This window comes from Panthera onca, chromosome C1 (assembly GCF_046562875.1).
Source record: "Panthera onca isolate mPanOnc1 chromosome C1, mPanOnc1 haplotype 2, whole genome shotgun sequence".
Lineage (NCBI taxonomy): Eukaryota > Metazoa > Chordata > Mammalia > Carnivora > Felidae > Panthera > Panthera onca.
In genome coordinates, this window is record NC_138346.1 from 155,747,054 (window position 1) to 155,891,232 (window position 144,179).

General features: G+C 38.1%; 1 protein-coding gene and 1 long non-coding RNA gene across 2 annotated transcripts; both read right to left on the minus strand.

Annotated features, from left to right (window-relative positions):
• Positions 1-35,062: 35,062 nt before the first annotated feature.
• Positions 35,063-36,758, minus strand: LOC132672930 (uncharacterized). The gene is made up of 2 exons (XR_009607783.1): positions 36,577-36,758; positions 35,063-35,258 (listed from the first exon to the last, which is right to left on the minus strand). It is a non-coding gene; the product is annotated as an uncharacterized LOC132672930 (long non-coding RNA).
• Positions 36,759-50,861: 14,103 nt separating this feature from the next.
• PTGFR (prostaglandin F receptor) lies at positions 50,862-102,110 on the minus strand. Its single transcript, XM_060625302.3, has 3 exons — positions 101,746-102,110; positions 99,398-100,268; positions 50,862-54,812 (listed from the first exon to the last, which is right to left on the minus strand). The coding sequence occupies exons 2-3, from the start codon at positions 100,193-100,195 to the stop codon at positions 54,510-54,512; spliced, it is 1,101 nt and encodes a 366-aa protein (XP_060481285.1). The 5' UTR covers positions 100,196-100,268; positions 101,746-102,110; the 3' UTR covers positions 50,862-54,509.
• Between the last annotated feature and the right edge of the window lie 42,069 nt (positions 102,111-144,179).

The following is a 144,179-nucleotide window of genomic DNA, read 5'->3' on the forward strand; positions in this document are numbered from 1 at the left end:
ACAGAGAACTCCCTTCAGACGTAACTTGAATCGATCTTCTGCACGACATATCATAGTGAAACTGGCAAAATACAAGGATAAAGAGAAAATTCTGAAAGCAGCAAGGGATAAACGTGCCCTCACATATAAAGGGAGACCTATAAGACTCGTGACTGATCTCTCCTTTGAAACTTGGCAGGCCAGAAAGGCTTGGCACGATATCTACAGTGTGCTAAACAGAAAAAATATGCAGCCGAGAATCCTTTATCCAGCAAGTCTGTCATTTAGAATAGAAGGAGAGATAAAGGTCTTCCCAAACAAACAAAAACTGAAGGAATTTGTCACCACGAAACCAGCCCTACAAGAGATCCTAAGGGGGATCCTGTGAGACAAAGTACCAGAGACATCACTACAAGCATAAAACATACAGACATCACAATGACTCTAAACCCATATCTTTCTATAATAACACTGAATGTAAATGGATTAAATGCGCCAACTAAAAAAAATACCCAACTAAATAGGGTATCAGAATGGATAAAAAAACAAGACCCATCTATTTGCTGTCTACAAGAGACTCATTTTAGATCTGAGGACACCTTTAGATTGAGAGTGAGGGGATGGAGAACTATTTATCATGCTCCTGGAAGCCAAAAGAAAGCTGGAGTAGCCATACTTATATCAGACAAACTAGACTTTAAATTAAAGGCTGTAACAAGAGATGAAGAAGGGCATTATATAATAATCACAGGGTCTATCCACCAGGAAGAGCTAACTATTATAAATGTCTATGCGCCAAATACCCGAGCCCCCAGATATATAAAACAATTACTCATAAACATAAGCAACCTTATTGATAAGAATGTGGTCATTGCAGGGGACTTTAACACCCCACTTACAGAAATGGATAGATCATCTAGACACACAGTCAATAAAGAAACAAGGGCCCTGAATGATACATTGGATCAGATGGACTTGACAGATATATTTAGAACTCTGCATCCCAAAGCAACAGAATATACTTTCTTCTCGAGTGCAAATGGAACATTCTCCAAGATAGATCATATACTGGGTCACAAAACAGCCCTTCATAAGTTTACAAGAATTGAAATTATACCATGCATACTTTCAGACCACAATGCTATGAAGCTTGAAATCAACCACAGGAAAAAGTCTGGAAAACCTCCAAAAGCATGGAGGTTAAAGAACACCCTACTAACGAATGAGTGGGTCAACCAGGCAATTAGAGAAGAAATTAAAACATATATGGAAACAAACGAAAATGAAAATACAACAATCCAAACGCTTTGGGATGCAGCGAAGGCAGTCCTGAGAGGAAAATACATTGCAATCCAGGCCTATCTCAAGAAACAAGAAAAATCCCAAATACAAAATCTAACAGCACACCTAAAGGAAATAGAAGCAGAACAGCAAAGGCAGCCTAAACCCAGCAGAAGAAGAGAAATAATAAAGATCAGAGCAGAAATAAACAATATAGAATCTAAAAAAACTGTAGAGCAGATCAACGAAACCAAGAGTTGGTTTTTTGAAAAAATAAACAAAATGGACAAACCTCTAGCCAGGCTTCTCAAAAAGAAAAGGGAGATGACCCAAATAGATAAAATCATGAACGAAAATGGAATGATTACAACCAATCCCTCAGAGATACAAACAATTATCAGGGAATACTATGAAAAATTATATGCCAGCAAATTGGACAACCTGGAAGAAATGGACAAATTTCTAAACACCCACACTCTTCCCAAACTCAATCAGGAGGAAATAGAAAGCTTGAACAGACCCATAACCAGCGAAGAAATTGAATCGGTTATCAAAAATCTCCCAACAAATAAGAGTCCAGGACCAGATGGCTTCCCAGGGGAGTTCTACCAGACATTTAAAGCAGAGATAATACCTATCCTTCTCAAGCTATTCCAAGAAATAGAAAGGGAAGGAAAACTTCCAGACTCATTCTATGAAGCCAGTATTACTTTGATTCCTAAACCAGACAGAGACCCAGTAAAAAAAGAGAACTACAGGCCAATATCCCTGATGAATATGGATGCAAAAATTCTTAATAAGATACTAGCAAATCGAATTCAACAGCATATAAAAAGAATTATTCACCATGATCAAGTGGGATTCATTCCTGGGATGCAGGGCTGGTTCAACATTCGCAAATCGATCAACGTGATACATCACATTAACAAAAAAAAAGAGAAGAACCATATGATCCTGTCAATCGATGCAGAAAAGGCCTTTGACAAAATCCAGCACCCTTTCTTAATAAAAACCCTTGAGAAAGTCGGGATAGAAGGAACATACTTAAAGATCATAAAGGCCATTTATGAAAAGCCCACAGCTAACATCATCCTCAACGGGGAAAAACTGAGAGCTTTTTCCCTGAGATCAGGAACACGACAGGGATGCCCACTGTCACCACTGCTGTTTAATATAGTGCTGGAAGTTCTAGCATCAGCAATCAGACAACAAAAGGAAATCAAAGGCATCAAAATTGGCAAAGATGAAGTCAAGCTTTCGCTTTTTGCAGATGACATGATATTATACATGGAAAATCCGATAGACTCCACCAAAAGTCTGCTAGAACTGATACATGAATTCAGCAAAGTTGCAGGATACAAAATCAACGTGCAGAAATCAGTTGCATTCTTATACACTAACAATGAAGCAACAGAAAGACAAATGAAGAAACTGATCCCATTCACAATTGCACCAAGAAGCATAAAATACCTAGGAATAAATCTAACCAAAGATGTAAAAGATCTGTATGCTGAAAACTATAGAAAGCTTATGCAGGTAATTGAAGAAGATATCAAGAAATGGAAAGACATTCCCTGCTCATGGATTGGAAGAATAAATATTGTCAAAATGTCAATACTACCCAAAGCTATCTACACATTCAATGCAATCCCAATCAAAATTGCACCAGCATTCTTCTCGAAACTAGAACAAGCAATCCTAAAATTCATATGGAACCACAAAAGGCCCCGAATAGCCAAAGTAATTTTGAAGAAGAAGACCAAAGCAGGAGGCATCACAATCCCAGACTTTAGCCTCTACTACAAAGCTGTCATCATCAAGACAGCATGGTATTGGCATAAAAACAGACACATAGACCAATGGAATAGAATAGAAACCCCAGAACTAGACCCACAAACGTATGGCCAACTCATCTTTGACAAAGCAGGAAAGAACATCCAATGGAAAAAAGACAGTCTCTTTAACAAATGGTGCTGGGAGAACTGGACAGCAACATGCAGAAGGTTGAAACTAGACCACTTTCTCACACCATTCACAAAAATAAACTCAAAATGGATAAAGGACCTGAATGTGAGACAGGAAACCATCAAAACCTTAGAGGAGAAAGCAGGAAAAGACCTCTCTGACCTCAGCCGTAGCAATCTCTTCCTCGGCACATCCCCAAAGGCAAGGGAATTAAAAGCAAAAGTGAATTACTGGGACCTTATGAAGATAAAAAGCTTCTGCACAGCAAAGGAAACAACCAACAAAACTAAAAGGCAACCAACGGAATGGGAAAAGATATTTGCAAATGACACATCGGACAAAGGGCTAGTATCCAAAATCTATAAAGAGCTCATCAAACTCCACACCAGAAAAAACAAATAACCCAGTGAAGAAATGGGCAGAAAACATGAATAGACACTTCTCTAAAGAAGACATCCGGATGGCCAACAGGCACATGAAAAGATGTTCAACGTCGCTCCTTATCAGGGAAATACAAATCAAAACCACACTCAGATACCACCTCACGCCAGTCAGAGTGGCCAAAATGAAGAAATCAGGAGACTATAGATGCTGGAGAGGATGTGGAGAAACAGGAACCCTCTTGCACTGTTGGTGGGAATGCAAATTGGTGCAGCCGCTCTGGAAAGCAGTGTGGAGGTTCCTCAGAAAATTAAAAATAGACCTACCCTATGACCCAGCAATAGCACTGCTAGGAATTTATCCAAGGGATACAGGAGTACTGATGCATAGGGGCACCTGTACCCCAATGTTTATAGCGGCACTCTCAACAATAGCCAAATTATGGAAAGAGCCTAAATGTCCATCAACTGATGAATGGATAAAGAAATTGTGGTTTATATACACAATGGAATACTACGTGGCAATGAGAAAAAATGAAATATGGCCTTTTGTAGCAACATGGATGGAACTGGAGAGTGTGATGCTAAGTGAAATAAGCCATACAGAGAAAGACAGATACCATATGGTTTCACTCTTATGTGGATCCTGAGAAACATAACAGAAACCCATGGGGGAGGGGAAGGAAAAAAAAAAAAAAAAAGAGGTTAGAGTGGGAGAGAGCCAAAGCATTAGAGACTGTTAAAAACTGAGAACAAACTGAGGGTTGATGGGGGGTGGGAGGGAGGGCAGGGTGGGAGGGAGGGCAGGGTGGGTGATGGGTATTGAGGAGGGCACCTTTTGGGATGAGCACTGGGTGTTGTATGGAAACCAATTTGACAGTAAATTTCATATATTAAAAAAAATAAAAAATAAAAAAAAAATTGAAAAAAAAAATGAAAAAAAAAAAATTGAAAAAAAAGAAACTGGTACAGTTACTTTAAAAACTCACAGGCAGGTCACGTGGGTGGCTCAGTCGGGTTGAGCATTGGACTCGATTTTGGCTCAGGTCATGATCCCAGGGTTGTAGGATTGAGCCCTGTGTCGAGCTTCGCATTGAGCGTGGAACCTACTTAAGATTCTCTCTCCCTCTGCCCCTCTCTCCCCTTCTTTCTCTCTCTCTCTCTCTCTCTCTTTCTCTCTCAAAATAAAAATAAAAACTCACAGGCCACAGGCAATATCAATGAAAGCTGAGTGTGTGCATAGCTTATGACCTAGCAATTCTACTACCTATGTGTTCTCATAAGCTTATGGGACATGCACAAGAATGTTCGTAGCACTGCTGTTGATAATTTCCCAGACTAAAAACTACTCAAATGCCTGTTAACAATAGAACAGATATATTATGGTATATGCACAAAATGGAATACTGTACAGCCCTGAGAACAAAAGAACCACATCTACAACACAATATGCATACATGAGCACCACAAATATAACGTTAAGTGAAAAAGAAGCCAGAGGGAAAAAGAATACATACTGGGTGATTTCCCAAAGTTCAAGCATAATCAGAACTTACTTGTGGCGTTAATCCTCAAAATAGTGGCTGCCATTGCAGGGATAGTGACTAGAAGCAGGGATGAAGGAAATGTGCTGGGTGCTGGGTATAATCTTATTTTTGATCTGGGTGCTGGTTACATAGGTGTGTTCAAGTTGTGGTAATTCACTGCACGATACATACTTGTGACATATACTTTTCTGTATGTATGTATGTTATATACTTCAGTAAATTGTTTTTAAAAGAGAGAAAAGAAAAGCAAACAAAACCAGAAAATAGGATGACATCAAATTAGTGAATGGCGTATAATGAACTCATGATTTAAGTGTACTGGGTCTGTGGTAGGAAAAATCCAGTTCTAGCTGCAGTCTTCATTTGGAAAAAATATTCTCTGGCCACAAGGGGGTTCTCTTGCTACACTCCTTTATTTATGGCAGTACATATTTTCTAGATTGTGTTGGTGTTCTAATGCATTTTACCTGTTTATCTTTGAAGGGTTCAACATGGCACACCCTTTGCTGAAATCCATAAATGTACAGAATACAATATAAAGCATGAAGTTTCTTCACAATTACTCTGAAAATAGTCATCCAACAAGTACTGGAACATGTTTCTCCAAAAACCTGTATCTGATTACTAGAAAAATGCATCCTAATTTGATATTTAAATCTACTCCTGGTCATTTCTAGATTTTGTTCTTCCTTTGCTTCTTATGACCAAAATCCTCTGTTTTTGACACAGTATAAACTATGAAGGCAACTGAAGTATTTTTATCACCTACATCTTGTCTCTGCTCTTGAACAGACAACTGGGTGATACCCACAGATGGGTTTTTTTCTGAGGGTCGTCATATTGAAACCATTTGTATAATCCACATTGTAGGGCTCTGCTAATTCCTACATTAATCCTTATTTGCTTTCTGTTAAGGTTAGACAATCATTTCAGCCTATTATGATATTTTCAATCTGATTCAATTATTAAACTAGATTCCACAAATCTTAGGTTAGACACAAATATACTGAATGTCTCATATCTTATGAGTCTAGCATAAAGTAATACTCAATAATATTCATTTCATCAATTTGATGAAATAATATATTTAGGAACAGAACAATTTGAATCCAAAATGATTATAAAGTGAATTTACATTTCTCTGTCTTGTCTCTATATTTTTTTAAGCATTTATTCTTTTTTTTTTTTTTCCTGAAATCCATATATCCTACGTCTACAGCATGACCTAAGTCTTTGGATCTAGCAAACCTACTTCACAAAGAGAATTGGGTTTTTCTGGCAGGACCTCTTTTTTAACTAATTTATGATGGTACCTGATGATAATTGCTTTCCTTTATAAGTTTGCTCATTTATTCATTCAATCATTCATTCGCCAAACATATATGAAGTGCCTGCAAGATGCTAGGAACTTTTTAGAAGCTGGGGATGGGGACCTTGAATATGACAAACAGTTCCTACTTTCAAGAAGCCTTATTTTCAGTGGGATAAAAATGGAAAATAGGAGTGCCTGGGTGGCTCAGTCAGTTAAGCATCCAACTTCAGCTCAGGTCATGATCTTATGGTCCGGGTCCATGGGTTGGAGCCCCGCATTGGGCTCTGCACTGACAGCTCAGAGCCTGGAGTCTGCTTCAGATTCTGTGTCTCCCTCTCTCTCTGCCCCTCCCCCACTTGTTCTCTCTCTCTCTCCCTCTGTCTCTCTCTCTCTCTCCAAAATAAACATTAAAAAAATGGAAAATAAATATGTGAACAAACAAATTAGCAAGCTAACATCACATTGCAGTAAGTTCTGCTAAGCTAATAAAAGCAAGCCTGGGGCAGTAAAGAGTTACAGGGAGAAAAGATACCTGTGGTCAGGGAAGACCTCTTTGAAAAAGGATCGTTTGAGTTGAGACCTGACTTAGCCATGTCTAGGAGCTTGTGTTTAATTCCAAGTGTAATAGGGTGCCACTGAAGATTTCCAATGAAAGAAAGCTATGATCCTTTTGATAAATTAAAAGCATTCCTGTGGGTGCTGGGAAGAAGATGGATTGCGAGGGAAGGTGGCAAAATTGGGTTATTTATCCAAGTGGTAATGATGGACTGGCATGGGGTAGTGATGGTCAAGATAAAAATAAATGAAAAGATAGGGAAAATACTTTGGAGGTAAAGCCAGGAGACCTTGCTGATGATGGATTGTATAAGGGACTAATAGAAGGAGAGAAACAAAGAACAACTTCTAAATTTTTGGCTTAAGCATATAGGTGTCATTTCCCGAGCCAAAGGGAAACTGAGGAAGATCAGATCTGGAAGCCAGATGCAAAGGTTCCATTCTGAACGTACAAGGCTGGATGCTAAACACCTACATGGTGTTTCATGGCTGTTAGACATGAGAGAATTGAGGGGCTCCCTAAGGTTGCCCATCACTTCATGATTTGTTCAGCCCCTTACTTTCCCCTCCTCTCTCCATCTGCAAGCTGATTTTGGAAATTCTAGTAGAATGCATATCCCAGGTTTTATTTAGATAATGTTCAAAGATTCACCCCTCAACCCCCACTGCCTAACATGTCTCCGAATAGCCATTACTTAAAACAGAGTGTGCAGTTTAACCTGCCTTATATACTGTACCTTTATCTCATTCCCCTCCCCAGAGAGTAAAAAGTTGCAGGAATCAGGAAAGATTTCTTGTCGGAAATCAGGAACTGGATTTTTTGTGTGTGTGTCCATGTTTGTATTACCTGAACTAATGCTAATATTTATATAAAACACATTAATTAAACAGAGATTCTGTAAACAAAATTTTGCCATTTAAAAAACACTTTTAAGCCAGCTCAAAGACCAAAACTTTGACAATTTTTTTATAAGGCAGATAAAAGCATTGTTTGCCTGACTTAAGTTTGTTTTCTCCAGTAACCTGATAGGTCAGGTCAATCCTAGCAGCTAAACCTGTTTGGCAAAATAGAGGGAGATTTACCTAAGTGGCATTGGACAACACTTAAGTATCAGTCTCACTGAATGACTTCACTTTTTGATTTAAAGAAAACTACTCATAAAAAAGCATGTTTTAATTTTAGTCAGAATATAAAATAATGAGAAAGCCAGGCAAGAGAGGGAAGGAGTGACAGAAACAGACAGACAGACAGACAAATGGACAGATAAGGACAGGGAGAAGAGGAAAGAAACAGATTACAGAGAAATATATTGCTTTGTTTATAAATATTTAGGCCTGCTGGTAATTAAAGATTTTATATCTTGAAGGTGCTGTAAATAAAATCTTCACTTTTACAGTTTGTTCAGTAAAATATTAAAACAATATTCAGTCAGAATAATAAAAGGGTATATTAATAGTGACAGTACCATGGACAACAAATGTATTTTCTTAGAATGGAAATTACCTACAAAATAGCAAATATTAAAATAATTATAAATAAAACTCTCTTTTCTTTTTACAAGATGATCATAAATATATTTACCTTTTGAAATTAAAGAAAAGCATTCCATATTCCAACAGATCAGCAAACACTGCTCCCTGCAAGTATTTAAAAATTAAAAGATAGAGAATGATAATAGAAAATATAGGTATATAAATAAAAGTTTCCCTTATCATTCAAAGTCTGATTTTCAATTCAGTGGTAAATAGAGTGTTATGGAAAACACTGTGGTATGTTGAAAATAAGTCACTGCAGCCGGCAGGGCCTGCGTTGGAATCTTTGGTTCTATTTAGGTCCAATCAACAAATAACCCTGGCTTTTATGCCTACTGCAGCAAATCATCAAAACTCTAGCTTACTAAATCTCCTAAAAATTGTCCAAGAAAATTGAATAAAATTTTGAGAGAATTATACTGATCAAGCTTTACATTTCGCTATTCTAGAAAGTCAAACTTTAAAGAACCTCTTCATGTGTATTATTCATATAGTCCCTGTTATCTTGCAGAAGATTCCAGTGTATCTAAACTATACCAGTAGGGTCAAGAAATAAAGAATTAACAACTGATAAGGAATGGCAGGGTTGGAGAAGCAGACAGAGAAATTTTTTTAAACCATTTTCCATTATTATTAATTTACTTAATCTTTACTGACTCTCGCATGTGCCTGGTTACTAAGCCAGGTACTGAGAAGAAAGTTGTGTACAGAATACATATGGTGCTGGTTCTCACAGAGATTTCCATGTAGTGCAGGACACAGACCTTGAGAAAACATCCACACAAACATACATAAATTACAGATGGTGGTCATAACAATTTAAATCTCCACCCTTTTTCGACCACCCAACAAAATTATTTTTTAAGTGTTTGCATCAAGGTAGTTCCATAAGTGTAGGGTTGAACATAGCTGGATAGAAAATTTGCAAGCTTTGATAAAATGGGATGAGATCACACATACCATTGGACAAGGAGAGAGGAGGAACAACATTGTCATAATCATTGGTTTGTTGCGACTTCAGACTACATACTAGCCAGTGGCTTTGGAATATAACTTATAAATTTGTTTTCTGGTCTTCTCTCAAATATTTGGCACTTTAAAAATATGTGCAGTGAGAACATTGCACCTGAGTGTCTTTTGCTTTGAATCTCCTTAGGTTTCTCAAATACTAGTCATTAAGATTATTCCTGACTCATACAATCCTATATCTATGATTCATATAATCTGACTTTATTCAGGAAAGTACAATTTTGTGTGTAAGTCATATATCCAATACTGTATAAACATTATGTTTATTTTTTCCAACTAATAGATAATTTATAATTTTTGAAATTTTAAGATCCTTTAGAATTGTATTTTATAGAATTATACTCTCCAGTTTCTTAATATCTTAATATCTTTGCTAATATAATATTAAATTTGTTTGATTATTTTTGACAAGACTTCATTTAAAATTTCAAAGTGTCTAGAACTTAACTTTTGTATACTCCACAGTTCTTACTATTATTTTTCAAAATATGAATAGTATTTTTTTTGCCTTCCATATAAGGTCATTAACCTTGGTGAGAATCATTCAATTCATTAACTTTCAGAATGGTTTCCGTGTCATTACGTACCTTAAATTTAGAGATATTGCTCTCGTGATTTCATAAATGTTTGGTTTCACTTTAAATCATTGGTTAGAATCTAGGAATACTGTTGATGGAATAGTGAATAAATTTTGTGTATGTGTGTGTGTGCTTTAGGTTTTTGGCAAAATACAGAGTTTTACTCAAGTTATTTCAGTTAATGAGTATCTAACTGATTGGATGCATGAAAATGACAGAAGTAGGAATCATAGGCACATGGTTAGTTGTCAAGAGAATTCAAGAAAAGCCAAGCACCCTGACCCTACAGGAAGAAAAGATACTACAGTGCTGTTGGCTCTCACAGCACTAGAAGCTTTAAACCTCTGGTCCACTTGCCACCCTACCACAGTGGGAGTCCCTGAATCCCATGCTAGTCTGCCACCCACAAGATTCAGTTACTATAACCGTTTCACCTCTAACTACCAATCTCAGGTTTCAAGATATACTACAAAGACATAGTAATAAAAACAGTAGGGTACTGGCACAAAAATAAACACACAGATCAGGGAAACAAGAAAGCCTGGAAATAAACCCATGCTTATATGGTTAGTTAAACTACAACTAAGGAGGCAAAAATGCACAATGGAGAAAAGACAGTCTCTTCAATAAACAGTGTTGGGAAAACTGTCAGCTACAAGCAAAAGGATGAAACTGGACCACTCTCTTACACCACACAAAAATAAACTGAAAATGGATTAAAGCCCTAAATGTGAGACCCGAAGACATATAACTCCTAAAAGAAAACATAGGCAATAATCTCTTGGACATTGGCCTCAGTAACATTTTTATAGATACGTCTCCTCAGTCAAGGGAAACAAAAGCAAAAATAAACTGCCTATTGACTGTGAGAAAGTATTTGCAAATGACCGATCCAAAAGGGATTAATATCAAAAATACGTAAAGAAACTATACAATTCAACACCAACAAGCACCAGTAATCTGATTAGGGTAAAGGACCTGAATAGTCATTTCTCAAAGAAGATATACAAATGACCAACAGACACGCAAAACAATGTTCAACATCACTACATCAGTGAGATGCAAATGAAAACCTCAGTGAGACATAATCTCACACCAGTCAGAATGGCTAGTATCAAAAAGACAAGAAACAACAAGTGTTGGTAAGGATGTGGAGAAAAAAGAAATCTTTTCTCACTGTTGGTGAGAATGTAAATTGGAGCGGCCACCATGGAAAACAATACGGAGGTCCCTCAAAAAATGAAAAATAGAAACACCATATGATCCAATAGTTTCACTATTGAGTATTTACCCAAAGAAAATGAAAGCACCAGTCCAAAACGATATGTACACTCTATTTTTACTGCTGCATTATTGACAATAGCCAAGATATGGAAGCAGCCTAAGTGTCCACCAGTAGATGAATGGATAAGAAGCTGTGATATATATACACAAGGGAGTATTATTCAGCTTTAAAATAAAAGAACAAGGTCTTGCCATTCATGACATGGGTAGACCTAGAGGGTATGATGCTAAGTGAAATAAGTCAGACAGAGAAAGATAAATACCATATGATTTTATTTATATGTGGAATCTAAAATACAAAACAAATGATCAAATGAACAAACAGATACAGATTCATAAATACAGAAAATAAACTGGTGGTTGCCAGAGGGAAAAAGAGTAAGGAAATGGGAGAAATAGGTGAAGGGGATTAAGAAGTACAAACTTCTAGTTATAAAATAAGTAAATCAGTCACAGAGATGAAAAGTACAACATGGAGAATACAGTCAATAATATTATAATAACGGAAGGTATACTTATCATTGTAAGCATTGTGTAATGTACACTATTGTCCAGTCACTAAGTTATACACCTGAAACTAATATAACATTGTATGTAAACTATATTTCAATAATAAAAGTGTTTTTGAAAAAGAAACCAAGGACAAATTCTTTTATGCTTAAAACCACCAGGTGCTATTAAGTTAATAATACCCAATATAAGTTTCAAATTCTCGTTGTGCTTTGTATTTTTATAAAAGTAATATTGGCCACTTAGTTGCCATGAGCTTAATGATTAATATGTAGTTTTAATGTATGGCTTCTAAAATTAGGAGATATTGAAAGCGTTTAACAAATATTTGTTTAGAGGGAAGGAAGAATCAGTACTTCCCATGAAGAAGATATAACATTTCAATTTACACAGACTTATTAGCTCAGGAAAATTAAGCACCTGTTTTGAAGAACACAGAGTGCAGAGATCAGGATCAAACAGATGTTGTTTCTATTGATGTACAAAGAGCCTGCTCATGTCCTAATGCTCTGTTTCACTGCCATGCTTTAATGCCTGATGACTTCTTGGAAATACTAAGTTAAAATTTGTCTTTCATTATTTATGGCCTTGGAAAGCTGAACTCAAATGAAGCATGAGCTTCTCACTGAGGTCCTTTATTTTAGCCCAAATTTCCAGCCAAGACTAATAAGGCATAATGTATTTGGAGGAAGCTGTACAACCAGATAAATTTATGCTGATGCTTTGGTAGCTTATCAGGATAAGTGTATATTCTGGTGTTTACAAAGACACTCCAAATTATCTGTTAACTGCTTCAAGAAACCTTAAAAGAGTTTTGCAAGTATTGGAGGGCTTATATGAATAACATTTTATGAACGATGAGATTAGAGACAGATGATAGACAAATTATCATGAAGGTAGATAGAGTATACAAAATGACAATTGGAGAAAGTGACTGGAGACAAAACAGTTAAATAAGAGATCAAACAATATTTGGACAAAAGTAAACAGTAATGGAGTCTAGATTCTGAAGTCTGATTGAGACTGTGCCCTTATAAAAGCCTGGTTAAATACTGTTCACATTTTTAGCTTATTGAGATATAACTAGTACACAAAAGTATTGCACACATTTAAAGTCTGCAAACTCTTGATGAGTTTGCACATATGCAAGGTTTCTGTTATGCAAATGAGTAAGTAGTAAAGATCTGCTCTACAGCATAATACCTATAGTTAACAACATGGTTTTGTACACTGTAAAATACTGTTCATGTTTTACAATGTGTGTTGATACAGGACAATTGGGATGAATAGAAATAATCAAATAACCAACTTTATCCAGTTTATTTAATATATAGCATGGAATTGTGTACAATATTTTCTTAATTTTAAAAAATAATTTAGACATGTGTTACTATATCTAGCTTCTCATTATTGATTTTAGCGGTTTCCTCTTTATCCCAATTAAGTTTGTTTTTCAAGGACACTGAATTGTTGAGTTTCCCTCAGACAAGTAACAAAGATTTAGATTTTATCAATTTTCTTGTTTTAACTATTTTCTAAGTTATTGGTTCCTTGTTTGCTCTATATTCTGCATCATTTTTGGCATTGTGCTCTTCTCTGAACTTTGGGAATAACATTGCTTTTACCTTTCCTGTAGAATTTCCCTTTAGTCCACAATGCTTTCAATAACTCTTTTGTTGTTCATTTTCAAATTTCATTGGTTGGGTGTTTAATTCAATTATTTTTAAATTTCATCTGTTTGAACTATTAAATATTTAAGGTTTTGGATTTGCTTTGGAGTAGCTCTTTGGGTATATTTCATGTTTTGATATGAAATAGTCTCACTTTCTCTAAATAGTATAAAGTTGAGTTTGGATATTACTTTATATCTGGTAGTAATTTAGGTGGTTGTATATAATAATTCATTTTTTTAATGTATACAAATTTTAAATTACTTGAGTTTGTGGGGTGCCCGGATGGCTCAGTCGGTTAAGTGTTGACTCTTGATTTTGGCTCATGGTGGTGAGATCAAGCCCCAAGCCGGGTTCCGTGATGGGCATGGAGCCTGCTTGGGATTCTCTCTCCCTCTTCCTCTGCCCCTCCCCTGCTTGCACACACACGTGTGTGCTCTCTCTCACTCAAAAAAAATAATAATAAAAATGTAAAAATAAATAAATAAAATGATTTTATCATTGAAATATCTCTCCTTTGGATATAATTTGCTTCATTCGTTGCCTGTTTCATAATATTCCACAATTGTTTTTATCAAGTTATCTGTATACTTCTAACACCTTTTCACATGAAATATTTCAAAGCTACATATTCTGCTAAAATGGTTCATGCCTATTATATTGTCATTGTGAACCATACTTATTGGTATAAAATTATCTCATTTAATAATTTGTCTTGAATTATCCTTTCTTTGAAATTTAATGTTGCTTCCTTTGCTCTTCGTTTCTACTTGCCTTATAACTTTTCATCATCTCTACATTTTTTAACCACCTGTGTCGCTACTTTAGATGTGCTCTAACAAGCAACTTACTGTTGAAATATCCTTTTTAAGTCAACATGAGAATGTTGCTATGCAATAGGGGACATTAACCTATTGGTGTCTATTCTAATGACTGATATAACTGTTCTTTTATTTCCTATTTCCTACTTTAAAAAATACACTCTTAATTTTTTGTGTTTTGTTGCATAGGCTAAATATTCTTAGTTTTTATCTACTCCACTGATTTCACAGATATATACACAACTTTAATATACGCTTCTAGTCACATTAAGATTATAATGTAAAAAATACTGGAGCACCTGGGTGATTCAATAACTTAAGCTCTGACTCTCAATTTCGGCTCAGGTCATGATCCCAAGGTCATGGGATGGAGCCTTGCATCAGGTTCCACACTGAGCTGGCTTAAGATTCTCTCTCTCCTTCTGCTCCTCTTTCCCCTGCTCATGCTCTCTCTCTCTCTCTCTCTCAAATAAAAAATAAAATTAAAATACTATAATTTTCTGTTTACCAAAATCAGTAATGAATTTGCCTTACTTCACTCTATGTAAAATGGGAATTTACTTAGCTTTTCTTCTCCCCATCCTACATCTGTAAATATAATCCGGGGTGTTCAATATAGGTTAGTCACATCAAATTATTATTTTCGTTATTACATGTTTTTTCTTTTAAAAATTACTTTTGACATTTACAATGTTTTAAAGCAATATTTAACATAATTGCTGATTATTTATTCTGTACTGAAATGTTTTCCATACTCATCCCATTGCTATAACACCACAAACTCCTCATTCTTGGATTATAAACTTTGTTTCTCTGTGGACTTGTGCATGCCTTGACATATTTCTCAAGAAGCATACTTTTGGGATATATTCTCTGCACTACTGTGCATCTGATTTTATTTTTTCATTAGTATCATATATGAACTACAATTTGAATGGTTATAATTTTCTTTGATCAAAAATTTCCTCTTTAGGAGCACTGGGGTGACTGACTCAGTCAGTTAAGCATCCAACTCTTGATTTCAGCTCAGATCATGACCTCATGTTCCATGACATGAAGCCCTGCATCAGGCTCTGCACTGACAGCATGGAGCCTACTTGGGATTCTCTCTCTCCCTCTCTCTCTGTTCCCCTCCACTTGTTCTCTATATGTATCTCTCAGAATAAGTCAGTAAACATTTTTAAAAGTCTTCTCTTCAAAATTCTGTAAATATGGGCCCAAACTGATGTCTGATAGACATTTGGGTTGTTTCCACTTTTTGTAAAACATCTATCTGTACGCAAGTTCTTGTCTGAATACCTGTTCCAATTCTTCTCCATATCTTCCTAGAAGTAGAATTACTGAGTCATATGATAATTCTATGCGTAACTTTTTGAGGAAACTTCAATCTATTTTCCATAGCAGCCTCCCCATTTGACATTTCCATCAGCAATGTACAAGGCCTCCACTTTCTTCACATCCTCACCAACATTTGTTATTTCCTGTTTATTATTGCCATCTTAGTGGGTATGAAATAATATCTCATTGTGGTTCTACAGGGTTTCAAGTACCGTAATTTTATAATACATTTAATATGTGCTTCCTGTTTTTCTTTGGAAAATATTTTTATTTAGTTTTCCAAATGGACTTTAAAATAATTCTTTCAGCTTCAAAAAAAAACTAATGCAATTTTTATTAGTATTGTGGTAATTTTAACAGTTAATTTAGGGACAATTTACATCTTTATAATTTTTGAATATTTTTTATGTCTCTCAATAAGACTCTGTATTTTGCATTTAGATCCTACACAACATTTTCATTACATTTTTTTCCCAGATACTTGATACTAACTGGTTTGGCTATCACATAGGAAAGCCAGTTACTGACATTATAGTTTTATTTTGCAACTGGGAATCAATGGCTGAATCCAGACTAAAAGCAAGATATTTTATTCTGAATTTTTTCTTCATTTCAAAAACTTGAATTAGCAATATTTCTAACTTCTTTCAAAAAATGGAGAGATCTGGGCTGTTCCCCCTAGTTACCAGCTGGCTGCACTCTAGTTGCTCTGTCCCCTTTGCATGGGGAATACCCTTTCCAAGTTACTTCCCTCCACTGCTTTTATTCCAAAACTGAGGCTGAGTAAAAAGAGACAAATATGACTGCTCTTGTTGGAAGGCGGGTGAATTTACCCACTGCTTCCCCTACTCCACGTTACTTGGAGGTGGCACCTAGGGATACATCTATCCCACCCCCATCCCCCAACTCTAAGGCAGAATCTTAGGCTCCCATGGCTTTGGGAAAAGCCTTCCGGCAGGAAAAAACAAAAAAAAAACAAAACAAAACAGAAACTAACAGATACAGATGGTGCTTGAAGTGGGAAGCAAAGAAGTATCTACCAGATCACAGTGAAAATCAAAGGCGGGTGGAAAGGATGCGGCTGGAGACACCAACAGCATCTCCAAAGGCATTTCTCTTTCAAAAGTGGGAAAATAAAGATAAAAAACAAATGGAATGCATGTTTGAATAAATAAAGTACCTCTGTGTCAAAAAAGATACAACATAAGACTCCATTATGAAATAAACCATAGTGACAGCTACAACTGTGGTATAAAAAATATGCAAGTTATAAAAGTTAATGTGCCAGGAAAAAAGGACTGAAATTTCTACTATTCTTTAAATGCAAATAAAATAAGTGATATTGCTATAAAATAGAGTGATAAGTGAAATGAAACATTGCCCCAGCATCAGAATCTTTTTACAGACAGTAAATTTATTTTTGGAAGTGCCAGGAAGTGCGGCAGAAGTTGGGTGCCCTGAATGAAGACAAGCATTCATCTAGTTAGTTCTCTTGGAAGCACTGGTGTTCGGATTATTGAAAGGAAAGAGGATAAATCACAAAACCTTTCATTTCACATTAAGAAACAGTAAATCATTTGTGTCTTCTGATGCAGTTAATGAGTGTTCAGTTATAAATCACAGCACTTGATGACCTATAGCTATTTGAGATGTCAATGTGTATTTTGATGTGAACTAAAGGCATTTAGGGCATACTGCTCAAGGCCATTACAATATACAAAGCGGGTTTTAAAGAAAACTTTAAATATCTCAATGTAGTCTACTCAAAAGCAGTACACATGAGGGGTGCCAGGGTGGCTCAGTTGGTTAAGCATCCAACTCTTGGTCATGATCTCATGGTTCCTGAGATCGAATCCCACATGGGGCTCTGTGCTGAGAGCACGGAACCTGTTTGGGAGTCTCTCTCTCCCTCTCTCTCTGCTCCTCCCCCACACTCACTCATTCTCTCTCTCTCACCTTCTCTCAAAGTAAATAAATAGACACTTTTTTAAGTAGTATACATGATTACAAATGATGTTCCTGTAACGGTTGGGGTTAACATCAGTCTCGTTAGAATATAAAATAGATAAAAATTATATACCACTATGTGCTAGGCACTTTACCAAGCAATGTGTGTATGCATATGTGTGTGTACACATACATTTATATCTATTCATTTATATTTATTCAATGTATACAACCTTATGGGGTAGTCTGATTTTACAGATAAGGGAAATGAGGTCCTTGCTCCCAACTACCTAAATTCCAGAGCCTGGGTCCCCTCTAGTCATTTTTTCTGCACAACTCATGACCTTAATGACTAATATATTTGTCTTCATTCATTCTACAAGTGTTTATTTAACACCTACCATACACTTAACCTTTGGCTTATTATATGATCCCAGTTGCTTAGAAATTCTGTTTACCATTCTTTCAATCATGGTGAGACTATTTTGATATGATGTAATGACTGTCTCAGAGACTATCTTTTATTTACCTTGTCTCTTTTCTGGAATTCACCCTTAACCCTCCATTCCTTCTTTTTGTCATCCTATCTACTCTATCCACCATTGTCACTCTTGATTGCATGCTAGTCTAGACCCATTCTTTTTCATCCCGAGTTAAATAATCCTAATGCTATCATGGGAAGAGTATGAGTTCAGGTCGCAACTTTCCCATTTATAATCTGTGTAGTTTGTCATGCTCAGTGTCTTCATATTCATAATATAGCTTTTGCCCCTTGAGAGGATTAACCTTTTTCCATCTTTCTCTGCCCTAATCTATGCTCCAATAGGCTGACAGCAATGGATTGCATCCACAGACTCTGCTGCTAGTGTAACCTGTCAGTAGAAGATCAGAGATCAGGAAAAGAGAGAAGCTGTGGCATTTCTTCCCTCTCCCCCCTCCATCTTAGTATGAGAAGGCTCACACAGTGGCTGAACGTCTCAGGACTTCCACTTCTGCCAGTTGCATCTTCCTTCAGGGCTCTATCTCTCCTTGGCTTCTGGTGACATTCCCCTTTTCCCTTTTAGCCTCCTCAAGTGATAACTATTTGCCACTGTTGCTGGGCTGCTAGCCTCCTGGGCAACCCCTCATCAGGGTTCTCTTAACCCTGTCCCCACCCTTGTTAAAGTCTTTTCAGTAGAATTATCTACGTGGAATTCTATTTTCCATCAAGGCTCTCATTGATACAGGAGGATTAAAAATAACAAAACCAGGAGCACCTGGGTGGCTCAGTCAGCTGAACGCCAACTTTGGCTCAGCTCATGATCTCGCAGTTTGTGATTTCAAGCCACACGCATCGGGCTCTCCGCTAACAGCTCAGAGCCTGGAGCCTGCTTCAGATTCTGTGTCTCCCTCTCTGTCTGCTCCTCCCCCACTCACACTCTGTGTCTCTCTCTCAAAAGGAAATAAACATTTAAAAAAAATTTTTAATAACAAAAGCATATAGCACGCAGCTACCACTAATAGCTATTATAACAGAAAGCTATTATATCATCTTTCCAAAGTTTTCCACAGAGCCAAATATTTAGCCAGAAGTAGGCTTTGAAACTCACTCTCTTCCCACAGATGTGAAATACACTTGATATATCAGAAGTATTTAGATACAACCCTAATATTTCATGCTAGTCAGCAGATCTTAATATACACTTTTAAAATGACATCTAGGCCGGTTTAACGGGACTATTTATACACATCACTTTAGCATTGAGGTAAATATTATGTATAAAAGCTTTTAGGATAAGAATAAAGATTGGATGTCTTTTATTCCACTGGAGTATGAAAATTTGAATGGCGTTTATTAGAATATTAGTTATGAAGCAAGCAAAGGTTAAATAAACACATCCCCCAGGTATTTACGGTGGTTTTCTCATGGCCAAGTGCCTTAAATAACACTGATTTACAGGTCTTAAGAATATCATTTGGTGGAACAAGCTGCTGAATGATTGCTGGTGCTGACAGCTCGGAGCCTGGAGCCTCCTTTGGATTCTGTGTCTCCCTGTCTCTCTGCCCCTCCCCCGCTTGCTCTCTCTCTCTCTCTCTCTCTCGCTCTCTCAAAAATAAAATAAAACGTTAAAAAAATTTTTAAATAGTGACCTCACATATTCATCCAGTCCCTTCTCATGTACAAAATGGAAAATCACTTCGCATGTATTCTAACTTACCATATCCCACTGTACTTCTTCTCTCACGCCACCGCTCATCACGATCCTCACTGCTCCCCAGCACACATCAACATACACAGCGACTGTTTAGGACGGGCAACCCAACAGAGAATAGTTGGATAGTAAGAATCAGAAAGGCTGTCGAGTGCCCCAAGATAGTCTTTTTTTAACTGCTTCCACTAATTCTATATTTACACCAAGCACAATATTTTTGAATGAATTCAGGAATATGGGAATATTTACAAAGTACCTATTGTGTTTTGGGCACAGGCAAGGCCACATATGTAGTTTTGTTTTAGTCTCACAAAAATTCAGTGTGGCAAGAATCAGTCTATCTACTTCGCGGATAAAGAGATTGGCTCACAGAAGACAATACAGGAAATGTTTGCTGCCCGTTAATGTTTGACTTCTGCATCATGAATGCATTGAGCTCTAGGCACAGATGCTTAGGATTTTATAGAAGAATGCTTGTTATAAAACTGTACTTGCCTAGAATTGAGGCCATGTGGTTAAGTTTAGATTCTCCTCCTACTACCATTTCTCTACAGAAGTGTTACCTTTGATCTAGTAATCACTTTTTTTTTTTAACATTTATTTATTATTGAGGGACAGAGAGACACAGAGCGTGAGCAGAGGAGGGGGAGAGAGAGAGGAAGAGACAGAATCTGAAGCAGGCTCCAGGCTCTGAGCTGTCAGCACAGAGCCCGATGCGGGGCTCAAACTCACAAACTGTGAGATCATGACCTGAGCTGAAGTCAGTCGCCTAACCAACTGAGCCACCCAGGTGCCCCAATCCAGTAATCACTTCTTGACAGCATAGGTTCAAGGTCATGGATTATTAACCACAGGCTGCCTGTGTTCCTGACACTTTTCTGCTTAATTCACTGTGTGTTTATATTCCTATAACTAAATATATTAGTATACGTGGGTATACATATAAACAAAATGAAAATTGGAGACAAATGGTGAGACTACATGATGTCTTAGGTTAAATTCTGGGCAAAATATTGAAATATCAGTTGGATGATGGTAGTCTGACACTTTTTACTGTTTAAATAACAAGTTTGTAAACTAGATTTATAATAACTTTGAATTCAAGCAAATATAGTTTTTCGGTAGCTGTCAGGCCTCGTTTTATGAAATGCAGCTTGTATCCATTCATTCAGCAAATACTCATGAACTCCTTCTAAGGTCCAGATGTGATTCTGTATGCCAGGGATACAACAGAACAGACAAGGTTCCTGTTCTAATGGGGCCTAACTTTTAGAGTGGTGAGCCCATGTAGGAGAGGCAAAAAAAAACCTAATAAATGAGACAACAGAGTAACAAGTTCCATGGGAATAATAAACTAGATATCTGATTGCATGGAGGCTCAAGAGTGGATGGGGAACAGTATTTCAGTCAGACTGATCAAGGAAGGCCTGTCTGAGAAGGGAGAATTTAATCAGAAACCTGATTAAGAAAACTGAACCAACCATCACTTACAGATCTGGGAAAGAGTCCTCCCAGGAGAGAGCCAAGCCACCGGAGTTAACAAGTCTGGCTTGTTTAAAGGACAGAAAGAAGGCCAGTGCAGCTCAACATGGTGAGCTGAGGTCAGAGGATAGATCGGGGGGTGGGGGGGCGGGGGGGACTTTGTTAAGAGTGTAATTATCCTTTTAAAAAGAATATTTTAACATATTTTTGGCTCTGTGGCCATGTTCTAGAGGTCTGAGTTATGAGAAATCTGACTTTAAGCAATAGAAAGTTACCAATCTAGTTACTCGTGATACGTTATTCATGATATGCACACTATGTAGATACACACCATCTATTTCTATTTCTCTTAGTGAGAGAAAAACTCCTGGTGAGATCTCACTTTTTTGCCCATACATAAAAGGTTGATTCATCCATGCCCTCCATTGATTGCTTCAACTTTCTGAAGAGTAAATCTTGATTTCCTTTAAGGAAGGCACAAACCTTTGACACACCTCGTCCTCAGAAGAAACTATCTTTTGTGACTCAGAAATGATTTATATTCCCAAAGGCAACAAAAGGGTTACGAGGAGTGTCACAGGTTGGAACCCAAATGGAGCACACTAGTGTAACCCTATGGCACCCATTACATGCAAATATCATGTGCTTGGCATTCTTGCAAAAAAAAAAAAAAAAGAGCCAGTATGCTCAAACTTCTTCCAGTGGCATTATAATGGATTGTTCCCTGAGGAAAACATTCACAATTTGCTCTATGAAGGCTAGAATCTTTGTTTTTTTGAGCAATAAATCCCAAACACCTAAAATAGTGTCTAATGACAGACGGGTGCATAATAAATATTTGATGAATAAATGAAAGTTGGCAGGGTACTCTGCTACAAAGAGTTATTTATATTCAAATTAGATTAGTTATTTGTATACAAATTAGCGAGAAATTCTCATTCAAGATTTTATCATGAACTGAAAAAATGTTTATGATTGACATATCTCTGAGTCTCTGCACTGCATTTGAATTGCTAAGTTTTGCTAATCAGTCTTGATATGACAATTCCAAAATGCCTATTTGTTTTGAATGTGCACTAAGGATAGAGAGCCATGCTGAGCTAGCAGCACTAAAGCAATTTGCAGGAAAAGAAAAGTCAGTTTCTCCATATGAATCTAGAGGAAAGTTTCTGTAAGTGTTGAAACTCAAACTTTATACTATAGTTCTTCATGCATAATGAATCATTGAAAAGCAATTTGAAGCTAGAATGGTTTGCACAAAACAATCTATCATGAGATTCAAGTTATTATCATTTGCTCTTCTTGCAAAGGATGCCTCGATGTTTTAACAGCCACAAGAATACAGTTGTTGATTTGTCAACAGCTCTATGATTTCCCCAACTGCTGACCAGGGCCTTCTAGCAATAAGAACCAGTACAGCATGGGGACTACACGCACAACTTATGCAGCCACATTGCCTCCTTGCCAATGGTATAAACGTGTATGAAGTTCCTCCATGCCTCATTTGACTCATCTCTAAAATGTAAATAATAGTACACACTGCCGTTATCTCTTGGGAGTCTGCGCGCAAGGTCATTTCTCTTTTACCCGAACCCAATTTACAGAAAACTTTCTGTTTCTAAATTTTGAATTAAAACAATTCATAAAATCATCTAAGTGTTCCATATACTTGAAGTAATTTCTTCTTTGCTGATGAATTGAAACTGCTTCATTTGCTGGCAATTTGTTCCTTAAAAAGTTCAGTTAATTTGAATGTTAATTCTGGCAAATAACTGCTACAAGAACTTCCCCCAGAATCTCAATGGGTAAACCAAGAGAAGTTTATTCTTTGCTCATAAAACAGCCCAATAAATGGTAGCAGGGGGTTGGAGGGAGACTGTCCCTCTACTGCACAGTCATTCAGGCATCCAAGCTGACAAAGCCTCCACAATCTTCAACACATGGCTCCTCAGTTCGCCCTTGGTAATGACATCCTCCCAGCACTTGAAGAAGAAAGACATATAGTATCATGGGAGAGGTTTTGGAAGCCAGCCCTGGAAGGGTATACAAAGCTTCCAACTACATTTCATTTATTCCATCAGCCAGAACTTTGTCTCCACTCCTAACTGCAAGTAGTTGAAAAATCTAGCCTTTCTATAATGGCCAGGACAAAATGAAATAAATTTAATGAACACAGTGTCTTTCCAGGGCCTCTACTATCCTGCTATGATCCTGTGATCTATACCTTGAGAGACTGTGAAGAAACCTGGCAGGGGGAAATTGCTGCCATCATTTTCTAAGTGGCGTCTCAAAATATAAAAAGATCATGTTACTCTTGCAACAGGAATAATAAATAGTGTTTAAAATAGGGTATTTTTGCCTGGTAAGTTTTTTCCAACATGAAATATGCTGAAGACCTTTACATGAAAATAAAAATGCACCCTATGTGTATAGACCCCCCCCTTGATTTCTTTGTTTCTCCTCTTGTTTTATCTTCAGTACATAGAAAAACACTGAAAATAGAATTTTAAATTGCATGTTTTGTTTTTTTTCTGGAACATCAATGAAAAGAAGTTAAGTGATTTAAATTGGATCTTGTATTTTTTGCCGAGTCAGCTTCCATGTTCAAAACCTATTAAGAACTTCAAAACTATGGAGCATAGCATAAGCCAAGCACAGAATGCTTCAGAGGAAAGGGTCCTGTCTGACTACATGGATCACACACCCAAAAGGCCAGCCCTGTGTACACGTCTATTCTCTCACCTATACTACACTGTCTTCATTACTGAAGCTTTACAGTAATTATATCAGCAAGTCCTTTTTTTTTTTTTAAGTTTATTTATTTACTTTGAGAGAGAGAGACAGAGCAGGTGAGCAGGAGAAAGGCAGAGAGGGGAGGAAGAGAAAGAGAATCCCAACCAGGCTCCACACTGCCAGCACAGAGCCCAACATTGGGCTCGAACCCACAAACTGTGAAATCATGAACTGCACTGAAGTCAAGAGCTGGATGCTTAATGAGCTGAGACGCTCAGATGCCCCATACATCAGCAAATCTTGAATCACAAAGTTGAGTCCTTCAACTTTGATCGTGTTCTTCAGAATTATTTTGGATAGTCTAATACCTTTGCCTTTCTATGCAATTTTAAAATCAATTTGTCAATTTCCATAAAATGGCTGCCTGGGATTTTGATTAGGATTATATTGAAACTATAGATCAAATTGGAAAGAATTGACATGTTAATAATATTGAGTCTCTAGTCCATAGACACATGATATCTCTTTATTAATTTAAATATTTTTATTTATTTCATTAATTTTCATAGTTTTCAGCATCCAGATCCAGTTCGTATTTTGTTAGCTTTCTACCTAAAGGTTGTTGGTGATATTGTAAATGGTATATTCTTTTTCTATTTCAAATTCTACTTGTTCATTGCTAGTAAATAGAAATATTATTGGTTTTTGTATATAGACTTTATATCCTATGATCCTGATAAATTCACCCACTGCTTCTAAGAATTTTTTGGTAAATTCTTTGGGATTTTCTATGTAGACATTCATGTCATCTGAAAATAGGCATAACGTTATTTCTTCCTTTCCAATTTATATCTCCAACTATACAGGCCTTTAACTCTGTAGGATTTTTCCACATTATTGAAATAGAGTTGTGTCCAATGTACTATCATTCAGAATTTTAATCCATATGATTTTGCTCTTAAGGAAATTAGTGATGATTTTAAAGCAGGTTAGGGGCACCTGGGTGGCTCGGTTGGTTAAGCCTCCGACTTCAGCTCAGGTCATGATCTCAGGGTCTGTGAGGTCAAGCCTCATGTCAGGCTCTGTGCTGACAGCTCAGAGCCTGGAGTCTGCTTTAGATTGTGTCTCCCTCTCTCTCTCTCTCTACCCCTCCCCTGCTCGCTCTCTGTCTCTGTCTGTCAAAAATAAATAAATGTTAAATAAAATAAAGCAGATTAAGCTTATAAACAGATATCTGTATCTTCGCAATCCAGTTCTTATCTCTTTTTCTATATGGCACCATTCCTCTTTTTTTGTTTATATTTATACATTAAACAGTAATTTTTAACATGTATATCTTTCTTCGTATCCAAATTGTCATTTAATTAAGTTTTTTTTTTTTAATTTTTTGTAAGGTTTATTCATTTTTCAGAGACAGAGAGAGACCAGTGTGGGCACGGGAGAGCCAAGCCAGCCACGTGCCCCACGTTTTTAAAATAATAAGGTTAACTTCCAATTAGACATTTAGTTTGTTCCCATCAATCTTTATTTTTTTTAATTTTTTTAATGTTTATTTATTTTTGAGAGAGACAGAGCATGAACAGGGGAGGGGCAGAGAGAGAGGGAGACACAGAATCCGAAGCAGGCTCCAGGCCCTGAGCTGTCAGCACAGATCCTGACACAGGGCTCAAACTCACAAACTGTGAGATCATGACCTGAGCCAAAGTCGGAGGCTCAACCGACTGAGCCACCCAAGCACCCCTGATCCTGTATTAATTTATTATCATGACCACTATAGATGCTATTTGATGATATTGAAAACCCAAATTGGGTTTGTCTGCGTCTTTGTTCATAGTTTCTCTAGAAACAAATGGTTTCGGTTAGGTAGGAAGAATGCGGAATCATTTGGGGATCAATGCCTGCTAAAATCTCAGGTTTGTAGATTGTTGTCAAGTAGAAAAGATAAGTGAGTCAATGCAGTAGCTGAGTAAACTAATATAAAACAAAGGAAAATCAAATTGTTAAACAGTATTCAGTGCATGGTATTGCATCAACACATGAAGGAAGTTTTAAAGTATAAAGAACTCATCCTTCTGGTTGTCATAGAATTATAAATATAGTGGAGATCAGAAATGCACTGGCAAACCCTTCAGACCCACTCTCAGCCAATGAGGGGTTGAGAGAATGAGCGCAAGTCTCATTCATCTTCAAATAAATTTCCTGGCTCAGTTATCAGTTACTCAACAGTTTCTGGTCAAGCCATCTCCAATGGTGTCTGTGGCTACCGTGCTGTCCAATAGCTTGCATCATTTGTCAGAGATGCTCTGAACTGATGTTGCTGTTCTTTTGCTGCCAAAATTATAAACAAAGGCTATAATAAAGGGAAACCAACAGGCCCAAATGGGATATGCTCCTTGAGGAGTATTCGAATTGAATGCTTTTTTTTAGCCTAACAATTAACTGTGAGACTCATTTCTAATATTTAAAAAACCATTTTGCAATTTTTCATGAGAATAGGGTTACCCCCTCTGATCACCTCTTCTCCCCATCTGAATTTAATCTTAATCCCTACCTCTCATTTAGGAAAAAAACAAAACAAAAAATCTCTCTCTCCTGAAAATAGTTACCATTTTTTCCATACAGACTCAAGTCTTGTCCATGATGTCCATCTTTCAGAAATCTCTGCTTTTTCTAGCCTTATTGTTTTCTGTTCCAACAGTCTCAAGAGGTAGATAATACACATATCTTTTGTACGATATTAATAAAAGTGGAAATTTGGTTGTCATTTATGATAGAATTTGTCACCATATATTTGGTTGCTGATTAAAATTATCCAAACAGAATAAAAGAATGATCAAGGTGGGGATGCAACTTTATATATTTCTCTTTCTTTACTGTGCTCAATACATATTTCTTGAATGAGTGAAATCTATGCTTAAAAAACTGTCTAACTCCCAAGAAAATATTGAAAATTAACTTGTCTCTCCTCCCAAAAATTTAACAAGCAAGTAGGCTTTGGAAGAAATGAACTCGAGCCCCTGCATAAAGCTTAGATATTCAGAAGGAAGAAAAAAAATCTGTGTGAGGGGAAAAAAATCCAAATGGCAAAAGGAGTGGACAAGAAAACATGTATGGCTCCCCTGTAGCTCCAAGTGGGAAAAATAAATATGAATAACAATAGCACACTCCAAAGGCCATCTGAAGAATATTCCAGGAACAGCAAGTGTAGAAGTGCTTAGTGTATTCGAGGAACAAGGAGGCCCACTGGGTAGAGTGAAATGCAGGTAAGAAGATAATTTCGGCCCTTGCAGGCCCTCATCGTCTATGGTCAGGACTTTTTCTAAGGTGACTGATGAGAAGCCACCTGGAGAAGAGAAATACAGCCTGCTACATGGAGAAGATTGGAAGGTGATAAAGGTAGAGACATGGAGATCATTTGGGTGGTCTAGTATAATAATTCAGAAAGACTCATGGTAACACAGTGAGTTAGACTAAGTTGGCAGGTAGAGTCTGACTTGGTGAGAAATGGTCAGAATATGATTTAATATATTTTTAATAAGCATTTCCTTGTGAAGTAATTTTAGATTAAAAAATTTTTTGAAAATAGTACAGAAAATCCCCGTATGTCCAGTTTTCCCTAATGTTAACATCTCATATGACCTTGGTACAGTTATCAACACTAAGAAAGCAATATTGATACATTATGACTAAACTGCAGACTTTATGTGGATTTTACTAGTTTTTCCACTGTCATTTTTCTGTTCCAGGATCCAATCCAGGATACCATGTTGCATTTCATTTCTTCTGGCCTGTGACAATTTCTTAGTCTTGCCTGTTTTTCACAACCTTGTTGGTTTAGAGGAGCGCTGGTCAGGTATTTTGTAGAAGGTTCTGCAACTTGAATTTGTCTGATGTTTTGCTCATGATTGGACTGGGGCTATGGGATATCAGGGAGAAGCTGAAGTGACCTTCACATAATGTCACAGCAGTGACTACAAACTCTCAACACTATTTTTGCAACTCTTCTCTCTGAAATTACGTCAAAACAAAAAGCTAAAAGAAAAAAAATGCATTGAAACGTGTTTTTTAAATCTTAGTTTACTCAGTTAACTTAAATGTGTGTTCATGCTTTCTTTGGAGTTTCTGGACACTTATTCTGTGGTCACTAAAATATTCTGACATATCCATAGTAGTTCACGATGCCACAGCTCTGTCTCTGATTACATAGTGTTGCATAGGTCTAAATTAGCTATTTTCTTACAGATGAGTCTCAGAGCCCAGATCAACATTACGCACTTGACAAGTTTGTTGAGTGTTATTCTCAGTTTTAGTCAAAGGTGGTGTAGATCATTGACCAAGGTGGGTCATGATAGAGTTTATCTTTGCTGTGATCTGCTACAAAGCAAATTGCCCTGGGCTAAAAGAGTCATAATCACACATATCCACAATACAGTTAATAGTTCAGTTATGTATTAGAAAGCCAGTCATTTCCCAGATCCACTAGAACAAATGAAGCACAAAACAAGGGGGTGTCTAAGTGTCAGGAAAATACTAGTGAGAAGGCAAAGGCCCTGAAAGGCCAGACCCTAAGTCAAGGCTCACTTGACTGAGAAACAAACTGGCCAAAAGGAAAGAGCACTACCCTGTGGGCAGAGACACCCGAGGCGGGCCCTGCCTCTCACCACCTGCATGACCTTGGGTGTTTCACTTTGCTCTATGCAGCTCTATTTCCTTAGCTTTAAAATGATGAGCATCAATTAGATCAGTATTCCACAATATTTAGGGGCCGTAAGTATTTCTTCTAAGCTGAAAACATTTCTCTTGAGTCCATATGATATAGCTGTACTTTTATATACTCAATGACCAGGAATATAAATAGCAAAAAATTAATAATAAATAATTTTAAATGAAGTATTTTATTAGCCACATGTCTAAAATTGGGGAAAGAACTCTTTATATAGAGAGGCATATTATATATTCAGCTGACAGATATAGCATGGATGAGTGGTGTGGATATAGATTTCTTCACACCTCTGCACAGCCTTCTCAGACATCAGAAAGCAGCACCCATTTCACAAACTATAAGACAATCACTCCATACTTGTTCTATGCCTTTTTTCACCTGCCGTTACATGGATGACTTCTCTCTAAAGCAAAATGAGGTCATCACAAGATAATATTAGAATTGAATCTTTTTTTCAGTAAATAGTTTGGAAGTACACATTGCTACTATGATGATATGCTATACTCATAGAATAAATTAATCAGAAGCCTTCAAACGAAAGGTCACAATTAATTTCTTCACCCAACAAACAAATGGATATGCATATTTAAAATTAAAAGGAAATGAGGCACCTGGGTTTCTTAGCCAGTTAAACGTCCGCCTCTTCATTGCGGCTCAGGTCATGATCTCACAGTCACGAGATTGAGCCCCGTTTCAGACTCTCCACTAAGTGTGGAACCTGCTTGGGATTCCCTCTTTCTCTCTCTCTGCCACTCCCCTGCTGGTTCTCTCTCTCTTTCTCTCAAAGTAAATAAATAAACATTTTTTTACATATATAAAATGAAAAGGAAAAAATATTTATTACCTGAACCAATGAATATATTTTGCTAAATTTAAAATGCTGGCTTTGACCTTTGTGTTTCCATCTCAATAAGAAAGCTATTGAAAAGTAAAAATATAAAACTACTAGTGGGGAGAAATATAGGTGAAGTTAAAAAAAAAAAAACAGGGGCACCTGGGTAGCTTAGTCAGTTGAGCGTCCAACTTCGGCTCAAGTCATGATCTCATGGCTTGTGAGTTCGAGCTCCGCATCGGGCTCTGTGCTGACAGCTCAGAGCCTGGAGCCTGCTTCAGATTCTGTGTCTCCCTCTCTCTCTGCCCCTCCCCTGCTCACGCTCTGTCTCTCTCTCAAAAATAAATAAACATTTAAAAAATTTTGTTTAAATAAGGGTCATCTTCTGCACTATTACTATCCATATCACATAGGAAAGCAATCTAACATTTGGCATATCTGATGACTGTCTGGGACTGATATGACTCATGGAAATGAGTGAGTGCAGACAGCATGCTGGCAAGTAATCAGAAGACCCAGCATCTCTTAATCACCCGCTGTAATGGCTCACTGGGGACCTTGGACAAACATTTAACTTGTCTGGGTCCCCATGTAGTGACAGTAGAGGAGAGTCTTTGTCCTACTTGGTTCAGAATTATTGTGGATATTGCTTCTGTTTTCGTTCCTCAGTCAGCTTTCTTTCATTCAGCAAACACATACTGGGCTCCAGCAGGTAGGTGCTATGGAGAATGCAAAAACAAATAAAGCAAAACGCTTTTCCTCCAAGAGGAAAGATTCCAAAAGGTATATAAATAACCAGCACAAAAATACACTAGATAAACAATGAAATGATAACGTAAAGTACCAAAGGCATTCTGAGGATGAAGAAATCACACCCTTAAGTGGGCATTGTAGGAGGCTTCCAGGCAATGATTGTGCCATTCTGAGAATGGATAGGATTTTAATAGATGGAAAAGGGAAGAGGAAGTTTTAGGTAAAAGGAAGTGCTTGGGAAAAATCACAGTGATCATACATTTTTTTTTTTAATGGCAAATGTAAGAAATAGTGACTAAACAAATTTGCCCAGATGGGTAGGGGAACCAGGTGAGTAATGCAAACAACCTCACCCAGCTAGAAACCATATCATACAGATTCACCAAGACTGGAGTGAACCAGAGCAAACGTGCCACATAAAGGTTTACAGATTTAATTTGCAAAGAAAAACACAATTTGAGCTAACTCAACCATCCTCAATCTGAATTTATTTCACAGAATATTCAGAACTAGAAAGCAAGGCAATTGATGCAATATTAAAGTACAAAGGAAAGGAGGTGAAGTTGGGGGCAGATTTGCATAGCTTTCCGTGGCATTCTGAAGGTTTTCTGCCAGAAGCGTTCAATCAACCAACCTCTTAGAATGGGAGAAGCAGTCAATCCCCTATCAGTGAGATGACAACCTACGATATGCCAAAGACTGTTCTGGGCACTGGGTGAACAAAATCACCAAAATCTCTGTCCTCGTGGAGCTCCCATTCTAATGGGCAGAGAAAAACAAATATACAATTCCAAGTAGTGCTGGGAATAAAACTAAAGCCACACAAGGAGATCGAAGTGTTGAGATGAGATGCCGTCTTGGGTTAAGTGGTTCCAGAAGGCATCTTAGATGAGGTGACATTTGAGCAGAAGTGTGAAAGCAAGTTGTGACAATATCTAAAGGAAGAATCTATGAACCAGAAGAAAAACCAAGTGCAAAAGTCCTGGGGTGGCATCTCACACGGATGGTGACTGAACAGGAAATAAGGCTGTGCAGCTGGTGAGAAGTGAGGAAATCTTAGAGGAAGTAGAAGAAATAGTCAGGGCCTGCATCAGGCAGAGCCCTATAGACGATGGTAAAGACTGGGGTGTATTCACTAAGCAAGTGCTCATTGAAAGGTTTAGGGCTGGTGAGTAACATTTCAGATTTATGTTTTTAAAGATTCATTTTGCTGGCTATGTGAGAAAATGAGTGATGGTGGGAATGATGAAATTGGAAGCAAAGGGGCAGTTAGGATACTACTGTACTATTGCAGGTGAGTTTAAACAGCAGTTATTAAGTACTTACTATATGACAGCGTGTAAGCATGGAGATTTTAATATGAAAAAAAAGGGTGTCCTTGGGCTTTAGGAGCAGAGAGTAAATGTAATAAGACCTTCGAGTACAGCACAGATGACATGGAAGGTACCAGACAGAAGGAGAAAGAGCCTAGCTCTTAAACCCATCCCACGCCAAGAGTACAAAATGATAGGGTTGCTGAAGATCACAGGAAGAGAGGTTGTGAGAGCTTTCATCGAACAAAGCTCTGCTCTGTGTCCTGTCTTTCTAAAAGGCAGCACTTTCTTCTTACCTCAAGCCTAGTGACATAGTTTTTGTCATAGTTTTGGACTGAAAGTTTGTATCTCTACAAAATTCATATGTTGAAGCCCTCATCCCCAACATGACATTATGTATTAGGAATCATTATGTATTAGGAATTGTTATATGGTATTAGAAGGTGGAACCTTTGAGAGGTAATTAGGTTTAGATGAAGTCATGATGATGGAGCCCCCATGATGGGATTAGTGCCTTTATAAGAAGATTCCCTCTCTCTCTCTCTCTCTCTCCCTCTCCCTCTCCCACCTCCTTCTTCCCCCTCACCATCTCATGTGAGGCTATATTGAGAAGAGGGGACCTCTACAAGCCAAGAAAAGAGCTCTCACCAAGAACTGAATTTGCAGGCACCTTGATCTTGGACTTCCCAGACTCCAGAACTGTAAGAAATAAATGTCTGTTGTTTTAGGCCACTCAGTATATGGTATTTTGTTATGGTAGCCCAAGCAATAACGATTTTCAGAGTCTTCTCTGGGAATTCAATTTGTTTCTCTTGCTGTTAGGAGGTACAATGAAGTGATGCTTGATGTCTTACAATTTTAGGACAAAAGGCAAGCTGATTAAAACCTGGTAGAAAACTCAAAGGAAAAGTGGCTCATTGGCAATAGCTGGGAGTTGTCAGGGCAAAGGTTGCGTAAGTGTTTATAGGGACAAGATGGAGGCTCCTTAAGACTGAGCTCATGTGACAGGCATGCCTGGGTGGCTCAGTTAGTTAAGCGTCTGACTCTTTGTTTCAGCTCAGGTCATGATCTCACAGTTTGTGAGTTTGAGACCTGTGTCGGGCTCTACACTGACAGCGTGGAGTCTGCTAGAGATTCTCTCTCTCCCTCTCTCTCTCTGCCCCTCCCCCACTTGCACTGTGACTCTCTCTAAATAAATAAATAAAGCAAGAAGAAGAAGGAGGAGGAGGAGGAGGAGGAGCTCATGTGAAGCTGTATTTAGATCCCGTACAATTGAAGGGGGAAAAGCCCCAGAAAAAAAAACAAGTCTTGCTTAAGCTTTGTTTTTTAGTGGCCCCAAATTGTTTCCATCAGCATCCAATGCATATATTTTGAGGAATAAAAATATGTAATATATCTACTTTTGTTATCGTTTCATTTTTATTGTATGAATCTTAGGTAAACATAATGAGATTGATAAAATCTGTCCTCAGCTCACAGTACATTTATCAACTCTTCCAGACCCAGTCCCTCATATTTGATCTCCTTTATCCCCCTAACCTTGCTTGTCCACCTCTCCATCACGTCTCATGCCCATCCAGTGTTGTGTATTTACCCTTTCCTTGAAAAATTGTGTTTTTGAAATGTTGGTATCTACCAATTTGCCTATAATTAGATCTAATTCGTGCCTTTGACACCACATAGTATCTCACGACGTGAACAGTTTGTTCGTCCATTTCCTATTCTATCCATTAGAATAGTTGCTTCTAAGACTTCATTATTTCAAAAAACGCCACAGTGAATATTATCAGTGCCTCTTCAAGCGTATGTGAAAGAATTTCTCCGGTAATAGAATTTCTGGGCCTTTAGGATGTGAACCTACTTCATTTTGTTGAATACTTTCTCATTTTCTCCAGATTCTTAAAAAGTTTTGCTTACACACTAACAGTTTGTAAGAGTTTTCATTTTCCCACATTATTGCCTCTACTTGGTATTATTAACTTTTTAATTTTTGTTGTTTTAGTAGGTATAAGTGTCTATCTCATGCTCTCTTGCTGGGGATTACAAATGTATCTTTAAAAGTGGTTGAAAATCACATTTTCCCAAACTATAGAAAATGTAAATAATGATGCCTACTGTATGCCAGGCACTCTGCAATGACCTTTTCTTATCCATCATCTTACTTAAAACATAAAGTCCATAAAAAGTTATTGATTTTTACCTCTATTTAGGTGAAGAAACAGGGGCTCAAATTGTTAAAGGAAAACATGACAACACAAAATACTGAAACAGAATTCAAACCATTTTGATTCCAACCCTCTTACTTTATTTACAAAAGCATGGTTTCCCTCTAACTGCCTCTAAACAGAAATATATACAAAGTAGAAAAGAGGATACAATGTATGGGATTTTGATTTGGTTCACTTTCAAATGTTCAAAGATCATTTACAAAAAAACTAAGCATTCCTTATGACATTACTTTAGAACTAACCTCATGCTATTTTAGAAAATAAAAAATGAACACTGTGGGTTAAATCTGTTCTCTAACACCAAAGGTACAAACAAAACGTTACAAGGGAAAGATAAATCATCACAAAGTGTTCACAACAATCTGAGGAAATAATGGCCTGTTTTACCGGCAGCATAAGCAGTCCATCCTTCAGTTGTTATTAATAAAGAGACTGGTGGATTTGTATGAAATGAAAATACCGGATACCATATCCTGAGAGGAGCTGTATTTCTGGCCCTGACACATGTTGTGTGTGAGTGATCACTCACCAGGTGCTTGTGCGAAGAAGCCAAGTGAGTTTGGGGTTCTTTTGAGGGAAACTGGGAAAGAGGTTTCCCAGATATATTTTTTCCCTATATTATAAAGAGCAGATCAGGAGTGCATGTGTGTGTTTTCCTATGTTCATGATTGTGACTGGCAGGGATGTTACACTTTTGGAGCCTGACAAGCTAGTTCACTCTCTATCACTCCCCAGGAAAGTACATGATTAACTCTTCTAAGACTTTGGAGGACAAAATATAGTCAGTCAATCCCTTTAATTCACACCAGTGAATTTTTGGGGTATTTTGACATCTCCTCAATATTGAGGCCAATGGCTATCTCTTCTCCTGGGTTGGGGCAATATAGCCTCTAAGTCATAAAAATGGGACCTGGTGTCACAGCCCAGAGTGCCCCTTGCTCACTGGTACTTAACTTCTCCTTGTTGGTGAGCTAAAGACAATAATAACACTTACCTCACAGGTTTGCTGTGAAGATTTAACGAGATAATATTATTATTTGCTAGCAGTGCCAAAACAAAGAACCACAAACTGGATGATTTAGACAACAGAAATTTATTGTCTCACAGTTCCAGGGCCTAAAAGTCTAAAATCAGGGTTGGTTCCTTCTGAAAACTATGAGGGCAGGATCTGTTCCAGGCCCCTCTCCGTGGCTTTATCGATGGATGTCTTCTCCCTGTGTCTTCATATCATTTTGCTTCTATGGGTGTCTCTTTCTTCCTTCCACGTGGCATTCTTTTTAGGAGGACACCAGTTGTACTGGGTTAGGGGACCATCCATTCCAGTATGACATCATCTTAACTAATTACATGACCCTATTTCTAAGTAAGGTCACATTTTGAGGTACTGAGGTTTAGAACTTCAACATATGGATTTTGAGGAGATAAAATTCAACTCATAGCAATGCATATGAAGTGTTTAATTCATAATTAAGCCCCATTAAAAATTAAGTATTTAAGGTTTTAGTATCTATCTCTAGCCCATGGTTCTACAAAGTCTGGGTTATAAAAGATATCAACATGGATATCAATATGGATGGCTTCTTTCTTACTCTTCTTTGAGGTCCCCAGGACATTGATTCTTTTCTCCAACAGATTCTTAGTCAGAAATTTAGAAAATAAGAACTAGAACAGTTTGAATCAAATTGTAATATTTTATCAGTTGCGTTAAAGTCACACCATTGAGAGAAAAGTGCAGTGGCACTGTATTATATATCTGTGTGCTATGGATGTGTGTATATATACATACATATAGTGACTTGTGCATTCATGTTATATGGACAGACACATTAACTAGTCTGTGAGGTTCAGCATCAGACAGACCTGTGTTCAAATCCTGGCTACCTGATTATTAACTCTGGTCAGTGTCCAATTCATTATCTGTTAACTGATCAACAATCCCCATCTCACAGTATTAATGTAAGTGTTAAATGAAATAAAATACATTGAATTAATAAAAAAGCATCAGCAAAGTTCTGGTGAAGATAAAGCCACTCATTAAATGGAAGCCATAATAAAATAGTTATTAATATTATCTCAGTGGAGTCACATCATTTGCTTGGAAAAGGAAGAAAAAAGGAGTAAAGGAGGAAGTATGTAAATAGTGATGAGGATTGTTCTGCATATTAATATTCTTTATTACATATTTCTATACTCATTATATGTATGTATTGCCCCATATTGTTGTATACACAAAACCTCAAATACTGTGCTTCAGAGATGGTATGCCACTTTGTCAGGATAACTCCCTCATTGCCATACATGCTGACTTCAGAAACTAACAGCTCTTGAGAAGCCACCCATTCATGTTATTATCATCGTGATATCAGACGGTCATTGTTTGTCAGGTCTCTGAGCTTTCCCCCAGCCATCTGAGAATAAACACTTTAAGAAATAGTAAACAATCCTGAACTTGGTTTACACTTTGCTCATTCCTGCCTTTCACTGCAGTCTTAAACATCGTAAAACTTGGTGAAAACCCCTGGATAAACATAGTCTCCAAACTGGTTGAGGTAAGGTGCTCTCCCTAACTGTGCAAGTCCTATTTCTCTTACCTTCATTAATTTGTGCTGATGGGAGTGTCCTCATCACTCCTGCCAGGCCCCAGATTATCCTCCCAGAGAACAGATAGGTTGAAGAGTTTAATCTGTTGGGTTGGAGGACTCTTCCACGTACTTGAATTTGATACATTTCTGTGTCAATTTCAGAAAGAGCTCCAGTTCTAGCTTTGCAGACACAGGATTCTAAAGCATAATTTATGATTTAGTAAACATTCATGTTTATCAAAGCAGGTTGCGACAGTTGACCTAATCTGTTAAATAGTTATTATTGTTTACTTTTTATTTATTTTATCAATGCACAAGACTGCAGGTTTGTAAATAAAAAACACACTTCAAATGGATCTGCTGCCTTCATTTCCACTTTTAAGATTTTCCACATTGATTTCTAAAGTTCTCAGTATAATATTTTTCACCTAGTGAGTTCCTTAATGCACTGTGATGATTAACTGACATGAAAGAGGTACACACTAACAAGATTGGGTTCATTTTATTAGTGATTAAGGTACTTGATTACTCTGTAGAGGTAGGCCTGCTGGGTATTTATAAAACTTCTTTAAAATATCATAAGCATAGTCAATATCTCAAAAATATCAACAATTTTGATTCCAAGAATATATTACTGAAGCATTTAAGAGATGAGCGGCCACTGATTAAAAACCTTTAGCAAATGATCATCCATAATGGGTTGTATTTAGGCAATTCCAGGATTCCAGTAAGAAAACAATCTTTTGTTTGCTAAAAGCATTTAATAAAATCAATTGCTTTATAAGCTAATGATAAAAACTGTTAAGACCAAAGCAGATCTTCTTGGAATATTACTTGCAGGATAAATAAGCTGTAAAAGCAGAAGAAATAACAGTTTAGCCACTCAATTCACTTTGTTTCTTTCTTCTAGCAACCTACATTATCTGAAAATTGTACCAAGATTTTTTTTTTTAAAAAAAAGGGAATTTTAGGGAAAATTAAGAGGGAATCAAAAAAGGAAAGATACAAAAGGAGATCAAGGAAGCACTTTTGTTTTTCTTCTAAACTAGGAGGAGGTGGAGAAAGCAGAAAGGCAGACGAAGGTCATCAGGGCAGGGCCCTTTACCTGAATTCTTGCAGCTCAGGTCAGATAGGTCAGGCCAAAAGATGCAGTCAATCTCACTGCAGCCCAGCCTCAATCCAGGAAGCTCACAAAGCTGGAATTTTTCTCATCCTTTGTTTTTACTTCACCTGCTATTCCATCCACCCTCTTACTTCACTGGTTTTTCTAGTATCTTTGACAACTGTCAGATTTTTTTCCCGCTAAAACTATGAGTATCTTTTAAATGCTGTATTTGATTACTGTGAATTTTTTTTTGTAAATATGTTGCCCATATTCTTTTTAGAAAAAGAAAAAGTATAGTATCAGTTTACTGTCTAGATTTTCTAATCTTCTTGTAAATCTGTGTAAATATCTTTGCTTAGCTACCTAGTGCCCTGATCTTTGCACAGACACTTTGTTTCACACTCTGTGGGATGCATGGGAACATGATACCTAATCACATTTCCAGGAGAGTTCTGAAATCTTAATTCAGAATCTTTCATTCCATGGAGGACTAACTTGTGGTTTAGCCAAGACGCATTGCCCCTGCCATTTCTCCCTTGCAAATTCACGTGACTAACACCGCAATGCAAAATCACTACTATAGTCTCACTGCACTTTACTAACCAGACATGAAACTTTTGAAATCTGTTTGAAATACAAGTTGTGTTTTAAAATGCTATCATGAGTCAATAAATTCACTATTCCTTCAAAACTTCTCTGTGACTCTCGGACTGAGCAATAGCAGTGTGGAAGGTAAGCTATGGAATTCTTGGTAGATGTACCACAACTGCAAAGAGAAATGCCATTGTCATTCAGTCCCAAGGAAACCTACTCTGATAGCTGATGGAGATTTCCCACTGGGTAGGGAAAATTTTCCTCACCTTCAATAGTCATCGGACAACTGACCGACTTCTGAAACTCAGTCCCATGGACTCACCCATCAGTGATGACAACACTGTATCCATTTCCACTTTCTCTTTCTGGAGAAGAGTCAATGGAAGTCAAAAACAGGAATAGCCAATTCTAAGAAACAGTGCAGAACATCCTTCAAAAACCTCAAGTGAGGGGCGCCTGGGTGGTTCAGTCAGTTCAGCAATTGACTTTTCGTTTTGGCTCAGGTCATGATCTCACAGTTTGTGGGTTTGAGCCCTACCTTATGCACTGTGCTGACAGCACGGAGCCTGCTTGAGATTTTCTCTCTTTCCTTTTCTCTCTGCACCTCCCCACTCATGCTCTCTCTCTTCCTCTCAAAATAAATTAAAAAAAAATAATTTTTAAATAAATAAATAAAACCTCAAGTTGTAACACTTGGCTCAAATCAGTCATTCTACTGCTCCAAGTAACTGATAGTAGTAACATGACAAAATTAATAATCAAGGTAGAGATTTTCTTTTGCCTGGTCTAGATTATTTTCATTCATTTTGTAAAATTCAATCTGCAATATTTCCAGGGGTTCATACCCTGAAAGAAATCAAACAGGCATATAAGAGAAACAAACTAGTTAGCCTGAGTTAGTTAGCCTAACAAACTAGTTGGTTAGCCTGAGAAAGTATTTTACACAAAATACTTTCTCCATTTTCTTTGTCCTACTTTCTATTTTATTGGTTAAAGACACATTTAATACACTGTGCCTTTCCACTGGGCTATCCTTGGTTATGACTACTCCTGGGAACCTGATTTCATGGACTAAGCCTACATTTCTCACTATTAACGAATGCTTGCATTTACTTACTTTGTTGTAGGAAGAGCACTGGCAAAATTAGGAATGGCTAAGAGTAGACCATGCATAGTACAAATTTGGTACTGGATAAAAGTATTCTGAAGGCCAGAAACAATTTCTGAAATCCATGTCAAAGTTTTCTTTCTCAGCTAGTTTCCATTTAACACCTTCTCACTTAGTTAATAACTGTCTCAGACATTCAAGGATGAAACCACATCAAGCATTGCTTTGGAATGTGAAAGCAGAAATATCTCTATTTAGGAACAAGCAAGTAAACCCTGGAAAATAAGGCAACAATGTAAGCATTACTTCATCTAGCCCCCTAAGTGACTTTATTTGATCCTGGTTATCCTCCCTTATGGTTAAGATGAATGCTCAGAAGTCAGTAAGCCGTCTGCTTTATTCTCTCAAAGATCAAGAATGCATACTAATATTGATAATTCTTGGCATTTTTATTATTTGATGGCTTTCTGCTCTAGAATGTTCCTTGTGTAATTGGTATCTAAGATAGTAGTACTCAGAGAAAAACCACAAATTATAGCTAAGAGCAGCAAGAAATGATGTCCTGTTTATCAAGAATGGTGTTTTCCAAAAATGGTTTTAAAGGATTATAGTAAGTATACAAGGCAAACAGTTTTTGCCCTAGCTAATACATTTTTAAAACCATTAAACAAACTAAACAGGTTTTTAACCCTGTTGTAGACTTTGGCACACCTTGGGAAAGATTTAGACTGTTTCTCAAATATGTTTGACCAAGAAAAACTTTGTTTAAACAACATCAATTAACAGTTTATCTTTCATGCATTACAATTTTGAAAGAAGCTAGTATAGGAATACGGAAATCCTGAAGACATGAAATACCCAAGTCCAAGAGGAAACATGAACATCGTACCATAGCCCCTTCTAATGTGCCAAAAAGTTCCCGAATGTATCGTATCCGGTGGTACCTGCAACTGTGTCTTCTGTTGCCTGCCCCGTGTGCTGAACTAATCCATTCTTTGTGATCTTTCTTTAGATGACCTTCTTCATCTACACCAGTGAAAGAAAGTGGCACAGATAATTTTTAAAACTGAAGATCTGCAAACTTCTAGCATCACCTTTGTGTGCCACAGTTTGGTACTTCACAAAGTTAACATCCCCATGACAACAATTAAACTTAGATGTCACTGGAGTGATTGACTACCTTCGATTTTCTCTTGTCCTGCCAACCAACACCTGGTATCAGTGCAGTTGTCCTAACAGGTTTTTTTTTTTTTTTTCAGATTTCAGGGGTTTTTTTCTAACATGATCCTCTACAACATTTAATATTTAATAGTATGGTTGTGATGTGATAAATACATAAAGTCTCTTAGAAATCTACAAAGTCCTTCTTTACTTCAGTTTCCTTGTAAAATAATGATAATAACACATGTTTCTTGGGGTTTCTTGAGGATTCAGAAATGTGCGTCAAGTACAATGACTGGGATAGAGCATACTCAAAAAATGTATTTCCCACCTTTCTTCCCTATTCACACATATATTCCCTTTTCCAACCAGGCTTTTGCAACTGGTGCAGAAATACATGAGCATCAGTAATTCCAAATGACTTTATTGCCCCCAATTTTTATAAAGCCAATTATCAACTATAAATAAATACTTATTTTTAAAATTTACATTCATCCCGATTGTTCATTTATTAAATATACTTACAATAAATATTAGAAATGGTCAGGCATAATTCTGGAAAAAACAAAAAATTTCATGAGTCATATTTGAGGTAGATCTACTAAACATAGAATTTATTTATTTTTTTTACTATTTTTAAATTTTCTTGCTGTTTATTTATTTTTGAGAAAGAAAGAGCGCAAGCTGGAGTGGGTCAGAGAGAGAGGGAGACAGAGTATCTGAAGCAGGTTCCGCACTGTCAGCACGGAGCCCAATGTGGGGCTCAAACTCACAAGCCATGAGATCATAAGTCAGATGCTTAACCAATTGAGCCACCCAGGGGCCCCTTTACTGGTTTTTAAATGTTTTTCTTTTTTATTTTAAGTTTTTAATTCCAGTTAGTTCACACACAATGTTATATTAGTTTCAGGTGTACAATACAGTAAAACCTTGGTTTTGTGAACATCATTCATTCCAGAAACATGCTTGTAATCCAAAGCACTTGTGTATCAAAGAGAATTTCAAGAACCATTGGGCTCAGTTGTGATCATGTCACATTCGGTATCAGGTACTATTCGTATTGCAAGACACTGCTCATTTATCAACTCAAAATTTATTAGAAATATTTGCTCATCTCGTGGAACACTCACAGAACAAGTTACCCACAATCTAAGGTTTTACTGTACAGTGATTCAGCAAGTCCATACATCACCCAGAACTCATCACAAGTCCACTTCTTAATCCCTGTTACCTATTTAACCCATCCCCCTACCCACCTCCCCCCTCTGGTAACCATCAGTTTGTTGTCAATAGTTAAGAGTCTATTTCTTGGCTTGTCTCTCCCTCTTTTTTCCCTTTGCTCATTTGTTTTGTTTATTAAATTTACATTAAAGTGAAATCATATAGTATTTGTCTTTCTCTGACTGACTTATTTTACTTAACATTGTACTTTCTATCTCCATCCATGTCATTTCAAACGGCTAGATTTCATTCTTTTTATGGCTAAATAATATTCCATTGTGTGTATGTGTATACATATGTGTGTGTGTGTGTGTGTGTGTGCTTCCATATCTTGACTACTGTAAATAATGCTGTTATAAGCATAGGAAAGCATGTACCCCTTTGAATTAGTGATTTTATATTCTTTGAGTAAATACCCAGCAGTGCAATTACTGGATCATGGAGTTGATCTATTTTTAACTTTTTGAGGGGCCTCCACTCTCTTTCCACAGTGGCTACACTAGTCTGCATTCCCACCCACAATGTAAGAGGGTTCCTTTTTCTCTACATCCTTGCCAACATTTGTTTTCTTGTGTTGTTGATTTTAGCCATTCTGACAGGTGTGAGGTGATATCTCATTGTGGTTTTGATTTGCATTTCCCTGATAATGAGTGATGTTGAGCATCTTTTCATGTGTCTGTTGACCATCTGGATGTCTTCTTTTGAGAAATTGTCTGTTCATGTTCCTTTAATCACTATTAAATGACATTAGACAAATGGAATTCTTGCTAATGATTCTGATGTCCAGTCTTACAAATTAGGTAATTCATGTAGAATTATACTTTAATTATAAAACCACATTTAAAAATTTTTTTCATGGCAGATATGTAACCTGGATTCTAAGAGACTGGTGTTTTAAACCTCTCTATGTGTTTCTAAGCAAATAGCTTCTTCAAGCTATAGATTCTGTCTATTTAAAATAATATGATAATATAATGGAATAATATTACCACAGTAAGATCAAATTAGATAATCAATGTACTCCATGAATCTAAAATCCCACTCAGGAGAATCTGAGTTTCACAACTTGATAAAGAGGCCTACTCACCTACTCATGGTCAGATCCAGTGAGTCTCAAGGTACAAGCATAGTTATTGGTAAATAACTGCCCCTGATAATGATAGAAGGAGACTCAGAAATCTCAGAGAAGGGAGGATAGAAGGCTGCTTAGACTCCTCAGAAAAGATCCACTATAAACAAGATAATGAAGAGCTGTTTTCATGCTAAATAGTTTGACCTGATGTTGAAGGCAGTGAGGAAAGAAATTATTTGAAAGCAGGTAGATAAAACAGTCATAGTTATTTTTTAGGAAGGAAATTATAAGTTCAATATGAAGAGGCAAAGTGGTGACCCTTTCGGAAACAAAGTGGTGACAAAGAAAACAGCTAGGCAGCTACACATTAGGAAAAACATGATGAAACTTAATCTACAGTGGCAATTGCAATGAAGAGCAAAATCAAGAAACTTGTATGTTGGGACTCAACAGCCAGGTATCACCTCTTAATCATCAGAGCAAAGAATGACTTGTAGTCCATAAAGAAATGTGTTGTTATGCAAGTGAAGTCTAAATCACAGGCTTTTGCTAAGAGGGTAGTAATAGTTACAAATTTAATAATGACACTCTTACCCACTAGCAAAATTTACTCAGAATTACAGCTGAAATGTTAAATTGTGGAGGGTGGCTATGATCTTGTAAAGAATCACTGGTAAGGCTTATGAGAGTTGAAGTATTTCCAAGAGCAATGTTGTAATGTAATGGTAGAATATCTTCCTTTCTTGAAATCTGCAGAGATTTTTCTTCTGAGGCTAGAGACACTAAAATCATCTCCCTCTTGATCCTACTCCATGACTACTCCTCACAAAGCAGAAATGTGGAAAGCTCCTAAACACAAGTACAAGTGAATGACAAAAATGCCAGACCCAATGCTTCATTAGGTCAAAATGAACTGCTGCCTCCATTCTGAATTGAATCACAATCCACAATAGGTTCTCCTGACATGTGAAGGCAAGCTGGTCCAAAATATACTGATACTTTAGTTGGATATAAGCGGTAATGGGCTGAAATCAGTATTGGACAAATCACCTATCTTCACAGGCCTGAAGGGTGGGCTAACATGTTTAGGGAATGTAGGAGACAAGTCAGTTGATGCTTCTTTATTATAGCGTAAAACTATAGCCACCAAACAAATCCAAGCTCCTTTTCATCCCAAGGCCTTGGCACATGGAGTTCTTCTTAGAAAATTCTTCCCAATGATTACAAGTTACTGATTGGTGCAACTAAGAAGGGCTAGGAGATGTGTACCACAAATCTTATGTTTTGGGTAAGATTCACAGGAGCCATAGCTAGGTCTTCTGGAGAATTCTGCCTCATGGGAAATGTCATTATTATTTTTTTAAGGCACCACCAGAAACATCATTAAAGGACAACTTTAATAGCTGCCTCACCACAATTAAGAAAGCAAATAGCTATGTAGTACTTCTAATTTTAGCTTCTTTAATTCTCAAAACATTTTTGAGCTCTCTGTTTTGCATTTGCGTTTGAGTATTGCTCTGAGGAAATCACTAATCCTATAAAGCCATAATCATAAGTGATGACAAATGCCACAATCATCAGGAAACTATATCCTATTGCTGTTTTCAACTCTTCTAATAGTTCAAATTTTACAGACTGGTATACTTGGTTCTGAGATTTCAGAATGATATATTTAAATAACTGACTACTTCAAACATTTTTCTCTGTGCTTAGGTTTGATATCTCCCAGAGACCAATGACATATTCTTCTTAAGAGGGAGAGGAATTTTCCCGAGTGGAACCATGTCTTGAAAAATCTCGGCCTGGGTTTTTTCTTCTGTAGTTTTTTTTCTTCTTCTTACCTTAGAAATGCCACTTACTTGGACTTATATAAAAGACACTGTATTTTTAATGCCTTCAGAATGAGATTTTGAGTTCAAGCATTTTTGTTTAGTTTGGGTCCATTTATTCTCTACTGTCATTCTAATTGTCTTCAACAAAATCCACTATAATAATTTACTTGTCCCAAAAAGTATTAGTATTATATTTTATTTGGAAACTGAAAAAGTTTCAGTACTACCCCCCAACCTTGAAACCCAACAACTGACTCAAGATTTATTTTACTAGAGTAGAAAAGTATTTTAAAACCAACTGGACTCAAATAAGAATGGAAAATGTAAGAATCAAAGATTATAAACACTGGAAGTGTAAGGGAGGAAAATGTAAAATTAATCCAAATAGCCTTGTTCTTTTTCTTTAAAAACAACAAAAAAAAAACAACAAAAGGTTGCTGATAAAACATAACCAATATAGCACAATTTCCAGGCTACTATGGGAATCTTGCCAGTCTACGTGGCAACAAAAGTCTTTTTGACACCAGTAAGAAATACGTGAGCAGCTAAACCATGGTCTCACTTTTGTCTGCTTTGTCTTTTTCTATGTGACTCTTACTGTCAATCTCTAGTATCCTGTGTTCTTCTAGCCCCTTCCTGCATAGCTCTGACATTTTTCAAGTCCAATTTGTTCCAGGTTGGAGCAAAAACAGTCCTTAGGAAAGGAATTAAATTGCCAGTACTAAAATAGTGGTACAATTTTGCATTGACAGAAAGTTTCACGGTTCTTTATATGTTTCATATCACGCCATCTGTGGCTGCTTAGCATAGTTGATTAAGCCAGTGGTTCTCAAAGTGTATTCCTCAGATCAGCAGTGCCCTGGGACCTTCCCCAGGACCTTGTTAGAAATATAAGTTTTCTGGCCCTACTTAAGACCAACTGAATCAGTCACTGGGGTGGGGCCCAGCAATTTAGCAAGTCTTTCATGTAAAACAGATGCATGCTAATATTTGAGAACCACTGGGTAATAAATCAGTGATAACAAGCTCAATCCCTGTGTGGGTCAGTTTCTGTAACTTTATCTCAATATCACAGACTATATCCCTGTTATGAGCTGAATTGTGTCCCTCCAAAATTAGCATGTTCAAGTCCTAATCCCCCAGTTCCGCAGGAGGTGACTGGATTTAAAGATATGGTCTTTAAAGGTGTAATTAAGGTTAAATGAGGTCACTAGGTCTACTATAACTAGTAACCATATAAGAAGAGGAGATTATATGCTGATGAAAGGCCATGTGAAGACACAGGAAGAAGACAGCCACCTACAAGACAGAGAGGTCTCAGAAGAAATCAACCTTACCGACATCTTGATCTCAGACTTCCAGCCTCCAGAATTGTGAAGATATAAATCTCTGTTGTTTAAGCCACCCAGTGTGTGGTACTTGTTATGGCGGCTCTAGCACACTAATACAACTCCTAATTAACCCACTTAACCATCTGGAAACTACTGGCCACAGCAGACATCTGGCAAAAAGGGAAAATAGCATTACATAAAATTATGTGGCATATACCTAAAATTCTTTGACTAAAAAACAATTTAAAGGCCATATTCCACTGGTGATAGGGCTTAGGGTCATTGTTGAATCCTAAGGGTAGTATTACTTTTATTATTGTGTATGTCTGGACTAGTATTCCCAACCTGAATTAGTAAGAGAGGCCAGGTGAGCTAAGCTCAATATTTCAAAATCCCTAATAAAAATCTACCCCAGATAAGAGTCCAAGAAAACAGCTAGAAAAAAAAAATGTTTTTTCTAAAATTGTTATCATGGTGTTGGGTCTATTATTTATACATTTGGTATTTAAAAAAAAAAAAGGCAGGGGCGCCTGGGTGGCTCAGTCGGTTGAGTGTCCGACTTCGGCTCAGGTCATGATCTCGCAGTCTGTGAGTTCGAGCACCACGTCGCGCTCTGTGCTGACAGCTCAGAGCCTGGAGCCTGCTTCGGATTCTGTGTCTCCCTCTCTCTCTGCCCCTCCCCTGCTCATGCTCTGTCTCTCTCTCTGTAAAAAATAAATAAACATTAAAAAAATTTTTTAAAAAGGTCCCTATATTACATGGCACAAAAGAAATAAGTGAATTCCATGAAAACTACAAAATCTAAAGATAAAAAACAAAACTTTAACTGTAGAAAATGACATATGGGGATATGTTTATAATCTTTGAGGACAGAATGTCTTTTTTTTTTTTAAGGTTTATTCATTTTTCAGAGAGAGAGAGAGAGAATGGTGGAGGGGCAGAGAGAGAGAGGGAGACACAGAATCTGAAGCAGGCTCCAGGCTCTGAGCTGTCAGCACAGAGCGCTATGCAGGGATCGAATTCATGAACCATGAGATTATGACCTGAGCTGAAGTCAGACCCCTGAGCCACCCAGGCACCCCAAGAGCAGAACGTCTTTCTAAACAAGAAACAAAACAATGAATCCATGAAAGGTTAGTTCTGCCTAAGTAAATATGTAGAACTCTAGTATGGTGAAAGATACCTTCAAGTCAGAAGAAAATAGCAGCCTGGGAGAAAAGTATTTGTAACACTGGTAAAAAATAGGGGCACCTGGGTGGCTCAGTCAGTTAAGCGTCCAACTTCAGCTCAGGTCATGATCTCGCAGTTCATGAATTTGAGCTTTGCATCGGGCTCTGTGCTGACAGCTCAGAGTTTGGAGCCTGCTTCAGATCCTGTGTCTCCCTCTCTCTCTGTCCCTCCCCCGTTTGCACTGTTTCTCTCAAAAATAATAAACATTTTAAAAATTTTTAAAAAAAAAAGTCTGGTATGGACTGAATGGTGTCCACCCCCAACCCCAAATTCATGATATTAAGGCCTATTCCTCAGTGTGATGGTATTTGAAGATGGGCCTTTGGGAACTAACTAGGTTTAGATGAGGTCATGAGGGTGGGATCTTCATGATGGGATTTGTACCTTTGAGACCTCTCTCTGTCTATTCTCTCTCTTTCCCTCTCTCTCCTCTCTCTCTCTCTCTCCTTCCCCCTCAACTTCCCCCCTTTCTCCACTGTGTGAGGGTACAGCAAGAAGATGGCTAGGAAGACAGCTCTCACCAGGTACCTCACTGACTGGCACCTTGATCGTGGACTTCTCAGCCTCCAGAACTGTGAGAAATCAATTTCTCTTGTTTAAGCAGTCAGTCTATGGTACTTTGTGATAGCAGCCCAGGCTGTCTAAAACAATATCCTTAAAAAACACAGCCCTCCTCCAAGTCAGTAAGAAAAAAATAATAGTAACATATTGAAAAGAAAGGTCAGGAACAGAAAATTTACAGAGGAAGTGGAAATGACTAATAAAGGTATGAAAAGATGCTCAGCCTCATTCGCAATGGGAAATACAAGTAACATAACAAAGTATTAAATATGATTTACTTTTGCTAATCACATGGGTGACAATAAAAAGATTGCTGAAATAAACAGTAGGTGGTGTCAAGAATAGGGCCTTTTCTTAAGAAAAGAATGGGAGGGAGCGCCTGGGTAGTTCAGGTCACGATCTCAAGGTTTATGAGTTCAAGCCCTGCATTGGGCTCCTCACTGATGGTGTGAAGTCTGCTTGGGATCCTCTCTCTTTCTTTGCCCCTTCCATGTGCTCTCTCTCTCTCTCTCTCCCTCTCTTTCAATAAATAAATAAACTTTTAAAAGGAGAAAAAGAAGAAGAAGAAGAAGAAGAAGAAGAAGAAGAAGAAGAAGAAGAAGAAAATGGGAGTACATATGTTGCAATATGGCAGTTTCCATGGACATGGAAAATACATGTGCCCTTTACCTAGTGATCCCACAGAACATAACAAAGGGTAAGGATATGTGTTGAAATAGCGTTATTTGAAAGAGGCAAATAACCAAAAACAAAAACAGCTCTCCTTCAACAGAAAAATTGTTATCTACATCACGGAACACTTGCATTATGTAAGAGTAGTTAGTTGTTAAGAAGAATACTCTGTATGTACCAAAATGGGTTGTTGAAATCCACAAGTTTTACAACCCAAGAGTATATCTAGTAGAATCTCATTATTTAGGTGTAGACAAGGATAGGATTGCCGTATTTAACATGGGAAAGTCAGTACTACAACAACAGAAGTCATTTTGTTAGTTTGGGGTTTTACCAATCAGATATTTTTAAAAAATAACTCAAATGTTATTAAATACCTAAGAGTTTCCATGCTTTTGTAAGTGGAAATGTAAAGTGCACTTCAAATCCAAAATATGGTTCCTTTGATTTCAATAATTCTGCCCCTACTGTACTATAAGATGTACAGTATATATAAAATGACATTTTCATTTTTCTTTCATAAACTATCTAGATTGCTAACTGAAAATATGTTTAATGAATGTGAGATTTTTGACAGCATAAAAATCTTCACACTTTTCCTATTGTATAGCGTATCTTCATCATATTGTGTTCAGGTGGTATTTTTGCAGGCAGAAAGGCAGCTCTCCCAGAAATTCTTTATAATTGCAATCTTTGCAATTCTTTCCCTCTGGCAGCTTTGAACAAAATACTTGGTAAATATGAACGTACATCTCAAGATTATGATTTAATTTTAGCCAGGTTTCTGATTTGTTTTTTTTTTTTTATTTTTTTCTTTAATCTTTATGTATTTTTGAGAGAGAGAGACACACACACAGACCGTGAGTGGGGGTGAGGCAGAGACAGAGGGAGACACAGAATCTGAAGCAGGCTCCAGGCTCTGAGCTGTCAGCAGAGAGCCTGACGTGGGGCTCCAACTCACAAAGATCATGACCTGAGCTGAAGTCAGATGCTTAACCAACTGAGCCACCCAGGCACCCCTGATTTGTTTCATATACTTCATGTTTAGGTTGGAAATGAAGGGACTGTTCTTACTTGGAGAAAAAGAACAGTTTAATCTCTCTCTAGGGCTATTACACTACTTTAGATTTTCTGACCATTTGATAGAATTCAATGGCATGGGATATACAAAGGTAAATATATTCTATCATAAGGAAACTGAAAGTACAAAGAGAAAATGTATTTCAAGCATCCTCATTTATTGGAAAAGCAGCCATTCCAGACTGAGCTGCAATTTACGCAATGTTTGGGCAGTGCACAGAAGTGTCTCACTTCCTGCCTTTTTTTAAAACCAAGTTTTTTCACTTTTTATTCTATAGTGGTTTTTTATCTTCTAACGTTTCTATTAATTGCCAACAACATATGTAGCATTCATTCTCCCTTATCTTTATAGATTATAAACTACTCAGAGGAATGAATCCTAAATGCTTTCATCCCATGATACTCTTAAATTTAAAAAAAAAAATTTATGTTCAGGTTCGAATTATATTAGGAAGGCAAGAATGAAAATATATAACATGATATGGAAATCATTTGTGCTGTCTACCAATTATTTTCAGTTCTCCTCCTGGGCATATCATAGTATTGTACTAACTTGCTTCCCTCAAAGGTCACAGGGCCATCACTTGCTTTGGCCAGAGATGCGTGAACAAAAGTATTATGTCTTACCTCTAGGTGGAAGCTCTAAGAGCCAGTTCGCGATTCGCCGTGTTTTCTCCCCTGTAGCATGGCGAACAACATGTAGGATGGTGGTTGCTCTGTCACTTAAGGTCTCCGAGTCATTACAATGAAAAGAGCTCCCTTTCTGAATGGACAGGAGCCATAGGTGAGAATTTGGGGGGTTATTTGTTATCACAGACATTTCTCTACTATCCTGATGCATTTGGAAATTTTCAGATTTCCATCAAAATTACTACCTGCTGGGATGCCTGGCTGGATCCATCGGCAAAGTGTCTGACTTCAGCTCAGACACTTGTTAGCTCTGTGCTGACATCTCAGAGCCCGGAGCCTGCTTCAGATTCTCTGGGTGTCTCTCTCTCTCTCTCTCTCTGCCCCTCCCCCGCTCACTCTCTGTCTCTATGTCTCTCAAAAATCAATAAAACATAGAAAAAAAATTTTTTAATTATGACCTGCTTAGGTGAACCACAAAAGAAGAAAGAAGGAAAGAAAGAAAGAAAGAAAGAAAGAAAGAAAGAAAAAAGAAAAAGAGAGAAAGAAAGCCAATGTCACAGAAAAGTAGGAAGGAGAGACTTACCAAAGATAATAAAGAAAACAAGTTGAAATTCTTCCCACCGAATAGATAAAAATAGAAGTTTAGATTCAAGAGTTCCGAATCTTCCTTCCCAAAAATGACCTTCCCAAAAATAGATTCTTGATAAACACTAGTCCAAGTTTATTATAAATCATTTGTTTGAAGTTTTAAGCTAAAACACTAAAATTACATGAGTTGCATACTGATACAAGCAACAAAATATACACATCTTTAATCTCATACAGTGCAGCACATATGAAGAACACAAAATATATTTATTCACATCACACGTTGCGTCTACTGTTAAAATGCATCAGCAACAAGTTGAAGTCCAACATTATTTACCAGGTGGTAAAATATTCTGACACCCAGCTGAAGAAGCAAGAAAATGTCCATTCCCATCCTTCATCTTCTGACCTTAGTTTATTAATTTGGAGCAATGATGGCAATACAGGTGAAGCTAGCAGCAGGTTTCATAAAAAGTTCATCTATGTATTTAGCAGGTGCTCTTATCTGGGTTCTAAATTCAGAACAGACACAATACTAAAGCAGCTTTTTCTTTTACAGACTGAAATGAGCAAACAAGACCATTTATTCCATAAGACGTGTGTGTGTGTGTGTGTGTGTGTGTGTGTGTGTGTGCGCGCGCGCGCGTGCACACGTGTATGCACGCACGCATTTGTTAGCTTTTGGGTTAACTTCAGCAATACAAACTGTATTGCACTTCAGCAATACAAACAAGTAAAAGCAACTTTTGGCCTTTAGGAAAAAATTTAGAAATTTCTGTCACCTAGTTAAAGCCTCAGTAAAACGTGTGATGCGTTGAGATGCACCTACAACTAATTATGAGTCAGTATTATCTGTCTTTGTATCATAATCATAAAAACCCACATGCCATTGGCTTTTTTGGCTCATTTTTTAAAGTCACTAAAAAAAGAAAAAGCCTGTCATTTGCAAGCCATTTTCCCAGAATAAAATAATTTCCCAGAAATAATAAGATCAAATATTATGTGAAGTTGCTTCGATACTACTTTACCCAATGAGAAGGGAAAGTCAGTTATTCTGGTAATCTAATTATACATTTTTAAGTTATACATTTTATAAGTTTTAAACAGAGCTTAAAATTTCAAAATTGGTTAACCTGTTGACCACTATTTGTGCTATTTATTTCCATTCATCTTAATAAATGTACTTTCACGTTAAACATTTATATGAAAGTTATTGATGGATGCTACACTCTATTATTCAACTTAGGATGCCAAACTACACAGAAATATATATAATAACAGGGATAAAATTCTGAAATCAGATATATGCATATTATCGTGTTCACTTTATTCCATTTTCCTTGAACAAAAAGCCTAAAACAATGTAAATGCATATTCTTTTATTTTATTTCTTTTTCAGTTTTTTGGTGTCTATTTCTTGGGTTTAACATCATTATAAAACCAACTTAGTTGCCCTGAACCTACACTCAGATAATACACATAATCCTTCCAGGATATGCAGAGAGTGACTCACCTGTCATTCCCTAACACCTTCCACACCCATGCATTCCCACATATGGTAATGTCACAAATTCTCTTCAATACAGATACACATGGCCAGGGTTACATCATGGCAATAGAGCAACCATTATGCCATTTACTTAGAAGCCTTAAGGAGAAGAGGCCTGGAATCCTGAGTCACAACACATGGAAGTGTTTGCTACAGCATCTTATCCAGCATGAGGAGGAAGGATGAAATTTTGGTTCCTCATGCCTCAGTTCCCAGGAAACCAACATTCTCTTAAGTAGCTATGGGAAACAAATGTCTCCTCTAAACCATCTAAAAGTTCTAGGCTTTAAGTGCTCTTGAAACACGAGAACATTCATGTAATGTAACAGCAATCAAAAATTGCAATGGCTTTTTTAAAGTATATACACTGGATATATATATATATATATATATATATATATATATATCCAATATGTAACTGTCATTTGAAACAAAATGCACAAAAACTTTGCAATTCCATGCTTATTTTGCATCAAAAAATTCTTGTCTGTAATTCAACTGACAAGTATTTACTGAGCATCTTCTATGTGTTCTATATATAAGAATAACCTTTGTGTTACTCATCATTTACTGGTCTTTAAGAATATCATGTGCCTTTTTGTGTGTGTTGGGGAGGGTGTTTCCTTTCTTTGAATTCACTGGAAAAAGTAGTTTCCTTTAAACCTTTAATGAGACTATTTGCTTCATTTCTTTTAATTTATTCATAAGAATTTACCAAAATTCATAAAAGCTAACAACCTCCAATGTAAACTACCAGCCAAAAGTAAAAACTTGTGAATATAATAATTTAAGTCTAGCTGAACCACACAGATTTCCTGGGGAATGTGAAATCAGTCTCACAGAGAAGGTTAGTTTTAAAATGGACCACAGTTAATGAAGGCAAAAAATTCTTTCACAGAAATACATTTCCTTACTATGAAACAGAACTGCCTACCCTATGTTCTGATGGCCCCAGGATATTTTGAATGATTACTAAAATTTGGGGGGTTGAATTATACAAACGAGCAAAGAAGTCTAAAGTATTACTGGGAAATTTGGGGAGAGATCATCATCCCCTGATCTCTTGGTCAACCATAATAATGATTTCCAAATGCCTGACTAATTGCCAATTTCCCCTTGACACAGGTAGCATAGGCTTTAAAGATGCCATCTTAGAGATTTAATGAACCAGCTTTCAACAGAAATTTCTCATATGTGTGTGTGTGTGTGTGTGTGTGTGTGTGTGTGTGTAGAAAGCACAAATAAGCTACAGATAGTCTTTGAATATTATATATAGATTGTGTTTCTTTTGTTCTCTGATACAAAAATGAGAGCTCAAAGTAGAGCTCCTTTGCCAAAATTCTTTGTACCTATCACTGGGCAGAGTTTCTTAGGATCTGCTATACTGCAAATTACCTGTTTATGTGCTGACATAGAGCCTTTGTTTCTCTAAAAACTACTTACTGTGCACTAGAATTTTCAGAGAAAAAGGAGATTGCTTGAAAACCGTGCAAATCTATAGCTTGCCAAAAAAAAAAAACCCAGAAAACAAAAAACAAAACAAAACAAAACAAAAACCTTCAAACAACAATTTACCTCCATAGTAAAACATGCAAGCAGTCATGTTTGTCAAAATGACAAGGATAGGCTCATTCTATAGAGGCTCGTCAAGTCAGGCAACCTGACAGCCACACCTGGTGTAAGGGAGGTCATTATAACTATAAGCCACAGTGACTCCCACGTGACATGACCATACATACATAGATAGAAGCAACATAATGAGGGGTGTAACAGACCAGATCAAACAGTGAGGGTGCTCCCCTTCATTGAGCCTCATTTATAAGGAACAGTTGCAGAGCAGTGACCCCCAAATCAGCCATTTCACTGTGAAGGTAAGTATTGAGATGTTCTTTGTCAGATAGGCTGAGTCAATGCTTTAGGTTTCAACACAGTCACTCATTCCAAAAGTGTAAATAACATAAATAAGCTCAATTTTTTTTTCAACTTGACTCCCCCATGGAATTATCCCATCGTGTTTACCTCCAGTTGACAAAAACAAGTGAAAAGATGTAATTATACAGTTAATTTAACAAATTTCAAAAGCCGAGTCTGACAATAGTGCCCCCAAACTAACTGCTGAGGTCTGAGTTTCCCAGTTAGCTTTCTATTTCTAGCCAATTAACTGAAATACTGATGACGCTTTTAATTTTGTCTTAGACCTACACTGACTTACTGTTCTATTAAACTAGGTGCTCGCTGATTTGTTTTCTCTGCAACTGGTGACTCAGAAATAGCAGCAACCTTTAAGGAATTTTTAATGGAGCTGAGCTCCCAAACTTGCAGGCTGATGATATGCACTCCACAGCAGCGTCTGGCAAGTTTGTAGAGGTTCCTAAGGACTGCCTTCCGTAGCAGAATATACACCCAGGGATCTAAAATTTGATTCCACGTTGCCATTCGAAGAGCAAAAAGCGTGGTTTCACAAGTCTCCAGAGAATTATTTCCATTTATTCCAATGTTGGCCATTGTCACCTGAGAAACAAACAAAATAACAAAATCAGTTGATACAGGCATTTTCTTAGTCATATAGTTGTTTAGCTTAACTAGCTAGGCTACAGGGCATCCATTTCATTTTCCACAAAGTGATGTTATTTTGCAAAATACTGACAGAAAGAAAGGAACAGTAGCAAAAACACTGATGTAGACATCTGGATCCTTTGAGTTCAAATTGACATTACAACTACAACAATGATAACTTATTTGGCAAGTCAAACGTACACAAATAGAATGACCCAAGAGAGGACAAAAAATGAGACCAGGAACAGACCTTTTCTTACTTTTGGGAATAGTAAGTTCAAAGCCAACATACATTTGGAAGTTTCAATGAAAAAAACTAAAGTTTATTTATGTAAACCAATTAAAGTTCAGATAAACTAAAGTGTAGATAAACTATAGATAAGAGGTTCTTAAAATTAATTTAGAGCATCTGATACAATTTGCACATGGAAATGGTATTGTTCTGGAATGTTACTTTTAGAATTTTCTGCTTTGTAACCACAATACCGCTTTCTTCTTATTTCTTATTCCCTTCTCTGATTCCTCACCCTCGCTTTAACTTGGCTAAAATATTCCAAAAATGCAATGGAATTTTCTAAGGGTTCTGAGGAAATGAGTCCCCTCTATACTACCACTTGGTCAACAATAACAATGTAGATTTTGGCCTCATGTATTCATTTCCTGACCTCCCGTGATGTTAAAGAGATCATTTTGTGGAATAAGTTCCATAAATGGCCCCAGCTACATGTCAGAACTGGTCCAATCACTGAGCCCAGCTTTGACTTCCAAATAAACAGTTGCAGAACAGACAAACAAGAGGGCTTTGAAAAACCTTGGCTATCAGAAAGAAAGAACGAAAGAAAGAAAGAAAGAAAGAAAGAAAGAAACAAAGAAAGAAACAAAGAGAAAATGAAGCAAAGGTGAAACTGAAAAATTAAGGGAGGGTCAGACCATTACACCACCAGCATTAAGAGAGGGTATAACAAAGCCTAAAACCCAAATGAAAAGAAAATCGTCTTTCTTGTCTTCTTAATGGACGATTATCAGAAAGAAATGTCTTAATTTGGCCTGATATGAATGGTTGAAGGATGAACGTCCCTCATCCAAACCTTCATTACCTACACAACAAAGTACAAACTCCTTAGCTGGCTGGCTCCTTGATGATACATCTGAAGTCTGCTGCAATTCTATATGCTTTGCTCCAACTGCTGTGAAGTCCTCACCTGTCCCAGAAGCACCCTGCCCTTCTGAGCTTTGGCTTGTGCAACTCTATTTTAAACTCCTATGTCCCCTTTCTCTGCCTGATAAACTCCAATCCATCCTTCAAGCCCCATGGAAAATGAGCTCATCTCCATGACATTTTCCCCAACTTTACCAAGATGAATTAGCTCCAAGATGAGTTGCTCCTTCTTCTGTGCTATCACAACCTCCTGTCCATAGCCAATTATATCTCTTACCACACTGTGTGATAATCATGCATTTATCTCTATTATCTGCAAGCATCTCTTTTTTTTTCTAATATCCAGTACAAAAGCTGACACCTAGAACGTACTATTAGAATGAATAAAATTGTATTATTTTCTATTCATTGAGGTTATTTCTAGAAGTACAGCAAAACATGTGATTATCCATCATAACCAACTAATATTTTGAGGCTTAAATGTTTCTGGAAGTTTTAATACAACAGCATCCACTAGTGAAGGATTCCAAAATGCTTTATTGTCACTCAAAGGAACAGGATCTTGCATTCCATGCTAATGCCTTGGGAAATGGCTCTTTCCTTCTGGGTTCATTTCCTAGGGGAATAATGTATCAAACGTTAGACCTAACCATTCTGTAGCTAAATAAGGCCAACCAAGTTTCAACATAGAAAAAAATCACAGTCCTTGGGATGTCTGGGTGACTCAGTTGGTTAAGCGCCTGACTTTGGGTTAGGGTTAGGTTTAGGGTTAGGGTTAGGGTTAGGTCATGATCTCACAGTTCATGAGTTCAGGCCCCTCATCCAGCTCTGTGCTGACAGCTCAGAGCCTGGAGCCTGTTTCATATATGTGTCTCCCTCTCTCTCCCTGTCCCTTCCCCACTCTAACTCTGTCTCTGTCTCTCTCTCAAAAGTAAAAAGATTGAAAAAAAATTGGAAATAAAAAGAAAAAAAATAAAAATAAAAATCCTCATCCAATAAGTACCTGGGTCAAGTATAGGCTCTTATGTCACTGTTCCCCAAGTTATCCAACAGCATAGAACAAATAAACCTTTATGAGCCTAGTTCCTCTTAGAAGAAAGCAGGGCCAAGACTCAGGTAGTTGGATTGAGATATTTTCACTTTACATTTTTTCTTTACTAATCAAATATTTATTGATTATCTGCTATGGGCCAGGCAAGGATGGAGTGGCATACAAGTAGACGTGTGCCTGCCTCCCACGGAATTTGCAATCTATTTGCTGGGGTTTGGGAGATGGGGAGTTGGCTCGGGGATGAATGAATAAGTATTTCTCTTGCCTTGTGAGTATTAAATGAATGTATTTTCTATTAATGATTAGATATGTTCCTAGGAATCTCAGAGCCCAGACAAGACACTGGGAACAAAGTTGGGAACAAAGATGCTTCATGTAATTGCCTAGAACAGCTGGGCCTTGTTTAGAGACATGCAAATTAAAAACACCTGAATAACATGACACGTGCTTCTCAAACTCTCCTCTCTCCTTGCAGTGTGGTCACCAGCTGTGCAAAGACATTGTGTCCTCGGCTAGCGGAAGTATATTATTTATTAGCATATTATTGAAAATTCAGGACAACCTAAGTAACCAACAAAAGATAAATTATGGTAATTTTGTGTAATGGAAAAGTATGCAAGCATTAATGTTTGTGATCCAGAGTTAACTTTTTAAAAAGCAAGTTACTAAACTGTATCAACTAAGTAATCCCAATTTTGGAGGAAAAAAAACCAAAACCAAATATGTAATTTTGCAAAAGTGTAGAAAAAAGACTAGGGTGCATATCAGTATTTCAATTGGTTATATCTAGATAGTAGAATTACAGATAATTTTGATTTTTGCCTTTGGTTAAGCACTAATTTACTAATATTTTAGGTAGATCATGCATTGCTTTTGTAATTCATGCATTTTCCAAGTAATTAGTTGAAATATACTCTTGTACTAAAGAATCAGAACTTGTGTGGATTATTTATGTATGACCCTGACAGGAGAAGTGTGGGGGCTGGGAAGTGAATGAGGAAGTCTGCCATGTTCCCTGGGCTGTGTTTGTCAATAGTCACCTCATAATCCTTGAAAGACTTCTTCTCTGGTCAGCCCACCCAAACTTGGATTCCAGAGAGCTGTGTACAGATTAGATTCTCATTACACACTCCGCCTTTCATCTAATTTCCAAGTGCTATCCATCACATGGAACTAGAGGAATATTATGTGTTATTTTTCTAAAATATCTTCCTTTGAACCTTGACATGTTCATCTTGACTAATGATTAGAATTCTGAGAAATGGACAGGGCCAAGTGTTTGCATATTCTATGGAAAAACCAACTGATTAACATGATCCCTCTAAACACTCTGCACTAAGATGAAAGACAAATAATGAAGTCAAAGAACTATATGGGGGGAAGGGATTATGTTCACTGCTGGTTGCAAAAACCAAAATAGATAGATGGTGGAATAAATCATCCATTCATTTGGACCATGTAATACAATTATATGAATTGTTAAGGTCACCAAAATTAATAAATCGGCCAGAGTATTTACTCATAGATAACAGTTTTATTCTGGAAGCTATTTTATCATCCTCTACTGTAAGTCTATGTATCTTTGGGCCACTATCAGGACCCCAGTGGCTGTTCACAATTAAAAGCAATGGTAAATTCAAAAATCATGCTTCCTTTCCTCTGAGCAATCATAAAAGTAAATCAATCTAGATCTCACATATATATGGAATTTAAAACAAACAAACAAACAATAGCAACAACAACAATAAAAAATAACTCACAGATACAGAGAACAGACCAGTGCTTGCCACAGGTGAGGGACTTTTGTGGTGATCTTAACTAGACTTATTGTGGTGATCATTTTGCAATCTACACAAATATCAAATCATTATGTTGTAAACCTGAAACCAATATAATGTTATATATCAGTTTTATCTGTTTTTTTAAATAAGTAAATCCATCTAGCAGGGATTAGCTTTTGAGTGTTTACTATATCCAGGTATTGTGCTAGATAGTAGTGATGCAGAGATGAATATTTATAGAGAAATCCCATCTAACATATTTTGCTTATGAATCTAGTTTTTACTTCTGTCTCTCACACCAAAATGAAATCTTCTAGAAAGCATATATTTTTCTTTCGTTGGTTCTCTGTTGTATCCCCAGCACCTGCCATACAGTAGGGCAGTCGGTATTTGTTGAAGGCATTAAATGAAGGATGTCCCTATGAGGAGAGCCCAACGAGAAAGCAGACGTTATAATGTCATAGTGTAATACAGGCAGGTAAAAGATGCCATAGGCAGGGCTATTTACTGACATGTGAGCTCAGATGCGGTCATTGGAAATTATAACATTTTGCAATCTTCCCAGTATACCACAACTATAGTTATTCATACTTGACTAATTTTGAATTCATGGTGATTCTGCTGCAGTTTGTCAAAATTTTCTTTGTCACTAGTTTTTAAGGAAATTTAAATGAATACATAATCAAAACCATTTCTGGTGGGATGTCCAACTTCTTTAGACAGCAAACCATTTTCTAGAATTTTATCATCTATTTGCATATGAACAATGTCTATGACAATTATACAGGGTTCTCATCTAGTCCCTGAAGCAGGTGTTTTCACACGTAATTATCTTATTCCAAGAAGCAGACCATAACTTCCGTCCTTTCTGTCATCATAGAACACCAGTTCAGGGACAGTTTCTTTGGGGAATGATAGTGTATACAGAAGTACAATCCACTGATTACAAGTTACTGTCCCTTATAATATTATCAACCAAACACTGATCTTTAGGTCTGGCACTTGAATAACCACAGAGATAGGGGATAGTTGTGAATATGCAATTACAATCCAGCCTTATTGGATGACAAAAAAAAGCTCCATCTGTAAGCTTTACCAATGGACCATTCCATTCTATCTCCATGTTTGAGAAGTTTAGCTTAAGTTATTTGGATGACTAGTGACTATAAAGAACTAGGTAAAGATAATGGATTTTTAAGTGCCACAGCACCTAAGAGTATCTTCAAAGGAGAAATTCCATTTAATTCAATTGTAATGGCAATTTTGGAAAAGGAAAAGTATTCATACAAGTTACTGAATCTGTCTCAACTAAATGGGTGACTTTTAGAGTTAAATATATTTGTGGTGATTTAACCAGATAGCATTTATTCTGGAACTAGAATAGTATTGTATCTCTACAATAGTGACTACAAGAGCCTTCAGGGAAAAAAAAAACAAACTACTCTTGTGCAAATCTAGAAAAATGGGTTTAAAAAAACTGTCAGAAACAGAAACATAGAGGCTCTAACAGGATACTTCTTTACAACTATGAATTTTTTCCATACTTAAATTTACACCATGTAAACTTTTACACCATTAAATATAGAAGGTAGCAATATTTCAGTCATTTCCCATTTACAGACTGCTCATTGAAATTTTTTAAACAGTATTTTGCACATGGTAGATGATTTAGAGATAAGTAAAACTAGAATACTACAATAGGGAGAGGACAAAAGCGTATGGTATTTCTTATACCCCAACTGTAGAACAGCTACAAAATGTTGCCACCCCCAAAGTACAGATCAGTGCTGCAAAATACAAACATTTGTGCAGATTAAATTTTTATTCTCTACTTGATTTGTTGACAGATTAACAAGGGGCACCTGGATGGCTTGGTTGGTTGAGCGTCTGGCTCTTGGACTCAGCTCAGGTCATGAGCTCATGATTCGTGAATTCAAGCCCTGAGTCAGGCTCCAGGCTGATAGTGTGGAGCCTCCTTGGAATTATCTTTCTCTCCCTCTCTCTCTGCTTCTCCCCTTCTCTCTCTCTGTCTCTCTCTCTCTTTCTCAAAATAAATAAGTAAATGTAAAAAAAGAAGAAGATTAACCAAAGACCCAGTCAACAGCACATTCTTGCGCCTGCCTAAAGACTTACAAAGTTGTAAACAAATGAGAGAACAGGGAGTGCTGTATAGATATTGCCCCCTTTGGAATGGGTGCAATCCCAACCATAATACCCATAATACTTCACATGCATCCTTGCTCCTTCACATCAGCTGAAGAAATGATGTGTAAAATGAGCAATGGGAAAAATTTTTAACTAAACAGTACACAGAGACCAAAAAAAAAAAAAAAATGTGTGCTACCTGAAAAATCCAAAAGCTCATCTTTCTAAAGAAGATTCAGTTGTAGAACTGAATTTATGTATTTTAATTTGCTATTGCAGTCTCTTCTCCAAGGTCTGCATCATTTTTTAAGTCTGTTAGTGGGAAGATTTATACCAGACGCCCGAGGTATAACTGTCCATGTTGTCCTCGGCTGTTAGTACTCACAAAAGAATGCTGTAATTTCTTCTTCTGATACTTTTTAAGGGAATAAAACAGTCATTTATCCCAAAACACCAAATATCACAAAATTTCAAATAAATAAAATGTATATATCAGTTATGTCACAGGTGATCATGTCTTTAAGAAAAAATATAGAAAATGTAAAATAGGGGCCTGGGTGGCTCAGTCAGTTAAGCATCTGACTTCAGTGCAGGTCATGATCTCACAGTTCACGGGTTTGAACCCCGAGATGGGCCCTGTGCTGACACCTTGGAGCCTGGAGCCTGCTTCAGATTCTGTCTCCCTCTCTCTCTGCCTCTCTCTCTCTCTCTCTCTCTCTGTCTCTCTCTCAAAAATAAATAAACATTAAAAAAAATTTAAGTAAAAAAAAAAGAAAATGTAAAATAAATACAATCAAAAGATATGTTCTAGAGACCAAAGAGATTGTACTGAGTTACAATAAAAGTAAATTATTCATAACTGAATGAAAACCAACTACCCAGTTAAGAGAACATCCTTATTACAAACTGCAGACCCCTCATAGAACTTGACCATTATCAAAACCCAGGCTGGCACTAGTCCATAAGGACTGGTCATTCCAGCAGTGATGGGATCCTGGATCATGGGAAAGACACAAAGTCTCCTCTAAACCAGAACATGCCACCTAGGAGTGAGAGACATAGCCATGAATACTAACAACAGAAACTAAAACTGAGTATTTCCCTGTGCTAGGAAAGCTCTTTTGATATACAGGTCATATCATCTTCCTAACAACCCTGTGACCTGTGTATTGTTATCTGCATCTTACAGATAAGGAAAGTATGGTCCAGCAAGATAAGAGACCCAACCATGGTAAGCATCAGAGCCTGAATAAAAGCCTGTCCAAGGCCTGTCTTCCTAATTACTACCTCCAGGCTCTGCAGCTTACTGGCTCAATCCTCTGACCAAACTTCACCCAGGAAGAGTAGACGAAGCCTCCTCAGGACTGGGACACATTCAGGAAGGCACTTGCCTGAAGGAACAGAGACCTCACAGCAACCACGCCAAGGAAAGGACGCCGTTAGAATCTGTTTCAGCATCAAGAAAAGTGCCTTTCCTGGCCTTGTTCCTGCCACTTCTTCTGCCAACATCCCCACTCACCTTGAGGCAGTGGTGGGGATAGGAGAAAACAATGCTGAATTAAGGCCCTGCTCCAATCATAAAAATGCCTTAAGAAGTCCTTCTCTTTCTCCCTTCAGATTAACACAGATATACACACCTTGCCCCTGAGATAGGACAAGGATGACAAGGCAGAGGCTGGTAAACAAGATTCCAGATTGATGTCTCCTAGTCAGAGGGGTCCAGGGAATTCCGTTCAAAATTCTTGGCCCAAAGCTAGAGATGATGTAGAGGGCACAATTACATGTTCACGGGATCACTACCACCAAGACGCAAGTTCATACTTCAGAAAGAAAAGCAGGAATGTCACTGAAGGGATTCTAAGAGCAAAGGCAAACAAAATCTGCTTTGCTTATTATATACACAGAACTGTCTACATCACTTCACATGAGAAGACAGAATCACAAAATCTTAGAGAAAGCAGGAAACCTTCCTTCATCTAGTCCAATCCTCTGTATAAAGTGGAAATTCCTTGCAGGTGTCTTTAAGCATCTGGTGGAGAAGACTCAGCCCTACTCATGAGAGAATCTCTTCCATTTAAACTGTGTGAGTTGCTGAACATTCTCTATTATCATGAGCTGAAATTTATGTATTCTAGGTTTGGTTTCCAGAGCACCGTATGATAAGTGCTGTCAGCTTTTCACAACTTTTATAAATAACACTTTTATCTATTTCTCCATTTCTTCTACTGCTCCTCATACAACATGGCTTGCAAATGCCTGGCTATCCACCTCTTATACCTGAGTTTCTCAATCTCCCTTTTAAAAAAATGCACTGGTTGGAAGTAAAATTAACACTTTCTTATATAGTCCGACAAGTACAGAGCTCAGGGGAACAATCGCTTCTTGAAATCTGGAGAAACCACTCCTATCTGTGCCTCCAGGATTATGTCAGCCAGCTTCCCCTTGTGAACAGATCCTGGCTCATTACAGGAAACAAGCTTCTTATTTACTAAAAGTACTCCTAATGAATATGTGGAGCAAGACAACCATCATATTTCCCTGCTTGCTTCCAAATTATTCAGGCTTATATGTCAGGATGTATAAATATTTAGACATGGGGGAAAGCTCTCAGTTTTTCCCCATTGAGGATGATATTAGCCTTGGGTCATTCATATATGGCTTTTATGATCTCAAGGTATGCTCCTTCGATCCCTACTTTCTTGAGGGTTTTTATCAAGAAAGGATGCTGTATTTTGTCAAATGCTTTCTCTGCATCTATTGAGAGGATCATATGGCTCTTGTCCTTTCTTTTATTGATGTGATGAATCATGTTGTTTTGTGGATGTTGAACCAGTCCTACATCCCAGGTATAAATCCCACTTGGTCGTGGTGAATAATTTTTTAATGTATTGTTGGATCCAGTTATCTAATATCTTGTTGAGGATTTTTGCACCCAAGTTTATCAGGGAAATTGGTCTATAGTTCTCCTTTTTAGTGGGGTCTCTGTCTGGTTTTGGAATCAAGGTAATGCTGGCTTCATAAAAAGAGTTTGGAAGTTTTCCTTCCATTTCTATTTTTTGGAACAGTTTCAAGGGAATAGTTGTTAACTCTTCCTTAAATGTTTGGTAGAATTCCCCTAGAAAGCCATCTGGCCCTGGACTCTTGTTTTTTGGCAGATTTTTGATTACTAATTCGATTGCCTTACTGGTTATGGGTCTGTTCAAATTTTCTATTTCTTCCTGTTTCAGTTTTGGTAGTGTATATGTTTCTAGGAATTTGTCCATTTCTTCCAGATTACCCATTTTATTGGCATATAATTGCTCATAATATTCTCTTATTATTGTTTTTATTTCTGTTGTGTTCGTTGTGATCTCTCCTCTTTGATTCTTGATTTTATTTATTTGGGTCCTTTCCTTTTTCTTTTTGATAAAACTGGCTAGTGGTTTATCAATTCCTATTTATAGTTGCACCAAAACCCATAAAATACCTAGGAATAAATCTAACCAAAGAGGTGAAAAATCTATACACTATAGAAAACTATAGAAAGCTTATGAAAGAAATTGAAGAAGACACAAAAAAAATGGAAAAATATTCCACGCTCCTGGATAGGAAGAACAAATATTGTTAAAATGTCAATACTACCCAAAGCAATCTACATATTCAATGGAATCCCTATCAAAGTAACACCGGCATTCTTCACAGAGCTAGAACAAATAATCCTAAAATTTGTATGTAACCAGAAAAGACCCTGAATAGCCAAAGCAATCTTGAAAAAAGGAAACCAAAGCAGGAGGCATCACAATCCCGGACTTCAAGCTATACTACAAAGCTGTAATCATCAAGACAGTATGGTACTGGCACAAGAACAGACACTCAGATCAATGGAACACAGTAGAGAACGCAGAAATGGACCCACAAACGTATGGGCAGCTAATCTTTGACAAAGCAGGAAAGAATATCCAATGGAATAAAGACAGCCTCTTCAGCAAGTGGTGCTGGGAAAACTGGACAGCGACATGCAGAAGAATGAACCTAGATCGCTTTCTTACACCATACCCAAAAATAAACTGGAAATGGATGAAAGACCTCAATGTAAGACAGGAAGCCATCAAATTCCTTGAGGAGAAAGCAGGCAAAACCTCTTTGATCTTGCCCGCAGCAATTTCTTACTCAACACGTCTCTAGAGGCAAGGGAAACAAAAGCAAAAATGAACTACTGGGACCTCATCAAAATGAAAGGCTTCTGCGCAGCGAAGGAAACAATCAGCAAAACTAAAGGCAACCAACAGAATGGGAGAATATATTTGCAAATGACATATCAAATAAAGGGTTAGTATCCAAAATCTATAAAGAATATATCAAACTCAACACCCAAAAAACAAATAATCCAGTGAAGAAAGGGCAAAAGACATAAATAGACACTTCTCCAAAGAAGAAATCCAGATGGCCAACCAACACATGAAAAAATGCTCAACCTCACTCATCATCAGGGAAACACAAATCAAAACCACAATGAGATACCACCTCACAGCTGTCAGAATGGCTAACATGAACAACTCAGGCAACAACAGATGTTGGCGAGAAAGAGGATCTCTTTTGCATTGTTGGTGGGAATGCAAGCTGGTGCAGCCACTCTGGAAAACAGTATGGAGGTTCCTCAAAAAAAATCAATGGATGAATGGATAAAGAAGATGTGGTATATATATACAATGGAGTACTACTCGGCAATCAAAAAGAATGAAATCTTGCCATTTGCAACAACGTGAATGGAACTGGAGAGTATTAGGCTAAGTGAAGTTAGTCAGAGAAAGACAAAAATCATATGACTTAATTCATATGAGGACTTTAAGGGACAAAACAGATGAACATAAGGGAAGGGAAACAAAAATAATATAAAAACAGGGAGGGGTACAAAACAGAAGAGACTCATAAATGTGGAGAACAAACTGAGGGTTACTGGAGGGATTGTGGGAGGGGGATAAGCTAAAGGGGTAAGGGGCACTAAGGAATCTACTCCTGAAATCATTGTTTCATTATATGCTAATTTTTATGTGTATTTAAAAAAATAAATAATTAAATCAAATCAAATAAATAAATATTTAGACATAAATATGCACAGTTATAGCACATATCTGTGGCTATCCTAATGGATTTGTTTTGTGGTATAATACCCAGTTCTGGAGCTTCAGATGTCAACCCCGTGGTAGGACCTCTGTATATGCTCTTTGATCCACTAGCATGATGTCTCTCAAACCGACACCTGCCCTCTCTTGTTCAGTGTCTGATCACTTAAAAACCAGACCATTATGTTGTACGTTCCTAACTTATCCTCCAGACACAATTTAATTATTCATTTATCTTATTTAACTTGTTCATTTTATTTGTCAAATATTTCATAAATGCCACAACAGGTCATTTTCCCTGTCCTTTCCTCACCAGGCAGGACCTGTCTAAATCTCCCACCTTTCCTATCCAATCTTCTCTGGGAAGTCTTTCCTAAATCACTCTATGGCTTGTACTCTCTCATTCTGCATTCCCATTATGCTCTCACCATCCCACTGGTACCATGTGTAAAATATAACCAAATCAAGTCAGCATAATAGCCCTTCAATTATATTGTAAATTCCTTGTATCTTTAACTTTCTCAAATCCTTCTCCTCTACTTTTGACAGGATAATTGGGGAAAAGACTCCCACAGTTGAGATGAGAAAGACAAGAAAAAACAGGTAATTCTGAGCACAGAATTTTGGAGGGTTAAGCAGAAAGTAGGTCAGGCAGTCCCAGATCCAAGAAGTCAAGGATTTACTGAAAAATAAGGGAAGTAAATGAAAGCTTATGTGGACTTGTGTCTCAACGAATGCCTCAGGCTCTCTGACCATTCGTCTATAGCTTACCCAGAGCACCCATGTATTTAAGACTAAAAGAACCTGGTACAATTAAAGTTAGTTTTAAATTTTTAATTATTTTGGGGCACTTGGGTGGCTCAGTCGGTTAAGCGTCCGACTTCAGCTCAGTTCATGATCTCACGGTCCATGAGTTCGAGCCCCGCATCAGGCTCTGTCCTGACAGCTCAGAGCTTGGAGCCTGTTTCAGATTCTGTGTCTCCCTCTCTCTCTCTCTGGCCCTCCCCGACTCATGCTCTTTCTCCTCTCAAAAATAAATAAAATTTTTTTTAAAAATTAAATTTTTAATTATTTTAATGTTTATGCTGAGAGAGAGCGTGAGTGGGGAAGGGCAGAGGGAGAGGGAGACAGAGAATCCCAAGCAGGCTCCACACCATCAGCACAGAGCCCAATGCAGGCCTCAAACTCAAGAACCAGGAGATCATGACCAGACCAAAATCAAGAGTTGAACACTTAACCTACTGAGCCACCCAGGAGCCCCAAATTTTTTATTTTTTTCAAGGGATTAACCAAACATTCCCCCCGGAAGCCTTTACAGTTCAGAGAAATGTCCCTCGTCCTCTGGTCAAATGGGGAATCATTGCAGAGGGTAAAGAAGCAGGGCAGATGCAGAGATTCCCACCTTGGCCAGACCCCAGGAGGGTTTGGGAGCCTGGGGAAGGGCAAGGGGGTACATTCAAAATGCTACACCAGAGACTTCTCTGTCTTAGAGGTCCTGACTAAAGGGCTTCTGCCATCCCTGCACCTCCTGCATCAGCTGTTAAATCAAACTCGCTGACTAATCAAATGAGTTTGATCTAACTTGAGAGAGGCTTTGGCCCACCTACAGCTGGCCATTGACAGCTCCAGCCACAGGGGGCTGCAGGAAGACCAAACTAGTCCACTGGAGTGACTTAGGTGCCGTAGGAATGATGGGATTCCTTTGCCCCAACGTGTCTACAAGAAAGGAGAGAAAGGGAAAGGAAAAGTCCTGTTGGCACTTTATATATTTTAACTATTTCATCCTCACAAAACTCACACGGATTGTTACTATTTTTCTGATAGTCCAGATAAGAAAACAAAATCAGAGAGACATTAACTTGCCAAGTTCACACTGCTGGTTGGTGGAAGAGGCAGGATTTAAACCCAAGTCTGGGTCTGGGGCACCGGGGTGGCTCAGTTGGTTAAACGTTCGACTTCAGCTCAAGTCATGATCTCGCAGTTCACGGGTTCATGTCCTCATCGGGCTCTGTCCTGACAGCTCGAGCCTGGAGCCTGCTTGGGATTCTATGTCTCCCTCTCTCTCCACTCCCCTGCTTATGCTCCATCTGTCTGTCTCTCTTTCTCTCTCTCTCTCAAAAATAAATAAGTAAACATTTAAAAAAATGTTAAACCCAAGTCTATATGGCTTCAAAACTTATGATCTTTAATAAACCATTTCCAGTAATGAAACCAATAATTGTATGATACATTTATGAACAAGATATAAAAAGAAAATAATAACAAACACTTATGAGTACTTACTATGTTCCAGGCACTGTCTTAACATATTTTGCATCTATCATCATATTTAATCCTGTTACCAGTCCTTGAAGAAAACAGTGTTATCTCTATATGAAGATGAAGGAGCTGAAGCATGGAGAAGTATAGTAACTTGCCCAAGGTCATGGCACTAAAATGTGATAGGGTCAGGATTTGAAGAGCTGCAGATGGTGAGTGAGGATGAACATGTTGGCCTCCTTGGCATTCACAGATCTCATTTTGAACTCACTAGGTTCCTATCTCTTTCTGCCCATATCTAGTGTTCTTTCTAGCTGATTCTGTGGTAGGGACCCCTCCCTAAGGAGAGAAAAAAAGGGAGAGAAAACTTCAAGGTAAGCTGGCTAGGTGCCTACGTGACAACATCCCTCAGGACCTTATAAACTGAGACTACTTAATCAGACTACATGTTTGTGTGTGTTACCATATATGTGAGACAAAGAAACAGAAAATGTATAAAAAACTATGCCACGTAACGTTTGGTGCTCAGTTTTTCCGGTACGAACACAACTAAGCGGTGCTGGCATGAATGAAGTTGCTTCCTGGAAATTAAAAAGCCTCAGTGTCATGACTCTCTGTGTGAGAATCCTGCTACAATTCTAGCACTCTCTCACTCAGTATTTCTATTAATGCATTTCACTAATATCTTTTGTGAAAATCAGGAACATATGCTATTAAATACTTTGCTCCAAATCTCTTATGCCCATAACAACAGATGTAAGTGACAGGTAGGGTCATGTACCACAGGTGGATTATGCTTTAAACATTGGCAATGATAGACACTTAAGACATTTTCATCCTAATCAAGAATTTTTTATCTAAAATGTCATAACTAAAGTAATTATTAGCAACTAATGTGTGAGTTAAAGAGAAAAGACCTAGTTGGAAATTAGTGGTAGTATTGGAGGCACGCTGTTTCAGGAACGAAAAACTACTCTGACTGTTGGCAAAACTGTTTCAATAGCAAATGCAGACTGTAGCAGTAAGGTGATTCAGCAAATGTCTGCTCTGAAGCATACCATGTTTTTCCAAAGAGATGTTTCCAACTGGCAAAGTTAGTTTATTATTACAGAAGTTCAGAAAGATTTTCTGACGCACTCTAAGTTCTAGGACCATAATTTTCAAGTTAATGACAATTTTTAATGAAATGAGTGTGCTTTTAAAAATAAAAAGATATCCATTGTCTATTCTTCAACTGTCTCAGAACCAGATACTACAGCTCCATGTACCCCAGAAAGAGAAAGATTTAATCTGTCTTGTGGACTTCTTTATCCCCAGAGCCACACTCAATACTTGGTACATAACAGGCACTCAATAAATACCAAATAAAGAAATAAATAAATTAGAAATTTTAGGGTCCATGGAGGTCCATGATTATTATTGCACACTGTGGGGCACATAGTGGGTGACTAATTATTAATTGGCATACAACCTTCTCTATAACGCACAAAGCTATTCCAATTTACTTCAGTGGCTACACCACCATTATAAATGAATAGCTAACATTCATAATGTTCATGATACCGTTATGTTCAACATCCAATAGAGGACAGATTTAATGAGTTGTGGGGTCTTAAGTGAGGGTGAGGGGAGATCTTTCAAAAAAAATTTTTTTAAGTTTATTTATTTGAGACAGAGAGTAGGGGAGGGGCAGAGAGAGAGAGGGAGAGGGAGAATCCCAAGCAGGCTCCACACTGTCAGCACAGAGCCCAGTGCAGGGCTTGAACTCACCAACCACGAGATCATGACCTGAGCCAAAACTAAGAGTTGGACGCTTAACGGACTGAGCCACCCAGGTGCCCCGAAGAGAGATCTTTTTAAATTCATTTTATTTTACTTATTTACTTACTTATCTATTCTGGTAAGAGACTAAGTTATTTAAAGTGGTAAAATCGGGCCTTGAAAGTTTAGCATAAGTATGTCACTGATGTATATCTTTGGTATGATTTTAGGGATGCAATTGTGATGACATTTTTACATTTCATTAATCGTTACTTCCCTAAGACTTCAAAAAGTCAATCATTTACTGCTTTATCAGTATAATAATAATAATAACAATAATAATAATAAATTTCACTAAATTCTTTTGTTAGTTACAGTTAGTACTGAGGGACCAGCAATCATTGTCTAAAAATCAAACTTACTAAAATATGAAAGCTTACTGCCTTTATGCCATTTAAATTTCTAAATAAAGATTCCCATTGCTTTTTCAGAAATCACAAAAACTCAACTTTTAAATAAAAAGAACCGTTTTACAATGCAGAATATACAGTCATTAGGTTGAGCTGATCTTTCTGGAAAAAAAAATTACTGATTGCCTAAAAGTTCACAGTTGCTAGTAAAAATCTGTATATCAGCTGCCTCTGTAGCTGAAGACTATGGCTTGTATGAAAGTGTAAGAAAACTTTTGAGAATGTGTCAAAGTGGTCTGCGAGAAAGGACACATCAGCCATGCTATCATTTATCCTTAACAAGGGATTCACAGTCCTGCCAGACCTGGCTTTTATGAAGTGGATTGAGTCCACCATCTATTTTATGGATAAGTCCTGGTTATTTCTTCCATGAGCACAAGTGCACTCTATCCCCTTTAATGTGTTACTGTAACCCATCCATGAAATGTTTCCTAATTCACTACTGACCCCAAACTTTTGCTTCACTGAAGGCACCTCATTCCTGTTCCTCTCACAGATCACAATGCCTGTCATGAATATTTCCTTGCTGTGCTACTGACTAAGATATTGTTTACTGCCTCACTTGTAGCTTGCTCACCAATTATATACGTGGTGATCTCATTCTTTTTATTCGTCCAATCCTGAGGACCCCTATTATAAAAAGCCCATGACTTGGCTTCATTCCAATAAAATCACTGGTGTTCTTTCCCTGCACCATGCTGTTCAGGAAGATCTGTACGTAAAACTGTTTGGGACCCTAGATATCTGTGGCAAATGGGGTGTTTGGCTTATACAAGTTATACGTGTCAATTTATACCTCACATCTGCATCATTCCTGCTGACAAATGACACCAAACAAAGCAAAAGACAAAAGCACCAGCACATGCCTAGTAGGATTCAATCATCTCATGTAAGACTATCTCTAGAAATGAGTCATGCCCATAGAGGAGGTTCAGGAATGCTCCTGCGTCCTAGGATCTCAGTATAGTGTTGGCTTGATGCTACATTAACCCTATACTTCAGTAGCCTCTCAGAAAAAAAAAGTATCAGTTTGTCTTCAATTTTCTGTCACTTGAATAGGATATCGCTTTCAAATACAGGTCTAGCAATAATGTTCTAGTTCCAATGAATAACTTAAATTATGTATAGTTCTTGTAGTAGAGAGCAGGACCTGGGTGGGTTTTTTTTAATTTGTTTGTTTTTGTTTTTTAAAGACATACTGTTCATCTGGTATAAATTAATCACAGTAACAAACCACGTCTCCTTGGTATAATCATTATGTGAAGAATTATTATATAAGCATATCACCAATTTCAGAAGACTGCTTCCAATTTACAACTATTGAATTGGAACAGTTTCTAAGATTCTAAAGCAACAAACAAAATATTGTTATACTGCTTTTAGTATTGTGGTATTGTAAAGAATTTGGCTGGCCATTGTCCCTGATTCTTGGGAGGGAGCCTCTAAAGCCTTGGAATTTCCTAAATGGTGGGTATGTCTTTACTATTCATGGTGGACCCCTGGAATCATGGGTGTTTATGCTCATTAGGTGATTCCTGATAGACACCTAGATAATTTCAGGATGAGGGCAGGCCATGCTGGAAAGACCCCTCATGTAGTTACAGATGGTCCCTAAATTATGATCGTCCAACTCATGATTTTTCAACTTTACAATAATACAAAAGCTGTACACATTCAGTAGAAACGGTATTTCAAATTCTGAATTTTGATCTTTTCCCAGGCTAGCCATATGCAGTATGATCCTCTCTTGTGATGCTGCGCAGCACGTGGCAGTGAGCCAAAGCTCCCAGTCAGCAACTTAACCACCAGGGTAAACAAAATGATACACTTATCACCCTTCTGTTCCATACAACTGCTCTATTTTTTTTTAATTTCAGTACAGTATTCAATAAACTACAGGAGGTATTGAAGGCAATTATAAAATAGGTCGTATGTTAGATAATTTTGCCCAACTATAGGCTAATGTAATTGTCCTGAGCATGTTTAGGGTCGGCTAGGCTAAGTTATCATGGTCAGTAGGTTAGATATAGTTAAAGCATTTTGGGGGTGCCTGGACAGCTCAGTCAACTAAGCACCCAACTCTTAATTTTGGCTCAGGTCATGATCTCATGGTTCGTGAGTTCAAGCCCTACACTGGGCTCTGCGCTGACAGTGAGGAGCCTGTTTAGGACTCTCTCCCTCTCTCTCTGCTCCTCCTCCACTTGTGCATTCTCTCTCTCTCTCCCTCTCTCCCTCCCCCCCACCAAATAAAATAAACTTTAAAAAAAGGAAAAATGTTTTAAACACATGAAAGCATTTTTGACTTATAATATTCTCAACTTACAATGGGTTTATCAGGACATCATAATCCCCTCATGAGTTGAGTAAGATCTGTGATGGGTTGAGGCTTTGAGCCATGAGAAATTAGCCTGACCTCCTGGAGATGGACACGATCAATGATTCAGTCACTCATGGGTAGGTAATGAAACCTGATGAAAACTCTGGACACTCAAAGCTCAGGTGAGCATTCTTGGTTGCTGCTACACGGTGATGTATTAGGAAGGTAAAACATCCTGAAGATGTGGAAGCTTCATGTTGGGGACCCTCCCAGGTCTCATCCCATGGGTGGTTTCTTTTGGCGAGCTTGATAGGTATCCTCCACGATAAAACTGTAATCATGAGTATAGTATTTTCTGAGTTCTGTGAGTCATTCCAGAGAATTAACATATCTGAAGATGTAGTGGGTACTCCTGATTTTGTAGTCAGTTGGTCAGAAAAGCAAGGGGCCTGGGAATCCTCAGGCTTGCAGCTAGTGTCTGAAGTGAGGGCAATCTGGAGGGAGAAGGTGCCCCTAATCTGTGAGATCTGAAATAACTCCAGGCAGTTAGCGTCAGAACTGCTTTGCAGGTACCTGGTAACATCTTTGAGCATGTCAGAGTAACAAAGTTAAGTAACACGGGAAGTATTGCAATAGCCCTGGACTGCTTCAGTTTAGGCATCCTGATATTGATCTTGCCAGTTGGAACTGCATACCATTTTCATACCATTAGGAAGCACTTGGGAGGATATGCATGAACTTTTCAATTAAGCCATCTGGTTAACCTAGGTATGGCTAGCAGTAAAAGAAAAAAAAATTTTAAATAAATAAAAAAATTCTCAGCATTTTGTTCTAAATGTAGGGTTTTGAATGGAATTCAAAATCCAGTCCCAGGTTGGGACTGCAAAGAACCTTAAAATTGTGTAGCCTAATTTGTTCATTTCACAAGGACAAAAACAGCTGAGGTGAGGGAGAAAAGTGATTTGCCCAACAGCTATTTTAACATCCAACTGGGACAAGATAAGATCTGTAGTATCTAAAATCATACTGTGATTCTTATCCCCCTGTGGTAACACATTGTTCAGGAACTAAGGCAGATAAATTCTAGTCAGGTTGCCTTGCCACTGAGACAGAAAAAAAAAATGGCACGCAGGATAATCAAATGTCTTGTCTTTCTTCTGTTGATCATTAAAGTAGCACTTTTAACGTCTTCTTTACATTTCTGCTGACCTCCGTAACAATAGGGGTAGACTATGCAGATCCGCACTCATTCTAGAAGCATTTGTAAAGCATCTATTATAAATCAGTACTAGGCATTTAGAGATGTCAAGAAGAATTATTAGGCCCTTCTTTTCTAATGGAAGGAACTTCATCCTCATAAAAGCATAAATGGAGCTATGTAAGTCCTGTAATCAAAGGCCACAAGAGAGCACCATGAAGACAGCTGGGGGTATCGTGAAAGGACTTCTCTGCCAAAGGGATTTGGCCATTATTCTACAGACATGTCAAGTCATTGAAGGATTTTAGGAAAAGAAAGGAAACCAAACTTCCCTATTGCATACATGGGGCACGACCTTGCCAACTTGCTTGAAGCTTTTGACAGGAATGCTTTATCTTGTTGCTTTCCTCTCTACGTGGCTCAGTGACAACAGTGACTTTGCCAAAGCCATGAAGAAGGCACACTTCTAACTTTGTATTCATCAGCCTCTATTATAGAAGTCTTGTGGTAAAAAATGTAGAATTGATTCCTTGTCTGAACAGTTAAAACTCAGTTCTAATTCCTGGCTCCAGTGAGGGGCAGGAAGGAACTTGAACCAGATAGAGAGAATCAGGCACCCACAGCCAACATGTAAGCACATTCAAGGACAACCTCTCAGGCCTCCAGCCCCTTGAGTGGCCAAGGCACCATCTGGGGAGAAAAGCAAGTAGGAGATTCTCGCTGCAGAGGTCCTTCTAGAAGCAGCAGCGGAGGGGATGCTACTGCCTATACAAACTTTTGCTCCTCATGATCCCAGGGACTCAAAATGATACAGTCCATCAAAACACACAAATATAAACCAATTATGCAAAAATCACATACTCATCTAGAAAACGGAATAAATCTTTATTGAGAGGCCTGGCAGTGAAGAATATCAGCTTTATTATCAGGCAGAGCCAAATTGAGGAGTATCTTACAAAATAATGCAAGAATTCTTCAAAACTGTCCAAGTAACAAAAGACAAGGAAAGGCCAAGGAGACATGACAATGAAGGCTGCCATGATAATATAATGCTGGATCTTGAACTGGACACTGGAACAGAACAAAGACATAAGTAGAAAAGCTGGTGATCCAGATAAAGTCTTTATATTGTACTAATGTGATTTTCTTAGTTTTGATAATTATACTATGGAAAGGCAAAATGTTAATATTAGAAGAAACTGGGGCACCTGGGTGGCTCAGTCAGTTAAGCGTCTGACTTCAGTTCAGGTCACGATCTCATGGTTCTGAGTTTGAGCCCTGCATCGGGCTTTCTGCTGACAGCACAGAGCCCACTTCAGATCGTCTGCCCTCCTCTCTTTCTGCCTCTTCCTTGCTCATTCTCTCTGTCCCTCTCTCTCTCTATTCCTCCCCCAAGAAAAGAAAATATTAGAGGAAAATGGGTAAAGGACATACAGGAACTCTCCATAATAATTCTGCAAACTCTTCAGTACCTTTAAAATTATTTTTTAAAAATTTTAAAAGCTTACATGTTTTTTTTAAAGAAATAGAGATTTTTGAGTAGTCTTGGGTTTAAAACATGGTTCTATCACTTATTAGCAATGTGACCTTGAACAATTCCTTAATCTCTCTGTGCCTTAGTTTCCTCATCAGTAAAATGAGAATTAAAAAAAAAATTATAAGCAATTAATTAACTCAAATAATGTATTTAAACACTTAGTATTGTGTCAGGTGCATAATACGTTCCTTAAAAAGTATATCTAGCATTTGCATATGAACATTATCATAATTATTATAATTGTCATTATTATAGTTGTTACTATTAGGATTTTTCTGATCCTGGAGTCACTTCAACAACTAATAAAAATCTTGGGGCGCCTGGGTGGCTCAGTCGGTTATGTGTCCGACTCGATTTGGGCTCAGGTCACAATCCCACGGTTTGTGAGATCCAGTCCCACATCAAGCTCTGCACTGACAGCATGGAGCCTACTTGGGATTCCATCTCTCTCTCTCTGCCCCTCTCCCACTCTTTCTCTCTCTAAGTAAATAAACTTAAAAAAAAAGAACTAATAAAAGTCCAGTACTATTGTAGATAGTATGCATTTATCCTTTCCTTCACTTAGTTGGAGCCAGACAGGGTAACCCTGCCCCAATATGTCTGGGACAAACCAACTCATCCAGTGTATGCAGTTGCTGAGTGTGGTGTGAGAGGGGTGGGAGTTGAAAGGGACAAGTACAGGGATGGAGAAGTTCTCGCTCACTTTGAACAAGTGCCCTCATCAAGTTACATCATTCTGTTAATGAGCAGCTGCCTGAAAGGCAACACCAACAAGAAGGCATCCATACACTGCTTATATGCTGTCAGCCACAACTTTATCTCTGCCTGCCAGAAGTGTTGCTGAGATCTTCTCTTCAGAAATCTGGTGTTAATACTTTTGCTGGATCCGATGCCACTTTTAGATATGTTAGGTATAGAGTTCCCAAGAGTTAGGAGAGTGTCAGGACATGTGAACATGAATGAAATAAATGAAATAAATGAATAAATAAAAATGGATCTCTTTTTTAAACAATGACATGCAGACAGTGCCCGATTTACAAACTTTTGAAATATCATTCATTTGTAAGTTATCATTGAGAGCCCACCATTTATAGCTCACCATAGCAATGCAGTCTACCTATTGTGTAAGCTAGTTTAAAATAGTTGGGGCGCCTGGGTGGCGCAGTCGGTTAAGCGTCTGACTTCAGCCAAGTCACCATCTCGCGGTCTGTGAGTTCGAGCCCCGCGTCAGGCTCTGGGCTGATGGCTCGGAGCCTGGAGCCTGTTTCCGATTCTGTGTCTCCCTCTCTCTCTGCCCCTTCCCCGTTCATGCTCTGTCTCTCTCTGTCCCAAAAATAAATAAAAAACGTTGAAAAAAAAAATTTTAAATAGTGTGCCACTGACACAAAAAATTAACTGAAGTAAAATTCTGTTGCAATGTTAGTAATCCTCACCAAAAAAAATACTGCTTTCTAAATTGAACTTTATGTCCCATCTGAACGCTATGTAGAGTTCCAACTCCCAGATTCTTCATTTCCTTATTAGTCCAAAGGTACTTATATTTGACCTTCACATTCTCCTTTCCCCCAACTCAGACTTTTCTCCAACTCAGACTTTTATTCATGAGAACTTCCCCATGAGCTTCAAATTGAACTATTTCTCCTCCTTCCACTGTTCTAAGGTAGTTATTTCTAGGGCTCACTCTCTAACAGTATTATTCCATCATTTAAAAAGCGAGGGTGGCTCAGTCGGTTAAGCATCCGACTTAGGCTCAGGTCATGATCTCACAGTCCGTGAGTTCGAGACCCGCGTCAGGCTCTGTGCTGACAGCTCAGAGCCTGGAGCCTGTTTTAGATTCTGTGTCTCCCTCTCTCTCTCTGACCCTCCCCTGTTCATGCTCTGTCTCTCTCTGTCTCAAAAAAATAAATAAACATTAAAATATTTTTTTAATTTAAAAAATAAATAAATAAAAAGTAAGTGAAACTTCTGGGGGTGAGGGGAAAGAGAGGGAAATGTGCAACCTGGTTCAATCTTTCTGCAGGGCAATTTGGTAAAATACATCACCAGCCTTTATAAGGTAGTTCCCCTTGAAAAAAAAAAACAATTCCATGTCCATGAATTTATTCTAATCAAGTAAACAGAAATAGTGTGCAAAAATTCACAGGATATTCATCTCAGTGCTGTTTATAAAATAGAAAAATAGAAGCAACCCCCAACAAAATTGGTTATAGTATATCTACACAACGGGATAGCTTGCAGCCATTAAAATGGCATTGCCTAAGGACGCTTGCAAATAAAATATGTTACAGTTAAGAAAATAAAGATTATTAAATAATAGCATTTCAGTTTGATTAACATAATAATTATCACAATAGCTAGAACTTATTGCGTAATTACTATGTATCTTCTGAGACAGGTAGTACCAATATTCCCATTTCAATGATAAGGAAAAAGAGACAAAAGAAAGCTGATTAACTTGCCCAAAGCCAAATCATTAGTAAAGATAATCTGGATCCCAAAGCCACACTCTTAATATACTCTCTCTAATACATGTGTATATGCTTTGAGAAAAGCATGGAAGAATATAAACAAAAATGTAACTGCTTAACAGAGGCTGGGTATGTACTTACGGTTAAAAAAAAAAAAAAAAATCTGAAATGGCCTCGTAATGCCCCAATCCCTGTGGATTTGTGAACGCTCCTGATCCCTGGATTTGTGAATATAAGACATAAATCCCATCATAATTATGCTATATGACACAGGTGACACAGTGAGGCTATCCAGTTGGGTCTAATCTAATCACATGAGCTCCTTTAAAAGCAGAGAACTTTCAGGGCTCCTGGGTGGCTCAGTCAGTTAAGCATCCTACTTCAGCTCAGGTCATGATCTCACAGCTCGTGGGTTCAAGCCCCACGTTGGGCTCTGGGCTGACAGATTCTCTCTCCCTCTCTCTCTGCCCCTCCCCTGCTCACGCACACTCTCTCTCCCAAAATAAATAAATAAACTTTAAAAAAAAAAAAAAAAGCAAACAACTTTCTCCAGCTGGTAGCACAAGAAGTCAGAGAGCAGCTACCAGCCGACCAGAAAACAGGGACCTGAGGTCTTCAGCTGCTGGATTCTGCCAACAACTTTGAAGAAGATTCTTCTCCCAGGCCTCTAGGTTAGAGCCCAAGCCTGCTCTTACCTTGTTTTCAGTTCCCTGGGAGAGAACCCAGATGAACCTACCCAGACTTCTGACTTACAGAACTATGATACTTTAAAGCTGTTTCATACTGCTAAGTTTATTGGAATTTGTTATACAGTAATGGAAAGCTAATGCTGTACTTATGCAGGACTTAAAATTAGGAAATAGTAGAAATCTCCAGTCATTGCACTTAATGGAGAAAATATGGATACATTATAAGATCTGGAACAAGACAAAGATACCCATTATTACCACCAGTGCTTAACATAGTATGGTGGGGCGCCTGTGTGGCTCAGTCAGTTGAGCATCCGATTTCGGCTCAGGTCATGATCTCCCGGTTCTTGAGTTTGAGCCTTGCATCGGGCTCTGTACTTGTGATGTGGAGCATACTTGGGATTCTCTCTCTCTCTCTGCTCCTTCCCCACTTGCACACTCTTTCTCTCTCTAAATAAATAAATAAACTTAAAAACAAACACAAAGCATGGCAATTCCTGGCTAATGCTTTGAGAAAAAAAAATGAGGTTATAAGAATTAGAAAAATATAAACTTTTGTTATCTAAAAATGATAGAATCAATAAATGATTAAAACCAGGGGTGCCTGGGTGGCTCAGTCGCTTAAGCATCTGACTTCTGTGTTGACAGCTCAGAGACTGGAGCCTGCTTCAAATTCTGTGTCTCCCTCTCTCTCTCTCTGCCCCTCCCCACCCCCGTCTCTCTCTCTCAAAAAAAAATAAATATTAAAAAAATGATTAACACCAATAAAAGCATTCAGCAAGTTTCTGAATACATAACCAACTTAGATAAGTCAAAGACACTTCTCTAAACTAACATTACAAACCACAGAATATAATAAAACTCCCATTCAAAATAGCATAGAAATTATAAGGTTTCTAGGAATTTACTTAAGAAATAAACAGGGCTTTTAAAGGGGCTTACATTTTAATTCATCTTTTTCTGTACTTTTCAAATTTCACATAATAAACACACATTACTTTGCTAATAAAAATATAGCAGTGGTGATATTCAAAATATGTAGAACACTGGCACCAATCAGTCAGAATGGCACCGGCAATAAATAGGCAGTTCAGCCTTGCACCTTACAATTGTTAATTAAATGATTATTATATTTCTGTCTCTGAACTGTCTGGGAAGATAAACTTCAGCCTTCTACCTTCTCTGAGAAATTGCTCTGAATTAATTATGTGTACTGTAGTCAGGAAAAAGGGAACACAGCCCAAGAAGATCAAGAAGGCAAGATGGTTTACTGAAAAGATTTCAGAGAGCAAAAAACTGAGCTGGCATGGAAAGTAGGACATGTCTATAAGGCTGGAGAATGGAAAAGCAGGAAAGGGAATTAGCACACGTGGGCTGCACCTGACCATCCTGTCCTTTCTGAAGAGACAGAACAAAAAAGTGCATGTAGCTCATATTGCAACTCTCTGTATGAACTCAGCTGTTCCAAGAATGAGAACACTGGGGACCTTGCCATTACCTGCCTTCAAATTATGAAACAACAGGATTAAAAATCCCTCATGGAGTTTGATTCTCAGATCCCAGGGGCAATCAAAAGATAGTGATTAATGCACAACATACTTAATAAGTACCTTTACAAAATGCACCAGAGCAGTATGTAAATTTAATACAAAAAGCAGCTTAGGAGGTCAAATTATTTTCACCTTATGAACATATTCAAGGTAGGCAATGGAGAGAAACACCCTCTGTATATTTTAACCATGATCCATCCCACAATGAAAGCCAATCATCACAAATTGCTCAAATGATTCACTCCCATCACTAAGAGAGGTCTAAGTAATCCTATGAACAGGTCTGAAAATGACCACCAAAAACACCAAGACTGTTCTCCTTCCCTTAGGAAGTTTTTGCTCAGGAAATTTCCTCCTTGCATACTGTAAACCTGTGGCTCCAATTCCACTCCCTCCTTTCCAGTACAAATTCTATTATTTTTTCCTTTGTGGTATTATTTGCAATACCAGAAAGCCAAGTCCTTCCTCTGTGGTTGTACAGAAGACACTGTGATCTTACGAGGTTTTTCAAATAATAACCCAAAAATGGCCTCACTTAAAAGACCATGACTTTTTCCAGAAATAAACGAGAGGTAAGAAACATCTGTAATCAACAAGAAATTAGGCTTTGCATTCAGGTAAGTGATTTGATAAAATGGCCTTAAGTAGCCCTCAGATTTCCCTGGTTGGATTAACCAGTGAAAGATACAAGGAGCCAAGACTCCTTTAGACCTGTAGGTAAAGGTCCAAAATCCCAAAGAGTCAAACAGTGTCTGGTTGGCATCTTAGAGAAGAACTGACCTTATTAAACACATTCATATTAAGAAACACATCATGAAAAGAAAGGAGGAGGTATAAACCTAAAATGGCATTGACTACAAGTCTATGGAAAAGAAATCAGTGTGAGGAAAAAGATGAGGTCATTTAATCCAAGGAAGAAAAGAAAACAGAAAGTGTATAAATTGATGATTAAATCAAAAGACAGGAATTGCATTCCTAGGAGAGAACTGGCAGTTAAGAGCCTACTTCACTAAACCCAGAGACCACCAGAGACCACAGTGAACCTGAACTCAAGGAGGCTTCCATCAAGAACTTACTGCCCTTCGCCTCTTGGCATAGACTAAACACAGATGAAGTTTCCGCTCACACTTGTTCTTTTGTAATACAGCCAGTTCTGCTCATGCGTCCCCAAATAAACTACACATTCCTTTGAAGTTGGGATCCCATTTTAGTCATGTTTATATACCCATGCAGCACTTGTGCGAATGCCCATGCTAGACACTCAATAAATGTTTTTCAAATTACCTCTGGGTTTCACTATGGTACCAAAGGGAATAATGGTCATAACAGTAACCATTACACAGAATCTTTTACTGGATGTTCACCAGGTATCATGTGAAAACTCATGTTACTTGATTAAACCACTGATGTGGTCAGCATTACTATTATTCATATTTTACAGAGGTTAAAATTGAAGCTCACAAAGATTCTTAGTAATTTTCCAAAGGACGTGTGTCTATCCTGTCCAAACTCATGTAGTGAGAAATTTCTGCATACCACAATAGGCTATATGAGTTCACCTATTAAAAGTAGAGATTCAAGGATAGGCTAAGGAGATTCAGTAGAGTCATATGTTGTGGAGTCAATGCCAATGAAGATGCTCATTGGTGTAGACAACATAGATTGAGGTATCTTTGCATATGATACATGCCTGCTAAATATTTAGTCAGTGAATGCAGCACTGAAGTTGGAAACTCCACCAGTCTTCCAAGTTAGGGAATCCTACTGAGATCCTAACTATGCCATTCAACTGGGAGTCAATACCCATCCTTTCTTCCCAATAACAGAAGGTAGAGAATAGTTTAGCACCCTGACTCAGAAAGCACAGCCTTTTCTCAAGTCAGAATTTGCTGAGGTTTGTTACAGTGGGGTCAGCTGTCTTTCTTTGCCCAGAAAGATTCACTTCTGCAGGGTATTCAAGTTTTAAAATATTTTAGGGCCCTGTAGTAAAACTCCACAAAATAAAATTATATGCCCTGTTCATATTTGACACAGTTTAAATGGGGGGAACTGTGGTATTAAAATCAATTGCAAAAAAGAAAAAATGGCTTTTATTCCAAACTCAAACCCTAAACAAGGGATATATAAACTCCTTGTCGATGGTCCATCTGGCACGTAATGCACACTTTCCTATAAATGCATGCACATGTGTGTCCTTCATGCTATAATTACATATGCCGTAATGACCGAACATTTCTCTTTTGTAGTAAAATAATTATTAGAGCATTTCAAAGCTGACTTCTCAAGAGCCAAGAAATAGAAAACCATTTGTTTCTATTTCTAAAAAACATGAAGTGATTTAATTGTGTGTGTGCGTGTTAGGCTGTGCAAAACCAGAAACAAAAAATTAATAATAATAAAAAGAATTAAAAAAGAGCCAAATAACTTTATTTCAAGAGCAAACTGCAGATGTATAATTGCATATTCTCAGTCAAATTAATGCCCATCAAAATGCCCTTTGCTAAACCAGCAGAGAAGATATACTGAAATTATTAATCAAGCAGAATAGATAAGGTATAATTAAACATTTCCTTTATAATTATACTTCAAGCCTTATGGAGAATTACTTTGAAAATGTTTCCTTTTTTAAAATATTTTTTAACGTTTATTTATTTTTGAGACAGGGAGAGACAGCATGAACGGGAGAGGGTCAGAGAAAGAGGGAGACACAGAATCTGAAACAGGCTTCAGGCTCTGAACTGTCAGCACAGAGCCTGATGCGGGGCTCGAACTCACGGACCGCAAGATCATAACCTGAGCCGAAGTCGGATGCTTAACCGACTGAGCCACCCAGGCGCCCCAAAATGTTTCCCTTTTTACTCACAAGCTAGCCTTTGTTTAATAGTGACTTATTATTTGCTTTACTTCCCAATATAAGTTCAAGAAAAGTAATTTATTCATATTCATGTGTCAAATGAAATGTCAAACAACTTTCTGCTATAGTTCTTCTTCATTGTAACCCATTCTATATCTGGCAACCGAAGTGATCTTTCTAAGCCATGTATCAGATCATATCTTTCCCTTGTTAAGAAACTCTCCAAGGGTTTCCAACTGAATTTCAATCCAAACCCACCACAGCTTATCTGGCCCCTGCTTTCCTCTCCATCATCAGATCCTATCACTTCACCTGGGTTCCCTTGTTCCAGGTAATGGCCTTTGTTTTGTCCCTCATTACAAGCAGCTCATCCCCACCACTGGGTTTTTGAGCTGGCTGTTCCCTCTACCTGCCCACCCTGCCCACCCTCTCCCCATGGCTGGCTCCTTTTTGTCATCCAGGGCTAACCTCATGGTGAGGCCGTCCTTGACCATCCAATCTAAGAGTCCTAGACCCACCCTCAGTTAAAGTACTTATTGCTATTTGAAATCATCCCATTAATTTATTTACTTACATTCTCTCGCGCGCTCTCCAAACAGCCCCTAGCCCTTGGCAACCACTCCTCCAAAAGAATGTAACCTTCGCAAGAGAGGGAATATCACCTGTCTTGTCCAGCACCATAGCCTAGCACCCAGAACAGTGTCTGAAACTTGGCGCCAAGAAAAATATTTATTGAATAAGTGAATGAGCATTTCTAAACATATTATATTTACGGACATGTTTTAATTCCTTTTTTACAGTGAATTCTCACTAAGGCCATATCTTTGGCTCTCTTTAAAAATCAAGGACTATGGCATCCTCTAGCTACAAACATGCCTGGGTATGATTGCAAACAGTAGTGTTCTGATACCAAAGCCATCAGATTTTGCAAGACATTTGGAATAAACAGGCTGTTCAGTGAAAGATGAAGATATTTTCAACATAAAAGTTTGTTTTGTTGTAATGCTCATGGCACCTTCTGGTTTTAATCAAAGCTCACTAGTCCCTCAAAACATTCAGTGAAGACTTCTTTCTCCTGGAAGGGGCTTATTTACCCTTTCAATGACAGAATAAAAATAACACTTCTCAAAGGGTAAAAAAAAATTCTGCACAAAATCCAGGTTATTTTTAATATCCAATACCAACTAACAAAGCTACCATATTTGTTCTAATTTGGAATTTATAATTTACACAGATAAATTAGGACCCTTTTAGGTTGGGGACAGGAGAAGGTAGGAGACTAAGGGCATTGTTAGTGTTCTAGAAAGGAGAAGAGAAGCAAAGAAATTTTTTTAGTTTATTGAAGGCAGGTTTTTTAGCAAATTTGTTCAAAGATTTACTTTCAATCAGGCCTAGGTCAGTACAATAAGAGTACAAAAATAATCTTCCTTTTAATCATGTTTATCTTTCTCCATCACAAGCAACTCAATGTCTTTGAACTGTCTTCCTATCAGAGGTCTTTTTCATGAATCTTGGCTTAAATCTGAAGACATCTTAATTTTAGCTAAAATTTCACTTATAACACACGACCAAGAATGTAGTGTAACTGCTCTTGATGCTAACTGCAAATAACATCAAGCCTTCTATGACTGTATCCTTTGGGTAAATCCTCTGCACACAGAGAGTCATGGTTGAGAAAATATACAACCAAAAATATAATAAAGATTCAATGGGTTGAATTCTCTGTGAAATGCTGAGAGCACTGTGTCTGGCATATGGTAGGAGTTAAAGATTTACAGGTTTTTAAATTAGTTAATCCTTACACTACAAAACAACATTTCTAAGCGAGGAAGAACTTTACATTTAAAATGATCATCACCATTAGAGTTTTACAGCTATATTTCCAAAATTTTACTTTTTTTTCAAAACAATAAAATTTAAAAAATAAAATCTTTATATGATATTCATAGGCATTTAATAACCATAGCTATAAGGATATTGTTTCATCACTAATTTAATTGTGATTAAAGAATTCTATTAGATGAGCTGCATTTTCCTTGAACCTTTCCAAGAAGTATACCAGACATCACAGGAAACATATGACATTGACTCGGTCACTAAAGAGCTCCCTATCCATTTAAGAGATTAGACAATCACACAACAAACAGCATGAATTTTATGATTACATAGAATTAGATGCTATACTTTATCCACAGAAAGAGATATATATGTGGGATAGAATAATCAGAACAGGTTTCATGGAGAAAATTATTACAAATAAAAACAAAGAATTTCAGAATTATGATTCCTCTAATAAAAAGAAAATCAGACTTGAATCAGTGTAATGTGCTATAGTAATATATTCTTAAAGACATGATTTTTAGCCACCAGGTATGTACACATTTGATGACATTTCATGCTAAACTATGGAACTTTGGCATTTTATCTATGAAACAGCCTTTCTTCGAGCAAATTTGAAAGGAAAAATAGTTGATCAGCGTTTATATATGAGCACTCTTTTTATTTTTTTAATAATTTATGTATCTATTCTTTGAGAGAGAGAGAGAGAGAGCGCGCTCACAAGCAGGGGAGGGGCAGAGAGAGAGGGAGACACAGAATCCGAAACAGGCTCCAGGCTCTGAGCTGTCAGCACAGAGTCCGACGCGGGACTCAAATTTGTCAACCATGAGATCATGACCCGAGCCAAAGTCAGGCGCTTAACTGACTGAGCCACCCAGGCGCCCCTGAGCGTTCTGACTTTAATTATAAACATTATTTAAAGAACAACACTTACCTATTATTAAAGTCATGGCACAGGGGCACTTGGGTGGTCCAGTCAATTAAGCGACTGACTCCTGATTTCGGCTCAGGTCATGATCTTGCAGTTTGTGCATCAGGCTCCGTGCTGACAGCATGGAGCCTTCTTGGGATTCTCTCTCTCTCTCCCTCTCTCTCCCTCTCTCTCTGCCCCTCTCCTGCTTGTTCTCTCTCTCTCCCTCAAAAAAAAATAAATATTAAAATGTAATAAAATAATAAATTTAAAAAATCAAAATAAAGTCACTGCACATTCATCCCTCCCTCCCCTCTTCAGACTGTGTGGGGTACTAGGTCTGTCACTGAGTAAGAAACCCTAAGGCTGGGTTTCTCCCTCTACCTACCACAAAGAGTGGCCTTCAGTAGCCAGGAAAAATGAAGTTAATTCCAAAACAGAGATCTTTATCTTTCAAACTAAAACATTTTTTAGTGTTTTGGCCTGACTGGGGAGGAGAGTAGGGAAGGGAGGCCAACAGAAATTCCTCAGAATTCTTTAGGTTCTATTACTTTGCTCAGTACCTGAATACATAGGGCATCACTCAGAAATCACTGGATGCGTGATTTTTGAGTTCTTTATATTGTTTAGCAGATAATCTCTGGGTGAGCTGAATTGATTTGAACTTGAGATTTCGGCAACCATATAAAACAATCCAAGAAATTCAAAAAAATGAAGGCGTAAACAGTTTGGCTACATCTTAATGTCAATTTATACACAAGGGAGGTATTAGAGACAAGGGTACCAATATAGATAAAAGAGGTTATCCATTCATCTTTACAGCCAAATATAAATGGCGTGCTAAATCGACCATATGGAAATCCACATCAATCTAAAACTATCTAAACAAGCAGAAATGGCTTCGTATTACTACCATTTAGCTTACACAGATAAACCTAAAGCATGCAATTAGGAGAAGGTCAATATCACACAGCGGAAATTATTCCCGGACAGACTACTGGATCTGCCACCATCCAGGAGAGCCTCTAGCAAACTAGCTTCAGCACCCAAATCCATAGATCAGCCTACCATAAGCTCCAGGGGATGAACTAAAAAAACAAAGATCTCTTCTAAAAAGCGTGCATTTAGAACTGCTTATTTTTTTTTTTTAGAAAGTCTATATTCCTTTGAAATAAGAAACAGTCTGCCTTTGGACTTTCGGTAGAGAAAAGAATCACCACACATCCTACAATCATTTCAAAATCACGGCATGTTATCAAAGTTTATAAAGACTCTAGAATTTTTAAAATTCTTTGGTATGTCAGGTAGCTTTTTGATTCAGAAATAGTGTATGAGAGAAATAGTGAAATTGTCAGTCGCAAAAATATGTAGTTATAGAAGCATATAAAGATTAAACTGTATCAGAAACAAATTCTCTGAACTACAGTGATCACAAGCATAATAATAAAGACATCTGTTGCTACTTTCTGTTGCAATTTGGAAATAAGCTTTTACATTAGGAAATGAGGAGTAAGAAGGCATTCACACAGTTCTTTCTTTCTAAATTTTTTTAACTTTTATTTATTTTTGAAAGACAGAGAGAGACAGAGCATGAATGGGGGAAGAGCAGAGAGAGAGGGAGACACAGAATCCGAAGCAGGCTCCAGGCTCCATGCTGTCAGCACAGAGCCTGACGAGGGGCTCGAACCCACAAACTGTGAGATCATGACCTAAGCCAAGGTTGGACGCTTAACCGACTGAGCCACCCAGGCACCCAACAGTTCCTTCTTTCTGTATGCAGCTCTAGTCCTGCTTTTCTCCAAAGAGTGCATTTGTAATATCAACAGACCCAAAGAACATGTTATGTTGGAGGAATATTCTCAGAAGCTTCTTCCTAGTGCACAGGTCTTTAGCAATTCTAAACCAAAACCTTAAGCAGGACTGGATGGAGGACAGGCCAACAGCAAGTGCTGATGTCCAGAGTTGTCAGTAGTAGATTCCTGGAACTAATCAGAATTGATTTGCTTTCTAAACTGCAGATTTTACCATGTCCTTCCATACACTGACTCCCTTCTGATTTAACTTCATACTTCCTAAGTTAGCAAAACCAAAGCAGCTAACAGAATACAGGTAGCAGAAAATGAGAAGAAAATTTACTCCCCACATTATCTTTTCTTCAATGTCAGGATTCTGAAGCCCAACCAAGAGGTATGCGGGCATGACAGAGAGGGGGGAGAAGTTCTACTTGTTCTGTTTGAATGTTAAGATGATGCTGCATCCTATTAATAAGAATGTGCCTAAAACTTTCTTAGACTATATCAATAATAGTAAATGCACAACAAAATCCAAAATATACAAGAAGTCTAATGCTACTATTGTAATCATAATTGCTTACCTTAGAAAAAAAAAGAAGAAAAATAGAATTCTATAAATAATAATCTTGATTTAATAGCTATGTATTGAACTTTATAACTTAAAAAAAGAAAATGTAGACTCTTTTCAAATGCCCGTGAAATATTTACAAAATCTGATAGTAAAAAGTTAACTAATTTGAAGAGTAAGATTTATAAGTTGATATAAAAAATTTTAAACTATTAAACTATATAACCCTCTGAAAAGCCTAATTTAAAAAGAAAAAATATAAATATTATATAAAATATTGGTAAAATAAACACATATAAATGTATATATAACTTTTATGTATGATAAATATAAGTTAATAGTTAACAATATCTTCAATTACAAAGAAATTCTCAGTATAAAAGTTTGCTAAGTTTATATTCTTGATGAAATTAAGTTATGTGAAAATATGCCAATGTTGGCTCAAGAAAAAGTAGAAAACTCAAACCAAAAATCAGGAAAAAACTCTGAAACCCTATGAAAAAAACATCAAAATGATGCAAATCACCACAAAACAGCTAACATCCAAGTTACTTAAATTATTCCAGTACATAGAAATAGAATTTCCCTATTGATTTTTTAAACTAGTATAATTCTAGTATCAAAAGCTGAATACAATAAAAGAAGAAAATTATAGACTTTTTTAAACACAAAAAAGTTGTGCATGAACAACTTTCCCCCAAAATACACAAATGCTCAACAAGCCTATGGAAGGATGCTCAACATCATTAGTCAGAAAGGAAATGAAAATCAAAAGCATAATGAGCTACCACTAGATATCCACTAAAACAGCTATTATAAAAAATTTTTTTAAAAGAAAATAACAAGTGTCAGTGAAAATACAGAGACACTGGAACCCTCATACATTGCTGATTGGAAGGCATAATGGTGCAGCTGTTGTGGAAAATAATTTGGTGTTACCTCAAAAAGTTAAACCTAATATTACTACATGACCCAGCAAATTTCACTCCTAGTTATATACCCAAAAGAACTGGAAACAAGTGTTCAAACAAAACCTTGTACACAAATAGCAACACTATTTACAATAGCCAAAGCTGGAAACAACCCAAATGTCCATCAACTAATGAATGGATAAACAAAATGTGGTGTATCCATAGAAATAAATTATCATTCAGCCACAAAAAAAGAATGAAATACTGATACATGCTACAACATGCATGAACCTTGAAAACATCATGCTAACTGAAAGAAGCCAAACAGAAAAGGCGACATATCTTAAGATTCCATTTTTATAAAATTACCAAAATAGGCAAATCCATAAAGGCAGAGAGAGATTGATTAGTGGCTGCCATGGGCCACAAGGTGGGAAACAGGGTCTGGGGAATGACTGCTAAATGGGTATGGGGCTTCCTTTTGGGATGATGAGAATGTTCTAGACATGATAGTGGTGATGGTTACATGACATTTTAAATGTAAAAAATGTCACGGAATTGTACCCCTTAAAATGGTTAAAATAGTGAATGTTACGTTATGTGAATTTTGTCACAATAAAAATAAATTATTATTCTAAAAATGACTTCAGGTATGGGAGATCATGATCATGGAAAGGAACATTGTAATTAATAAACTGAAAGTATGCCTAAGTAAAATGTGAAGAAGATTGTAATTGTACATAAAGTTAAAGATGTATCAGTAGGGTAAAATAAAGGGTCCAGAAAGGCCAAACACATTTAAAAATTTCATACATACTAAAGGTGGAATTTTAAACAGTTGCAGAAAGACCATGGAATAAACTATTTGGGGACAGCTAGCTAACCATTCAAAAGAAAATTCATATCACTAATGTGCAAACTAAACAAAATAAACTATAAGTGTGTTAAAAACATAAATACAAAACATGAAAAAGCAAAAAGAAAAAAGCTACAAGAAAAAAGAGATGAACACCCATATCATCTCAGCCTGAGAAAAGTATTTCTTAACATGAACGCAGTAACCACACAAAAAAATATTGATTCATTCACTACTTATATAAATTAAAATACTAAATTAAAAGGTTAACAATAAATATGGAAAAACAATTGTTTTTATAATAACTGATTTTAAAATTATTTTTATATAATAGAATTATCTGTTTTGTTATCCAAAGAGTTCTTGCAAATCATTCACAGAAACTTCATATTCTCAAAAAAAAGAAGATAATGCCCAATTATATAAGAAAAAGAAAGCTTATTCTGTCAATCAGAGAAATTAAATCAATATATTTTCCTTATCCGATAAGTAAAAGGATATACTCAGAATGCTAATGGTGGTTATCTCTGGAGAGTGGGGATTTGGAAGATTTTTTTCCTTAATTTTAACTTGTAGCTTACTATATTTTTTTACACTAAAATTTTATACTTAAAAAAAACACTGCATTTTTAAAAATAGCTTGAGAGAACACAGTACACAAAATTTAATATTCCTCAATAAGGAAAAGATACCTGTGGAAATAAACAGAAGCCTTTCCTTTCCAACGGAATTCCTAGGACACTGGAGTGCCTCTCTCTTCACTTACACTCCTACCCTGGACTTTCTGCTTCCTTCCCTGCCTAGTCCCTGCTTCTCTCGCAACTCCTGCATTCTGTCTCCCAGTCCTTCCTGGGCATTCCTGTGGGTTTCGTTTTCCTTGTTTTCTGGTCCTCTGCCATGAACATAAATGCAAGAAGCAAAATAAAGGAATACGTAATCATAATAACAATGTCAACCACTGTTGCTGGACTGCTACAGCACTGTTATTATTTAATACTTATTAATGCACCTTTGGGCCCAGATGTTCCTCCACTATCACTAGAGCAATCAATAAAGCAATCAACCCTTTGCCCTGCTCCCAGACAAGGCTGGAAAAATGCAAACAGTTATATTTATCTCACATTACATGTGGAAAGAGAAGGAAAAGGAGGATGCACATATGAGCAAGAGATTGAAGAACGGAGTGCAAAGAACATGGGTAAAATGAAGAAGCTAGAAAATATGATTCCTAGTGTGTGCCTCAGGAGTACTTTCCCAGGTCAAGTCTCCATCTCGGCTTCACCCTCCACCTGGAGAGACACCCCACGTTTTGCTCAGCAAATGCCTGCTGAATGAACAAATCAATGAGTAAAATAACGAGGACATTAAAGCATCAATGAATTATTTTATTTTCTTCATTTCTATTATGAATGTTCACATTTTTTTTATTTTCAGTCCTTCCCAACACTTTCTTTATGTAAAATCTCAGAAAGAGTTGGTGGTTTCTGTAATGCTTCACTTCACCATTTATTTCTCTTCTATATCTTGAGTCACTTTTCTTATCAAATGATAGCATAAAATACTTATTTGAATTATTAACTTGTTATGATATGATTTAATTTTTCTGCTACTCCTGTTTCATTACTTGAAAATTCTTCTAGCTTTCAATATTAGTTTATTACAGCCTGCTGTATTCTTATCTTGTTTCAAACCTGTCCAAATACTGTCTTATTTGTAATTTTATATCTCTAGGAATTATATGCATTATGATCTCTCTTCTCCTTGTTTTTTACAGTTTACATGACCTCACTTAGGATCACATTTACTTCCAGTAATTTTTCCTTCTAAGTGATATACTATAGAAATTTTTCACCTTCATGTTATAAAAAACAATCTCATCCACAAATATTCACAACAGAATACCTGTTACTCTGTTAGAATAGAAAATATAATCAAGTATCTTCATATTTCAATTTGCTACACATACCCTTTCTTCTCATCGTCTACAAGTATTGTTGCTTACAGCACAGATATTGTGACAGTTAAATCACAGAGATTGTTACTATAGTATCTAAAACGCTGCCTTGCACAATGGTAGGTGCTCTATAAATATTTGTCAAATAAATAAACAAATAACTCGTGGCCAGCCATCTACTATAGCATCCATTATTCATTTAATAACTAAAAAGTGCCTTCAATCATCTCATTGACAAAGTTACTGTCTGGCAACATTAATGTTTTGTTGTTGTTTTTTTTTTTTTTTAATTTGAGAGAGAGAGAAAGAGCACACGAGCTGGGGAGAGAGGCAGAGGGAGAGAGAGAGAGTGAGAGAGAATCTTAAGCAGACTCCATGTCCAGCACAGAGCTACATGGGACTCAATCCAACCACCCGGGATCATGACCTGAGCTGAAATCAAGAGTCGGATGCTCAACTGACTGAGCCACCCAGGCACCCCTGCATTAATATTTAATCATAACAGCAACCATAACAATAATAGTATAATAACTGAAGCATATGATACTATGTCAGGCACTATTTTAACTTGCATTATTAATTTATTCAGTCCTCACAACAACCCAAGGAAGTTGAGAACTATTACAACACGTCTTACATATGAGGAAACTGAGGCACAAAGTGGTTATGGTCACTCAGCCAGGAAGTGGAAGAAATAAGACTTATCTTAGCTCTCAGGGTATATCTTTTACTCCAAGCTATAAGCTCTTTGAGGAAAGAGCTTTATCTCTCACTCCCTAGAACTACTCACAACCTGGGCATAATGCCTTATACCTAACAGTCTCAATCATTTTGAACTAATTTTAACTTGATTTAAATAATTTGTACATTAATACCTTGTAAATTATTATAATTATAAAATATTAGAGAATTTGAATAAGATGCAAAAGATTAGCAGGCGACATCTTTACTTCTTATGAGACAGTGAAATAAGGAACAGTGACCCGAAACTTCAGGTGGAAATGTCCAAGAAAAGTTTTATGAAGCTGCGAGCTCCCTATGCTCCTTTCCAGTGCAAGCAAAGCTTCTTCATAGAGGAGAACATGGAAAACATCTGAACTAAACAGGGATGATCTTTTCTAATTGAGATGGTGGGTGGCAGGATTTGGGGATTTTAGATTTACTATGAGCCAATCACTGTACTATCGATGTAGGGAGGTCAAACATTTTTTCTGATAGCACTTTTAAGGAAATAGCATTATTATAATCGGTTGACAACGGCACAAAATTGGCTTAGAGTAGCTCCATGTGACAGCTAAGAGGTGGTAGGGCTGGGATCCTGTCCCCTTCCTGTACTTGAATAACTACAGTACCTAAAGAGAAGGCTTAATTTGAAACTGTGCACTAAAAGCTAAAAATAAATCCTTTTACATAATCCCACTGTCTCTGTCTCCTTCACCACCATACCACAGCCACTCCATTCTGACATTCCACTGTCTGAATTCTTTTTGAGGATTTATTAGCCAAGGGGGAGTGAGAAAAACCACCTCCCCATCTGTATGAAGCCATAATTGTACCCACTCTTTTGTGACACTACCATACTTACACCCAGGACAGAGGATGGACAGAATGACAAACTTATACAAGCTTTGAAAAGTAATATTTGCAAATATCAAAAGGCAGTTTTTTTCCTATTGGATGAAGTCTTCTCTAAATATAGATAAACAGCATTGATATCCGAGGTAAATTTCATGTGATTATAAATGCCTTCCAGAGCAAATATAAATGGAAGGCATTTTATATACCCCCCTGTAAGGATACGACTAAACAAATAAAGTTAAAACTGGCAACCTAGAGAGACTCTGGGCACATTAACATCTTGAATTGTTCTTTAAATGTTTGGGAGCTTAATAAAAACCCCAAGACACATTAAGCCAGAAGATTTTTATATCCAAGGGAGTATAAATAAATCCACATGTTTCTGATTCATTTACACTTGAATCACTCAAGCAATGTTTTTAAGTGCCATCCCAATGTCTATGGTATCTTTGGGCATTTTTATAACTCTTTCTCCTTAAAAACAGGAAATCATGTTTTGTTAAGAGTAAATGAACTTAAAATACCAAAATTATTCCACACCACTGTACACATATAAAGCAGATTTTTATGAAAATCGTCAGCTTAGCAATGTCTTTTTTAATTGATTGACCTTTGCAGGACCAATTTTACACCATATGCTCCATGGAGGGAGATAATAAACTGAAAGGAATTCACCTCCAAAGATGTATACATACCTCAATATATTAGTCGAATCAGACTGTAAACCTATGTGTAATATATGTTCTATTTAGATAATATATGAACAAATGGGCTTCTGAAAGACTGTCTTAAGCTGGACTCTGCAGGAAATAAACTTTGAGACAGAGATCTGCAAGCAGGGAGTGGTTCCGGGGAGTGTGGGATGGTGAGGGAAGCAGGGTTTGGCAAAGAGGGAAGCAGAGTTCAGTGCATTTGCAACAAAGGCCTCAGCCAGTGAGTTCTGAAGTATGGATGACCCTTCAGAAATGTCCTAAATGAGGCAAGGGGGTAAGAGTTTTGTATCTCTACAACCATCCGTCCCTGCATACACAGTGACCAAAGGGTGCACCACAGTCAAGGCAGCTTCCGTGGGCTAAGGGTAACTTCCCGGAGAGCAAGACTCACCTATCATTTGCCATTAGCCCTCTAAGACCTGTTCATTATGATGCCAATACCTTTAGTAATTCAGCCAAACTTCAATCAGCTACCTAATTTTGTTATTTATATCTGACAAACATCTTAGTGACTAAATGTTTAACTACATTGACTAGAAACACTAGCGTAAGAGTAATAACCTTTTTAAAAATCAAGTTCAAAATTTATATACGCAAGAGAACACATTTCTTGGGTAAACCCACCTACATAAGAAATCTATGTACTTTTCATATACTTTACACTTCTTTTCCCAAGTCAAAATTATCTTCTATCCCTGAAGAGAAAGTAAACAAACGTATGGCCTTCTAGTAAAAGATTGTCGAAGTTTAATAGCATCTGCAGTTGCTGACTTAGGGAACAGATTAAAAATTACCACTTGGTTTCAGTATTTGCTTAATTAACTCTTACCTACAAAACTGCGAATCCACATTCTGGTCAATCATTTGCAATCTTTTGACATTCATACTACTTAAGTTACAGTCAACCAGTCAACAAGTATTTATTGCTTTGCCAAACTGGTTAAATAAGCATAGCAATAATAATAAATTCTTTTCAGGGTTACGTATTCTAGAAATGGAACATTAAAAAGAATCATTACTTGTATAAAGGCAAAAATAATAAGAAAATGTTACTTGAAGTGTAGATAAATGGGTTTTTTTTCCCTCACTCTAGAAACAATGAAAGAATGTCTTTAAGATTTATTTATTAAGGAGAAGTGATTCACCTAGGATATGCACAAGACAATTTTATAACTGCCATTTGACTCTTAAAGATTTTTGTATTAATTTGTTGCTAAATGAAATCATAAGCTAATAAGTGCCCATTGTAGTCTCCTGTATTTTTCAGTTGGGATTGTAATTAAACGAATTTATATGAGCTCACCATGTTTAAAACTATAAAATCCAGATATTGTAAAATTTTTAATTTCAAAATTTTAATGAGCTATATTTTAAACTAATACTATTTTTGTACTACATTTCTAAATCTTAATTCCTGAAAACACACATTTCCTCCTTTGGAAAAATAACACATTAAATTTAAAAATTAAAAAAAAAAAAACGGGATTTTTAGGGCAATGAAACTATTCTGCATGATACTGTAATGGTGGACACATGTCAATATACATTTATCAAAACTCACACAATCTACAACACTAAGGTAAAACACTACAGAGTTTAGTCAATAAGAATGTATTGACTCATGAATTGTGACAAATGTACCACACCCAGGTAAGACTTAATAATAAGGATACCTGGGGGTGTGGGAGGGACATGAGAGGGTATATGTGAACTCTGTGCTTACCACTCATTTCCCTGTAACCCTAAAGGTACTCAAGAAAAATAAAGTCTATTAAAAACACAAAGGAAGAGAAAACTCAAACAACAGGATCATCTTACTTTGTATTGACTGAACCTAATCATCAAAATTAATAAAGTTTTCCCTTTGTCATCAGCTACAAATTTAAATAATTTTAGAAAGTATGCCTCTAATGATAAATTCTGATGCACTAAATCTTGTCAAGCACAAACACTATCATCTGCTCCTTTTCATGAGTGCACCTGTATCTTTGTTTCAGTTTGAGGCTTGAACATGACAGTGATAACAGGTCAGAAAATGTGTATAGATGTTCATTCAAATTATAAATCCAAATGGTTTATTGGATTTAGATTGTATGAATCCAGTTGATTCATACTCATCAATCATAGAAAGAAGACACATGATGTAAAGTAGGGCACTGTGGAAGCTGTTCGCATTATAGTACAACTATGGGAATCCAGAAGCTTGATTTCAGAGGCACTTTAAAAATGGACAGTAGACATATGTGGAATTGAAACAAAACAGATGAACATAGGAGAAGGGAAGGAAAAATAAAATAAAGAGAGAGGGAGAGGCAAAGCATAAGAGATTCTGAAATACAGAAGACAAACTGAGGGCTGGTGGAGGGGTGTTGGGTGGGGAGATGGGCTAAATGGGTGATGGGCATTAAGGAGGGCACTTGTTGGGATGAGCACTGGGTGTTTTATGTAAGTGATGAATCACTAAATTCTACTCCTGAAATCATTATTACACTATATGTTAACTAACTCAGACTTAAATAAAATTTAAAAATTAAAAATATAAGATAAAATAAAAATGGAGAATAGAGAATGATGGCTCAGTCATTAATATTTATGCACTTTTTCTAAGCATTTAAGGGAAAAAAACAGAGAAATGTTTCAAATGAGATATTAGTGTTGGGTGCTATTTGGCATTCCCAAACCTGAGTTTTTTATGAGGGCTCCATTTAGAGCTATCTGATGGCCTTAACCTAATGCCCAAGGCACATGTGTCCAGACCACAAAAGTTATAAATCCTTTAGTCAGAATGTGCTATGAAGACCCAGGTCTCCACAAGAGAAACCAGGAATGCAAAGAATGCTTCAAATAAAAGGAGTATGTATCTGTGGTATATCTACCATGCATCTCACACAGAAATAATTCTCACACTAAAAAGTACTGATACATTGGTGTCATAGATGTATTGATAACTTGTAAATAGAACACAGATCTCAGAAATAAAATTATGCTTCTACTAGAAATATGTTCAAAATATGAATTAAATTATATCCAATTTAACAGTGAAGGAAGCCAAGAATTCAGAAAGAGAAATTAAAGAAAAACATAAGTTCAAAATATCCATGATAAGCATGAAATTGTGCTACCTTCCACCGTGTCACCGCAGCTAACCTGTCATTCATTCCTATTTCCCAGTCAGAAGCCAGAATGAAGCAGGATTTTAAACGTGACTGGAACAAACAAAAAACCAAAGCACCAGTGATTATCTCAGTTGTCCAGACTATCTGTATCTCACTGAGTTCACTATTTTGTTGTTTTCAGGATCTCTCCAGCGCTAGGGCCCTCATTTACAATTTTTCTTTAAATATTTTCAGGTACCTCTTTTCTCACCTTCTTCACATTCCCTTTCCAACCTCCAAATTAATTTCAGTGCTATTCATACTCACTTTTTACTTGGAAAAGTTACTGTGTTTCAAAGTTTAAGGAAAAAAGAAGCATTGTCCAAGGGAAATTCCCTTTGTTGAGTGGTGTAAATTAAAATCTCCAAGAATGAGCACTAAAGTGATTCTAAGTATTGATAGAACTGCTCTCTGCTATTCAGATTCAAATAACTAGACTCTGAGCACAGATCAGATCACTGCTTGGGTTCACCCCAGGCCTCCTAAACTGACAACAAGCAGGCCTCAAAATGTTGACCTGCCACTGACAATCTCAACCTGACCCCCACCCCCCGTGGTTGGGTTCTTAGGACCAGTTCAGGCACATCATGAAAAAATATTTAAGTGATTTAACAATTGAAGACGCTAAATTCAAAGTGTGAGGACATAATATGAATAAAGAAATATTCAAAAAGTAGAAATCCTTTTGTTAAATAAAGTCAGCCGTCACGGAATCTGTCAGCCACAGGAGCTCTCCCCAACTTTCTTGTGCATCAGGATCAGCAGGATTGTTGATTAAAACTCCACTGGCAACAATTCTTGGACAGTGGTCCTGCTGGGGGCCTAGGAAAACTGCATCAGTAACAAGTACCGGGCAAAGTATGACCACAACCTTTCTGTTCCATCTACCTTTGTCTCCCCGGTTTGCCTTACTTCTGCCTGCGGACCACCTATATTATTGTCTCTAGCCCATTTCTTCACTGGTACAGAAAAAGGAATAAAAATCATCTTTGCTGCTTTCACTCACTATGTACAGAGGATTCTTTTCTCTTTTGTGACATGTTGTCGACCTTTCTGTCATAAAATGATGAAGGGAGTTAAGGCCATACTTATCAATTATAAGTATTTTTTCCTTCTACCAAGAAGGTAATATAAATGACTTATGTTTGTTGCTAATTCCTTAACTTTAGCCTTCATTTCCAAATAAAAATATCAAGCTGTGAAACATAGCTACTGGCTACATTAAAAAAAAAAAAAAAAAAAAGGAATGGAATGGAATGGAATGGAATGATAAGGGAAGGATCCTTGGCTCTCCTGAGAACCATACCTCTCCCTGAACTATTGGCACTGCTCTTGGGTTGGGGTACTAGTGATCACTTCACCTAATCTATCCATAGACTTCACCTGCACTATCCAACTATCTCAACTCATCACCTCCTCTTGCAAGCCGAGACTTATATGTTTATATGTTTAGTCTTATATGTTTAGAAAAACTCAGTAGCTAATATGCCTTTTCTATAAGTTAAAAGTCTCTGTGACTTGCTACCAAGACTTGGTTGAGTCCACTCCAATACTGTATTATACTTGGTCATTTTTGTTTCACACTTTAGAAACCAATCCTATTAAGTATATTAAAACTATGTTACTCTGTTAAAATTACTCCCTACTCTACTGCAAGCAGGTTACACTATGGTTAGAATTGTTTAGCAAGACCCTTCTTTCAACTCAGGACTTGTGGGAAAATAACCACATGTACCATAAGTAGCTTAATTCTAAGCCAGAGCTGGGTGTTGACATACGTTTTGAGTAGGAATAAACTCCAGCATTAAAAGATTGAACACTGTTGCCCATCAAGACTAACAGCTTCAAAAAACACAACAAACCCTGTATTAAACATGGAAAAATGGAAGAAAGCAGAAATTGTCAAAACGTTAGACGCTTACCAGAAATGGACTCCAGCAAATGCAGGAGACACACATTATAGCCAGGAGCTGGATGACCATTTCAAAATGATGAGACCTGCCTTGTCTGTGCTGCTGACTTTTAAATTTAACTCTTAAAAGTGTAATTCCCGTGATGGCATTGCACAGGAATGAAACGCCAAGGGCTAAGAGCCCCAGAAAAGAAAAGAGTAGAAGATAAAACCTATCTTCCCAGTCTTTGACGTGTTCTGTTTTGTAGAAACACCAGGTCTTCGATGCTTGGATTTTATAGTTTCGATGCCCAAGGATGGGTAGCAAAGCTATGAAAACAGCAAACAAGCACACTCCACTCAACATCATTTTCACATGTTTGGATGTAATTTTCGTTGAATGAAATATTGGTTTGGTGACTCCAATACATCGCTCAATGGCCATCACGCTGCCTAGAAAAAGTGGGCACAGACCAGAGAATACCATGCAGATACCAAAAATACTGCAAAGGATGTTCGACTGGTCAAAGCGGATCCACTCTTTATCAGAAGCGTATACAAAGACTGCTATAGCTCCATTGATGAGGTGGCCAAAGAAGTCTGTGATTACCAGGGCACTAGCGAAAAGCAGAAATGATGCCTTGGACTTCTGTCTAAATCTCTGATAGGCCTTCATGAGAATAGCAATGGCAAGGCTGTTTGATAAGATTCCCACTGTCATGAAGATTACCGAAAAAAATACTGAAACCCGGTTTTCCGTCTGGCAAGTTGTATTTGAAAGGAGCCCAGCTTCAGGAGACACTGGCTGTTTGGAATTGTTCATAGACATCGTTGTGGAGATAAAAAGCTGGCCACTTAAGTCATCTCCCTCTCAAAACTGTGCAGGCTTCTAGTCCGGACATCTGCAGCATAAAGACAGAGGAATTATGAGCCCTGGATAACTGCTCATCTGACATTTAAGACTGAAGCGCCCCAGCACCCTGTGGTGAGAATCAGATTTATCTGGCCTATCATAAGCAAGGTTGCATCATACCAAAGCAGCACACATCTGCCTGTGGTTCCACATTTCATGTTCAAGGTAAAGAGGCTGCCAAACTTGAGACCCTTTGGTTAAGGCTGTGGCCCCTCTGCAAATGGGTGCCTCCTAAATCTCCTCCTGACACTTCACAGACACCTTAAAACTTTTAAAGCTTACAAAATCACTAACAAGATTAGATTTAAACCCAAGAAAATTTGTAAAAGCATACTAGTCTGTTTAAATAATTAAGTGACCATTTCAAGTTTTGCTTTTTTTTTTTTTTTTTTTTTTTTTTCTTTCATAGGCTTTGTCCCCAAACTGCAGATTATTCTTTAGGTAAACTACCTGTTTGTCAGGCGGACAAAACCATCTTCTTCGAACTTTGGGAGGGGGGCGAGTGGACCGGCAAACTCACTGTTGTTAAACGGGGCTTCCCACAGTACGTTCTAAGACTGTTGAATTTAGATCAAATAATAGCAAACCACACAGTCTGGAACCCCTGGAAGGTAGACTGGTGGGTCGCTAAGAACCTTTTCTTGTCGAGCCACAACCTGTGCAGAAATCCCGGCTCTCTCGGTAGGAAAGGAGGCAGGTCATGTACACTGTGAGCACATCTGCCTACATGCTGTTGATCAAGTGACAGCTTCAGGGGAGCGACATCTAACGCGAAGTATTCATTTGTATTCATTTATCGTCCTTTCCGTAGTGTGCTGAGGTCTGAGTCACAGACCTTGATACCCAAGACCACAGCCACCCACTCGCCCCAACTAATTCGATTGGGGTTTCCCCGAGCCGCTTTCCGGGAGGCTGGGAATTACCGAGCCAGCCTTTCCTGGGCCCGGCCCGAGTGGGGACGCCCGGGCTGCCCCGAGGGCGGCCGCCTGCTCCGGGTCTTACTCACAGCTCAACTTTCGCCGTTACTACCCCTCTGCCCCTAAGCCTCCGCTTGCAACATCCTTCCCAAACCTAACTTGCTGAAACTTTCTGCTATTGCTCAAACGCCAAAGGGCCGGTTCCCTTCCTCCCTGGGGGGCGCCAAAGGCCTGCGCTTGCCCCTGCGCGGGACTCCCAAGGGTCGCTGGCCGGGAACCGCGGGACGAGAAGAGAACTCCCCCTTGGCCCAGTTCCCTCCCTTGAGACCCTTTCCACCCGCTTCCTACTCGCGCAGCTCTGAATCGGTTCGCGTCGGCCGGAATACTCTTCTCTCTGAAGATCTCCCGAGCTCGGGCCATCTGGTCCAAACTTGTTGCCAAGCTCAGACTAAGGTGCCCTCCAGTGCGGCTGGGTGAGCGCGCCGCCTCGGTCGGGTGGAGCACCCGGAGGCCGACGCGCGGGAATCCAGCCCCTGGAAAGGTGGTTACCTTGGCCTCCCGGGCCGCCCGCAGGACTGTCGGCGAAGGGCGCGCGGCTCCCAGTGCCATCGCGCGCCCGGCTCCTCTCCCGGCCGCTGCGGGCTCCTCTGGCGCAGCGCCGCGCTCCCGCTCGGCCCCGCTCGGCACCGCAGCACGTCCCTCCGCGCGCTGCCCCAGCCTGGAACCTGCGGGCGCGCTGGGCTCCTCTGGTCCCTCAGCGCCCAGCGGCGCTCGCAGCCTGGGCGGGATGGAGAGCGCGGGTGACCTCAGCCCCCCTTCCTCTCGTCGCTCCTCTCCGCCCCCTTTTCCAGGAGCCCAGAGCCCCACCGCGAGACACCCGGGCTGCGCGCCCCGGTGCAACCGCATCCCCCCTCAGCATCAGAGCGGCCCTTGCAGCAGCCCCACCGCTCAGGGAAAAGTTTTGCTTCAACCTTGTGTTCAAGCTAAAGGCGCCGCCTCTAAAGCTGCAAAATAGGAATCGGGAGAGTTGAGGACAGCCTGCAGACAGCTGTCTTGGCAGCGTGTTGTACTGTCAGATTGTAGTTTGCAGACTGAATTCGCCCCAAATCCACCTCGAAAGGGGTAAAGAAACCAAGGAGGGAGAGAGCGACGGTGGGGCTTAGCCGATATCCCCAGGGGGTTTAAAACAAGTATTCAAGCCACGCGTTGTAAATGAAAGCAGTCGCTGCCTAAGGGTTCACTGTCACTTAGAAGACTGGACTACTTTCTAACTTTTCTAATGTGCGAAGGAGAAGGGACGGGAAGTATTCATGAAGGATACCTGCAGATAAGGGATTAGTAACATTGTAATGATTTTAAAAGCCCAATGTTGACAGTATTTCTAATGGTGTGTTTACCCAGAGTTGTGAATCTAAATTTTGTGGAGATCGTTTTATGATCAAGTGAAGAAATACCCACTACTTCCTTAGGAATTATGATTTGAGTCATTTTAACACTGTAACTGCTTTTTTGCTAATATTGTTTGGATCCATACCTGCTGTGTCTCTTTTTTCCAGCGAAACACTAAAGGAAATCTATTACCGACCCTTGCTCTTTTTTATTTTAGTAAAATGTTGCCACCACCTATGTGAAAAAACAGTGCCACGTGGAAATAAGCCCTCTTTTCTGTTCTAAAATCAGAAGGGACCTCTAAATTCCTGGAAATTGAAAAGGACCATAAAACGCTAAAGTAAGATAAAATAAATTAGCCATTAACTATAGAAAGGAACAACTGCACAGTTTTCCCCTGTGGTAGATACTGAGATTTTTTTTTAATGATATGATCATAACTTGTAAAATAAACTGTTACTCAGGTATGGTCAGGGAATTGAACAATTTGATTAACCAAATATTCTGGTTAGTAAAGGAATATTATATCTGGGTAACCAGTATCCAAAGAACAACTCTACTAAACTATACTTAAAACATGAATGCCATAGAGCAATATTCTTTCCTTGAATGATTAAGAACACTTAATCACATTACATTGCTATTATCTGTTTATTTGTGTCTCTCCCACTGAAATTAATTCTGCGGAGGTCTTGTTCATCTCTCCATCCTCACCTAGGACTGTGCCTGGTCATTTATCTGCTGTTTGCGTTTATCAATGTTACAACCAGCATTTCTAGTGTCATACTTTTGAGACCTTGACAACTCTCCATCTCTCACTGGAGCACCTAACTAACATCAGCTGCTCTATCGTGTAAAAAAAAAAAAAAACAAACAAAAACTCATTAATGTAATGTCGCATCATAACATTCTTTATGTGACATATTCAAAATAGCAAAAACAATAGCAATTTATTTTTCAAAATACTACATAAGTCCCACTTTTTAAAAAAAAGTATCTACTTTGCATGTATTCTTGGAGTTTCTTTTTTAGAATCCAATCCTTAATCAAGACACACTTCACTTGGGATTCCATAAAAGATTCTAAAACACCAACATCTCTTCTCCTCAAGATAAAAACAATGTTACTCTTAGTAGAGCCAGCTACTAATCAGTATGGAAGATTAAACACCTAACTTTTCTTTAAAAATTACACACATACACACACTTTGGCCTTATGGGACCCAAATCTGGTCCTCTATTCCAAGTTCCCAAAGGTAGCCTTTGGCTGCTTATATAAGGAAGAATAACATGTAATTCCACAGACAAGAAAAACAAACAGGTCAAAAATGATTGGGGCGTGGGGAATGGCTGATAAACTCTTCTGAAACATAGTAGTTGGTATCCTGAGAAGTGGATACTCTTATAAAACTATTCATTTACACATGCATTCAACAAAATTTTTGAGCACTTACTTTGTGTCAGGTGCTGTTTCGAGGTGGCAGAGATGCAGCTACGTGAACAAAACACCCCTGCTCAGGTGTGACTTCTAGGCCAAGAGAAGGCACTTACTTTTGTGGCACCTGTGCCGGGAACTTTAAAGTGATTTTAGATGTCCGGGATTCCCTTTGTGTGAAATGGAGGCAAAGCTGATGTCAGCCGGTCTACAAGGAGATAACATACCGGGACAGGTGCGTGCATGGCAATCCACCTTCACTCAGAATTCAGTGCAGGACACTTTGCTAAGGAGACGTGAACACTATAATTAAAGTCAGAGAAACGGGGACTCAGTGACACTGAGGCGGCAATAAAAACTCCATAAAAGTTAAAGGGAGTGTTGGAAGTGGAATTTTATAGTTTTAATAAAACTGTCTAGAAATCTTTTCTGGAATTTGCCATTGAGATTAATAGTAGACACATGCCCTGATTTGGAAACTAATAACTTCTTTCGGTTTTTTATTTTTATTATATAACCATTTGATACATAAAAAGTAATACATGTAACACATTGGTTAATTGTGAATTATAACATAATATAAACACCCATGCACCAACTACCTAATATAAGGACAGCATTCATTTCCTACAAAGCACCACAAAGTCGAGGGGGCTTAAACAATAGAAATTTATCATCTTACAGTCTGGAGGCTACAAGTCCAAAACCTCCTTCTATGGGCTGTGAGGGGGAATCTATTCCATGTCCCAGGCCTGCCTTCTGGTGATTTGCTGGTAATCTTTAGTGTTTCTTGGTTTGTAGATGCATCACTCCAATCTCTACCTTCATCAGCAATCTATGCCATCCTCCCCATGTCTCCGATCTCACAAGGGGTCTTTTAAGGACCCCAGTCACATTGCATTAGGGATCCACTGTACTCCACTATGACCTGGTCTTAATTAATTATGTCTGCAATAACCCTATTTCCAAATAAATTCACATTCTGAGATACTGGGGATTACGACATCAATATATCTTTGGTGGGGGGGGAAGCAATTCAATCCATAACAAGAACCATATTAGAACATTACTGATATTGCTACATTTATTTATATGTTTCTGCCCTATTCCATTCCTCTGTATCTCTCTCTCAGGAATAATAGACATAACCACTATCCTGAATTGTGTGTCTGTCATCATTCTCTTGAATTTCTTTGTTTTATCACATAAATATGCAGATGAACCAACATATTATTTAATTTTCCTTATCTTATAACTTAACCTTCCATAACTTGCTTTTTTCATACAAGATTTATAAGATTCATGCATATTGTTGTATGCAGTAGTAGTTTATTCTTTAACAAAGTTCTATAATATCTCACTGTTTGGATATCCAAATTTTTAAAATATTATTCTGTCAATAACCCTTGGGTTTTGTTCTCAGAAAATATTCTGCTATGAGTATGGTCTCATACTCTTCACCTTATGTAGGAGTTTCTCTAGAATATGTACCTTGTGTGAAATTACTGGATCATAAGGTGTGAGAATGTTCAACTTTACAAGATAATGCTGAAATTTTGTATCAATTCATACTCCTTAAACAGTGCATAAGGATGTCTTGCCAGCCACATTTCGTGATAATGCTTGGAACTGTCTACCTTCTCATTTATTGCCAGCCAGATGGTAGTAAAATGATATTACATTGCAAACCTAAATTACATTTCCCTTTACATTTATGTTTATTCTTCTATAAAATATCTCTTTCATCCAATTTTTTTTCTCATTAATTCTTTTGTGTTCTAGATACTAACCTCTTTCAGTTATACATTTTGAAAACATCTTTTTCCAAATCACACCTTGTCTTTTCATTCTCTTTATGCTATCAATTTTTATGAACAGTTGTTCATTTTTTGCATATTTTTACTTTTTATCTTTTGTATTTTTAATGGAAGTATAGTTGACATTTAATGCTGTGTTAGTTTCACGTATAAAATATAGAATTACCATACAATTCAGGAATTCCACTTCTGGGTGTTTACCCAAAGAAAATGAAAACACTAATTCAAAGACATGTGCACTTCTATATTTACTGCAGCATTATTTACAATAGCTAAGATATGGAAGCAATCTAAATATCGATCAATAGATGAGTGGATAAGAAAGATGTGGTATATACACACATGGAATATTACTTAGCCATAAATAAAGAATAAAATCTGCCATTCACAACAACATGGATGGACCTAGAAGTATTATACTAAGTGAAATAAATCATACAAAAAAAATACACAATGATTTTACTTATACACGGAATCTAAGAAATACAACTAATAAATAACAACAAAAAGAGAAAAAAACTGATAAAGATAGATAACAATCAAGTGGTTGCCAGAGGGAAAGAGTATGAAAGGAAGGGCAAAATAGGTGAAGGGGATTAAGAGGTACAAACTTCCAGTTATAAAATAAATAATTCCATGGGGATGAAAAGTACAGCATAGGGAATATAGTCAATAATACTGTAATAATTGTATATAGTGACAGATGGTAACTACACTTATCCTGGTGAGAACTTTGTAAACTATGTAATTGTCAAATCAGTTTTTAATTTTAATGTGACCAAATTTAAATATTCTAAATCTTATCTTTTGTGTTACCTTTTAGCATTTTTGTGTCACATTTTTTTTTAAATTTTTTTTTTCGTTTATTTATTTTTGAGACAGAGAGAGACAGAGCATGAATGGGGGAGGGTCAGAGAGAGGGAGACACAGAATCTGAAACAGGCTGCAGGCTCTGAGCACACAGCCAGATGCGGGGCTCAAACTCACGGACTGAGAGATCATGACCTGAGCCAAAGTCAGACGCCCAACCGACTGAGCCACCCAGGCGCCCCGTGTCACATTTTTTAAAATATTAATTCCAGTGTAGTTAAGATACAGTGTTATATTAGTTTTAGGTGTACAATATAGTGATTCCACAATTTTATACATTACTCAGTACTCAACAAGATGACTGTACTCTTAATCCTCATCACCTGTTTCACCTTCCCCCCACCCCCAATTTCCCTTCTACTAACCAAGAGTTTGTTCTCTATACTTAAGAGTCTGTTTTTTGGTTTGTCTCTTGTTTTTTCTTTTTTTTTTTCTTAAATTCCACAGATGAGGGAAATCATATGGTATTTGTCTTTCTCTGACAAATTTCTCTTAGCATTATAATCTCTAGCTCTATCTATGTTGTTGAAAATAGCAAGATTTCATTCTTTTTATGGCTACATAATATACTATGTCTTCTTTATCCATTCATTTATTCATAGACACTTGGGCTGCTTCCATTATTATACTAAGCAATAAACATAGGGGTGCATATATCCTTTCAAATTAGTGTTTTCATATTCTTTGGGTAAATACCCAGTACTGCAATTACTGGATCACAGAGTATCTCTATTTTTAATTTTTTTTAACTTATTTTTTAATGTTTATTTGTTTTTGAGAGAGAGACAGACTGCAAGCAGGGGAGGAGCAGAGAGAGGGGGAGACACAGAATCTGAAGCAGACCCCAGGCTCTGAGATGTCAGCACAGAGCCCAATATGGGCTCCAACTCACAAACTGTGAGATCATGACCTGATCTGAAGTCGGGCACTTAACCAATGGAGCCACCCAGGCACCCATCTATTTTTAATTTCTTGAGGAATCTCCATACTATCTTCCACAGGCTGCACCAGTTTGCATTCCTACCAAAAGTGCAAGGGGTTTCCTTTTTCTCCATGTCCTCACAACACTTATTGCTCCTTGTGTTTCTGATTTTAGCCATTCTGACAGGTGTGAGATAATATCTCATTGTGGTTTTGATTTGCATTTCCCTGATGATGAGTGATGCTGAGCATCTTTTCGTGTAACTGTTGACCATCTGGATGTCTTCTTTTTAAGTTTAAATAAACTTTATTTCAATAACCTTGCCTAAGTCTATAAGTCCATATGACTTTTTTTTTTAATTTACATTCAAGTTAGTTAGCCTATAGTACAATGATTTCAGGAGTAGATTCCTTAATGCCCCTTACCCATTTAGCCCATCCCCCCTTCCCATAACCCCTCCAGTAGTAACCCTCTGTTTGTTCTCCATATTTAAGAGTCTCTTATGTTTTGTCCCCCTGCCTGTTTTTATATTATCTTTGCTTCCCTTCACTTGTGTTCATCTGTTCTGTGTCTTAAAGTCCTCATGTGAATGAAGTCATATGATATTTGTCTTTCTCTGATTGACTAATTTCACTTAGCATAATACCCTCTACTTCCATCCACATTGTTGCAAATGGCAAGATTTCATTCTTTTTTATTGCTGACTAATACTCCATTGTATATATGTACCACATCTTCTTTATCCATTCACTGGATGTCTTCTTTAGAGAAATGTCTGTTCACGTCTTCTGCATGTATTTAATTGGATTATTTGTAGGTTTTTGTGTGTTGAGCTGTACAAGTTCTTTATATATTTTGGATACTGACCCTTTATTGGATATGTCATTTGCAGATATCTTCTCCCATTGGGTAGGTTGTCTTTTACTTTTGTTGATTGTTTCCTTGCTGTGTAGAAGCGTTTTACTTTGATGTAGTCCCAATAGTTTATTTTTGCTTTTGTTTCTCTTGCCAGAGAAGACATATCTAGAAAAATATTGCTATGGCAGATGTCAGAGAAATTACTGCCTAGGCTCTTTTCTAGGATTTTTATGGTTTTCTGCCTCGCATTTAGGTCTTTAATCCATTTTGACTTTATTTTTATGTACCGTGTAAGAAAGTGATTCAGTTTCTTTTTTTTTGCAGGTAGCTGTCCATTTTCCCGACATCATTTGCTGAAAAGACTGCCTTTTTTCCATTGCATGTTTTTGCCTGTTTTGTCAAAGATTAATTGACCATACAATTGTGAGTTTACTTCTAGGCTTGCTATTTTGCTCCATTATTTTATGTGCCTATATTTGTGTCAGTACCATACCATTTTTAATACTATACCTTTGTAATATAACTTTAAATCTAGAGTTGTGACACCTCCAGCTTTATTTTTCTTTTTCAAGATTGCTTTGGCTATTCAGGGGTCTTTTGTGATTCCATGTAAATTTTAGGATTGTTTGTTGCAGTTCTGTGAAAAATACTGTTGGTATTTTGATAGGGATTCCATTAAATCTATAGGTTGCTTTGGAGGGATCAACATTTTAACAATATTTGTTATTCCAATCCATGAGCATGGAATGCCTTTCCATTGCTTTGTGTCATCTCAAATTTCTTTCATCGATGTTTTATAGTGTTCAGAGTACAGACCTTTCTCCTCCGTGGTGGTTTATTCCTACGCATTTTTATTATTTTTGGTGCAGCTGTAAATGGGATTATTTTCTCAACTTCCCTTTCTGCTGCTTCATTATTAGTGTATAGAAATGCATGAGATTTCTGTACGTTGACTTTGTATCTTGTGACCTTGCTGAATTCTAGTAGTTTTCTGGTGGGGTCTTTAGGGTTTACTACATATAGTATCATGTCATCTTCAAATAATGACAATTTTACTTCTTCTTTACCAATCTGGATGTCTTTTATTCTTTTTTCATGTATGACTGCTGTGGCTAGGACTTTTGGCACTATGTTGAATAAAAGTGGTGAAAGTGGACATCTTTGTCTTGCCCCTGACCTTGTGGAAAAGCTCTCAGTTTTCCCCATTGAGCATGTTGTTAGCTGTGGGTTTTTCTAAGTCCTTTATTATATTGAAGTATGTTCCCTCTAAATCATTTTGTTGAGGGTTTTCATGATGAATGGATGTTGTACTTTGTCAAATACTTTTTCTGCATTTATTGAAATAATCATATGAGTTTTTATTCATTATTTTATTGATGTGATATATCACATTGATTAACTTCTAAATATTGAACCACTCTTGCATCCCAGGAATAATTCCCTCTTGATCGTGGTGAACGATTTTTTAACGTGTGCTGGGTTCATTTTGCTAGTATTTTGTTGGGCATTTTTGCATCTATGTTCATCAGAGATATTGGCCTGTAGTTGTCTTTTTTTGTGCTGTCTTTATCTGGTTTTGGTATCAGGGTAATGAAAGATCATAGAATGAATTTGGAAGTTTTTCTTCCTTTTCCATTTTTTGGAATAATTTGGGAATAATAGGTATTAACTCTTCTTTAAATCCATGTATGGGGTTTCCTTTTAACTATTCTCCTTCTCTTGCTGCTTTTAAAATTCTCTCTTTAGGGGTGCCTGGGTGGCTCAGTTGGTTAAGCGTCTGACTCTTCACTTCAGCTCAGGTCATGATCTCACAGTTCATGGGTTTGAGCCCCACATCAGGCTCTGTGCTGGCAGTGCAAAGCCTGCTCGGGATTCTGTCTCCCTCTTTTTATGTCCCTCCCCTGCTTACTCTTTATCTCTCTCTCAAATAAAAATTTGAAGAATTTAAAACAAAAAACTTTAAAATTCTCTCTTTATCACTACTTTTTGCCATTTTTTTTTATTTTATTTTTTAATATATGAAATTTACTGTCAAATTGGTTTCCATACAACACCCAGTGCTCATCCCAAAAGGTGCCCTCCTCAATACCCATCACCCACCCTGCCCTCCCTCCCACCCCCCATCAACCCTCAGTTTGTTCTCAGTTTTTAACAGTCTCTAATGCTTTGGCTCTCTCCCACTCTAACCTCTTTTTTTTTTTTTTTTCCTTCCCCTCCCCCATGGGTTTCTGTTATGTTTCTCAGGATCCACATAAGAGTGAAACCATATGGTATCTGTCTTTCTCTGTATGGCTTATTTCACTTAGCATCACACTCTCCAGTTCCATCCATGTTGCTACAAAAGGCCATATTTCATTTTTTCTCATTGCCACGTAGTATTCCATTGTGTATATAAACCACAATTTCTTTATCCATTCATCAGTTGATGGACATTTAGGCTCTTTCCATAATTTGGCTATTGTTGAGAGTGCTGCTATAAACATTGGGGTACAGGTGCCCCTATGCATCAGTACTCCTGTATCCCTTGGATAAATTCCTAGCAGTGCTATTGCTGGGTCATAGGGTAGGTCTATTTTTAATTTTCTGAGGAACCTCCACACTGCTTTCCAGAGCGGCTGCACCAATTTGCATTCCCACCAACAGTGCAAGAGGGTTCCTGTTTCTCCACATCCTCTCCAGCATCTATAGTCTCCTGATTTCTTCATTTTGGCCACTCTGACTGGCGTGAGGTGGTATCTGAGTGTGGTTTTGATTTGTATTTCCCTGATAAGGAGCGACGTTGAACATCTTTTCATGTGCCTGTTGGCCATCCGGATGTCTTCTTTAGAGAAGTGTCTATTCATGTTTTCTGCCCATTTCTTCACTGGGTTATTTGTTTTTCGGGTGTGGAGTTTGATGAGCTCTTTATAGATTTTGGATACTAGCCCTTTGTCCGATGTGTCATTTGCAAATATCTTTTCCCATTTCGTTGGTTGCCTTTTAGTTTTGTTGGTTGTTTCCTTTGCTGTGCAGAAGCTTTTTATCTTCATAAGGTCCCAGTAATTCACTTTTGCTTTTAATTCCCTTGCCTTTGGGGATGTGCCGAGTAAGAGATTGCTACGGCTGAGGTCAGAGAGGTCTTTTCCTGCTTTCTCCTCTAAGGTTTTGATGGTTTCCTGTCTCACATTCAGGTCCTTTACCCATTTTGAGTTTATTTTTGTGAATGGTGTGAGAAAGTGGTCTAGTTTCAACCTTCTGCATGTTGCTGTCCAGTTCTCCCAGCACCATTTGTTAAAGAGACTGTCTTTTTTCCATTGGATGTTCTTTCCTGCTTTGTCAAAGATGAGTTGGCCATACGTTTGTGGGTCTAGTTCTGGGGTTTCTATTCTATTCCATTGGTCTATGTGTCTGTTTTTATGCCAATACCATGCTGTCTTGATGATGACAGCTTTGTAGTAGAGGCTAAAGTCTGGGATTGTGATGCCTCCTGCTTTGGTCTTCTTCTTCAAAATTACTTTGGCTATTCGGGGCCTTTTGTGGTTCCATATGAATTTTAGGATTGCTTGTTCTAGTTTCGAGAAGAATGCTGGTGCAATTTTGATTGGGATTGCATTGAATGTGTAGATAGCTTTGGGTAGTATTGACATTTTGACAATATTTATTCTTCCAATCCATGAGCAGGGAATGTCTTTCCATTTCTTTATATCTTCTTCAATTACCTGCATAAGCTTTCTATAGTTTTCAGCATACAGATCTTTTACATCTTTGGTTAGATTTATTCCTAGGTATTTTATGCTTCTTGGTGCAATTGTGAATGGGATCAGTTTCTTCATTTGTCTTTCTGTTGCTTCATTGTTAGTGTATAAGAATGCAACTGATTTCTGCACGTTGATTTTGTATCCTGCAACTTTGCTGAATTCATGTATCAGTTCTAGCAGACTTTTGGTGGAGTCTATCGGATTTTCCATGTATAATATCATGTCCTCTGCAAAAAGCGAAAGCTTGACTTCATCTTTGCCAGTTTTGATGCCTTTGATTTCCTTTTGTTGTCTGATTGCTGATGCTAGAACTTCCAGCACTATATTAAACAGCAGCGGTGACAGTGGGCATCCCTGTCGTGTTCCTGATCTCAGGGAAAAAGCTCTCAGTTTTTCCCCGTTGAGGATGATGTTAGCTGTGGGCTTTTCATAAATGGCCTTTATGATCTTTAAGTATGTTCCTTCTATCCCGACTTTCTCAAGGGTTTTTATTAAGAAAGGGTGCTGGATTTTGTCAAAGGCCTTTTCTGCATCGATTGACAGGATCATATGGTTCTTCTCTTTTTTTTTGTTAATGTGATGTATCACGTTGATCGATTTGCGAATGTTGAACCAGCCCTGCATCCCAGGAATGAATCCCACTTGATCATGGTGAATAATTCTTTTTATATGCTGTTGAATTCGATTTGCTAGTATCTTATTAAGAATTTTTGCATCCATATTCATCAGGGATATTGGCCTGTAGTTCTCTTTTTTTACTGGGTCTCTGTCTGGTTTAGGAATCAAAGTAATACTGGCTTCATAGAATGAGTCTGGAAGTTTTCCTTCCCTTTCTATTTCTTGGAATAGCTTGAGAAGGATAGGTATTATCTCTGCTTTAAATGTCTGGTAGAACTCCCCTGGGAAGCCATCTGGTCCTGGACTCTTATTTGTTGGGAGATTTTTGATAACCGATTCAATTTCTTCTCTGGTTATGGGTCTGTTCAAGCTTTCTATTTCCTCCTGATTGAGTTTGGGAAGAGTGTGGGTGTTTAGAAATTTGTCCATTTCTTCCAGGTTGTCCAATTTGCTGGCATATAATTTTTCATAGTATTCCTTGATAATTGTTTGTATCTCTGAGGGATTGGTTGTAATCATTCCATTTTCGTTCATGATTTTATCTATTTGGGTCATCTCCCTTTTCTTTTTGAGAAGCCTGGCTAGAGGTTTGTCAATTTTGTTTATTTTTTCAAAAAACCAACTCTTGGTTTCGTTGATCTGCTCTACAGTTTTTTTAGATTCTATATTGTTTATTTCTGCTCTGATCTTTATTCTTTCTCTTCTTCTGCTGGGTTTAGGCTGCCTTTGCTGTTCTGCTTCTATTTCCTTTAGGTGTGCTGTTAGATTTTGTATTTGGGATTTTTCTTGTTTCTTGAGATAGGCCTGGATTGCAATGTATTTTCCTCTCAGGACTGCCTTCGCTGCATCCCAAAGCGTTTGGATTGTTGTATTTTCATTTTCGTTTGTTTCCATATATGTTTTAATTTCTTCTCTAATTGCCTGGTTGACCCACTCATTCGTTAGTAGGGTGTTCTTTAACCTCCATGCTTTTGGAGGTTTTCCAGACTTTTTCCTGTGGTTGATTTCAAGCTTCATAGCATTGTGGTCTGAAAGTATGCATGGTATAATTTCAATTCTTGTAAACTTATGAAGGGCTGTTTTGTGACCCAGTATATGATCTATCTTGGAGAATGTTCCATGTGCACTCGAGAAGAAAGTATATTCTGTTGCTTTGGGATGCAGAGTTCTAAATATATCTGTCAAGTCCATCTGATCCAATGTATCATTCAGGGCCCTTGTTTCTTTATTGACTGTGTGTCTAGATGATCTATCCATTTCTGTAAGTGGGGTGTTAAAGTCCCCTGCAATGACCACATTCTTATCAATAAGGTTGCTTATGTTTATGAGTAATTGTTTTATATATCTGGGGGCTCGGGTATTTGGCGCATAGACATTTATAATAGTTAGCTCTTCCTGGTGGATAGACCCTGTGATTATTATATAATGCCCTTCTTCATCTCTTGTTACAGCCTTTAATTTAAAGTCTAGTTTGTCTGATATAAGTATGGCTACTCCAGCTTTCTTTTGGCTTCCAGGAGCATGATAAATAGTTCTCCATCCCCTCACTCTCAATCTAAAGGTGTCCTCAGATCTAAAATGAGTCTCTTGTAGACAGCAAATAGATGGGTCTTGTTTTTTTATCCATTCTGATACCCTATGTCTTTTAGTTGGTGCATTTAATCCATTTACATTCAGTGTTATTATAGAAAGATATGGGTTTAGAGTCATTGTGATGTCTGTATGTTTTATGCTTGTAGTGATGTCTCTGGTACTTTGTCTCACAGGATCCCCCTTAGGATCTCTTGTAGGGCTGGTTTCGTGGTGACAAATTCCTTCAGTTTTTGTTTGTTTGGGAAGACCTTTATCTCTCCTTCTATTCTAAATGACAGACTTGCTGGATAAAGGATTCTCGGCTGCATATTTTTTCTGTTTAGCACACTGTAGATATCGTGCCAAGCCTTTCTGGCCTGCCAAGTTTCAAAGGAGAGATCAGTCACGAGTCTTATAGGTCTCCCTTTATATGTGAGGGCACGTTTATCCCTTGCTGCTTTCAGAATTTTCTCTTTATCCTTGTATTTTGCCAGTTTCACTATGATATGTCGTGCAGAAGATCGATTCAAGTTACGTCTGAAGGGAGTTCTCTGTGCCTCTTGGATTTCAATGCCTTTTTCCTTCCCCAGTTCAGGGAAGTTCTCAGCTATAATTTGTTCAAGTACCCCTTCAGCACCCTTCCCTCTCTCTTCCTCCTCTGGGATACCAATTATGCGTATATTATTTTTTTTTAGTGTATCACTTAGTTCTCTAATTTTCCCCTCATACTCCTGGATTTTTTTATCTCTCTTTCTTTCAGCTTCCTCTTTCTCCATAACTTTATCTTCTAGTTCACCTATTCTCTCCTCTGCCTCTTCAAGCCGAGCCATCGTGGATTCCATTTTGTTTTGCAATTCGTTTAAAGCGTTTTTCAACTCCTCGTGACTGTTCCTTAGTCCCTCGATCTTTGTGGCAAGAGATTCTCTGCTGTCCTGTATACTGTTTTCAAGCCCAGCGATTAATTTTATGACTATTATTCTAAATTCACTTTCTGTTATATTATTTAAATCCTTTTTGATCAGTTCATTAGCTGTTGTTATTTCCTGGAGATTCTTCTGAGGGGAATTCTTCCGTTTGGTCATTTTGGAGAGTCCCTGGCGTGGTGAGGACCTGCAGGGCACTTCCCCTGTGCTGTGGTGTATAACTGGAGTTAGTGGGCGGGGCCGCAGTCCGACCCGATGTCTGCCCCCAGCCCACTGCTGGGGCCACAGTCAGACTGGTGTGTGCCTTCTCTTCCCCTCTCCTAGGGGCGGGATTCACTGTGGGGTGGCGTGTCCCGTCTGGGCTACTTGCACACTGCCAGGCTTGTGTTGCTGGGGATCTGGCGTATTAGCTGGGGTGGGTAGGCAAGGTGCACGGGGGCTGGAGGGGCAGGCTTAGCTCGCTTCTCCTTAGGTGATCCACTTCAGGAGGGGCCCTGTGGCAGCGGGAGGGAGTCAGATCCGCTGCCGGAGGTTTGGCTCCGCAGAAGCACAGAGTTGGGTGTTTGCGCGGAGCGAGCAAGTTCCCTGGCAGGAACTGGTTCCCTTTGGGATTTTGGCTGGGGGATGGGCGGGGGAGATGGCGCTGGCGCCTTTGTTCCCCGCCAAGCTGAGCTCTGCCGTCCGGGGGCTCAGCAGCTCTCCCTCCCTTTGTCCTCCAGCCTTCCCGCTTTCCGAGCAGAGCTGTTAACTTATGACCTCCCAGACGCTAAGTCGCGCTTGCTGTCGGAACACAGTCCGTCCGGCCCCTCCGCTTTTGCCAGCCAGACTCGGGGGCTCTGCTTGGCCGGCGAGCCGCCCCTCCGCCCCGGCTCCCTCCCGCCAGTCCGTGGAGTGCGCACCGCCTCGCCGCCCTTCCTACCCTCTTCCGTGGGCCTCTAGTCTGCGCTTGACTCCGGAGACTCCCTTCTGCTAATCCTCTGGCGGTTTTCTGGGTTCTTTAGGCAGGTGTAGGTGGAATCTAAGTGATCGGCAGGACGCGCTGTGAGCCCCGCGTCCTCCTACGCCGCCATCTTCCGGAACCCCGTCCTACTTTTTGCCATTTTTATCACTATGTATCTCAGCGTGTACCTCCTTGGGTTGATCTTATTGGGGGCTCTCTGTGCTTCCTAAATCTGGATCTCTGTCCCTTCTCCAGATTAGGAAAGGTCTTCAACTATCATTTCATCAAATAAATTTTCTGCCCTCTTTTCTCCCTCTTCTTCTGGGATCCCTATAATGCAAATGTTATTATATTTGATGATGTCACTGAGTTCCCTCATTCTGTTTCCATTTTGTGTAATTTTTTTTTTTCTTTCACCTGCTCAGCATGATTACTTTCCATTACTCTGTCCTCCAGGTCACTGATTTGTTCTTTTGCTTCCTCTGGTCTGCTATTTATTCCATCTAGTATATTTCTAATTTAATTTATTGTGTTCTTCATCTCTGACTTTTTTTTTCCTCTTCGTTAAATGTTTCACTGATGTCCTCCACTCTCTTCTCAAGTCCAGTGAGTATCTTTATGATCATTACCTGAAATTTTCTTTTTTTAATGTTTATTTATTTATTTTTGAGAGAAAAGGACAGAGCACAAGTGGGGGAGGGGCAGAGAGAGAGGGAGACACAGAATCTGAAGCAGGATCCAGATTCTGAGCTGTCAGTGCAGAGCCCAACACAGGGCTCAAACCCATGAACTGTGAGATCATGACCTGAGACAAAGTTGGACACTCAACTGACTGAGCCACCCAGGCACCCCCATAACTTTAAATTTTCTATCAGACATATTACAGATCTCCATTTTGCATAGGTATCTTGCTGTGATTTTGTCTTATTCTTTCATTTGGGATATATTCTTTTGTCTCCTCATTTTGTATACCTCTCTGTGTCTGTTTCTGTGCATTAGGAAAGTCAGCTATATACCCTTCTCTTTAAAGTAATGGCCTTATGAAGATGTCCTGGAGTGCCCCCAGTACAGTCTCCCCTGTTTACCAGAACCTGGCACTTCAGAGGTGATTCCTATGTGTGTTGTACGTGCCCTGCTATTGTGGCTAAGCTGATTTTCCCTTCAGTCCAGTCATCTGCTCTCTGCCTGTTGTAGGCAGTGTTTCGTCACCATGGTGTTAATGAGCCAATCTGGGCCACCTTGGGCTTGAGCTGAGTCAGACCAGGCATTTGCTAGAGATGCAGTATCACCAAACTTCAAGGTGCTTTCCCTGTGTTGTCCCCTGAGAAGCTTTCATTGGCAGGTGGGGCCTCCAATCAGACTGTCTTCCCCCAGCCCACTGCTGGGACCATAGTCTGACCGGTGTGTATGGTTATCTTTACTTCTCCCCAGGACAAGAGTCACTTTGGAGTGGTGTTGGCCTCTCTCAGGGCTGCTTTCACACAGCCCAGCTTGTGGCCCTGGTTTGGATGGGCTTCAGCCAAGAGCACATTGAAGGGAATGGATCCAAAACACGCATGGGGGTGGGGCACATAGTTTTAGCAAGGTTTGCGTTTTGGTCCTCTATAAGAGGGACCTGCCATTGCCACTGCCAGGACTGAGGCCAACCAAATTTGAGTGGGCAGATCCGCAAAGCACATAGGTCAGGAGATACGGTGTTAGAAAAGTTTGCACTGGTCTTCTGAGAGAGGGGACTGACAGCACCAGAACCAAAGCAGGCCTGCCTGGAGGGGGCAGATCTGTTGAGGCATAACAGGGGGAACAGGGGGCACAGCATTAGCAAGTTAGGTAGGGAATGTCAGTGCCATGCTAGTTTCCTCTGTTGCCTGTGTGTTTAAGCTGGGTGGGGGGGTAGAAATGGTGCCTACCAGCTCCTTTATTCCTGGAGGAGTCTCCCAACATCTCTGTGGCTCTGAGATTAGTAAATAACTCTCCTTCCCATATGCCTCAGGCATTTTTCAAACTACTGCTTCTATGCTGTATCTCCAGGGGCTATTGTGCTTTCTTTTTATTGGCAAGGACTCAGTTTCCTCTTGCCCTCCCCACTCTCCCAAAGCTGAGCTCACTGATTTTTAAAATTCCAGGTTTTAAGTCCTGCTGGTGTAAGAATTCATGAAATTCAACCCCTCTGGTTTTCAAAGCCAAATGTTATAGGGATTCATCTTCCCCATGCAAGCTCCCTGGTGTGATAGTCTGTTTCTCTCCCCTCTCCGTGCCTACCAGTCCCTCCCCACCTCATCTTCACACTTCCTACCCTCTTCAATGTGGCTTTTTCCCTACATTTAGTTATGAAGTTTGTTCTGCCAGTCATCAGGTTGTTTTCTCGATCATTTACATTAATATGAATGTTATCTAGTTGTATCTATGGGACAAGGTAAGCTTAGAATCCTCCTACTCTGCCATCTTCCCAGCAATTCACCCCCTGTGTCACATTTTAAGTTTTTCCATATTATAAAGATATTCTACTATACATTTTCTAAACATTTTATCATTCTTATCTTCCATATTTAAGTCTTCAATCTTTCAGATAATGATTTTTGAGTATTATGTGAGGTAGGAATCCAGGGTTTTTTCTCCATACAGATAACTGATTTTTGTGGTGCTATTACTAAATCATCTTTTTATTTGGGGTCGAATTATGTCCCTCACACCCAAATTCATATGTTGAAGTCCTAACCCCCAGTGCTTCAGAATGTGACCTTATTTGGAGATAAGGTCTTGGGTAGTAAAGTTAAAATGAGGTCATCAGGGTAGGCCCTGATCCAATATGACTGGTGTCCTAATAAAAAAAAGAAAGAAAGAAATTTGGAGACAGATACATACAGGAAGAACACAATGTGAACATGAAGATGGCCAGCAACAAGCCAAGGAAACAGGCCTGGAGCAGAATCTTTCCTCACAGACCTCGGAAAAAACTAACCCTGCCCAAACCTTGCTTTTAGACTTCTAGCCTCCAGAACTGTGAGATAATAAATTTTTGTTATTTAATCCACCCAGTTTGTGGTCATTTTTTGTGGCAGCCCTAGCAAATTGATACAGCACACACCGCCCCCCCCCCCCCCCCCCCGCCGCTTCATCACTAACTATACATTCATGGGAAAACTATTTTTGGTGACTTCCTACTGTATAGTAAAAACTATACTAAATATTTTAATTATGTTATGATATTTAATCTTGTAAACCAATGTAGGAAGTCCAAGTGGCCATCACCTCTCATCTGAATTATGGCAACAACCTCCTCCTAATTGTCTCCAGGCTTGTTTGACTCTAATCCATTGCCCCATGCAGTCACATTGATCTATTGAGTATGGGTTCCAAGGCCAGACTGGCCAAGTTCATATTCAAGGCTCTCCACTTACAACTAGTTCCATAACCTTAGGAAATTACCTAATTCTTTTATGCCTTGATTTTCTCATGTTAATAATGCAAAAAATAACAATACCTATCTCACAGACTTGTTATAAAAATTAAATTAAATTAGTTAAGTGCTTTGAAGAGTACCTGGTGCTCCATATATGGTAGATCTTTATAAAATGCAAATATGGTTATGTTGGGTCCCAAATTACAACCTTGAAATGGCTTTCCATTTCTCATCATTTCTCCCAAGCAGTTTCTCTGGGGCCTCAGTTTGAAAGAGGCTAATTTCTTAAAAACATTAATTAGGTTTGGGAAAGCTGGCAAACAAATATTAAATAGAATTCTTTATTGAAGAACATTAACAGATACTACTGTGCATTGTGAATATTCTGGAAGGAACAGAATGCTCAGCAGTCCCCCTGCCCTCTGGTCCTAGTGCTATTGTCACTCTTAGGACACTCTGAACTCTTCAACATGGTTTTCCTAATCTATCCAGCCGCTTCTCCGCAAGGCTTAACTCACTCCTCACCCTTAGAGCTCAATGTCTCAGCACCATTGACACTCTCAGGACTTGAACCCTATCCCTTGGCCTTCATTCACCTCCTATCTTTAACAATTTTCCTTCAACCCCTCATGCATTGCCTGACTCCTATTCAGGCTTCAGGGCTCAGCGCCCCAGAAGTTAGTGTGCTTTCTATACATTGTGCCAACTGCACATCTGCCATTGCCATTGTGTTTTCACCATTTTTTACATGCTGAGAAGGTGCTCGGGAATGAATGAATGAATCATGAGTGAATGAATGAAGAAATGAAAAAATAAAATATGTATACTACAGAGGTGGAAACCCAAGCATAAAGAAATGACTTGCCTGATTAGAATGGCAAGCACATGTGACAAAATCAATTCTATCTGACCACAAAACCCGTATTCTGACCAACTCTTCATATGGCCTCTGGGTTTAATAAAACATAAAGTGCTGTCCTTTATGCACAAGGTTTGTTGCTACTAATCCTACCACCAGAAGGACAGAAGCCTCTGTTGTTTTTCTTTCAGTGCAAAAAGTTTTTCAATAATCCATCGACATTCTTTCACAATACCCAAAACCCAACAGTGGCTCATTTTTAGCATTAATGTTTGTGTTAACTCTTTATGACAGGAGCAGAATAGAAAGTCTGCAAGGTGGGAAGAAGGGAACAATTGGAAAGAGGCAGAATAAAACAATAATATTTACTGATTTCCTGCCCTGCACTATGGCAGGCCCTTTTAATGTATACATTAACACCAGCAGGTGGTTATTTTTACCTTTATTACACAGAGAAGAGAGGAAGAAACTGAAGCCCAAAGAGCATAAATTAATTTATCCAAGATCACACAGCTATGCTGAAAGTGAGATACAATCCAAGCCCTGAAGTGTCCATTCCCTCTGCTTCATTCAGGGAGCAGGGGGCAGTGCAGACCCTCTTAAACCCCCTGCCCATTCCCACACCTCCTTTCAACCTGGACTCTGCTCCTGGCCACTCCCCTCAGACCCCTGAGGGCCTAGCACTATTTGCTATTTATTCTAAGAATTTGGTGCACTTTTAAAGTGAGCAAGGCATTGTGCTAAGAACATTTAAGATGCAGAGACCAGATAGCTCCAGGTTCTGCCCTCAAGAGACTTAAAATCTAGAGTGCTTTAACAGCCCCCTTTTTTTTTAACTTTGCTTTCCAGTTCAACTTCATCCCTTCCTTTTTTTTTTTTTTGTTTTTGTTTTTAGAAAAGTCTCTTTTAAGTTTTTAAATTAAAATTTCACCCTGGTGAGATGATTGATTTGGGAACAAAATCCAAAGGCAAACTCTCTATTCTGTCACCCACTCAGATGGGACACACAGCAGGACAGGCAGGGTGGCTCTGGAGAATCAAGCCCCCTCCTAGGCAGAGTGTGGGCCTTTGACCCAAGCCACCTCTTTAGATCTCCACAAGCCTGCACCTCCAGCTGGAGATGGGTCACATCAGAAGAGGCAAGGAGCTGCAGGGCCACTGTGGAGGGTGGGGAGAGCTCTTGATGGCAAGGAGCCCTCCATACCTTCACTTCCAGCAGCCCCTGCTGTACTCCTTGGAGTGGATCCATGGTGGTCCTCTTCTGATTCCAGAAGGTTTGACCTTTGAGAGGAGATAGCTAGCAGGCACCTCGTGACTGCAAGATCAGGCCACATGGCTTCCAAGCACCTGCTCTGGGACTAGGGGTGGAGGTAGGGGTGCTGGCTGAAGGGGAGGATGCTCTGGCCCTTCCCTGTTGACCCCAACACCTCAGTCAGCCTGCCCCATTCTCACAAATATTACCTATTTTTATATATTCATATATATTATAGTTATATATTTAAAAAAGAAAAAACTGGCCTGAAGAGAAACTCCTGAAGGGCCCAAGTGGCTCAGGAAGTTTACTATGACCAACCATCCACAAAAAATTCTTTTGTAAAATCTTCTAGTGAGATCTTCCAGAAACCTCCACCCACTCCAGCTCCCCCCACCCTGGCCCTCCATGACTCTGGACTGCTCCCCAGCTTCAGCCCAGTGCCTGGCAGCACCCAATCTCATCTCTGGCCATCCATGGCAGCCATGGCTTTCTGCTGGGAGTACCCCCTGCATCCTTTTCCAGACTCCTATTTGCTCTATGGAACTTTTCTTCTTGACTTACCTGACTTCAATATTTGATATAGGTATCTAGGATCCAACTAAGAAACAAATTTAAGCCACAAAGTAAACTATTTTTTTGAATAGTCCTAAGCAGGTGGGACACAGGAGATATAGTGTTTGACAAGAGTGAAGGTAACAAGCAAGAGTTTGCTGCATGGAAGGGAGTGGACCAGAAATGCTTGAGGGCAACGGGGACCCTGGAACAGGGTGTCAAAAAGGAGAATAGTGTTCACTTTTTTGTTCATGCTTGCATATGAAAAGACACAGAGTTTACATCTCTTGAGAAGTGACTATGTCTCAACTACCATGCTAAATGCTTTACATGCATGTTCAATTAACTTTCATAAGAATTCTACAAGAAAAGACAAAACCATGATTTTCCTTTTGCACATGAGGCAACTGAGGGACAGAAAGATTTAGGGGTTAAATCACATAATGATAGAGGAGGAACTCAGTCTCGGATCTGTTCAATACCTCCCTTGACCTTAACCAGTGGCTGTATTGCCTCACTGAAAATGATAAGCAGCCACAACTCCCCTGCACACTGCAGTTGGACATACAGGGTTATCCAATATCCAAAGGAAGCTGTTATGGAGCTTCCTTTTGTGGTTAAGTGGTTATCAGGATCATCTTGATTTCTTGATTGCATTCAATACTTGTCCACAACTTTTACATGAAACTTCACTTTAATGAAGCTTCAAAACACCAGCATGCAAATCCAAAGCAAATCCACAACTACGAGGAAGGATGATGATACCATCCTTGTAAAAATGAAGAAAATCAGTCCTTAAAAAAAATTAAAAATTAGTCTCTGGAACTGCAATTCAAGGAAAGAGAGCTTGAAGGGGAAAATATTGATAGCTCACTATTCCTCTAACTCAGCACAGAGAAGAAACTGCTTTCCCTGAAAGATGGGGTCATCATACCTGTGGAAACAGTATCAAAAAACTGAGTACAGACTAGGAGTAGCTTCTTAGCTGTGCAGCCAGCAAAATCTTGAAATCCTTAATCATTTTTTACTTGTGTTTTGTAAGTGAAGTGCAACGGGACAATGGAGCATGCCCCAGGGGCTTAGAACTTCTGGTTCCTGCACAGTCCCACCTTCTGGGATGGGCCTCCCTGGGACCAGTTCTTGGCAACCCATTCCCCTGTCCCAGACTCCAGCCAGACTCCCCAACCCTACCCCTACCTGTAACTGCTGTCACTCTTCACCCTAGGAAGGGGCCTGGCCATGAGCTTGGGTGGGGTTGGGATCAGATGCCATACCCTGTGGCATCTTCAGACCGGGCATAGCTGCTGCCATTTCCATTCCAGGTAAGATCTGTCTGGGCCAGGACAGGAGCAAGCCTCTGTACCTCATCCAGGCATGGAATACATCCTGGCACAGAGGCTTAGGATCTGTAGGGGTTGCCATCTACCATCGGTTGGGATGGTAGGCCCATGGAAATAAGGGACCCCTGGTTTGACTCCATGGCCCCAGGCCCCTGCTTGGATGCTGCTTATAGGTTCCTTGGCTGATGGAAAGAGAAACCCAGTAGTAGCCATCAGGCCCAAGCAAATGCGCACACACCCCAAATCATGGAGCAGGATGCTTGTGAGAGGCTGCATAGCCCCATGAATATCATTGCGCTGAGTGTCCCCTCAGCCAGCTCCATGCCTAGGGGATCTTCTCTTCTTCCTTCCAATCCTCCTCATTCTGTCTTGAGTTTATCTCTAACCAACTAGAGGCACCTTCCAAGGACAAGCCACAAAACACAAATTGTGTAATTTTGGTGATTGCACACAAATGAAATGCTCTGATATTTGCATTTTAATTGGCATTGCACAATATAGAGATGAACAATTAAAATTCATGCTAATAATTTAACATTTTGATTTTTATTTACTTAGAACATCAAATAGCATATCACACCATGACAAGTTGAGACAGAGACCACAAAAATAATAAATGAAAAAGCTTTATATTCTAGTACTTTTCCCTACTTTTTGCTTTTCTCTCAGCTTCCTCACTGAACACTGGATCTTAGGCATCTATACATCTATAAATCTATAGTGTCTAAGCTATAATATACAATCAATAAATATTTGGTGAGTGAGCAAATAAATTCCTATAACAATTTCTCCCTTATGGAACTTAATTCTTTCTACCAGCTAAACTGACAAAGAAGCTATATTCTCTGTATTTTTGTATCTTCCATAAAACTTAGCACAATTCCTTTGGTGATAGCTATTAACGTATATTAAATATTATGTACATTTGTGTCTTTTCCTTGTCTCAATGACTATATCTCTCTATACAATTTTAAGTGGACATAAAAATTATAGACTGAATAAATTAAAACAAAAAAAATACCCTCAAATTATCCAACACACAAGGCAGAAAAGGAAACGAAGAGGAAAAGTCATTCTTGGCTGAATTGTGCACCTAATTATCCACATTCTCCAATATGTTCTACATCCAGACATAGTTGAAGATTCACATCTCATTTTATAAAAGCCAGTTGTAACTTACTCTTAAATTGCTGACATTGTTTCTTTTGTTGTCAAATTTTTAAAAATCGAGTTGTCATACATTTCTTTATTAAAGTTCAAAAAAATCTTGGCTTTCAGAGTTTGACTTCTCTAACTAGAAGACGAGCTCATCTCATGAAAGTGTCAGCCAGAGCCAGTTATCATTAACCAGAGGGAACAAAACTGCTGTCAGAACACTGTGTCCCTGACAAAGAGAAACTGCTTTTTTCACACATGTTGGAAGTTTTTTTCTTTCACATAATCAAATCTTTATTCTTAATAGGATAATCATCAGACAGAAATGTCTGCCATTCCAAAATGGCTCTCCTGCACATTGAACACCTTCTGCATATCTCTGCCAAGGTGGATGGTTTAAACACAATTGAATCAAGGTAAAACTTTATCTCAAAATATGTACATTCTCCTGGCATCTCTATTCCTTCAAACAATCCCAGGTATCCAAGAGGTCAATGTATTAGCCATCACCGATCCCACCCCTTCCCCATCCCACCAAGAGCTCAACATGCCAACTCAGTCACCATTCAGCTGATCATCTTGGACAAGTCACTTGACCCCTCTAAGCTTTAGTTTTCTCATCTCCACACTGGAAAGCAATAGGCAAAGGAAAGAAAAAGAGGAGAAATGGCTAGGATAGAATGGTCTTTAGGATTCTGTATTGGTCAAAGTTCTCTAGAAAAATAGAACCACTAAGGTGTGTGTGTGTGTGTGTGTGTGTGTGTGTGTGTGTGTGCACATACATAGATATATAGACAGATATACATAGAATGAGATATGATATATATACATAATATATACATTTCATTATATGTATCATATCCTTAGAAAAGCCTGTCTTTTTGTTCTATTCAAGTGTTCAGTATGTATATATGCGTATACACACACACACACACACACACACACACACACACACACACCCTTTAGCTCTGTTATTCTGGAGAACCCAGATACAAACCCCTGATCATACTCTGGCATGTTAAATGAAACTGGCCCTCCATATACCATGCAGGTGGTCTGAGCACCAGACAGTTGGGGTAGCAATCACACAAGGAACTAGAGCATAGAATAAGAAACCAAGATAGAACCCTGTTTATAAAGACTAAATGTAGTGGGATTAGTGGAAGATTCAGCTCACTAGACATGCTAGTGCCTGGGACTCATCCCAGGTACCACTTGTGCAAGGTCTTCTCCAGCTCCCCTGGGCTGATGGTCTGAGTCCACTGATACAACTCCATCGAACATCAGAACAGACCCAGGAGTCTGCAAAAACTTAAAAGTTAAGAGTAGCCAGGGAAGGCAAGGACATACACTCCCTGCTAATTCTAATATCAGTTTATTCATTTATTCAACACTTACTTGTTTAGCTTGAACAAAAGTCTGATGTAATAATTCTAGATTGTTTCTGGAGTTTGCCATCAAGTTATATATATACAGCCAAGATTTAAGTGGCTAAGAGAACTTTGATAGAACTGACATGGTAGACATAATCCAAGTGTAACATGCGAAGAAGAAAGAAAGGTTGAGCTAATAATCACACCACAGCTGCAGGTGATTTTAGAATTTAACCATATCATGGTGTGGAATGGAAAACACAGTGGGTGAACCTTGCTGCTGTTGAAAGGCTGAAGGTGCCTGGAATATGAAATGAACCACTGTGCCAGGATTGGCTGGAAACCATTGCATCATGGTGCCTTCAAGTGCTCAATCAGTCCATGCTGTTCTGCCATGCTGCTGACCCCTGCAACTAAACTTTAGCTACTAATCTTTGACACCCTGTCTCGCACACAGAATTTCCCATAGTTTCAAATACATTAAATCCAGATACAGACTGCACCAAAAAGTGGGTGCTATAATCCAAAACCATACGCCAGAAGATAATAAAAATTTTTAAGAAATTATTTCATCAAAATTATGAAAGTTGGACCTTAAAATAATCAAAAATTTATAAAAGACAGTGATATCAGCTGAAACTCATTTGGCTTCAAGTAGAGTCCATGTATATATACACTCAAAAGCAATGGAAAACTTCTGTCTCACACACATAATCAGTTGATTGATCTCATTCTGCCACACCGGTTGGTGTTTTGAAACTAATTTAGGAGATGCTTCTGTGTCTGTGGTCATCCTCTAGCTTAACCTATCAATAACTGTTTTTCAATCAAAAACCATTAAGTTGAATCGGCCAGCTACATATTGTCTTCTAGAGAATAACTTCTAGTAAATATGTAGAATGGTTTCCTCTTCCTAACAGTAGGCTTTACAAGAGCTAGAAGAGTTCACCTCATCAGCCTACAGCTACTTCTCCAGTCTCCCTGCTCCTCTCCCTCTCACTTTCATCACCCCAGCCTGTTTCCTTAAACACACCAGGGAGACTCCTGCCTTAGGGCACTCGTCACTGTCGCTCTCTCTGCCTGGAGTATTTCCCACAGATAGGCACTTAGCTTAACTCCTTTATCAACTCACGTCTTCCCTCACATCTCACCTTCTCAATGAGGTCCATTCTGCCAATTCTACTTCTACTATAAATCTCCCTCCATGGCTCACCAGCATACCTGAGTGGGGTAGACCTTCTCCATCCCTCTGCACTACCGTTCCTCTTTTCCATACTACTTATTACCTTCTAATATACTATATGATTTGTTAACGTCATTATTATTTACTGTTCGTCTCTTCCTCTAGAATGAAACCTCCATGAATACATTAGTTTCTCATGGCTGCTATATCAAACTACCACAGACTTCATGGTTTAAAACAAATTAAATCTGTTCCCTTAGAGTTCTGGAGGTCACAAGCGCAAAATCAATTTCACTGGGCCAAAGTCAAGGTGTTAGCAGAAGGCTCTGAGGGAGAATCTGTTTCCTTCCATTTTTCAACTTCTAGCAGCCACCCACACTTCTTGGCTTGTGGTACTTCCTACATCTTCAAAGCACATTGCCCCAGCTTATGTTTACGTATTCACAATGCCTTTTCCTCTTCTGAAGGAAATCCCCTTCTGCCTCCCTCTTGTAAAAGACACTTGTAATTACATTTAAGACTCACCGGGATAATCCTGGATAATCTCTCATCCCAAGATTCTTAATTATGTCTGCAAAGTCCCTTTAGCTACATAAAGTAACATTCACAGGTTGCAGGGATTAGGACATAGATTTCTGGTGGGCACTGTTCAGGCTATCACAATGAGAATAGGATTCTTGTCCATTTTGTTCCCTCAGGTGTCTCAAGCCCAAACCTGGAACACAGTAGGGAATCAATAAATATCTGTTGGATTAGTAAACTGTTGTCTAAAGTAGAACCAGACAAGTAGTTTAAAACATAGAGTTCAGAATTTGAAAGAATCATATTTGATCTTAAGATCCAATCACAGAGAATTTCACAATCTGGTAAGGGCTTTTAAACAACCCATACTTTTTCTGAGGAACCTCTACACTGTTTTCCAGAGTGGCTGCACCAGTTTTCATTCCCTGATGAATGGGTAAAGAAGTTGTGGTTTATATATACAATGGAATGCTACTTGGCAATGAGAAAGAATGAAATATGGCCTTTTGTAGCAACGTGGATGGAACTGGAGAGTGTTATGGTAAGTGAAATAAGTCATACAGAGAAAGACAGATACCATATGTTTTCACTCTTGTGTGGATCCTGAGAAACTTAACAGAAGACCATGGGGTAGGGGAAGGGGAAAAAACAGTTACAGAGAGGGAAGAAGGCAAACCATAGGAGACTCTTGAAAACTGAGAATAAACTGAGGGTTGATGGGGGGTGGTAGGAAGGGGAAAGTGGGTGATGGGCATTGAGGAGAGTACCTGTTGGGATGAGCACTAGTTGTTATATGGAAACCAATTTGACAATAAATTTCATATTAATAAATAAATAAATAAATAAATAAATAAATAAATAAACAACCCATGCTGCCTAGTGTTATTCACATAATTACCTCTGTCACATGTTAGCACATTTCTTTCTCTGGAAGAAATGAATTTGCTATTAAATTGAATTTCCCTGAATGATTAGACTGAAATACGATTCCCCCACCATTCATTTCCTTTTTTTAAAATTATTACCCACTTTTCTGTTTTTTCTATATGCTATAAAATATCTGCAAAAGACTACTTCTGAGGATACATACATTTAAAGTTTTTAATTCAGAAAGTTTAGCTACTCAGTCAACAGTTACTGAATGGCATACTAGACTTGGGACCTTCTTAAAGATGTTTATTACCATACAGAGAAGAATTACAACTCCAGATAATAATCTACAATATTGACTCTCAAAAATGTATGTTTTAGCATTTGGTGATTTGGGACTCATAAAACTTGAGGAAACAACCAGAAGCAATGGCTGCTCTCAATTAATAGCTGTTAGGTCTTTAATCCATCTTGTTGAGCAATTTATCAACCTATGAATATAGGCTTTACTTATTCATTCATTCACTTGTCTAGTTCCACCAAAAACATACCTGTGGCTTAAAGGGAGCTATTTTAGTAACGATGGTTAAATAACAATGCAAGTTTAAAAGTAACAATGGGGGCTCCTGGGTGGCTCAGTCGGTTAAGTGTCCAACTACGGCTCAGGTCATGATCTTGCGGTTCATGAGTTCCAGCCCAGCGTTGGACTCTGTGCTGACAGCTCAGAGCCTGCGGCCTGCTTCGGATTCTGTATCTCCCTCTCTCTCTGCCCCTCCCCCATTCATGCTCTTTCTCTCTCTCTCTCTCTCTCTCAAAAATAAATAAACGTCTAAAAAGTTTTTTAAATAACAGTGAAGACTGGGCAAAATATGCCCAGGATAGCATTACCAGGAGAGCTTAAACATGCAATTTATCAGTATTATAGAATTACTATATTTGAGCCACAAATTTGGACCTAAGCTTTCATGTAAAACAACATATAAAGGAAGAAATAGTCATACCATTGTTAGAGACAAAGACGGAAGGGTGAAATACCAGTTTTTTGAAGTGGAGGGGTGGGGAGAGAATTGTTCTAGCACATGAATGAGAGATGCTATATTGGAAAATGCATGACAAAATATGATATGTAATATGCAATGGCGAGTAAGAACACTGGAGTCATAAACATCTGGGTTTGAAAACCAGCCCCCTACTTAACCTCTCAAAACTTCAGTTTTCTCATCCATTAATAGGGATAAAAAAATTAGCTACCTAATTGTACTATCGTAAACAGTAAATTATGTGATACATGCAAAGCAACTGAACATGGATACCAACATCTACCTTAAAGAGTTGCTATGCAGGGGCATCTGGGTGGCTCAGTCAGTTAAGCGTCCTACTTCAGCTCAGCTAGCGATTCCTGAGTAGGAGCCCCACTTCAGACTCTGTGCTGACAGCCCAAAACCTGGAAACTGCTTCGGATTCTGTGTCTCCTTCTCTCTCTGCCTGCCTCTCTCTGTCTGTCTCTCTCTCTCTCTCTCAAAAATAAACATTAAAACATTTTTTAAAAAGGGTTGCTGTACAGAGTAAGTGATGCATGGTGTGCAAAGCAATGCACCATTGCCAGGCCCAGCAATAGGCATGGCACCAAGAGATTTAAGTGATATTGTCTATTATTAATGTTCACTAGCATCTTACATCTAAAATAAGTATCTTACATGGGAGCCTAACTGGAAGCTTAAATTTACAGATCTAGTGTACTGTTTTTGTATAAGTAACAATGGGATGGAATTAATGTCATAATTTCTAAAATACATTGCCAACTTTATCATAAATCATAATAATATCTAATATTAATTGAATGCTTACCATTAAGCCAAATATTGTTCCCTGTAACTTACACACACTTTATGTCTGAATCCTCATTGCAATCCTAGAAGGTAAATACTATTCTGTTCTTCATCATATAGATTAAAAAACCATTGTTCCAAAAGTCTAAGCAGCTTGCCTAACCAAGCCCAGCAAGTAAGTAACTGATATCTCTAGTTCCCTCCAAATTTGATTAAAACTAATGTCACAACCTTATAATAATAACAAACTGGAAAGTTCAATTTGAGAACATCTAATGTAACTCCTCATTATAAATATAGGGAAACAAGGCTCAGAAGAGGCTGGGGACTTGCCCATGGTCCTCAAGTTATTTTGGCAAAACTAACATGAAAAGCTATCCTCTCTGAAGCAGAGAATGGTAGGATGACACCAATAACTCTCTAAGGCTGAAAGAGCTGTAGCTGATGGGTACACTCACATTTGTGATGAGAATGGTTCCAATACAGCTCTGCTGCAGCAACACTTGACAATTCAGTGAAAAGATTTCATTAAAACTAATGTTTGATTAAATCTGATGGTTCTGTTGTAGTGGCTCATTTGACCACCTCATTATGCAGAGCCAATGTCATTCTCCCCTGGAACTCCATAATGAAGTCCAGCCTTGATCATCAGAAGCACAGTAAGAGGGTCTCTATTTTGCTACTTTGTCTTGATCTCCTACTTTGTAATTAACAAGGTAAGGAGATCTCATTAGATGAGAGCAGCCTATTTATTTCTCTCAATCATCCCCATCTAATAATGGTTCTTATGGAATATCACACACTTGGAAAATTCTTGACATTTTCTATTTTCATAAGTAAACCTGAGTTTGTCATCAGCATCCTTGAACTTCCCAAAGTAAACAACATTTTTGAGCACTCTCTATAGGCCCCAAAACTTTCTTAAATACTTTACATATATTACTTCACTAACATAATTTATATTCTCAAAACAGTACTAAAGGCAGATACTCTTATTATCCCAACTTTTACAGATGAGAAAATTGAGGCACAAAAAGGGTAAATAACATGCCCATCATCTCATAGTTAGTAAGTGGTGGGTTGAGAGTCAAACTCATGCAATAATGATCCAGATCTCAAATCCTTAATCAAATTCTGCTGACCAATCCCACAGCAAAGATGTAAAAAGAAAGTGGAATGTATTATTATTGTCATTCTCTTCTAACAAAACTGAAGTGATCAAAAGAGAAAGGCAATATATAAATGCAGAAATTTTCTCACTGAAGAATTTGTACATTTCTTGTGCTCGATCTTTCTCTCTCTTCATCCCAAATCTTCAAACATTTGTACTTGTATAACAAATATTTATAGAGCACCCATCATCTAGATACTGTGGAACATGGTTTTCTTCTCTCACAAAAGAGAAGACTGGCCCTCACTCAGTTCTCAACCCCACACAGAGCAGCTGTTCTCTTATCCTCTCTAATAAAACTAACATGAGATTAAGGTGGACATAACACACAGTCAGGAATAGTAGGAATGAAAGGATCAGGCAAAACTTGGAGCACAACTACTGCTTGTTGTTACCCATTTTATGATATATAATACCTTGTGAATTTGTAACATTTCTCACATTATAATTCTTCTGCATTTCATATATAAAAGTATATACTTATATTTTATATACTTTCATATTCATAACATTTCTCACATTACAATTTCATTGAGCATTTTTATAATTTTTTTCTCATTTCTTTTTAAATCAACCTGCTTCCATACAAAATATATAATTACATAAACAGTTATCCATACTTTTGCAAATTAAAAAAATATATACCAGACACATTCTATTGCAATTTTCTTTTTTATGGTTTCTGAAAGTTATTTCTCAACTGAATTTCTTAAGATGTGTGGCCAGGGATGGAGAAAGGAGCAACCTGGATGTTCACTTTAAAGCCCACTTGTCTCCCTTCCACTTAGTCCCTACACCATTCATTGTAACAGATCAGCAGAATGCATCTCTATAACTGAGCTGCAATCATGGATGGAAGCAGCGGCGGCAAGGATGGACGTGGCAGAACAAAGAATCAGCAATATAGAGGACAAACTTAGAATAATGAAGCAGAAAAAAAGAGGGACATTAAGGCAAAAGAGCACTATTTGAGAATTAGAGAAATCAGTGACTCATTAAAAAGGAACAACCTCAGAATCATAGGGGTCCCAGAAGAGGAAGAGAGAGAAATAGGGGTAGAAGGGTTATGTGAGCAAATCATAGCAGAAAACTTTCCTAACCTGGGGAAGGACACAGACATCAAAATCCAGGAAGCACAGAGGTCTCCCAATAGTTTCAACAAAAACCGACCATCGACAAGGCATTATCATAGTCAAATTCACAAAATACTCAGGCAAGGAGAGAATCATGAAAGCAGCAAGGGAAAAAAGTCCCTAACCTACAAGGGAAGACAGATCAGGTTTGCAGCAGACCTATCCACAGAAACTTGGCAGGCCAGAAAGGAGTGGCAGGATATATTCAGGGTGCTGAATCAGAAAAATATGCAGCCAATAATTCTTTATCCAGCACACTGTCATTCAAAATAGAAGGAGAGATAAAAAGTTTCCCAGACAAACACAAATTAAAGGAGTCTGTGACCACTAAACCAGCCCTGCAAAAGATTTTAAGGGGGACTCTCTGAGGAGAGAAAAGATGAACATGTTAATTAATTAATTAATTAATTAATTAAATACCAAAAGCAACAAAGATTAGAAAGGACCAGAGAACACCACCAGAACTCCAACTCTACAAGCATCATAATGGCAATAAATTCCTATCTTTCAGTACTCACTCTAAACGTCAATGGACTCAATGCTCCATTCAAAGACATAGGGTAACAGAATGGATAAGAAAACAAGACCCATCTATATGCTGTTTACAAGAAACCGACTTTAGACCTAAAGACATCTTCAGATTGAAAATAAGGGGATGGAGAACCATCTATCATGATAATGGTCAACAAAAGAAGGCCAGAGTAGCCATACTTATATCAGACAATCTAGACTTTAAAATAAAGACTGTATCAAGAGATGCAGAAGGACATTATATCATAATCAGGGGGTCTATCCACCAAGAAGACCTAACAATTGAAAACATTTATGCACCAAATGTGCAAGCACCCAAATATATAAATCAATTAATCACAAACATAAAGAATTTCATTGATAGTAATACCATAATAGTAGGAGACTTCAACACCCCACTCACAGCCATGGACAGATCATCTAATCAAAAAATCAACAAGGAAACAAGGGCTTTGAATGATACATTGGACCAGATGGACTTAACAGATGTATTCAGAACATTTCATCCTAAAGCAACAGAATATACATTCTCCTGCAGTGCACATGGAACGTTCTCCAAAATAGACCATATACTGGGACACAAATCAGCCCTAAGTTAGTACAAAAAGGTCGAGATCATACCATGCATATTTTCAGACCACAACGCTATGAAACTCGAAATCAACCGCAAGAAAAAATTTGGAAAGGTAACAAATACTTGGAGACTGAAGAACATCCTACTAAAGAATGAATGGGCTAACCAAGCAGTTAAAGAGGAAATTAAAAAGTATATGGAAGTCAATGAAAATGATAACACCACAACACAAAATCTCTGGGACGCAGCAAAGGCGGTCATAAGATAAAAGTATATAGCAATCCAGGCCTTCCTAAGGAAGGAAAAAACATCTCAGATACACAACCTAACCTTATGCCTTAAGGAACTGGAAAAAGAACAGCAAATAAAACCCAAAACCAGCAGAATACTGGAAATAATAAAGATTAGGGCAGAAATTAATGCTACCAAAGCCAAAAAAACAGTAGAACAGATCAATGAAACCAGAAGCTGGTTCTTTGAAAGAATTAACAAAATTGATAAACCACGAGCCAGTTTGATCAAGAAGAAAAAGGAAAGGACCCAAATAAGTAAAATCAAGAATGAAAGAGGAGAAATCACAACCAACACAACAGAAAGAAAAACAATAATAAGAGAATATTATGAACAATTATAATTGTTCATATGGGCAATCTCAAAGAAATGGACAAATTCCTAGAAACATATACACTACCAAAACTGAAACAGGAAGAAATAGAAAATTTGAACATACCCATTACCAGTAAGGAAATCGAATTAGTAATCAAAAATCTGCCAAAAAAAGAAGAGTCCAGGGCCAGATGGCTTTCCAGGGGAATTCTACCAAACATTTAAGGGAGAGTTAACACCTATTCTCTTGAAACTGTTCCAAAAAATAGAAATGGGAGGAAAACTTCCAAACTCTTTCTATGAAGCCAGCATTACCCTGATTCCAAAACCAGAGACCCCACTAAAAAGGAGAACTATAGGCCAATTTCCCTGGTGAACATGGATGTAAAAATCCTCAACAAGATATTAGCCAACCAGATCCAACAATACATTAAAAAATTTATTCACCACGACCAAGTGGGATTTATACCTGGGATGCAGGGCTGGTTCAATATCCACAAAACAATTAATGTGATTCATCACATTAATAAAAGAAAGGACAAGAACCATATGATCCTCTCAATAGATGCAGAGAAAGCATTTGACAAAATACAGCATCCTTTCTTGATAAAAAAACCCTCAAGAAAGTAGGGATAGAAGGAGCATACATCGAGATTATAAAAGCCACATATGAGCAACACAACACTAATATCATCTTCAATGGGGAAAAACTGACAGCTTTCCCCCTAAGGTCAGGAACAAGACAGGGATGTCCACTCTCACCACTGTTATTCAACATAGTATTGGAAGTCTTAGCCTCTGCATTCAGACAACACAAAGAAATAAAAGGCATCCAAATTGGCCAGGAGGAGGTCAAAATTTCACTCTTTCCAGATGACATGATACTCTATATGGAAAACCCAAAAGATTCCACCAAAAAACTGCTAGAACCGATTCATGAATTCAGCAAAGTTGCAGGATATAAAAATGCACAGAAATCGGGTGCATTCCTATACACCAACAGTGAAGTGACAGAAAGAGAAATCAAGGAATCAATCCCATTTACAGTTGCAACAAAAACTTTAAAATACCTAAGAATAAATCTAACCAAAGAGGTGAAAAATCTATACACTTAAAACTATAGAAAGCTTATCAAAGAAATTGAAGAAGACACAAAGAAATGGAAAAATATTCCACGCTCCTGGATAGGAAGAACAAATATTGTTAAAATGTCAATACTACCCAAAGCAATCTACGTATTCAATGCAATCCCTATCAAAGTAACACCAGCATTCTTCACAGAGCTAGAACAAATAATCCTAAACTGTATATGGAACCAGAAAAGACCCTGAATAGCCAAAGAAGTCTTGGAAAAGAAAACCAAAGCAGGAGGCATCACAATCCCGGACTTCAAGCTATACTACAAAGCTGTAATCATCAAGACAGTATGGTACTGGCACAAGAACAGACACTCAGATCAATGGAACAGAATAGAGAACCCAGAAATGGACCCACAAACTAATCTTTGACAAAGCAGGAAAGAATATCCAATGGAATAAAGACAGTCTCTTCAGCAAGTGGTGCTGGGAAAACTGGACAGCGACATGCAGAATGAACCTGGACCACTTTCTTACACCATACCCAAAAATAAACTCAAAGTGGATGAAAGACCTCAATGTAAGACAGGAAGCCATCAAAATCCTCCAAGAGAAAGCAGGCAAAAACCTCTTTGATCTTGCCCGCAGCAATTTCTTACTCAACACGTCTCCGGAAGCAAGGGAAACAAAAGCAAAAATGAACTACTGGGACCTCATCAAAATAAAAAGCTTCTGCACAGCGAAGGAAACAATCAGCAAAACTAAAAGGCAACCGACAGAATGGGAGAAGATATTTGCAAATGACATATCAGATAAAGGGTTAGTATCCAAAATCTACAAAGAACTTATTAAACTCAACACCCAAAAAAAGAAATAATCCAGTGAAGAAATGGGCAAAAGACATGAATACACACTTCTCCAAACAAGACATCCAGATGGCCAACCGACACATGAAAAAATGCTCAACATCACTCATCATCAGGGAAATACAAATCCAAACCACAATGAGATACCACCTCACAGTCAGAATGGCTAACATGAACAACTCAGGCAACAACAGATGTTGGCAAGGATGAGGAGAAAGAGGATCTCTTTTGCATTGTTGGTGGGAATGCAAGCTGGTGCAGCCACTCTGGAAAACAGTATGGAGGTTTCTCAAAAAACTAAAAATAAAACTACCCTACGACCCAGCAATTGCACTACTAGGCATTTATCCATGGGATACAGGCGTGCTGTTTCGAAGGGACACATGCACCCCTATGTATAGCCAAAGTATGAAAAGAGCCCAAATGTCCATCGATGGATGAATGGATACAGAAGATGTGGTATATATATATACAATGGAGTATAACTCAGCAATCAAAAAGAATGAAATCTTGCATTTGCAACTACATGGTTGGAACTGGAGGGTATTATGCTAAGTGAAATTAGTCAGTCAAAGAAAGACAAAAATCATATGACTTCACTCATATGAGGACTTTAAGAGACAAAACAGATGAACATAAGGGAAGGGAAACAAAAATAATATAAAAACAGGGAGGGGGACAAAACGAAAGAGACTCATAAATATGGAGAACAAACAGGGTTTCTGGAGCGGTTGTGGGAGGGGGGATGGGCTAAATGGGTAAGGGGCATTAAGGAATCTACTGAAACCATTGCTTCACTATATACTAACTAATTTGGATGTAAATTTTAAAAAATAAAAAATAAAGTTAAATTACAAAGTTAAAAAAAAAGAAATAAACACTCAACAAGAGCAAAGAGCAAAAGCTCTACTGGTTGGATGATAAGCAGCTGGGTGCAGTAACTACTTTTTGCAGATGTCATGTAATCAAAAAAGGAAGATTAGATATGCTGGAGGGGAGGGACACATTTGTGGCAAGGATTTTATTCAGATGGAAAACATTGGAGCATATTTATAGTCTGAGGAATTCATACTGGTAAAGCGGGAGTTAAAGATGTAAGGGAGGGGAGATGATTTTCAAGGAGATAAGAGGATATTGGATCTGAAATAAATTTTTGTGGGAAAGAAAAAAAAAAGAAAAGATATATCAAATTCAAGTTAATTCAACATTCCTCTAAAGGAGCTATTAAATAAACAAGTAAGAAAGCCAAAAAGAAGTCAAAAGAAGAAATTCATAGTGATAGAAGCAGAGGTTAAAAAACTATAAATATAACATTTCTAGAAATTATAAAATGACATTAAAATCGATTCTAGTACAAATAAGAGACAAAATATCTAGCAAGTCTGAATAAGAACAAAAAAAGAAAAAAGAATATGCAAAATTACATACAATCACAGATATAGATGAAAATGAAAATCTAGATAAAACCTGTGATATTCTAGAAAAAAATAAATTATCAAAATTGGCACAAGAAGAGGCAGATGACCTAAAAGGACTAATCCTAAAAAGTAAAATTAAAATGTTGATTTTAGCACATGGGTGGCTCAGTTGGTCAAACATCTGACTCTTAACTTCTGCTCAGGTCATGATCTCACGGTTTGTGAGATTGAGTCCCAAATCCAGCTCTATGCTAACAGCACAGAGTCTGCTTGGGATTCTCTCTCTCTCTCTCTCTCTCTCTCTCTCTCTCTCTCCCTCACCCTCCCCTTGCTTGCTCATTCTCTCTCTCAAAATAAATAAATAAAAACTTAAAAATACATATACGTACCATCCTAAAAGTCACCAGGCTTTTAACAGCTACCATTTTTAATATTCAATAATAAGCAAGAGGTATTGCTACCAGCTAGCATTTCAATGGGTGACTGCTATCTGCCAGGCACTGTACTGAGCACTCAACATTACTTAGTTAACTACTACCTTACTCTATTTTATAAACCAGAATCAGGCAAAGTTACTTGTCAGCTTTCACACAGCTGGCAAGTGGCAGGCCTGGTATTGGAATATAGATGGCAGAGACCACAAAGTCCAAATTCTTAACCTCTATATTATAAGCAAGAATGACTTGACATTAAATTGGGGTGTTTTTTTTTTAAGAAATAAAGAAGAAAAATCATATGATCATTTCAATAAGAGTAGAAAAGTCTGATAAAATGCAGTATCAATTCCTGAGTTAAAAAAAAATACTCAGCTTCCTTTACGGGATAAAAAAGTATTTCTCAGAAGCCAACAGCAAACACAATACTCAAGGGTGAAACAGGAAAGCAGAGATCCTCAAACTGGTATTAAGGGAGGAGGTGTCCACAAGTATGTTTAGAAAAGAAAAGAGTCTTCTCCAGAACAAATAAGTTCATTTGTTTAGCTATTAAGCATATTGAACTGGTTTCTTTTATACTGGGTGACTTCTTAGGGACTTTAATATGCTAAGGTTTTTGTTCTGTGACTCCCTTGCAGGGGGGTAGGGGTTAGTGTGCTGTTTCCCAAGGTTTTTTTTACTACCGAACCTTTGCTCTCCCCTCTGGGAACCAGTGCCTACAGTTTAGATAAGGCTATTGTATAGCACTGAAGACAATAGCACTGAAGTTAATAACAAAATAAGGAATCCCCACCCTCACAGCTACTACTCACTATTATCCTAGATGTCTTAGGCAATGCAATAAGAGGAAAAGAATAAGAGGTAAATATTGGAAAGGAAGAAAAAATATTATTTATAAATGATATGATTGCCCACACAGAAAATTCAAGATCAAGGTAGTTAATTAAAACCTTAAAAAGGCGGGGCGCCTGGGTGGCTCAATCAGTTGAGGTTCAACTTCAGCTCAGGTCATGATCTCGCGGTCTGTGAGTTCGAGCCCCGCGTTGGGCTCTGGGCTGACAGCTCAGAGCCTGGAGCCTGCTTCATATTCTGGGTCTCCCTCTCTCTATCTCTCTGCCCTCTCCCTCTCATGCTGTCTCTCCTGTCTCTCAAAAATAAATAAACACTAAAAAAAAAAATTTTTTTTTAAACCTTAAAAAGGCAATAACTTAGATCATTAAATACAAAACAAGTAAGCATACCTGGAATACCATTCTCTCTATTCTACGTGATAAACCTCTATCTTGCAAAGCATACCAAGCATCATTTCTTGTGTGAAACCTTATACACACACACACACACACACACACACACACACACACACACTGCCTTTTCATTCTCTATGGTATCCCAACACCATTCAACCACTGAGTCTTAACATTGTGTACCACATGGCAGTATGTGCTGTTCAGAGCCCTGCCTCAGACTGATGCTCTGAGTCTCAGGTAAACACCTCCAGGGAAATTGTCCTTGGCCAAAATGAACCTCTTGTACCCAAGGCAACTCAAAACCCATGATTAACCAGTAAAAAGAATGGGATACAATGGCCCCTTTGCCTCAAAATGAGACAATCCACAGTGCCATCCCTGCTCCAGCCCTCCTGAGAGGACTTTATGGTAACAGTTCAACTCCTTCCACTGCTCAGTTCTCACCCCTTCACTTCCCATCAGAGACTGATCAGTGCATTCCCCGATAAACCCCATCTCAGAGTGTATTTTCTAGGGACCCTAGCCTAAGATACCTCATTTGACACAAACTTTTTTATAGCTATTTTCACTCACCACCTGTAAGCACTTTAAGGCGTGGGCTGTGTGCATTTCTGTGTCTCTCAGTGCAAACTGTTGATAAGGCTTGCCAAAACGGCAAATAAACAATAATATGAACCAAGTTGTATGAAGTTTGCTTTTAGTCAGGAGTAGCAAAGATTGCATGGTATCTCAATAATAATCTCCCCTCTTCTATACTCAAAAAAAATCTTTACATTTTAAATGGACCCATGGCCACCAAGAATAGAAACTACATTTCTCAGCTTCCCTTATACCTACCTGTGGCCATATGACTAAGTACTGGTTAGTGGGATGTAAGCAAAAGGATGTGTGCAACTTTTGCCCCACATCCTTATAACAGATAAATGTGCCTCCTTTGTCCCTGCTTTGTCCTCCCCGCTGGCTGCATATGGATGTAGTGACTGTGATTTGGACCTTCTCTGACCATTTGTACAAGGCCAATACTTTGGGACAGCAGAGCCTGGCTCCTCAATATCAAGAAGCTGCTTTACCAACACAGGGCTCAGAGTGTTAAGGGAAAGATTACAATTTTGTTGAAGCCCCCGTATCCTGGAATCTATATTATCCTGTACCCTAATTAATAATGATTGCAGAAAGCTAATTTGCCTAAGGATCAACTTGCTAAATGCCACTTTTGTCAAATTTGCTAATTGTATCAGTTAACCAAGAACTTTCTTTTAATGTTTTTATAACGTTGTCAGAAATTTATGGACATACAATAAGGGACAGTGGAAAGCTAGGACTCTAAGCTCTTTAGACCTCCAGACTCACCCCAGACCCTATCCTTCCTTGGTTTTTTGCTCCTTAGTCCCCCCACTCAGCTGAGATTGTGCTGTGACTGACTCTCCTTTCTTCCAGGAGAGAGTCCCTATCCTTGCTTTGGCTTATTTCAGCTGCAGCAGCATGGAGTTGGGGTAGAGACAAACTCAGTATTTCTTTAAAAGCTGTTATGAAGAAAAAATCAAAACTCATCAACACCTAACATAAATTGTCAACAACTTCTAAAAATTATAAAAGTATTAACATTATCCTCTCCAATATAAATTTAAAAGAAACACAAGCATTTATCAAAAGATAAATAGGGAAGTTGGTCATTTGATTGATTCTTCAGTGAATTCAAATAGTTGATTTCAGGGACTTAGACTACAATTTTTCCTGGAAATCGTGGATTGGCTTGTTTGAGACCTACCCTCCTCCTGAGAACAAACAGAAAATCTGGAAATATTATTATTTTTTAAAAATCTACTGAGGGCATCCATAAGCTACCAGTAGTGGAAGCTCAAGGGAAGGAAAACACAGAGAAATTAGCCTATAATTTGATAGTGCTATTCTTTTGAGGCATTTGTTGATTCGAAACCTGAAGCTGAGGGTCTAGAGGGACAGAAATTGAAATTCGGGGCTTACTAAGGAGGGATCCTGAAAAAAACAGTTAAGGCTTTCAAGTGAATCCCTAAAAGCATATATCTTAGAAATCAGGGAAAAGTGGAATAGATCAGTCCTTACCAAGACTGAAGACCAGCTCATAGTCAGCACAATCCTGAGCTGAACTAAAGAGATCTGCCTCCTCTCTTAGCTGCTTCCCAGAGATAAAAGTACATTTTCTCTGAAGAAAAACAACATTATCCAGAGCCCCAAATTACCTCTACAGTTCATAAACAGTGCTGTTATAGCTAAATTGTATCCCCCAAAATTCATATATTTAAAGCCTGCCTCCCAGTACCTCAGAATGTGACTGTATTTGGAGATAGGGGCTTTAAAAAGGTAGTAAATTAAAATAAAGCCTGGGTGGCTCAATCAGTTAAGCCTCCAACTTTGGCTCAGGTCATGATCTCTTGGTTTGTGAATTTGAGCCCCATGTCAGGCTCTGTGCTGACAACTCACAGCCTGGAGCCTGCTTCAGATTCTCTTCTCTTCTCTTCTCTTCTCTTCTCTTCTCTTCTCTTCTCTCTCTCTCTCTCTCTCTCTCTCTCTCTCTCTCTGCCTGTCTCTCTCTCTCTCTCTCTCTCTCTCTCAAAAATTAAATAAAACATTAAAAAAAATAAGGCCATTAGGGTGGGCCCTAACTCATCCTAACTGTTGTCCTTATAAGAAGTTGAGATTGACACACAGAAACACCAAGGATGCACAGAGGAAAGATGATGTGAGGACACACAGAGAAGGCAGCTATCTTCATGCCAAAGAAAAAAGTCTCAGGAGAAATTAAACCTGCTGACACCTTGATCTCAGACTTCGGGCCTCCAGGACTATGAGAAAATAAATTTCATGTTGTTTAAGTCACCCAGTCTGTGACACTGTTATGACAATCCTAGCAAATTCATGCAAGTGCCCAGAAGTTCATTTTTTAAAAGAATTTTTAAAAGGGGAACTTACCACATACTAAATGGGAAAAAAACAACATAGGACAGACCTATAGGACAGATCCATCCAAATATTGGGATTATAAACCACATTTTGAGACAGTTATTATTAATATGTTCAGAAATTAAATGAAAAAATGTGAAATCTCATAAGGAAATTGAAAATAATGAAAATAATGAAAAAGAAAGAATAGACATTCTGAAAAATCTTTTAATACAATAATTGAAATTAAGATGAGTTTGGCAGTACTTGAGACACAGCTGAAGAGAATATTTATGGCCTGGAAGATTCATCAGAATAAAATACTCAGATTGATTGCAAAGAAAGACATATGGTCAGGGTGTAAAAGTCTAACATACACTTAATTGGAGCTCAAGAGAAGGAAGAACCAAACAGAGGTAATATGTGAAGAGACAGTGGCCAATAATTTCCAAAACTGATGAAATACATCAAGCCATAGATTCAATAATCTCTATAAACCACAAGAAGAATAAAGACAATAGGAAGCACACTTAGGCACTTGGGTATTGTACAACCGGTGAAAATCAAAGACAAATAGAAAATCCTCTCCCAGAGATTGGTGCTGGCTTTTCAAAAAACAATGGAATAATATATACAAAAATAAAAAATACTGCCAACCTAGAAGTCTATATTTGGCAATAATATTCTTTGAAAATAAATATGAAATAAAGATATTCTTAGGAAGGCAAAAAACTAAGAGAGTTCATCACCAACACGCGAAATATTTCATTACCCACATTAAAGAAAATACAAGAGAAATCTTTGGGCAAAGAAAAATTATCCTAAATGGAAGCCTAGTATTTCCATAAGAAATAGCAATGAAAAGAGTAAATCTGTGGGTAAGTCTAAATGAACCTCGGCCATGTAAAACAATAATGATTTCTTATGGGGTTAAAAATACATTGAATTAAAATGCATCATAATAGTAGTACAAAGGGAAAGAAATGAGTAAATGGAGTTAAAGTGTCCTAAGCTCTAGAAAGTAGTATAAGTAATAATATTGCACTTTAATAAATCAAGGATGTATGGTGTAGAATTACCACTACCACTATAGTAAAATAATGGATAACTAGCAAGATAATTTGGAGATGAATAAAATAATTCTTAAATGCTTAATACAAAAAAAAGTGACAAAAAAAGAGAGGAAAGAAGAATATAAAACAAGTAGGATCAGCAGTAAACATATTAAAAGTTGATTGAATTAAAGACATTATGTATATATTTACATGAAGTGTACCAAAATACTGCAAATAAGAGACTATCAAACCAGATTTTTTAAAAAAAGACACTGCTACAGGAGACACACCGTAAGTAAGGATATATAACCAATGTTTAAGCCCATGAAGCCAAATGACATCAACAAGCCTGGAAGTCTAGTTAGAAAAGAGGTCTAAGGTCTGAGCCATGGAGAGCTCCACAGATACTGAGAAGATGAGGAGAAACAAGCCAAAGGAGACTGACAGTGGCCATGGAAGGAAGAAAACAAGGTGAGTGTGATGTGCTAGAATTTAAGTGAAATTAAGTGTTTCCAGGATGAGAGAGTCATTAACT

Coding starts and splice junctions, on each gene's coding strand:
- PTGFR (XM_060625302.3), bottom strand. CDS start 100,195: ATGTCTATGAACAATTCCAAACAGCCAGTGTCTCCTGAAGCTGGGCTC. Junction 54,813..99,397: donor TTTGCTGGAGTCCATTTCTG/GTAAGCGTCTAA, acceptor TTTGTTTCTCAG/GTGACAATGGCCAACATTGG.